Genomic DNA, 143,070 nt, shown 5'->3' with positions numbered 1-143,070 from the left:
TTTGTCCCTCGACAATAGAAAATACTACAACAGCTCACAATCACCAGGGATTATACTGTCTGTCTGCAACGTAGGTGGAGTTTCTGTAATGAGTAATGTGGGAAATACATTTCAAAGCTTCCCTCGTAGACAAACATCAGCTAATATTAGTCGTCTGAAAGAAAGAAAAAAAAAATGTAAATGTCTGATCCAGTTTTATCAGAGTGATGTAGGCAGGACTGAAGATCAGCTGGCAGGGATGTGTAAAGAAAAATCTATGGAGGAAAATTTCCATTATACATAAAAATGATGAGCTCTTCCTTAGGTTGTATTTTTGGCTTCCTCCCCAGATGAGCTGAGGTGAGTCATTTCTCCTCGGTGGACCTTCCATCTGAATGTCTGATGTTTTTATCGAGGAGTGTCTCGCTCTGAGGAAGCTACGCTGGATTTTACATCCAGCTTTCAAGTCTAATGGAATGCAAATGAGTAGATTTTGTAGCCGGGCCCCTGTCGCTGCTGCCGGCTTGGCTGCAAGCGGCAGCCTTTCGTGGGCGTGCTTGTACCCTCCTCTTCTTGTCCTCCTCCACATGTTGCTGAATCAGTTTAAAGGTTCACGTCTTGTACATGTTATCTTAAACTCAACATTAAAAGACTGAAGGACCTTCATTATTCTGTTTACATCCAACCACTCAGGACGACACAATGGATAGAGAGAGAGTGAAAACCTTGTTCCACGCCGCTCGGAGATAATGAGATCGTGCTGTTCAATTGAGCCTGAAGTTGTTCTGCTCAACGTCCGTATTCCCTCTCACGAAGCCAACAACCTTTGAGAAAATCTCTAATTTACTGGAGCAAACACATCAGGCCAGTCACTGGTGACCTCAATGCAGCGCCTAAAAAGCTTCCAGACAGAGAGATTTTTAAATGGGGAGGTAAATGTCACTTTCCTCTACGTAAACTAGTGAATAGCATGTGCAAGAGGAACAAATTGCTTCTTAGGAAGAGCAGAGAAGTCATTCTCGTTATCTGGAGAGACTCCGGACAGGACGCAGGGACTGACAGTCACTATAATATTACATTACTGATATCAAGTGTGAAGGATCACTGTTGAGTAGCTACAAAAGAACCTATTATATGATAAAATCATGTATGAATATTTTAAAGTGATTTTAGAGGTTACAAGCAAGAATGTGGTATTTTAACTAAACTGCACCACGTAGGCTAAGCCTGACCAATGTATGGATATTTTTATAATACTATACAGATAAAAGATAAACTGTACACTTATGATTCAGAAAGCATAGCCTTCTTATTTTGATTATTTTATTCAGTGACTGGGGAAAAGGGCCCCTCAACAAAGCTTTGTCAACCAGCGGGCCTGTCCCGCCTGTTTTAAGCTAACTATTTTAACTGTTAGGCTAATTAGTGTTAGATTAACTGTTAGTTACTTTAGGCTAACTATAAAGAGTGAATTAGGCCTAGGCTACATACAGCTAACTAATTTAAAGCTAACTGTTTAAACCTTAAGTAACTATGTCAGCTATTATAAATGTTAATTACTTTAAGCTAACTAATTACATTTTTGAGTAGCCCACTTCAAGATTACAATTTGAACTATTAATTAACTACTTCAAGTCTACTTGAACTTTTAAATCATTTAAACAAATTATTTTAACTGTAAATTACTTTGCAATTACTATTTTAACTGTAATTATTTAAGCTAACTAGTATCTCAACTGTTAAGTTAGCCTACTTGAAGCTAACTAACTAACTATTTCAACTGTTAACCACTAATTACTTTAAGCTAACAATTTGAACTTAAATAATTATTTTAGTTAACTAGTATCTCAACTGTTAGCCTACTTGAAGCTAACTAACTATTCCAACTATTGCAACTACAAAGTTGGTCAAACATTAACTTACTTGCAACATCACTTTTAACAAACAAGTGGCTCGCTCACTAACGCACACTATCTCGAGACTACGGCTGTTTCACCTGACTCAAAATCAGGATTTTTTTTTTTAATTCAAGTTTTAATTTCAGTTTTTTCAAATTAGTTAAGCTACTGCACACTTAGCCAACACTATATACCAAGCAAGTGCCCCCAGGGGTACAAGTCACGTACCCTGTGGGAATCACTGGAAGAGCAACAAGGACACAGGTCTGTTGTTACCAGCATGTAAAAAAATTAAATATAGCTGTTAAAACAGCCCCATCTAATATCTTAATGCTTCACTGTCAGTCTGATATCAGACGCCTCTCATTCATCGCTCCCTCCTGACTCTACTCGCAGATCAAAACATGTTTTTGACTCATAGCCTGCCATAACGCTAAAGCAACGAGACACTGAAACTTTCCGCAAGCACAGAAACGCCACGCTGTGACAAGGATCACAGTGTGGTGGCTGTCATGTTGTGTAAACTTTCTAACTGCTGCCCTGGGCTTGTGACATACACACCGAACACTGCTGCGGCTGATTGATGACAAAGTACAGTGATTATATGAATGCGATGTGTACTTCTGACCTCAACTGAAGGATGTTCTTTCTCTTACTGCTTCCCTCCCTTTTTTTTTTTTTTTTTTATGAGATGACAATAGAGTTTATGTAAGCAAGGAACAGTTAGTATGCATCCCACACAGCCTGGGCAGTTACAGCTCAATACAATCTAACAATATCCCGTCTTACAGTGTCAAAAGAGAAATATTCCTTTCAGTCAAGTCAATCAAATTGCAGGCGCGGTGCCAGACTTTAAAAACTTGGATTAAGTGACAGTTGTGTCTGCGAGTTAGCCCATATGGGACTCTCAATCTGTCAATCTGTCCTCCATCACGATTTTTCACACTTTTTTTCTCTCCTTCCTGTCCTGATTCAGGCCCTGCTCAGAAGATGTCGGCCACCGCCACAGCCTTGGACTTCTTCCAGCTCTTCGTCCCGGACAATTGCATCCAAAACATGGTCGTCCAGACGAACATGTACGCCAAGAAGTTCCAGGAGCGCTTCGGCTCAGACGAAGGCTGGCGTCCCGTCACAGCTCAGGAGATCAAGGCCTTTCTGGGCTTCGTCACCTCGACCAGTGTGCACCGCTGCGAGTCGGTGCTCAGCATCTGGAGCTCGGGCTTCTTCAGCAACCGGAGCATCGCCCTGAAGATGAGCCAGTCACGCTTCGAGAAGATCCTCAAGTACTTCCACATCGTGGCTTTCCGGCCGTCGCAGGGAAGCAACCAGGGCCTGTACAAGATCCAGCCCTTCCTGGACTCGCTGCAGCAGTCGTTCAGCTGCACTTTCAGACCTTCACAGACACAGGTGAGTGCGCTCGTCTCTGGGTCTGACTATTTGCTATTGAATAAGGGCAAACCCACTAAATAGCTCCCACAAGGCACCTTAGTTTGAAAACTGTCTACACAGCATGTGTTTTTGTGTTCAAGCACTCATTTTTTAACAGACTCCCCCTCTAGAGTACTTTACTTCAACTTGTATTCAGTTGCTCTGTATGCATTAGATCTACATTTATGCAACTGGGGCAGTGGAGCGCCAGCCTTGCTGCTCTATTTTGGGTGGGCTGGAGTTTTTTTTTTCAACTCCTACCTCAGTTTCCTTTCTAGATGAGCAGCAGCACAGCCGACTTTAAAGCACCAGTGATTGAGCAACCTGACTAAAGTTGAATCTCAGAAATCAAGTTGGCACTTCCACATCGTTGTCATGCTCTTGTCCAACTTGATTACTGTATTGTCGGTAGGTTACGGCAAAAAAACAGGAAGTAAAACAAATGCATTTGCTGTGTCGAGCAGGGAGAGACAGAAACAATCACTCCATCTTGTTTACTTGAAAATAAACCAACATGCGTCAGATAGCGGAGTGTTGTTGCAACTCACAGATTGAAAAGTAATCATAGCAGGGAATTTCATCCTGATGTCAATATTCTTACCACTGACTCGTGAAAGTGGTCGCACAAAAACGACATTTCGCTTCAAGCTGTTTCAATTGCTATGTGAAGAGCGACCGCTTCATTTAAAGCGGAAACCAGCGAGACTCCCTCCAGAACACATGAATAGCTCTCACTGGTCGGCTGGGAGACGTGTGTGAGCAACGAGTTAGATACATAAATATACAACTTTGTTAAATGCCACAGTCATATAAACACAAGCAAAACTATCATTATGAATGTACCTCATTCAATAACTGCCACCTGACAGTCTGCTGCTGCTGCAGCGACTCGCTCCTCGGTGCTGTAGCTGTGCACTGAAGGCGCAGCATCATCACTGTCACTGCTAACCGCATCCAGTTACCTCATGTTGAACTCACACGTAAGAAAACACCTGATATTATCATAACAAACATCTCGGCTGCACTTTCTCTGCCATTCTTATGCGACTAGCTCGCTAACAGAGGCCTACGACAGACACAGACCCCAGATTTTTTACCTTACCTATCCTAGCTTTAAGGACATTTCTCATTCGACTACAAATCATATACATATTCAGAGTCTGGTTTGTAGGGGGGCACCGGGGGTGGCTAATCATATTCCGGTGGGATCTGGGGCCACCCCCGGAGCCGTGGTTGAGCTCTTAAAAATTAATGAATTTCTGGGTAAGTAGTTGATTAAATTTCCTTCGGCCTTTCTGCAGTGTGAGTGCTATAACATCATCTTCACTGTGAAAGATGATGTCAGAGCTGCGATGCTTTTGGGAATACAGGCTCTTAACGGCAAAAACCCCCTCCTCACAGCCACATCTCATTCGGCTACAGTACCGTCAAGATAGTTTAAATGTAAATGTTGATGAGTTGATTTAATCGTGATGTAGTAAAGGGTTTGGTGAACTACAGTTTTGCATTAGTGCACTCTCTCTAAAAACTAAACTACAACAACGAGGGCAGGCCGGCTTTCAGACGAGCGTGTGCGTGTGTGTGTGTGTGTGTGTGTGTGTGCCATTAGCAGTGACGGGGTGCATGTGTATCTAGGCCAGTTTGTTTTATCTGTTAGTTTTCTGTGCCAGGGGCAGAGAGTGGGCCCAGATAGCGAGAGTGGCACAGACGGAAACTGTTGCTCGGCAATGGAAAAGTAATCTACCCGTTTAATGACTGAAGCAAGAGTAAGGGAAGCAGTTGATGTACTGATTTAGGTTTAAGCTCCAATTAGGGGCTGATCGATGTACTGAACAAATCATGATGTAAGCGTAGTGTGATATGAGTCACGATTTTCATGGGAATGGTAATTTTTGCATTTCTCTGTGGAACCACAATGCTTTATTTCTAATGATATGTTGTGACACAACAAAAATTGCCCATCCTGTCCAAAGACTTCAATGTCAGGTTTGATATTTTAGAAGAAAACAAGCAGAAATTCTCATTGGAGAGGCTGGGATGAGATAATTTTGGTCATTTTTGCTTTAAAAATGACTTTTTTGATGATCAGTTTAGTCGCTGGTCGATAAACTAATCAAATAATTGGCAAACAACTTTAGCTCTACTGTTGAATGTCAAGAAAGAAACAAAGGGAGGGATCTTGGTCGTCAAATGTTTTGTTCTAACAGAGGATGTTTCTCCATTTAGCATTAATCAACATGATGTGTGTGTCTGTGTGTGTGAATATAATTGCTAGCGTGCGAATAACATCAGTGCTGAACATTAACATGTTATGTCAGCTCCTACTGACAGCGACACATTTTCTGTGTCAGTCTGGCAGTTTTGCAGATCTGTTAACACAGCTTTCTATTGATTTGCAAGTGTAAAATCCTTGAGAGCGTTTGTCGCACTCGTCACAGGACATCCACCGCAAGACAGCGAGTGAGTGGATAGATGGATTTTCCTCCCTTCCTGCGTAAGTGAACCCATGCAAATGATTTACACTGGTGTGCAAATGTGACCACCTTATTTTCAGCTGTTGGGATAAGCTGTAGATAAATATCTGCTGCAGGAGTGCACGGCTGCGCTAATGTGGCAGCTACAGGATGAGATATTTCTTAAAAGGCCATTGTGGTTTGGGTGATGTCATCCATCCGAGGGCTAGATAGCCTCATTAATTTTCCACTCGTTCAATCCATAACTCATATTTGACTTGGAAATGACTTGTTGCACTCGGTCGTAGAGCAGGAGAGAGCTGTTGGTCACTGCTCACTTCAGCTTTAGTCAAATCATGATGGAGCGCGAGGGGGAGGCGAGGGAGGAACCGGAGGAAGGGAGAGACGAGAGAAATTTGAAATGCAAATATTTGTTGTGCGGTTAAAAACATCTCTCGGAGATATTTGGCCAGGTTTCAGGTGTGTTGTTTAATCATCCTGGAAAGGGCTGGAAAATATTTGTGCTCTGTTGATGCCTCTGTGTGTGTGTTTGGATTTATAAATGTAAGCCGGTTTTAATACCTTCTTTAATCCATCCGCAGTATCTGATTTAACCCACCTGAACTATTCAGAAGCCTGCGCAATAATGAATATACAAGAGGAAGATGGCACAGTTCACACTATATCCTAAAGCCCATGTTCACCCAAGATCCAATTGGAAAAATTACTTCACTCTTCCTTAGATGACTGTGATTGTGACTATTGTAAAAAAAATGCAACGTAAGTCATAGCTAGCAACATGACGGATGAGGATGCAATTGTCTTTAATGCAATATTGTGTTTTATTGATGCAAATGGAGGAGTTCATTGGCTATTTCAAGCCTGATTATTGTCTACAGGGTGATTCAAAATTGAGATTTTTGAGAAATGTTCCAGCTCTGAGTCGTCTGCAACACAGCACCAGACCTTGTTTTAAAGAGGGGAAATCATAAAGCATGTAGATAACTTGAAATCATGTTTTAATCAATTTGCACCATGACAGCAGACAGCAGAACCGCTGTCTGCTGTCATTTTTCTTTTGTTGTTTTGTGATGTGTTGTTTGTCACAAAGCCTTTTTTTTCCTGCAGGGCCCATTAAATACTGAATCGGGCAAAAATTCACACTCAAATTGAAGAAACGTCAAGAAAGGAGACAGTTTTTCTTCCCTATTTTTGCCACTTAGATGTATTTTTCATTTTGTCTATTTTTCATGGGTTTAGTCCGTCGTCACAGAACATGAAAGCACTGTCTCTACTTTATTCATTTTGTTTTCGAGTGGTTGTGAAAAGAAAGTAGCCGACAGTCCGACAGAAAGAAATCCTGACGGGGATAACACATACACGCTAAAGTGAAGGATAAAGCTACAACTGAGACAATGAGAAAAACAAGAAGCTGACAAGGGAGAAGGCATTTTTCTGAATTTGCAGTCAGCTGCACAGTCGAGAACGTGTTCCTGCTGAGAATTGTGTTTTGTGTTCTTCCCCTACAGTATCACACTCAAACACATACAAGACTTGTGAGGATCTTCGATTGGCTCTAACCCTCAGCTGTAATGTTACATCATACACAACCTCGCTCCTGTTCCTCACAAAAGAATACTTTTTTCTTCTCCCTTGTTAAGGCCAACTATTTTTCCAGTAACACATTTTGTACTTGTGACATGGTTATATAAAAATCCTTGAAGACGAACTCACGTGTACAGTAACATCGCTGTGTGCTTTCCAGGTTCTTCATGAGCCCCTGATAGACGAGGATCCAGTGTTCATCACCACCTGCACGGAAAGAGAGCTGAGGAAGAGGAAGAAGAGGAAGTTCAGCCTCTGGGTTCGACAGTGCACCTCCACGGGATTCATCTGCCAGGTAGAAGAAGCACATAAAGCTCATCAAGCAGCAGCAATCAGAATCACAGTTTTCAGGTCTTGTTTGTTTGTTTGCTGTAAGGGGTGTTTTAATTTGTTGCTTTCAAACTTCATGGCAGAAATCTCTTTAATACTTTACATCAGAAAAATTCAATTCAGAAATTAATTTTCAAGTCTTTCAGTCTGCCTGAAGTCAAAAAGCACTTGCACAACTTTGATCTTCAACAAATTTCAGATCTTATTCTCAGGTCGATGCCTCATTTCGCATTCAGCCAATTACTCGTCAACACTGCAGAGGATAAAATCACTTGCAGAAAAGATCAAACTCATCTTTAAAATGACACAAAAAAACCTTCCGGGCCAAAATATTGGTTGTCAGTTTTCTCTTTTGATGCTTAGAGTTGAACAGCTTCTGGCTCAGACTTAGATCTGCGTTGTCACATCTCAGGCAGGCAGACCTGCTCTGCTCGCTAACAACCTTGCCCTTACCGCAACCTTCCACTTCTACGTCGTTTGCTTATATAACACCACCATTTAACTAGGGCCTGGCACCGCAGGAGGACTGACAGACCTGTCCCACTCTGACATTATTTTCCTCTGTCCTCATTACAAAGGGCAGAGGAGAAAACACTAAAACAACAACAGCAAGATGATGCAATTTTTATTTTGCGTCGTTAAATTAGTGGAAAGTGACAGCCTGACTACTACCCAGTGTTTGTGAGAGAGGATGCCGTGTCAAGCTGTGTGTGAAAGTACGGTATTTTCCATCCAGAATGCAGATCGTTGAAGTGATGTCGTTTTTACCGCTGTATAAATATCGTCCTGGATCTCTTTCAGCCACACACACACATGCAGGCACACATCAGCAAACAACACACAAGTGTTTGCAGTGATATACTGAAGAGGACTCTCACTGACATAATGCATTTACCTTCAGGTATCTACTTTTACAAGGTACAAGGTCATTTCATTGTCATAATACAATACAGGTTTGCCTAACATGCTTCATGAATTACAGAACATGTTTACAGTTATTTATATACAAATACACATAGACAAATACTGCATCTGTTGAATTTGCATTGGGGTAATTGTAAGCAGCAGCAAAATGATGGTGATGGTATATGAAACACTGTTCATCCACTTTGACTGTATGTGAGCGCCAAGCATCGATGTTGTAAACACAGAGTCCGTCTCTCCTCGTCCAGCTGTAGTCCTGCGCTCTGTCTGTGCTCACGGTCCGCCCGTCGAGTGCCACGGCTTGATCCGAGGTGGTGTGATGAAGAGAGGCTGCCAAACAACGTGAAATCAGAGACTGTTGTGCTCACAGAGACATGAGTCTCATTTGTCCCCTTTCCTTTTCCTGTGATTGGACATCAGCCAGGAGTAGCCTTGAAACAAGCTGGATTAGCATGGCTCTTACTCCGAGTCTCTTCCTCCCTCAGGTGGTCTGGCTCGTCAGGTTGGATGGTCAAAAGACTTTCTTCTCAAATGCTGATGACAGTAATTCTGCCATAGGAAGTACGTGTTTCAGCAATAAAGCCGAAAAAATGTAGCATGATTTGGAGGCGCTACCAGCCACTGCATCTTCATGTGCCGCAACTAGACCGTTGCAACAATGTTTGGTTTTATTTGTCAATTTTTGAGATGCATCTCTGAGATTCTACCGTATTTCTATGCAATGAAAAAAAACAACATTTCTTCCTCATCTTCATGACAAAGACACTTTTCCTTTGGATGAAAATTCAATGTCCAAGTGAGAATATATGTTTGTATTTTTTGTATTAACTAAACCAACTCTTTAAATCATCATAACCCCATCATGTAGTACATGGCTAACCCCAACCTTTTACCCTGACCTTTAAGAACATGTTCACAATTTTTCAATTCTGTCTTTAAACAATAGTCTGTTGCTGCTATGAGCACGACAACAGGTTTTGCTTACTGTAATCATTTCCTCTGTTCATACTGGAAACAAGATCCTTTACAACAGTGCTTTTACTGGAAGTGATGGGTCACAGAATGTGATCTTTTTTACTATATTTTGGGGATATTTTATGGCTTTATGAGAGCATCGTGAGGACAGAGCGAGAGAGAGTGACATCCATCGAGTGTCCTTGTCTGGACGATTGACATAAATAAAGATGGATGACATGGCGGCTCCTCAAAAGTGAAGCCAAGACAACTCGATTGATCCCTGGTAGCTGGCTGCAGTACAGGACATAAATCCCACCCCCTAAATGTTTGCAGATGGGATATATATATGGGACATCAAATAATCTTTTTCTAAAGACCATTTCTGTAATTTCAAGTATCCTTTTTTCTTATAAGTTTGGATTTAATTAGTTATTTGACGCTATAAAAAGGGGGTTTAAACATCATGATTGACAGCTGAGTGCTGCCTGTGTTTAATTGGGCGGGTGTATTGGCATGAACTTCACTGGCTCCACCGATCAGAGTCTGGCTCCAAATGATGTCACCAGTGCTCAAATCTGGGATGTCTTAGCTTCGTCTTTGAACTATATGAGAAAGTGGAGCCATGCCGTCCATCTTTATATATGTCAGTGGACAGGACTCAAACTGGGTACATTGCAGTTTGAGGTATCTGCCTTTAAGGTAAAGTCCTCTACGATACAGCATTGTAAAGAAAGGGCTTTCCACTGCACAGAGCCATAAATAGATGGATCTCGTTCATACCCTGCAGGGAAGTGCTTCCTTCTTTAGCCTGGATGTAGTCCAGAATTACATTAGTGGAGGGAGGACGAATCATGATCAGAATTTTAATCTGCTATTTTCTTTTTGGTCTATATCAAATAAAATAACTGAATACTCTAAGTCATTTTTACTTGTCATTTCAAAACGAGTTATGCGTAAGAAACATCACCCTGTCATTAAAAGCCGTATCCCATCATCCCATCCATTTAACAAATAAGCATTATCATTCACACTGACTGTGGCCATTTGGCAGTCACTCTGTCTTTACCAGTCCGCTGTACCCTGACGTGCGTCTGCACCGAGATCTTCCCTCTCTAAATGAATTGTGTCGAGGGAGAGAAAAAAACTCTAAGAAATAAAAACGAGTTAATGGAGTGAATCAATGAGATTCCATTAGCCAGTGCCGCACACACAGCCACGCAAACACACACACACACGGAGGCAGGGACTGACCACTTAGCGTAATAGCTGAAGGCCTGGCGTAGATGCAGGCTAATCAGGCTAATGCCGTTCAGCTCGTGAACATGAACAGAAATGGGAGTGCAGGAGGGACACTGAACTGTTTGTGAGTGTACATTTCTACATTTGATAATGGCTTTCTTTGGAGCAAGAGCTCCTCTTCATACTTCTTCTGTGACTTGTACCTTCAAGGGCATCATGTACAGCCAAGTGTGTTCAGCCAAGAAGCACAGCTCAGTTTGCCTTGATCCAGGGCATCGTATCGCAACAACAACTAACCAGATGGTCATGAAATTTGTTGTGCATATTCACAACCCCCAATCGGTGCACTTGAATAATTTCTGTGATCCCCTAAAAGTTTGAAGATGGCACATATTTTGAGAAGTTTTTAAAAGTTGGGGCTTGATTGAAAGTATCAAACCTCATTGGGCAGTTAACCGTGAAATCTACAAGGCACATTCATGTTCTTCAGAGGATGAACTCTTTTCATTTTGGACACCTGGTGAGCTTTCCTTTTGCCCCAACATCTGGCCAAAATGTTATTTTTTACTGTATCTTTTGTGCATTGTGTGGTTTAATGAGAGGATAACAGAAGAGTGATGACACGAAATGTCAGCCTGCAGGCGGAGGAGTGCTTATTTAACCAAATCTGTACAACGGTGGTGGGGCGTGCAAAGTCACCATGACCCACATTAATGTCACATTAATGGAAAATATGCCAGGTGAAAAATTACATAACTTTGCATAATTTGTTCTTAGCAGCCACAAGGACGCCCCAAAATGTTATCATCATCCACCAGAGATTTCATATTTATTTTTGTGATTTTGTCAAATGAACATTGCAGCATGACCGTATGGTTTAAACTTATACAGTAGCCGCTGGACAGACAGAAATAAAGCTTGCTAGTCCTATATGTGTTTTATCTACATGTCCTGTCACTTTCCTCCCACTCTGCAGATCTCCGTCCATCTGAAGGAGGGTCAGGGCACAGACGGTCTGGCCACCCTGAAGAACAAGCCTCAGCTCCACAGCCTCGTGGCCAAGCAGCTCTGCCAGAACATCTCTGGCAAGAACACCATCATCTTCACCGGGCCATCCATCACGAGCCTCAGCCTCTTCTCCGAGTTCAGCAAACAAGGTACGCAGACGAATGACAGCAGCAGATATCAGTTCTGTCTCGGCCATGCTGCCCAAAAACAAACGCCTTCTGTTTTTCAATTAGCCTTCTTCTCCGTCATCGTTTGTCCTCGTTTTCTGCTCCGATGTACAGATTGTAATCTGTATGCATTTTTAATTTCTTTATTTATTTTTTATCGTGGAGCGATGATAGCGTCCCCAGGCTAGACAGCACAGAGAGGAAGACAGTCTGTTGCATTTCACCTCCAAATGAGACATCACAGCCCTGCAGTGTGCCGTTGCAATGATTCATTTTCTTCACCTGTCTTTACACCACAGTGAAACATCTTTTTTACTACATTATAATGTGTAGAAACACAAGCATGCCTCTGTCAAGGAAAATATGGGCCAGGAGACTGTACTTGAATTTTTTTGACACGTAGTAACATCCGACATGCCTTTTTTGTCTCAGTTAGGAAGTTAAAGCAACTTTATGTAAAGATATTTTGAAATCTCCTCAAAAGCACTTCATAAATGGACGAAATCAAATATCATTAACATTTTTTGACCAAATATCTTAATCAATATTGCAGCAGACTATTGGTACTTCGAAAAAATCTTAACACGATGACATTTCTGATTAATAATCATCAGTAATGTGGATATAATGACCAAATGGGTAAAGAACAGTTTGTTTAGTTCAGAAAACTACAACACTTATGCAATATGATGATATAACAAAAGCCAAAATCTAAGATGATGTATAGTCTCATGTCATGATAAGAATATAAAATCGATAACTCAGCCCTTAATTGTAGGCTAATGCACAAAGCACTTGTATGTTGAAGTCAACATGTATGTAACGCTGTGATCCTCCCCTCTCACTGAAGTTACATAGTGCAGAAACAAGTGGTAGCTGAGACAGAGACACCATTCACCTTGTTACAAGACACTGTACCATCAAAATGATTCTGATGCTTTTTTATTTTAGGTTAAAAAAGTTACATAAAGTTTTGACCGAATCTTGCACTCAGTGACGTTAAGATGGATACCTTTTTGCACTTCAACCAGCATCTACCGTAAGAGCCCCACGATGCACTGCGATGGACTGTTGCACATTAAATCATGGAAGATTCAGCAGGGAGTGTTTAGCCTTGTCACCGCTCTAAAAATCAATAGTTAAAGTGAACACTTTAGCTGACACTTAAGTAAAACACCACTTAACATCTGACAGCTTGCCTCTCTGATCCCTGTCTTACAGTTTAAGGCTTAGATTCTTGCAGTTATTTTGGAGAAAATTGTGATTTTTTTATGCTGATAATCTGCCTTTGAAGCGGTTTTCCATGCTCATTATACCAAAGACATCTTTTATCATGAAAGTATAATCCTATTGTGTTGGGGTGAGTCACATTAAAATTCTCCTCGGTGACCTATTTTCTTCTTTCGTAATGATAATAGCAAATGTGGGACAATGCCGTAAAGGGCTTCAGATGAGTCAGTGAAGGCAGGGAACACATATTCAGCGGACAGGCTCCTTGAAAAGACGACTTCAGAAGAAACAAATTGAAAAGTTTTTACGCAAATGTTCTTTCACTAAACGATAATAGGAGAGCAATTTTAAACTCAACCGGGCAGAGCTGTTGTGCGCCAAGTAAAGAAAAACAAGTTGAGAGATAAAATCAATATTATGTATTTAGACAGTAATTGGACGAAGCTACCACAAGTCACTCAGCCGAAAAAAACATCAGTCACAAGTTAGCTTGTGAACGCATTGTGCAATATTTTCTTTCAAATTTATCGCGCTGCATTAATTAACAGAGTTAATTACCCGGCGCGACTGCGGTACTTACTGTGGACAGACGCACACACACACACATCTACAACACAGATAGAAATCAGTGTCCAAATTGAGAACTTAAATCAGCAGCAGTCAGCCAAATGATTGTTTTCACTGCAGCTCATCCATGTGAGAAATAAAGAATTGAAATGGGTAGAAAGTCAGAAAAAAGCAAACGGCAGAGACGGGATATGAGAGAAGAGAAGAGCTGAAGTGGTTTCGGCTGTGAGAGATAAACACTCGACAGCAGTTTGTTCTGCGAGTTCACATCCGAAAGCAGAATGCTGTAGATAAAAACTTATTTTCTCGAATAATGGATTAATATCTTGGTCAATACATTTGTGAAAAAGGCTCATTGACATATTCAGTTGTCTCCTTTTGTCCGATCAAAAGTCTAAAACACAAAAATATTTAGTTTAATATCATAGAAGACTTAATAACAATAAAAATCTTTGCACATTTTTGTTAAGAAATGACTTAAATGATCAACCAATTATCAAAATAGCTGCCAATTAATTTTTTGTCAATCGATTTATGTACTCAACAGTATTTTATCTCTTGTAACATTTTTTATACAGATGTTAACATGTGTTTGTATTCGTCCTTCTTCAGATATCTACTGTTGCGGTCTGCTGAGCACCAGGAAGAGCGACTGTACAGGCCTACCGCAAAACATGCTGGTGTGCGGCTCCACGCCAGCGCAGCGCGGCCAATCGCGAGTAATGATGAAAGGCAGCATGTCGCTGATCAGCTGGTACAACAAGGGACACTTCAGGTTCCTCACCAATGCTTATTCCCCGACAAAACAAGGTAAAAGCCGCTCCGATACACCCGGAACTAAAACTCTAAAAGTATATCTGTCTCATTGAATTATAGATATTGACAGGAGGCGGTTCACATATGTATGATATCTATTTGAAATGTCTTCTGGCTGCCATTTACCTGACAGTTTTTCATGGAAAATAAGATTAGCTGTGCTGTTGTTTCTGGTTGCGGGTTACCATAGTTAAGCATTCATGTCAGGGAAAATCAATGAGAGCTTGTAATCCATGATAATCCATTTCCAGGAGGCGACAGGTTCATGATATTCCCCTCCTCTCGTAGCGTAATCCACTCCGATTAAACTGTTTTGTTAGGTGTTAAACCTGGTTGAAGGGGCTGTGGTGTGTGCGAGTGTTTTGAATGAAGAGTGTGGAAGCAAAGCCCCAGATCAGTTCAAACTGTTACTATCTGATATTGATGTTCTTTTCCCTCAGTGCGTGCGCGTGGGTATGTGAGCTGGAAGTGTTTTTCACTCTGTACAAAAAGAAGAGGAAATGTAACAGTGAATCGCAGCAATAACCTAAATAACATAGAGAAAACCATATCAAGATCAGTGGTTGTTATGTGAGCAGTGTCACATAATTACGCATGGTAATTACACTGACAGCCCAGAAAAGTGGAGCATTCAACCAGTAATAAACGTTGATAATGGCTGCATACCATTTTCAGGTACCCGTTTAAGGACTACGATATTGTCTCACCGTCATGGCTGACTGCGACAAACTCTAACAGAGCCGCCGTTAACATTATTAGCAACACCTCCTGCTGTTACAGTCTGAATCCCTGCTTTGAAAATGGCCCATTAAACAAAGCAGCCCTCCAGGGACCAAACAACAAAGAAGCCAGCCAAAAACATCAATAGGAAGGAAGGAGCGCTCCCTTTCCTCTCCCTTGTCTCCCCTGTTGTTGGCCAGGTGAAAGCAGAGTCGGGGGAAAACGAGTCCCCTTGAAAAGGATCTCTTTTCAGTTTGTGGTATGTGTTTTTTGTTTTTTTTTCACGGCAGGTATGATCATTAAGAGGAAAAGTGGGGAGATCCCATGTCCCTTGGCCGTCGAGGCCTTTGCGGCGCACCTCAGCTACATCTGCAAATACGACGACAAGTACAGCAAGTATGTACAACATCTTACAACATGACATATTCTGTGTCATATCTAATAACAGATATACACTCACACTCATTCAAATGAAAATAGTTGTTCATAGGAAGTGGACTTAGGACTTGTTTCAGTTTCTTGAAGACGTTTCACCTCTCATCCACGAGGCTTTTAAACCCTGTGTGGGTATAAAAAAGCTCAAAGTTAACGCTGTACATCACAAGGTGTTGTTTCCTGTTTGTGGTCCAATTTCAGCACAATGGTGAAAGAAACGGTCTCATGAAAATGTGGGAAATGAGGTGAAATTGTGTGCCATTAACCTGTTTTTAACACCTGCTGATCAGCAAAAGTTACAGTCTTGCTTTAAGACATATTATTTATAGTGGAGTGTGAACTTTAATTAATTTAATAGAAAAATCTATAAAAAGAAACCCAGGAGTAAGAAGCTTGTTTTTCTCCCACAGGTACTTTATTTTCCACAAGCCCAACAAGACCTGGCAGCAGGTGTTCTGGTTGAGCATCAGCATCGCCATCAATAACGCGTACATCCTCTACAAGATGTCTGACGCCTACACGGTTAAACGCTACAGCCGAGCGCAGTTCGGAGAAAGACTGGTCAGAGAGCTGCTGGATTTAGACGACTGCTCTCCCACACAGTGAGGAGGAGGAGGAGGAGGAGGACGAGGACAGCAGGAGCGCACAGAAAGAAAAAAAAACACACATACACAAACACAAACACAATCCCCACACGTACATTCACACTCTTCATTACGGTTGTACAGACTCCGCGGTCTGTGTCGATGTGATGATACTGAAGCAGTGCCAAGCCTGTGTCTCTCTTCCTCTAGTTGTTTTCTGTGGTACTGTAAATATTCACTCACACATGACTGCACACTACACCGTAGAGAATCATGAGCCATGGGACAGTTCACTTGCCTAACTTTTAACCACACAGATTTACTAAGGATTTTGTCAGCAGGAGCGATTTCACAAGCAGAGCTGAAACAACCGGGGACGAATTCACCCTTAACTGATGTCAGCTACAAGTTTAAACTCTTATCAGAGAGTTTAACGTGAGCCTGAATCTCCCGTGTGACTGTTCAAACGTGTGCCTGCAGGCTAAACAGGCTACATGTAGCTCGATATTTACACTCTGCGGAAAAAACACCTGTGGCCCTGTAACAAAAGCTTAGTAAACCAGGACTATGGTGTGTTCACTCGCTGCATGCATAAAGAATCTGGATTGTGATGTTCTCTTGTTCAGTGTGAAACAAGCTCCAGGTGGGTTTTGAAACTTTTATTTTGTGTGTGTGTGTGTATGTATTTAGCAAGTGGAACTGCCATTTGTGTGCGCCAAGCTGAGCCTGAGGATGTAAATGTACGGCTATTGTGATCCAGATGAGTCGTGTTGCTGCATAGAGGAAGACATAAAGCAGCAAGCAGCAGTGTGGCACAAAGTCACAGCCTGCCACCCAAAAGGAGCAATTAAAGATGACTTTAAACATGTTTTCTAAATTCAAATACATCCTCTTCAAGGGTTAACATTCATCAATGAAAAGGCAAAAAGTTTAAGTTTGTAAAAAAAAAAAAAGACATGCTGTGGTTTTATTTATGAAAAGCTTAAGACTTGAAACTCAGTTAATCAGCTTCATCCGGACTGTGAGATTTAATCCGAATTGATTGACAACATAAATAACAAGTAACAGCCCCACAACTGTCTTCAGATTTTAATTAAAATGTTGTTAATTTCTGATTTGTGCCCTAAAATGCATGACCTCATGTTCTTCAGAAAGACCCACAAAGATGCGTACATTTCTCATTTGAAATTGTTACATCTCTGCCAGAAAAGTGCTTGTGTAAGATCTCATCGCTCATACTAGGAAGTGGATTGAGAAAAAAAATCTAACAATTAAAGGCATCGAATCTGCAGCCTGCTTTTAACCACACTTTTCATCTAATTTGTCTTCTTTATTACTCATGTATTTAACTGTACTTCGGCTTTGCAGTGCAGGACACGTTCGAAATGTCCTTCAAGTCGGTGTTGCCAAGCAACAAGTACAATCCTGGCCAGTGGGCAGGGGTTTGGATAATATTTCTTGGCAAGGTTTAAGTCCAGGAAGTAAAAACTGAGTCATTGGCGTCCCAGAAAACCAAATGTCGCCTCAAATCTTAATGAAGATAAAGAGCTTTTGGGGCTGTGACTTGTTTTCTCATCTTGATGCCCAAATCTCATCAGGAGAAGTGAACTGACATCAGTCAGCTGTGAAATTATTTGACGATTTAAAAACATGATTTTTTAAGTGCATAGTGACTTTTCATGTGGGAATGTGCAAGTAGTAAAATGATTCACTGTCTGCAGTTTATCTTTAGAAAAATCAATTTCATCCAAGACCTTCTCATCTAAAATGGAAGTATTGGAAACAATTTGGACTCTTAATGTGAATGTTGTTTTCTTCCAGTGGAACATTTTCTTGCCAAGTCACTGATTTAGATGCCATCTTATGTGCAGCCAATGCAAGTGTGAGTGGAATAAATTACACTCAGACCATTATACCACACCAGAGTTTTTATAGGTAACTAAAACTAAACAAAAAACAAAACCTTGGTGCAAAAAAATGATTTAGTTACTGAAATAAACGCAAAACCTGGACTTTAGGTAGAACAACAACTTACTGAAACAAGACTGAGGAGTTACAAACTAACTAACATGAAATAAGAACATACAGGTTTGTCAATTTGGTCAACATTTGTCAACGCAACCAGCGTGAGGAGACGTTGGTGCATGTGTTTGAGAGCGACATGACCTTCTTAAATGTTGAAGCTGACAAATATCCCCCATATTAGATATATAAAAGATAAAAACTAACATAGACTAAACTAAAACTAAACATTTCTAAGTGGAAACAGGAAACTCCACACCTAGTGTTCCAGGTGGTATTATTTTTGGCACCACTGTCGCAGAAACAACCAGATCGCATCCAGTTCCCCGCGGACCAACAACTACCAACAACACTGACAAGATCCCCCAGTCGGCCTTCATTTTCCCGGGAGATTTCGCATCCGGTGGCAGAAAAAACACGTCAGTGAAAGCGAGGGAACCAATCTTAGACTTTAACATTAATAATGATTCATTAAAGCAAAAATCTTCAAAACAAAAACGGCTCAAACAATAAAAAACTAAAGTGCAAATGAGCAAACCCTAAAACAAAAATAAAAACAACAGGACAATAAAAACTACAAGCCTTTAAGCTCTGTACCACACTGCTGTCTGAAGCTTTAACGCGGACTCCACAGTCCACTTTGCTTTGCTTTGTTATGCAGTCAACATGTCAATGTCACGCTGGAATCATGGAGATTTTAAGTGAAAGGTTTCGATGTGTGCGCTTGCTCAGTCAGCATGGTTTGATGTGTGAATACATATTACAGTAAGGTGACAGTCTTTTTACGCTGGTGGAGCAGAGTTGTCAGTCGGCAGGACTCATGCACTTTCCCCCCATTACGTCTTGCACTTTGAGGAGAAATGTAAAGTTAGCGACATGTTTATTAGATAATCCTTTTAGTTTTTGAACCCAATGATAGTATGCAGTGCACTCAGAAAAATATGGAAAATATGAATAGATAAGTTCTGTAAATATACATAGATAAATGAAATGGAATTTATGAGAAAAAAAACACCAATGAAATAAGACTGAAAATTAACGAGTATAACCAAAACAGAAAAGATTTCCACTGTAGATTAGTACAAGGTACAGTATGTATGTGTATATTTTGTTTACGAATTACTGTGAGTGTATGTCCATAATCACTCTGTCACTGAGACTCAAGATTGTGATTTTTTTAACTTTTTCACTAATCCAAAGCATCGTTGTTGTCATTGTTGCTCGTGTGTGTGTGTGTGTGTATGTGTGTGTGTGTGAACCACTGGATGTTGTCGTCACGTGTCCAATCGCTGTTCACCTTGAAGTAACACCGGTAATCTTCAGAGCCTCCCCTGTCGTGTCACGTAGTTGTCAGCTCATGATTTTTAATACATTTGATATCAACACATCACACACGTCTAGTATGAAAGTGATCGGGTCGTGTTATTGAAATGAAGGACAGCTGGAGCCATTTTAGAAACCCATCCTGCCTGTTTGACTGCGTATGTCCCGTTTATCTGATATAGTCGTGTTGGTGTTGTTTCTACAACTTCATAACTAATGTTGCTCCAGGATCATCATCACTGCAGCTGACCAAAAAACAACAAAATAACTGTAGGGAGCAGGCTGTGGTGGATGGATGGGTCAGGTGTAGGACTTTCAACCTGGACACCATGGGTCAACTTGTTGTTATATGGTGAATTTGTTCAAGTTTTGGCAAAAAAAAACAAATAAATGATCATAGTTTTGGTGAAAACAGACTCTGTCACAACCTTAAACACGACTAAGAAAGGCTAAATTCCCATGTACATATTTTTCTTGACTTTTTCCCGGGTTGCAAAGCTATAACATTACAAGAATGTGATGTTGTAAGGACAACACCAACATGGCGATATCAGATTGTGCACACACACTTCTTGTGTTGGTCATTAAAGGAAAAATCCACACTACTGAACAACTCTTTAAACAGTTTCACGAGTATCTGCCCCCTCTCTGGTTGAAGTGGGTGGGTGCATCTGTAAACGAACCCACCATGATGCCTGGAGACGTTCGCCCACTAGAGGTCAGGAAACACAAAGGTTTAAGACAGTGTAAGGTTGCTCTTCACAGCACAATGGCTTGTTATCCTGCAGTGCTTGTTTGACAGGGTCATTGATTTTTGTTCCCATTAAAGGTCCAGTGTGTATATTTATAATTATGTTTTCATTAGTTTATAATCCCCTGAATCTAATGGGGCTTTTCCACTGGCTGCGCTGAGTCAATCCGAGCCGTGCTGATTTGCATTTCCATCAACAGTTTTACCGCTCCGAGTTAAGCCAAGACCTGGACTAGGCCTCGCAGTGGCCAACCTTTGAGGACCCCTTCTCTCAAGACTCATGTCAGTGCAGGAAACCTGAGAGAAAGGTGTTTTAGTGTAGTTTATCTCCAGTGTTCCTGTTCGTACTTGCAGATATCTGCTGTATTTTACTGTTTCAGTGTGTTTGCTTTCCGCTGTGTCAGGAGTCTTGTTAAGCCGGTGAAAACTTCATAATAAAAGCTTTTTATATAACAAAATAACAGAGGAGTTTTATTGTGAAGAATGTAGGAAATTAATGGTGTTTGTCACCGAATAAACGGAGCTTTGTTGGCATTTTGTTTTGTTCGATAGTGTATTTACAGCCCAGCACAGCCCTAACCCTAACCCTAACCCAGGTAGCCCTGTTGCAATGGAAATGCAAATCCCTGCCAGGTTGGGCTGATGTGCCGAGTCAGACTGAGCCATTTATATCAACTGATGCAGTACGTCCTCTTCCATGGAGTCGCTATGTTGCACCACACTGTTTCTACAGTAGCCCAGGTTGGACAAACCCTGGGGCTAGAGAGGGCTTGTGTGTTCCCTGCTTTGGTGTTCACTGTAGGGGAGGGTGAGACGGGGGTTTCTAATCTGCAACCTCATCACTAGATACCACTAAACCCTCCACACTGGACCTTTAATAGCCAATTTGATTTGGATAACATGATGTTGCACAAATATATTTTCAGTGAAATTTGGTATGAGAATCGTTCATCTCTCTAAAAAACACGTTTTCAATCCCTAAATCAGAAAAAGCCACCAATTTACATCACGCAGGGGAGAAAAACCCATCTTCTAAAAGGCAGAGAAACCAATTTCTCCATCCGTGGAAGGCTTTAATCCATGCATTTGTACCTGCGAGGCATGTACAGTAGTAGTCTGAGTAAGGAGCATGGATGCAGAAAAAGAAAATCCAGCTCCTTCAAAGCTGAATAACCACTGGACCGCATCACAAAAGGGTGAAGGACATATAACTGTCAAGAGTATATCCGAGCGTGAATTTTTCCTTTCCAGTGTGACACCGGCGTATAAAAATGAGCCTCTGTGATGGCTGCATTTGTGAATGGGCATTTAATCTGCAGCTCATGGTGGACTGAAGCCAGTTACCTTAAGATGACACTCGCCAAAGGATGCGTGTGACATCCACTGAGGCTTTCTGTAGTGCTTATATCGCTCAGCTCAGACCGCAAATGAGAAGAAATTATGCACCGGGGGACTCTCCAAGGCCACGGTTACCTGGCAACAAATCATATATAAGTGAGGGAAAGAAGAAAATGGGCAGTATTTGAAGTTTTCCTGCCCATGTGGTAATATTGTTATCACCCCGAGTGCAGATTGGGAGCTGAGCGGCTTCATGTCGCCTCCTTTTTATCATCTATCAGAAGAGAAGGGCCGAGGATCCCTTTGTACGTTTCAGCCCACGTGGATCAGAAACACGGCTTCATTTTAAATTCTCAGGTTGATCTCTTACAATTATTCTGTCCAGACGGCTCTATTGATCACCCATGAATCAAGATTTTTCTATAGTGCCTTTTCCAGCTCGTTTTTTTCCTCTCATCAGTGGTTTAGTGCTGTCGATGTCTTGAAATGGAGTTGATGTGAATGACTAGAACAGATTAGATTTTAGGTCCTAACAAAAGGAACGTGGTACAATCCCGTCCTGCATGGTGTGAATAATAGAAAACTAGTTAACTTCTACTGTAGAGTTTTAGATGCAGAGTCCCATAGCTGAAATATTTCACATTTTCATGCTACATCCTTTAATATTAACACTCCTTTTCCCTGTACATAAAGTACCTGTTCATAAAAAAAAGCAGATCCCAGTGATGGATGTTAGTTATTTTTTTGTTTATATGGGTAAACTACTATGTAGGAACCTAGTTTGTATGTTGGAGGAACGGGTTAGGATATACGAGCCCCACTAAAGTCACAGAGTTTAACACCCCATCGCCAAATGTAGATCTTAAAGGGACAGTTCATCCCTAAAGATAAAGATAAAGATGTGTTTTTTTACTCTTACCTGCAGTGCTGTTTATCACTCTAAATTGTTTTGTTTGCTGAGGTGATGGATAAATAGCACTACAGGCAAGAGGAGGCACTTATTTTTGATTTGGGCGTGAAGTGTCCCTTTAAAACAAATTGTAACCACAACTACAAAAAAAGCAAAAACACCAGAGGAGGACTGTCACTTTGATGGGTCTTTTCTCTCCATTTGTCTCCTTTCACAAATAGCAGAGATGACTGTATTCTTACATTCATATATGTCAGGTGTGCGGCATGTGAGGCAGATGTGAAGGAGCAAAACACTGAAATATTTATCTTTCATCCAGTTTTGTCAGACAAATAATGGTCCCTAAATCGCTTGTCTCTTTAAAAGCTGTGGTAAAAACATGCCATGAAATAAATCACCCTCACCGTCGGTTGTTTTGTGGTGATGAAACGCAGTGCTGTGTAAGATGATGTCCATGTACGTGGTGTGATGTGTGTGCCAGTGTGCCATCCCTGTACAGATGTCTGTGTTTATATCCAGGGAGTGAGACGGATGTCATAAAGATGTTTAAGTGATTAGCTGTGGATGTGATGCAGAATTAATATGGCTGACCTCAGGGCTTCATAACTAACTGCTGTACAATATATTCACCTACTGAGATAATAAACATACACTAAATGGACTTCTATTAACCATCAGGTGCTATCAAACCACTGTAAGAGTAATAGTAGAGTTAGATTTGTTGTTGTTGTCGGGAGCAACCAAATAGTGAACACCAGGGTCGTGTATTGCAGGAGTTGTACCACTAAAAACACCAAAAGTTCACGTTTTTCTGGATAAAATGTGAGAAATATTAACGTCACCAGGCACCAAAAGCAAACTTTAACTGTGCAAGTGGTAGAACTATTTCACGCTGTATGATTCTGGCTTGTAACGGAGGCTGCAGGACGTCAAAAAACCGAGTACTTTGGGCTAAAGTGTTATCTAGTTTGACAGATGGTGGGCCAGGAGGATGCGTGTATGTGCATGTACTGTGGAATAATGTGTGTAAAATAACTGGTGTTTTTTGCTGGACCAAATATATTTCTAAAATGTGTGTTGGTGATGAGTTGTACAAGGTTGTCATGTAAATGTGTCTTCATTAAAACTCCATCGAAGCTTATTTTTTCTGTAGCGAGTGATTGGAAAGCAGGAGGAAGGCACTCCGTGTCGAATGTGCATCGGGCTGCTTTTCATGATTTGAGTGCCGAGCCCCTCTTCACTGAACCTCTCTGATTAGAAGAAGGTCCTTTGCAATACATAATCTTTCCACATTAACTTTTTCACTTCAGCAGAGACACATTTGGAGATAAAATACTGCTTTTATGCAAAACTTAAAGTCCCCCTCGAGCCAAAAGTGTGTTTTTCTTCCTGTTCCTACAGTTAAATGTTTGAGCTTCACTGTACGATGATGCATGAGTTCATCATGACAGTTCGTTGCTGAAGGTGCAAATTTTCTCTGTACTAGATTTTTAAGAGACAGGCCAACAAGCATGATTTGTGACATCACAAATAGTTTGGATGTCAATCCAGGTCCAGTGTTCAGCGTGCAACGTGGAAACTTCAATGCACATACACTGAGAGAGGATTTTATAGTGAAGCAGGAGACATCTTGTGTCCTGCAGTTAAACATGTGAAATTATGTATAATAATAATAATAATTCTGGGGTTTCTAATGAGGAAGAAGGAGTAGGTACCATGTTAAAGGGGCTCTGTGAAACTTGTGTTAGTTTAGATTAGCGGACTCCATTTCTAAACTAACATTAGCTACTGTTGCTCTCTGTCAGAGCAAAGAGGCACTAAGAAAGTGTCAAAGTCACATCCTTCTGACTGTAGCGAAGAAATCCACACTCCAGCAGGCATCGAGAGAGACGAGGAAGGTTTCATTTCTCATGTCACGTTACAATCTGCTCACATATGGCCAATTAAAAATGATTAATACATTGAAATTGCTGCAGATTGTTACACAGAGCTCCTTTAAGAAGAAAAGAGATGTATTATGTATGCTTTGATACATGTGCTGAGGGGGTCTTTAACTTTTCATTACCTCTCAGAGAAGAGTGTAAACCGAGAATCAACTGCACAGTTATCGGGTTGTGAAGGGGGGGCTCAGCTTTCATGTTTTTTATGTTTTAAAGAATTATTAATGTTTCCTTTGGACACTCCGGTTGACTTGGAGGAATCGACAACACCCTCCCCTCTAAAATCTCGAGGTAATATAACAGCGTTGACTGTTTTTATCTACATATGGAAAAAAACACCTTTACGATCCATTAATCCAACCGTTTTATGTGTGATAACTCTTGCTGAAATAAGAGCAAGAGTCAGGAAGCAAATTATCTCAGAATTACCAAGTAGACGGTTAAATTTAAGTTGTACGAGCTAAAGAGGAGGTTATCCGCTTCCTCGATTTTTTAAGGTAAAGGCATTTTGTCAGATTTTACAGAAATAACCCTCCCATGCTCCCAAACTGTCCACTTGTACACTTCTTCCACACACATTAAATATAAAACCACTGTGTGAAATGTATATTTCTTATTCAGATGTCATGAAAACGTTGCCCAAACAAACCAATTAGCATTTCACATGTTTCAGCCGTGGGTCTGTTTGTGTTGTTATGTCCTCGAGGCTCTCTGTCTCTGTGTAAAAGAATGTTAAACTGGGAGAGCAGTTTTACGACGACCTGGCAAACGGCCTATCTGATATTTTCCAAGCGGCTGGCTGTGCTTAGATTTTGCCTTCAGCGGCTGTAAGTTAGCATAAACAGCCAACCTGCCTCGCTGTTGCTAATTTATGATGGTCTCCTTGTCATTTTTCACTCTGTTTGACCTGTGAACTGAATTATAGAGCACCGACTCTGCTGTTCCCTCTGTCACATGTGCACCCTGCTTCTACTCTTCCTGCCAAGGACTGATGTTGTTGTGAACTGTGTGTGTACACTCTCTATTTCCCACTGAGTATTTTTTTTGGTTTGCTTTGAAAAGCTATAAAGGCTTCAGCTGGAGACCATGTGGCTGAAAATTAAAATAATGTGTAAATCTTCAACTTTTCACCAGCTAACACTCACTGGGTTCCTGTCTGGCCTCTCACTCACCTCTTACTTAAAGCTCTGTACATTTGCTTCCATTTTGCACACACGCTATCTAATAAATGTTCCTGGTTTGATACATCTGCCCTGTCAGAGATGTATTTTTCATTATGAAAAGTATTTAATGTGTTGGACTGGCTTTGCACAGGAAAATCCTGTGGGTGGTTCTGTATCAAACAGGGAGTCTGATCTCAATAGTCATAAAGAAAACTCACACAGATAGGCCTCACACATCACGCCAATGGTTTTATTTCTTCTTTCATTCTCTTCTCTTTAATAAGACGAGTACCTCACTGAAGTTAACTTAATTAAAATGACATGAAATGTAAATAGAATCGTAAAGAAGGGAATGAGAATGAGATAAAACTAAATATGTGATAATCCAGTCCAGTCTTGGTAATCAGTCATGTCAGAAATGAAATATTGCTGTTTTCCTACAATATATATATATATATATATATATATATATATAATGACTCTGTAAAGTCGTTCAAACTTACCATATGCTTTAAGAAAAAGTTTGGATAAAACAGAATAAAGCTGTAGTTTTTTTAATAAATTCAGTATTCACTGTCAGCAGTGAGGCTTTCAAGCATATTTGAGAGCGCTCAGGCATTTTCCCTTCCTGCTTCGCTCTGATGCGACGACAAAACCTGACATGAATTTTGTTATTTTTTATTTGAGGTTTTTCCCCATTAGTTGATGCCAAGGTAATCAGCTTATCTTCCTGGGGTCCACACGTGACATACACATATACAACAAACATATAATAGCATTAGTTACATTAATATACATAAATGACATTGATATATGTGAATATCAAAAAGCAAAATTCATGCATGAATTCTCAGAAAGATTTATAGAGTAGTACAAGCTCATAAACCAGCCACAGCAACGTTTAAGTCAAGTATTGATTGGACTGAAAAGATAAAGGGAAGAGGCAGGAAGTGACAAACTGGTCTCCACATCAGCCTCAGACCATTTGTAGAGTCTGCTATGAATGCTAAGAAGAAGAAACCAAAAAAAAAATTTTTTATTTATGATTATAACAATATAAAAACATCCATGCACATCCATTTCTTGAGCAAAGTAGACCGAAAGTTCCAAACTCCGGGATAAAACTTGCAAAAATACATTTATTTCCCTTCATCAGGCAAATAGTTTATCAAAAAGAGAATCCATCTTGAGTAGGGAGTGCCTGCAGGCCTGCAATCAATCACTTTCCCCAGATGAAATATATAAAGATAAATAACAAACATCAATTTGCTGTCTGAAAGTCTCATATATTTATATGGAAGAGTAGCAAAATACTATCCACCGGAACAAGGACAAATGGTAAAAATAATCCATATTTAGTAGACGCTGAACAAGAAGACTTAATTTAAAAGTGAAATTACAACAAGAACAACTTTTTTGTTTAGCACTGCTGCTTTACAAGAAAGCATAAATCAAAGAAACATATAGTGTAAAAAAAAAAGGCTGCCGTTATGGTAAAAATAAATCATCTTGTGTTTATTTTGACATAAATTGCATTTGCAATGTGATTCACAGTTAGCTGTGATGATCATTTTTGCACCACAATTTTCATTTGCAATGAACAAACTAATATAATCACAATGATTTGTTGGCGTCTGTACCAAACAAACATGTTTCAGGATTTGTAGGCCAGGGGACGTCTGCAGCACTACGGTGCTTCATTATGATCCTGTTTGGTCCCTCATTATACTTTGTTCAAAATATTGCAGCTCCTGCAATTTTAATATTGTAATAAAATATTTCAATTCAAGTGTGGCAGCCTTAAAAAAATATGAATGACATGATTTTTTAAAGTGCAATTTGATGAACATAAAAGAGAAGAAAATGCACATTAGGAAAAAATGTGATTTAACAAAGATTAGGAGGCATTTGCTGATGTTTTCCAGCTTGTTTTTCCAGAGTTGAGCTTGTGCAGCTTTTACTTTTTATCGTTCTTCAGATTACGTCAAGGCTCGCTAATGACTGTCTGAGTGAAGATTATATGATCAGTTAGGGAAATTATTACAGCAGTCAGAGCCATTAGTGAGGGCAATAATGTTGAAACTGATGGCCCTGTAGTGTAACCACAGAGAAAAGCTCCTCTGTGCAGATCACCGTGTGTGAGAGGTGCAGATGTAATGTGAGGCAAAAGCAGTAGAGGGCAGCAAATCACAATTCTCTCAGACACATTAAAGTCACTCCCACCATCAGATTATTGATCATCCACCGAGGGTAAATGGATTATAATTGGTCGGAGCACCAAAGTGAGACTGTGTAATTGAATTATCCTTGCGCCCTATTGATGATGTGCTCCACAACAGACTGACTGACTGACCTCCTGAAACTGGAGGTAACCTAAACAGCAACTCTCCAGGAAGAGGCTCATTGGAATAAATAGTGGCATGTTTTCCCCCATCTGCAGAGTTCAAGAAGCTCTCAACGAAAATATTATCTCTGCTTCTGACTGTGTGTGTGGAGCATGTGTGTGTGTGTGTGTGTGTGTGTGTGACAGAGAGGGAGAGAAAGTGATGGAGAAAGAAACAGGCCTGACAAAGATCTGTTCACTCCCATGCCTCAAGGTAAAACTTGTAATGATTTTTTTCTTTCTTTCCACAGAACAGAACAGAGAGACCCGTGGAGAAGTTACACAATCGAAAAAGATCAGTCAAAGTGAGCACTGAGCTGCAGCTTCTGATCAGGCCTCACACGGCCACCGGCAGCAGCACGGGAGGAGGCCTGGTCAGTGGAGACACAGGCAGATGGAGTGTCACAGGGAAAAAGTGGGCAGCGATACCGGCTAACATTGTAAAGATTTAATTAGTTCTGATTTGATTGTTATAGTCTGTAGTGAGTGGGATTGATTTTGTCACCTCCTGCCTTTGGACGACAGCGTTCTGTCAATAAAGCAGCAGAGCTGAGCTCAGACAAAGAAAACAGCAGGCACAGAGATGAACTGCAGATAAACTTCTTTTCAAGTCATCCGGAGCCCCAGAATGGATCTTACTTTTTCTTTTTTCTTTTTTTTGTTAAACAAGCTAAAAATCTGAGGTTTTGTCATCTGTTCATTATAAACAGTGGAGGGGAAATATTCAGATATTTTACTTAGTAGAGGAAGTAAAACAAACTTTACTTTTACTTTCTCACATGTACAGAGCAGGCACTCAAAGTAAAAGTAAAAGTTAAGTAAAAGCGTAAGTATGGTGACCATTATGCAGAATGGCCCACTTCAAAATCATACACAATATATTGGATTATAACTCCAGATGATTTACTGTAATGTTTAAGCACTAATTAATTCAAAATGCCGTGAGATAATGTTGTGAATTGGCGCTAAATAACTGACTAACTGTAACCACTTTCCATTTCGTTGTCTGCTGCCATTTTGATAGAGAGCTGGGCCCAATTGTATTTAGTAACATAACAGCAAGTCCTGACTTTGTACATGTGGATGATGCACAAAGATAAAGCTGGCTGTTTACATATGAAACATTTAGACTAGCAGCTTACCTGGAGGAACTGTGGGAGATAAGAAAAAAGCTCTAAACTGTAGATTTGTACAACTGATATGTGTTGTTTTCTTTCCTTTCTTTTCCTTACAAAGGGGGACTGTTTGTGATATACCAGCCAAACAAATGTGACTTTTTTTTATGAAGATCCATGAATTACTCCCTGAGAAATCAATGAAAACGTTGAACATCTCGCACTGTTAAAGAAAGTGAGAAAAAAAATTATGATTTTGTCCCTTTATCTGGATCTGCACCCAAACTTTCATGGAAATATATATATATATTTTTTTTTATGTAATCCTGCTGATATACAAACAAACTCTGGTGAAAACATAACTACCTTGGCGGAGGTAATTATCTCAACCAACTAGCAGTCTTAACATTTCTTCCTTTAAAGCGAAAAGGTTAGTTTTTGTTGCGTTAAGAAAGTGTTGGATTTCTGGCACAGGTGCCTGGAGAAGGGACATTTTTTGTAAAAGGTCAAAACTCTGGCAAAACTTGTCGTATAAAGAACATCCTCACTGTTGTTAGAGCAACGAGTTTGAGCTTGCAGCCTATAAAGGTCAGGAATTATCCCAATACGAAGACAGGAGAAAACTTCAAGTGGCAGTTTAGTCGAACACTCAACTAGAATATTCAAATAAACCTGAGGTGGTCTTACGTGAGCTCTTTGAAAATGCTTCAAAAAGTGAAACATATTTGGATTTATACTCAGCCAAACAACACTGAGACGTATGTATTTTCGGCACGATATCGTTAAAGCATTACTCATCTGAGATATACTATAAAAGTGGCCTAACAATGGTGTTGTGTGAGAAACGTCTTTCCCTCGTTTATAACCTCTGTCTCCACAATGTCTGGAGCCTCCACCCATCCTATGTGTGCAAGGTTATGACATTCTTAGCCCACACTCTTTCAATCAAGTTCTGCACACTCACACACACTCACACACACACCTCCACTGTATGTCATTATGTTGTAATCAGCGGTTTAAGCGACACCGGGGTACTGATTATATTTATGGGTTTCTTTTGATATCTTGGCTCTGGAGTTCAGTGTCGTGTCATGAGGCGTCACCTGTGGGAAGATGCACCGTCGGCACTTCTATCATCCATCTTGGGAGCGAGTGAAATCCCGTTCAAGACATTTTCATCGACGTTTTTTTTTTTGTTTGGGCTGTTTGTCTAAGAAAGGAGCTGATTCTAGATGATGTACAATGATTAACCAGTCTCCACCTTTCTATTTAGAGGCTGCTGCCCTGTTGCAACACTGGTACACGTGCCTCCGTGATGAATTGTTTGGAAAATGTCAGCCACTCGTTTTGACATGAAATATGATTTCACAAACAGCCTTTGAGCTTTAAGAAACCGGTCTAGATAAGCCTATGAGTGGACTTTTGACACAGGCATGGATAATGCTAATTAGCCTGCAACGGAGCTCTTCTTTACACAAAGGTGTCGAGAAGCTCTCTGCAGGCCACATGTAGTCTTTTCCAGTCAGGTGGCATGTGTGCGTGCTAGTGTGTGTGTGTGTGTGAAGGGATGTCACACCTCTCTGTCATGTTTCCCGGAGGTTGCTCATCCATGACTCACCAGCTTTTCTCTGCTGGTTAGCATAGCTTAGCAATAATAGGAACACAAGGAAACACCAGACTAAGTCGAGCGTTAAATAAAATAAAATGTGCCAGCACAGTAAATCTCATTTGTTTAACTTGCATGAAAGCAGAAGTGTAAAAAAATTAAAAAACGACAATTTGTGGTTCTTAGGAGGGCTTAAAGGACAAGTTCGCCCAAAAATTAGGATTCAGTTATCATCTACTCAACAGAACAGCGTTGTAGCATTCTCCTTCACAGCTGTAGAAGTAGAAAACAGCTGGAAAAAACCCATAAAATTACTCCATAAAGCTCGTCTGACGTGAAAATGAAAGCGTGTTTTCAATAATGTCGATATATTCCTTTGCAGTGCATGCTACAAATGCATTTACATATAACAGCACTTCATAGCTGCTCGACATGGTGCTGATATATTCTTTGCTGTACTTCTCCTTGACTTTCCTCTGTGATTGTATTTCCAGTTAATAGATGAATGCGGTGGAGTAGTAAGTATGATTTGTTCGCAAATGATAGCATTATAGTCAATATGTTGCTTTAAAGTATCAAAAGTAGTAGTGATAGATAGATAGATAGATAGATAGATAGATAGATAGATAGATAGATAGATAGATAGATAGATAGATAGATAGATAGATAGATAGAACAATAACTCAAACTGGCCATTGCTTTCTCATGGAGACAATGGCTCCCAGCTGTAGCGTGCCTGTGTGTGCGCTGTGTGTGTGTGTGTGTGTGTGCGTTGTGTGTGTGTGTGTGTGCCGAGGGAGCCTCTTTCTCCCACTCAGGTCACATCTAAACAACGGGACGGGGTCACGACCATGCAGATTAAACTATTACCATCATGATGTTCGCAGGGCTCGGGGGTGGAATCATGACCAGCAGTTATGAATACCAGGTTTCATAGAAGACAGTTAAAATGACGCGCAGCTGCCAAAGAAGAGAGAAGAGAGGGAGAAAAAAGAGGGAGGAGGGGGCCGAGAGGTAGAGGATGTGTGATTCTTAGCCTCCTTAACACGAGTGTGTGCGCGGCTACAGCATGTGTTCAGTGACTGTGTGTAGGTGTTAGGGGATATTTTGGCTGCAGCAGGGGGATTCAGGCCTGAGACAGAGAGAGGCCCTCGTCATATAATGGGATAATGTTTTATCTCATCGGAAGAAAGGAGGAGGGAAGGCGGGGGGAGTAATGAGAAGGGGAAGAGAAAAGGCTGATTATTTTCATAAAGCAGATCTGGCACGGTTGTCCACCCACAAAAACTTTACAACCTGTTTTACATGTGTAGCATAGCACACACACACACACACACACACACACACACACTCATTAGTATTGTGTAGATAGGGTAGTATCTGGTCAGACAGGTTGGGGCAAGCGAAAGGAACTTCTTTTCATTATATAACATCTATTCACAAGAAGAATTATGTGCTTATCCTTGACAAGAGACTGCATGTCTGTCAGCGTGTGTCTGTGCATGTATATACGGTGCTTCTTCCCATAGTCTTAACGTGATTTCAGCCTCCTCATGACAAACACTGAACTCAACTGAACTGCCACCCTTTTGTTCCCAAAAGGCGTCTCAACGGACAAAACTGGCATTGCGGTGGTTTTAAACTGGACGCGTCCCGGATAACAGCGTGTGATTGTGAGCATCTTCCCTCCCACTGTGAATACCAGGCCAGAGCTGAAAATAACTTACAGTGTGCTCTTACAGTCAGTCAGCGTTTTAAAAAGGTATGAGGTTTATGCAATAGGAATGTCAAAGTTTAAAACCCTTTTTTCGTGAGTGGGGAAGCTTTTTCATTTCAACATTGTCGGTCACGTCCCTGAAAAAGATTTCAAGCTACCGGTATGTCTGCTAGTGAGTAAGTGATGTGGTCACCAGTTCAACCAAAGGGTCAATACTCACAGAAAATACGCAATACTAGATCATAAAAAGAGCACAAATAATCAACAGAAGTGCATTTGTGAAACAATACTCTCTGTCATCATCGCTTATCATTTTATCATTGCGATCACTAAACATAATGTGGGCTATCAGTAAGGATTTGTATCTCAAACAGCATTTTTAATACGATTTTAGTCAAAGTTTATTACACCCTAATATCACAAAACATGCCTCAAAGGGCTGCACATGTAATAAAAACAGCAAATAAGCAACATTTTGCAAAACGTATTAAAAAATAGCCTTAAAAACAGAATATTTGATACAGACCATCTGTATAATAAAACAGTAATGAGAAGCAGAAGTCAGATAGCACATGCACCAGAACACGTATCTACTGTATGCAGAAGGAAGTGTAGCACAAGTTCAGGTTGGATGGCAGAAATTACGTATATAGGGCTAAAAACAACTTTGTATTGATTTGCAGTGACCCTTTTTCTCAGACGCATTAATAAATAAATGAGCTGGCGATAGTGGTAATCACCACGATGACCTCATCAGTACAGATAACTCTGGAGACATGCAGCAGGAGGACTACTTGTATCTGTTGCTGGGGTCTTGTGAGAAAAGTGTGACAAATGAAAACAGAGTTCGTCGTCTGCTTGTATGGAGGGCCATTTCTGCCAGTTACAGAACAAGAAAAGATGAAAACATAATTATGAGATAAAACCTCAACATTTATCGCGCGATTATGACTTTTATCTCATAATTCTGAATTTTTATCTCATAGTTTCGACTTCTATCCTATCATTTTGACTTTTTATCTAATCATTTTGACGTTTTATCTCACAACTTTGAATTTTAATCTCAAAGTTTCGACTTTTTATCTCATAATTTTGACTTTTTATCTCAAAATTTCAACTTTTTATCTAATAGTTTCAACTTTGTATTTAATCATTTTGACTTTTTATCTAATAATTTTGACGTTTTATCTCATCATTTTGACTTTTAATATCATCATTTTGACTTTTGTCTCATAATTTTAAATCTTTATCTCATAGTTTCGACTTTCTATCTCATGATTCTGACTTTTTATCTCATAATTTTGACTTCAAGTTTCAAGACAAACAAGATTTTTTGAAGAAAAAAACATTTTTTGAAGAAAAAAACAAATTTTTTGAAGAAAAAAACACAAGGAAAGTTATGGCTTTCTATCTCATAATTTCAACTTTCTAACTCATGATTCTGACTTTTAATCTCATAATTTTCACTTTTGTCTCATAGTTGCGACTTTGTATCTAGTAATTTTGACTTTTTATCTATAAGTTCGACTTAAAGTTTCAAGACGACTTTGAAAAAATTGATTTTTTTTTAAAAAATGATAGATTTTTGAAAAAAGAATAGTTTTTTGAAGAAAAAAGTTTTTTTGAAGAAAAAAAACAGATTTTTTTGAAGAAAAAAGTTTTTTGAAGAAAAAAAACAGATTTTTTTGAAGAAAAACACAAGGAAAGTTATGACTTTTTAACTCATAATTTCGACTTTCTATCTCATAATTCTGACTTTTAATCTCATAATTCTGACTTTCTATCTAATAGTTTTGTATCTAGTAGTTTTGACTTTTTATCAATAATTTCGACTTCGAATTTCAAGACAAACAAGATTTTTTGAAAAAAACTAACAGATTTTTTGAAGGAAAAAAACACAAGGAAAGTTATGACTTTCTATCTCATAATTCTGATTTTTAATCTCATAATTTTCACTTTTTATCTCATAGTTTCGACTTTGTATCTTATAATTCTGATTTTCTATCTAATAGTTTCAACTTTGTATCTAGTAATTTTGACCTTTTATCAATAAGTTTGACTTAAAGTTTCAAGACGAACAAGATTCTTTGAAAAAATTGATTTTTTTGAAAAAATTGTTTTTTTTGAAAAAATTGTTTTTTTTGAAAAAATTGATTTTTGGAAAAATGATAGATTTTTGAAAAAAAAAAGATTTTTTGAAACAAAAAACACAAGGAAAGTAATGACTTTTTATCTCATAATTCTGACTTTTAATCTCATAATTTTTCGACTTTGTATCTCATAATTCTGAATTTCTATCTAATAGTTTCGACTTTGTATCTAATAATTTTGACTTTTTATATCATAATTTTGAAGATTTTTTGAAGAAAAAAAACAAGATTTTTTTTTCAATGGGAATATTTTTTTTTCATCAAGGCGTTTTTATCAATTTTTTTCTTTGACTGTCAGAAATTGGCTTCCACAACTACCAGTTTATGATACAACAAAAATCAACTTGCACAGAGAATGATTCATTGTGATGATGATGTTGTTGTTGTTGATGATGATGATGATAATGATGATTTCCCATGATGATTACCGACTCTGCTTGCTTCATAGATACCAAATCAAAAGTATCTTTCAGTCAGCCGTCTTTGTTCAAACAAATACATTTCTTCACCTTCCAATTAATTAAAAGTTAAATGTTTTTTCACTGACAGAATCCAGATCAAGTGTTGCAATCTTAATATTTTATGACTGTTAACTTTGGCTACACACACCTGGTATTACTTGTTTTAGAAGCCTGGATTCAACAGAGCAAACCCTTTCACATTGTACTTATCTTACTTACACACAGATAAACACTTTAACTCCTACATGTGTTTAAGCTGTGGGATGAAACTGGAGGGAAGAACCACAGAAACTGGGTGAACAAGCACAAACCTGATAAAACGCGTGTTCCTTGAAATGACGTCGGATCATCGTCATTGCATTTATGTGTCCCAGAGGTGATTGATTCTTGGCTGCAAACCAGATTTTCTTCAAGATGACAATTCAGTTAAAAATGTTTGATGAAAGTTGTGAGTAAGTATATTCAAGCAAATTTAAAAAGGAAACATGTGTGTTTTTTATTGATAAATACCTCAAAACTTTTTATTTCCTTGGATTTTTCATATTCAGATGTTATTACTTCATGGACAACAATGAATCATTTCAGCTGAGGATTAAAAACTCCCAGCAATAAAACCATAACATTTTTAAAGCTTCGACCCTCCACTTCGCCCATAACATAAATCCACCTCACCACATTTCCCACTGATATCTCCTCAGTGCATATTTATGAATAATGTCTGCCTGAGCATAATATTTCAACAGAAATACATCAAATTATTGTCAGATAGTCTCAACAGTACTCTCTCCGTGGACCTTTAAATGTTGGTATCCAAAGAATGAGCGATCAGTATTTAAAAAAATAAAACTTAACAATGACACTATTGTATTTTGTTCTCACTGTGGGTTTTTGTTATGAGAAGAACTAAAGGATTCCCTCATGAATTCACATTAAAACAGAACAGAAACAATAACACCAGACAGCCAGATCAGGTGCTTAAGCTCCAGGTTTAAGTCATCAGAGTGACAGGTCTGCCGCATATCATTTCCCTCAGTCAACAGAAAGTCTTTTTGACCCTCACGCCCTCCCATTCATCAATATTCGATGCTTCACGCGTTGCAATATCAGATGACGTGTTCCTGATTAATCAGATGAGAAGCTGAAGTGGGGATAATGGTGCATTTTGGGGTGGGAAAAACACTTTAAGGATTAAGCAGAGCCACATGTGGCGCTGTGCCTGAAAAGGTCGAGATCAGTTTGATGAACACTTTTAAATCAAGGCAGCGTGTTAGGAACAAATTACAAGCATGTGCATGAATCTCAAAAGAAGCAGAACTGATGGCTTCAAGATAAAATCTGAACTGTGATTTCACATTTTGTGCAATGTACAGGGTACTTTGCAGGACGAGAGCATGCTTGAGATGGATTGTAATGTAAAATGATGAGCCTGGTCAAGTATGGAATAGAGATTTTCAATTCTATGCTGTGACAAAGCTGAACTGGTCCGATCTGGTCAGTTTTGTACACAAAAGCCAGTTGGCTGAAGTTAGGAAAAGATGAGGCGACATTTCATCAAAAATATCCGGTGGTTTCACAATTACAAATGTTGAAGTGCAAGCCCAGCCCAGCTGTTACGCCACAACCATCCCCTCCAACTCCTGACAGGAAAGTCATCTCACAGACATGTAATGTGAACGTGAAATGTGACATGCGTGGTTTTGCAGAAATGTATAATGCCAAACTTTTATTTTGGTGACCTTTGCTGACACATTTCATTCATCTAAAATGCATTTTTGAGGTTTTTCACATAAAATGTAAAAACTTTATGTTAGAGACCTAATTACCTTTTGGGCCACAGACTAAAGAAAATGACAGCTTGAGTTATGAAAACTCGCAGTAGCAGTCAGTCCAAACAGCGGTACGATGTCGCTGTCGGGTGGATTTGGTTCAACAAAGACGCTAGCCAAAGACAAAGCACATGAAATAAGCAGAGCAGAAATCTCAAACAGGTTTAGCTACATATCTGTAAACATTACAGGGAACAGAAATACACAGGTTTGCTGATTTCACATATCTCGGCAATGTAAAAAAAAACAGGAAGTGACTGTTGTTTGTCACTGTGATTGGGACTGTACATGTGATCTGAATGTGATTTAATACAATGTGTAAAAACGTTGACATTATAAAGTCTAACATATCTGTGGTTTGAAGAAACATACAATGCCAACATTTTATTCAGCTGAAAAACAGGCTTCTTCTCTGCCCGTCGTCCAAAACATCATTCATGGTTTACAGTCTAGATTCTTAACTGATTTGAGTGATTGAGCGACTGAGTTTCACACATCCGGCTGCTTGTCATGTTGGACTGAACCTGTGAGCTTCCAGTTATGAGATCGTATGACTAACCGAACGGCAACCACATGTGCTCCATCACCTCTAATCTATCAAACCATAAAACATGTGAGACGACAGGAGGAAACTGTTAGCTGTTTGGTCAGGGAGGCGCTCAGCCCAGTCCGAAAGTCAAGGAGTTAACGGTGAGCAAACAGCTGTGATTAAGTGCATGTATGTGGGCGATATATAAATATATATATATATATGACCTGGAGACCCTTTTCTCTTTTCACAAATCACGATAAGAAGTCACAAAAAGGCTTCAAGTGTGAAAGCAAAAGGGTTTTGTTGTATCCTCTGAGGGTGTCACCCTGAGTGTTTAGCAGGTGCAAAGATATTTGCCTGATATGGAGGGGAGCCTAATGGGTTTGTCCTTTGAACTCATTTTACATGCAAAGGGGGGTGAGTGTACTGCAGCTGAGGGTGGCTCAAGGCTGTCGTAAAAGATCTCTGCGAGAGGAGGACCACATAGCTCAGTTATTATCAGAATGTTTCTGTGATTAGAGCTTTATCAGGAACTGTGTTGATCTGAGACCATTACGCTGGTTTATGGTCATCATCTTTCTCTTATTAGTCATGCAGAGAAATGTTAAAACTCCCTGACAGCTGATATGATATTATGATGTAACACACGGTGAGGCGGTCGCAAAGAATCTAAACTAAATTACTAAAAACAACTTGTGACTGTGACTAAAACAGGACTTCACCCTCAAGAGCAACAAGCAGCTGAAACTACTTCAGGATGTTTGGCTGGACTTTTTTTCAAGTATGTCATTTCAAAATGTGAGATAATGAAATCAGTACAGCTGTGAAAAAAAACAAAACCCTACGTCGGCAAGTGTATTTCAGCCTAAGTGCTGCCTGCTGACCCCTCTGATGTACTGTATGATCAGTGAAGCAGCACTGATTCTGTATTGATTATCAGCTGTCACCCACACATGATGATGTTGGGTTAAGAATGGGTCTTTTGTAATCCCTCTTTCTACCAGACCGATAATAATTAATCATTTTATTATCGCTTGGAGCAGTTTGTCGTGTTAATCTGAGAAAAGGTGCATATTTAATCATCTTTATTGCTGGATATTTTACGTACACTACATACTGTATAGCTCAGGCCTGACTAAAGTGGGGCCTGTGGGTTAAAGTTGGCTCTGGTCTGCCAGATGTTTGAAAAAAAAAAAAAACCTTCATGAAAAAAGAAAAATTATTATATGAATCGCTGTTTATGCTGTTTAATTAAATTTTTTTTGTTTTCATGACAACCAAATCTTACTTCATGCAGCAAAAGCTACAGGGAGAATGAGGCGTGCACTTTACTAGGTGAGCTACTTATCAGCTTTATTACAGATTAATGTTTGGTCATCCAACCTTGGACTATTAGCCTACCTGATGAAGGTTGGATGACTAAAACAGGATATGTAATAAAGCTGATAAATAGCTCACCTGGTAAAGTGTGTGCTTCATGCAGGTTACTGAGGCTCTGGGTTCAGATTCACCCTGTAGCCTTTGCTGCATGAAATTAGCCTTTGCTAACTCTAAATATCAGGTATTTTACCTAATACCTTAGTTTTGATTTTGCAACAATATTATAGGGATGACAATTGGAACTTGGATAAAACATTAACACAACAAGATTTTTGATAAATAATCATCAGTAATGAGCAGAACAGTCAGGTAAGTACAGAAAATGACAACACTTTACTGTAAAAACCAGGAAAAGACTATCACGATATGACGATATCTGGTCTCCTATCATGATAACGATATTATATCGTCATACTATTGGACGAACCAATCTAAACGCTGAGCTGGAGCCGCCCAAAATATGTTTCAGATGGTGCTCGGGGTGCACCTCCAGCATGAAGGGCATGATGGGTAGGCAACTGCTGCTGTGAGCAGCTACCAAACAACCATGAGAACTTCAAATGCAACTTTTGTATTTTCTCTACCCTCCGGGGCTCGTGTTTGTCCTCACAGCGACTCCCCTACAGCAGCTCTCTGTAGAGGAGTTGAAGGCACAGTCCCCCGCAGAGAGCCGCTCCAGTCCAGATCAACAGCCGCTGATATTTGATTTCAAACCTCGAATGTTTTCTAACTACCGAGCGGTTCACCTGAGGCAACATTTTTACAACCGAACGTAGCGTCTCGGCATCAAACCCTCCTCGATTTCTGATATTATCTTTAACTTGGTGATAGCATGTCAGCTGTTCTGGTATCTCTACGAATCTCTGATAACAACATGTTCTATTCTGAGAAGATTGGGAAGGGTTGACTTTGGAGGGAGTTGTGTGTAAGTGCGTCTGCGTCTATCCGGGCTCCCCGTGGTCCTTCTATTGGTCTACCGAGTGGGTGGTCTGTTCCAAGAGAGGAGCACTGGAAACATTATACCTACATACACACACACACACACACACACTCATGGACACACAAAAGGAAACTGGGAATCACACCAACGCAGCACAGCAGAGGGTGGAGCAGGCAGGAGCCTTCTTCCAGATGTGTGACATTAATTTAGTTGATCCAAAACATGAACCGGTAGCTCCCACTCACTCATCACCACAGTGTGTGTGTGTGTGTGAAACATTCATCCTAACTTTCTTAATATTTACACACTCAGACATACACCTGCATGTCCACATTTTCTTGGCGAGAGAGGTCTGAAGATAAGAGAGAGACAGAAGGAAATGAGAAGTTCTCCTCTTGAGTTTTAGGTGGAGGAATGGACGGAGCAGAGAGGGGACTAGAGGGAGACGAGGTGGATGATTAAAGAAGGGGAAAAGATGAGGAGCGGACGGAGCAGGTTATGAGAACAGTGTCCACTCTGACCCGTGGAGCAGCGCCCCTGGACTTTCATACAATACTTTTCCACCGGGGAGGAGAGGGGGGACACGGTGCATGGAAAGACAAAGAGACAGAAAGAAAAAATGAAATCAAATAAGAAGAGCGGAGGAGGAGAGCGAGAGGAGATGTAGGAGGACGGAAGTGGTTGATTGGGTCCCCCAAGAGATTCTTTTGTTTAGATTGTTCTGCATTTCACTTCTTTCACTCTCTCCCCTCCACCTCCCTCTCTTCTGACATCTGAGGTAGATTACAACAGAGACCCCGGGTCACATTTATGACTTAAATCAAGAACATATGGTGTGTGTGTGTGTGTGTGTGTGTGTGCGTGTGTTTGTAGGTCCATTTCAATGCAGTGGGATTCCCCTCAGGTCCCCGAGCGGTGGTCAGATTTATTTTCTTGTCCATTGTCTCTCGCTGGGACATCAAAGGACGAGTGTTTGTCGATCAGCGAGGGTGCTGCAGGTTACTCGCAGGCCTCTCCGCCACATCTTTCCTTCTTATCTCCTCTCGCTGCAACTGAACTTTCAAGTATGTCGGATCGCCGCAGAAAACCGGCAGGATCAGCACTTTCACAGGACCCATGTTTAGATTTTAAAAGATTAAGTGTGGTTATGCCTTGTTTGCTTCATGCAGGCCTTGACGAGGCTTGCTCTAATGTCTCGCAGACATCACACTCTCTCCGCACAGCGTGGCCCTCTCTTCAAAAAAAAAAATTGCTTTAATATGAACCTCATGGACAAAAACAAAATGAAGCACGCGCTTTGATCGCAGCAACACCTAAGCCCGGGAACATTAAAAGGTAGAAAAGGAGAAAGGAGAAAAATTTCACCAATAATCTCAGCACAAGAGCACATCTGTAAAAGTGTCAGTTGACTTTATTAGGATCGGCTTCACTCAGTTGAAGAAAAACAACTTTTGTCTTTGGAACATTTACCTAGGAAGGAAACAAATCTACAAAATAAGTCGTTGGAAGGACAATATATAAAACAATGGCATCAAAATATCTTTGACAAGGAAACAAAATGAAAGAAATAAACAAAGGCTCAAATATTTTTTGGATGTGGGGCGCTTTCCTCTTTTTGCCCTCTCGTTTTACAAAACAATAACAAAAAAAAGGGAAAAAATAAACAAAAAAATCAAGTTATTTACAGTGCATATATTTACATTAAGGCATTTTTGCTGGGGAGAAAGACGGTTGATCTGATACAACCCCCACTTCTACACAATCAAATAAATAGTCAGATTTACCATGATACATTACAGTGCTATATTATCTTTATGCTACCTGCAGTGAATGAACAAATACAGTTAGAGGCGCAGGCTACATCACACCATCAACATGGACATTCAAGTGTGTATTAGAGGACAGGTTCACATTTTTGCTCCAGTCTATCTTAAAAGGAGCAATATGTAAGATTTTAGTTGGAAACATTCAAAAATGAAGGAAGAAAAGGTGAAGAAATATCAGTTTGACATTATGAGGTTTATGTACTTTGTTGCAGGGATATCTACTGAAGTTAGCATGCTAACAAGCTAACGGTTGTGCCCCTAGCTCTCAGCCTGGACTGCTAACTGTACAGCTAACTGAGCTAACTAGCTAATGGCAGCTACAGTTAGCAGCCATTAGCGGTAGCTCTGGTGATATCCTGCCTTCTGTTTGTTTTCAGTGTGAATTCGACAGGTGGCCTATTCTTACATATTGCACCTTTAAAACAATCCTAATGTGGAGTTTAAGAGAGTTTTTGGCTGTCTGTTCCTCTTCATACTGACTGAGACGAGATCTCAGACTAAATTGATTTCAGTGGAGGAGATGGGGAACGAAAGAAATGCTTGAAGCTCAATAGTTACTCAAATCTAATCATAAAATCTTCCAAACTTAGTGTCTTTTTTTGTACAAAATTCCCTCTCGGTGTCATTCCTCGCCGCAGCTCAACAAGGAAACACTGTCTGCTGCCGGAGCACAAAGAGGCACTGATAAGACTCATTTTGAAATACGCCACATTATCTTCAGCCGAACTTCACAATGCATTATTTTTTATTACATTGTTGATTCTGTCTCTTATCATTTGCACTAAAAATGTTCTGAGCAGGGATCTCTTTATGGCCAGTATGGAGAGGGAAGAAGCAACCATTAACTCTTGCAACACACACATGGGTTCATGAGGACTGTTTGAAGAAACACTTGGAAAAAAAATGTGAACTTCTCCTTTAACAAAACATGCACCTGTGTTTGATTGGCCGATAAAGCCAAGCTGCATGTTAGTTGTGTATGGAGTCAGAGTGAGAAACGACTGACTGTCTTTTTAATTACGTCAGGATGTCCGTGAAGTGGCCTGAGCCGACCTGTTAAAACACAATGAATGATGGGTAACCTTGTCTTTTAAAAAGAAATTCCACTCTTTCCGGAGCTCCAATAGATTAAGAAATAAAAAAACAAAAGAAAAATAAAACAGCACCATGTGTGTTTAAAAGGACTGTCCACATTGATCACAGCTCTGCTACCACTGAACGAACACACGTAAAAACAGAGAAGGAGGCACTTAATAAGGTGTCGGCGACGATGATGACGATGATGCTTTGGTTAAAATCGTTTGAAAGAAGTAAAAACGCTGGATGAGACAGACGGACAGTAACTGTATTAATTCAAGCTTGTGCATCAAACACAACTGAGTGAATTCTAGGATACATCTGAAGGTTCTGTTACATTTCTCTGGTTGGAAATCCGTCAAAAGACAACATGAATAATTCATCGCCTAATTGCTGCTCTTTAGCAACCACCCACCTCGCTCTGCTTCTCAGTCATCCTCTGATCTCTCTCCTCTCTCTCGTTCTAAAATCAAAAATCTTTCTATCTCTCCATCTCCACCCCTCCCTCGTTTATTCTCCCCCCTCGCACTATCTTCCCTCTCTCCAGAGTATAAATGCCTTCAATTTTTAATATCTGAACAGCGATGATTTGTGTGGCGTTCGCGGAGGTTCAGTCCAGCGGTGATAATGATCGTTCCAGTGGTGAATGAGATGCATGGGCCCCCGAGAGAAGGCTCAGACTTAGATTACCAATTCTAGTGCAAACCGAAGGATTTGGTATAAAAATTAAATCTGGATATTCCAGTTATATAAACAAACAAACTAACAAACCGAGGAGTAAACAAAGATTTGGCTTGACTAGTTTTGCAAACAAAAACATGATCCAGTTCTATGTTAGAACAAAAGATGTACAAGTTTTGATTGGTAAGTGCTTTCTTTCCAGTCAGTTCTGCAGCTACCGTTTTCTTTTTGCTATCATTTTTCTCCTTTGTATTTGTCCACAGATATCTATACCAAGTATATCTGGAGGTCAAGGGACCAACAACTTCATCTGGCCCTTGTTTTTCTACTATACAACCTCCAAAGTGTCCCACTCTGGGTTAAGAGCAACACATCTGTTAGGCCATCGTACCGTTTTCTAGCACACGACAGCAGCACCGGGAGGAGCTGTGGCGTCAGTGACAGTCGCTCTGCGTCAGGCAGCTTGTAGCAATGTAGTTGTGGGAGACAGAGTAAGTGCTTTATGTGTGTCAAGACAGTGCTTGGGTGTTTTTTTGTAGCGCGTGTGCAAACGCTGCTAGTTCTGGTGTCTCTTCATGTGCAGGGCCAGGTGGTCGGATCGGGAGAAGGAGCGCGAGCAGACGGCGCACTGGAAGGGTTTGGCGCCCGTGTGCTTCCGGTAGTGACGCGTCAGCTCATCCGAACGGGCGAAGCGCCAGTCGCAGCTGTCCCACGTGCACCTGTACGGCTTCTCACCTGCAGAAAAGAGGAGAAAAGAGAAAGGCTGGGTGAAAAAGTGAGCTGAGTTTCTCGCTCGATCACATGATTTCCAGCACTCTATGTGTCAGTGTGATTATGAGTATTCATAGTGCTGATGAAACTCATTATCGTCAAACAGATTCTAATTCACGCATGATTCACACAGTTGGGTGGAGGAACTGGGAAAACAGGCTTCGCAGAAAACGCTGGTTGTCTGACAACGTACACAGTCATAACACTGTCACAGGCATTCAGCAAGCACTTGGACACCAACACTGCACAAGTTTCCCACGGGTGACTCTCTGCTTTTGCCTCTGTGCATTTTTCTTTGATGGATGTTTCGCAGTTGCTCTGCCATTCCAATAATCTTTCAGCTGCAGCCTCGGGGCACGTTGCAAAAAACTAGTGTGACCTGTCTCTGTCAGCCACAGCTCCGTCTTAACCACGCTACCCAACCACCTGCCCTGTCAACTGGCCCAAAGTTGGCATTTAAGCCGCAAGATGCAACTTCTAGGGAAAGATAGTTGTTTGTTTAGTCAACTCCAGGTTTCAGGAAAGCGTCAGTTTTTAATGAACTGATAATTAGACTCAACAATCAACCATTTGTCTCCACAGTTACAGTTGCTATGTGTTCACCACACCTGTGGCTTCAATCCACGCAGTTATGTGAGATATCCGCCTCCGACTTTTTCTGCCTCAAGATAATTGAGTTTTGAGTCTCATTCCCAACTCGTCACATACTGACGCTTTGGGGTGGTAGCTTACCCTACCTGCAATCCAAACCAATACAAACTCTCTTCATTTTCATGACTGAATAAACTGAATAAACAAATTGACCTTAAAGGACAACACAATTTCATACTGTATTACTTTGGTTATATTTGGCGGACCCTGCCACCTTTCTAGCTTTAGACAGTGTTCTGGGGACCTTCCTCTGAGAACAGCTTGTTTATTCAGTTGTGGAAAAATAAATATATCTGAGTTTGTTTTATAACCTCGTTAATATTGTAAATATTAAAATTCTGAGTTTGAATTTCTTCTCCAAAACTACATAGTGCTCGTATTTGTCATCTATGACAGTAAATGAAGAGTCTCTGGGACTTTTTGGACTGCTGGTTGGACAAAAGAAGCAATGTGAAGACATCACTTTGAGCACAGGGAAATTGTGACGAGCATTTCTTTGCGCTATTTTTGCATTTTTTTGTGTAAACAAACGATTAATCTAGAAAACAAGCAGCAGATTAATTGATAATGAAAATATTTGTTGGTTGCAGCCCTAAAAGAATCACAATTATGTCTGTCATTTCTACCATCTATGTGTTTAGTTATGTCTGGAAACAATGGATGCTTCAGAAATATGGTCAGTTTTGAAGAGCTCCATTCTTGCCCAACTCATGTTCTGTCTTTGGTTTGTCTCTTTTTCTTTGGCCTACTTGGAGAAACCTCCTATGTAAGTTTTTTTGCCTCTGCATGTAATTGATTAGAGAGTGCCTGAAGTGTTAACCACAGAGCTGTGAGAGCAAATTATAATGGAATCTAATGGAAACTGTGCTGACTGGTTGAAAGTCTATTCTTCTTCTTCTCAGCCTTGTTTTTAACATCTATTAACATATTTATAATGATCAGAGTGATCAGAAAATATGTAGACTATTTGTAATCCTCTTGCAAAATCGCAAATAATAATTCAACAACAATGTGTCCTTTCCAAAGATGATGTCCACATCGCTCTGGATAGCCCACAGACCTGGCTGTGAACAGTTTCCACTGGAACTACTTCAGGGGAAGAGATAGTGAATATTGTTAACAGCGTGTTCTGTGGCTTGTTCAGACTAATGAGATGATGGTTTCCTGAAAATAACAGCTAAACAGTTTAAATGTCATTTCTCCAAAACTCTGCGCACCATAAACATAATTATTCACATCCATTCAATTAGGGTGGAGGCAGAAATCTGGACAAAATAAGAGCTTTGGGCATGCTGGATGCTACTTGAGGTTAAGCAAGAAAATATGATGTTTTTTTTGTCGTTTGTGTGAACCAACCCTTTAAAACAAGCACAGCAAGCTCTGCTGCGTCGCTAAAACAAACAGCCACAGTCGACCAAGTGTCACTGAACTTACAAACACACACCTGAAACTGAACACAATGAGGAGAGACAAAGACACCAAGACATAAAAAAAAAGAAAAACAAAAAGAGTGAACTGGGAGGAGTGTTCAGTTTTCACAATACACACATACACATGCATCCATGCGCACACACACACACACACAAACAATCAGGGTAATGGATGTTGATGGAGATTAGAGTGGGAACTCCCACGGGGACCCAAACGCATTAGGAATCATCTCATACAGATTACTGACAGGTGTGTGTGGACGTGTGTGTGTGTGTGTGTGTACGTGTGCATTCAAGCAGCTGAATAAGAGAAGTAGAATGAGTAACAGACAAAGATAGAAATGAGAGGGGGGTAGGGGTGGACGGGTGAAGGTGGGAGGACGGCACAAAGCAGACGAGAGGACGTTAAGATGAATGAAAGCGATAGAAAGGAGAAAAAAAAAAGGGGAGAACATAACAACTCGTGACTGACAAAAGCAGAGAGGATATGGAAGTGGCTGCTACATCCCTCTGAACGTGTCGTGCTCTCATCTTGTGGTCTGTAATAACTGCAATAACCACAATCAGCCTGCAGCGAGAATGACGCCAGATCTAATTGTCGTGTCATGTTCTCGATAACTGAAATGCGAGGCACGCACACCCACAGCGATGTCCTGAACACGTAGTTCAGATTCATAAGCAGAACAGATTTTGGATCGCCAAGTGCGATGAGTGAGTTTTGTTTGTGTGTGTGTGTGTGTGCATGTGTGAGTCCAGATGAGTGAGGAATGTGTAGATATCAACAGAAGCTTTGTTTTGTTAGCTGGAGTGAGGTGTGGCCCATCACCTTAGCGCTTGTTTGTTGACTTTGCTTGTGCAAAACTAACAGTTCCAAACTTAATGTGATAAGAGAAGAAAGGGGAGAAAAGGGAAAACGGACCGTGAAGCGTACAAGGATTATTGTAGATATTTTTATATCTGCACAGGCAGGTCTCGTATGTATTTATAGATGCAAACAAGCCTAACCAGTCTCAGAAAAGCACAAAACATCCATGTCTGAACAGGAACTGATGGCACCGTACGTCTAGCGCCCACCACATAGTCTGAGAGTCCTCCCCTGGCAGAAGTGTGTCACTTCCACCTGTTTTGATGGAATAGTATATTGGGCAGAGGATGGGAATGGGGTAGGATACATTTACACACACATGCCAGGAACACAACACTCTGCCTAGCAACATGGTGCCAGGGCAGATACCGAAATACGAGTCGCAGCGGGCAGAGCCGCTTTTTCGACGAGTCCAGTTTAAAAAAGCTGCATTAATTCGGAGGAATGTCTTACCCGTGTGAGTCCTGAGGTGAGCTTTCAGATGGGACGACTTGGTGTAGACCTTCTTGCAGCCTGACGAGATAAACAGAGACAGAAGGCTTAATCCAAATAGTTCAAGTGTCAGTTATGTATTCACCCAATAAACCGAGCTGTGGTATGCGAGAAATGTGACCTAATGAAGAGCAGAAGCCGTTTGGAGTGAGAGAGAGTAAATGTTTGTTTTTATTTTTTTTACCGTGTTAAAAAAGTAGCCACATCTTTCTGCTAAAACGGTCTAAATTTGGTGTATTTACTAAGAAATTCAGTCAACCACACGCCACTAATCACGCTGAATGCTGCTCTGTGGTAAACATCTGTTTACTGCACCTGTTACTTTGCCTTCAAAGTCGAGATATTTTAAGTTCAGGCTTATAAAACCTTTTGAACGACGTTAGACAAAGCACATAGATTACAATGTCAAAAGGTCGTTAGGGTGTTGAATGATTTACAAAGATATTCATCAGATTTAAATAAGGAAATGATAGAATTTCATGTCTTGCACAGACAGTGAGCAGCTGCGGCAGCGTGACTAATATACACTCGGGTAGAGTGTGGATGCGTCTCTCGTGTGGATATGTTGAATCTGCTTCATCTGACTTTAAAGAAGTTAGACGTGTGCGAACACGCTGCAGGAGCCTCCGTTTAAGCCTATTTTACACGCTGCCATAGGCTAGTTGACATTACATGTCCTACAAGTAGCTGCACATCGTACAGCTCCAGTGTGTGTGTGCGCATGTGTGTGTTTGTGTGCCCCAAAAAATCTCAAGCAATTTGAACTGTGACTGTATGTAAATATGTTTGAGGAAAAGGTCAAAGGATTTAAGTATAACATCTATCTAATTAACACACACACACACACACACACACACACGCACACACGCACACACACACACACTGACTCTCTCTCTCTCTCTCTCTCACACACACACACACACACACACACACACAGGTTTATTCCACTGTCATACCAGCGATGACTTTAAAGCCACAACAATGTGTGAGAGCTGACGGATGAGAGTGCACAGCCGTTTGGGGTCAGACAATAAATGCAAAGCAGTTTTTGAATCAGACAGTTAATTGAAAGGTAGTGACTGATGATCTGCACTGCCAAAATATTTTAATTCCAGTGCAGCGTGTGCTCTGCTGTGACTGCAGTACATATTGTGACTCATCCGCCTGGGAAAGTAATTCAAAACACAACATATAATTTGTTGAGTGTCCTAAAATAAAGCAGTTGTGTTTTCTTAGAGCTGACCTTGAATGGTCAGATATTCACCTCACCACAGCACAGAGTTAAAATAAACAAACAAACAACAGTGACAAGAACCAGCATGCGCACACACTGCATCAGCAGGCCGGCGTTATCGATCTAACCTGGGTAATCACAGTGGTGGATCCGTCTTTTCTCCAAGTCTGGGTTGTTCCTCCGGTTGTAGCGGGCAGGCACGGTGGTCTGAGCTGGGGTTGGGGCTGGGGTCGCTGCAGGGGCTTGGGGAAGGCCTGAGGCCTGGCCCGGGACCGGCGTGGGACCTGTCGTGAGCGGCAGGGCCAGACTACCTGGTCCTGGGCCGGGACCGAGTCCAGGGGTGCCACCTGCCAACTTGGAGGCGATGGTGGCTGCGTATGAAGGAGGAGGGGACATGGTGTGGAGCAGCTCCTTCTGTCTGTCGGGGCTGCCTGGCTCCGAGCTGGGCGGAGAGGGCGGCAGGTAGGGCACCTGCTGCTGGAGGAAATGAGGGTGCGCCTGAGCGTGAGGATGTGTGTATGCTCCTCCACCCAGGCCACAGTAGACAGGCTTGGCCGTCTGCTCTTGTTGAGACGCCGAAGAAGCCACCGGCAAATCATGGAAAGGCGCGTGGATAGTGGAAGTGGAAGTGTGTTGTATCTGCTGCTGCTGTTGCTGATGATGATGATGATGATGCTGCTGATGCTGATGCTGAGCCCCCATACCATTGCCATGGTGATGGTCCAAACCGGAGTTTAGTAGCTGAAACAGCGAGCCGCCGTTGTCATGGTGGTGGAGGGCGTGCTGCTCGAACTGCGATGACATTTCCTGTTTGACAAACACCTCCGGCACCGATTCGCCACCGCGGCCGCCTCCCGACTGGTTGAAAACACTGGTGAAGTCTGGTAACCCTGTTAGCGTCATGTTTATGGCTGAGCTTTCCATGGCAACGCTGCCGGGGCCGTGACCAGATGTGCCACAGCTACTGGTGGGCGTAGTGTTGGGGCAGTGCAGCTGCAGGTTGGGGGAGAAACACGGGGAGGCAGATTCTGTTTTGATTTGGGTAAGACCTGTGTGGTTCTGCTGCTGCTGAGGGGGCCGCGCCTGCTGACACAAGCCCATCCTCAGGTAGGCGGCGTCGGGGAGGTAAAGATTCATGTTGAGGGTGTAGGGAGCCCCGCTGTGATCGTCAGTGAAGAAGCTATCCATAACAGACGCGCTGTCTCTCTGTGACTTCTGCTGGCTATCTGCAGGATGTGGAAGGGGAAGAGGGGAGAGATACCTGTCCATCTCACACTTTGCCTGTTTGCAAAAAAGAGAAAACACACAGGAAAAAAAAGTCGAGTTTAGAAACAGAATCATAAAGAAAACTTTGGACTTCAGCAAGTGCTTCTCACGAGCGAACCACGAAACTATTCCGAGGTGTTATTTTAAGAGGACAAAGGTTTGATGGGACAGTCACCGCGAAAACATTTATCAAGTAGTCATCAATAGGCGCTTGCAAAATTCCCTCTCTGCCTGCAAGGCTGAACTCAAACACCCATCAGCTGCAGGGGCCAACAGTTGAGGTATCAGGGCCGTGTTCTGGTGCAGATAAACAACCACGCTCACTATCTCTCATACTGAGAGAGGAAAAACACCAGATATTAACAGACAGGAGGCGGACGATGAGCGATCAAACTGTAGCAGGTGAACAACTTTGCATCAAACTAACCCTCGTTTACATTCTGCTTTGGGCTCTGATTGCTGTGAATCTGAGGGATCTAAGTGGTGTAAAAGTTAGAGGAGCCCTGCAGCAGAGGATGAAACAGCAACATGAAAGGGAATGGGGAAACACCCATGCTTCCCTGTCCGCTGCAGCAGCAGCAGCAGCAGCAGTAGTCTGGGGATGGGCTGCTATTTCTAGGCTCCTGATCCGACCAGCTGTTATACACACACACACAGACACACACACACACACACACAACTCTCATCTCTGCTGCACAAGTTTCCTGCTCACTGAGGGGACAGAGTTGCCGGGACCTTTCTGTCCGGTAGCTGGAGTCAGTTGTCGTCAGCGTGGTATGATGGTATAAGAAGGGGGGACGCCGACAACTGGTGACCAACTGGCTGGCACAGATAGAAAACATGCGGTGAATGCAGGCGGAGCAGCTCGGGCTTTCGCGTCCAGCTGGTCCCGAGCCTGCTCGCTTATTGCCGCAAACAAAAAGTACCGATCAACATCCCGCAGCGAGGCGCCGATCGAAAAATTTCGGGAGGCCACGGGGGAAAAAAACACCAAACCTGGATCTAGCCACCGATCCGCCACGCCCATTCAATAAAACACATCAGTGTAGTGTGCGTAAAGTCTTTTTTTTTTTTCCTAACCTGAGTGTAGTCGCTCGCTCCAGCCTTGTCCGTCATCTTGCAGTCCAAGCCGAACAACGCCGACTCCTCCAGGGGGAATCCGGCGGGCACGGTCGCCTTCTGCAACGGGTAGAAGGGATCCTCCTGGCCGCCGCTCATCGTGAGTGTCGCGGCCATGAAGCTTCGCTGCAGCACCGCAAGTGATCGCTCGTCCTTGTTATGCAAAAAAGGAGGATGAGGATGCTGCTGCTGCTGCTGCTACACGGGGAGAAGAGGAAGGAGAGGAGCCGACGGGGTGTAGTGCGTGTGTTGGGATTATTAATTAATGTGCGCCTGTCTGCTACATCTCCTTCCACTTGTTTCATCCCTCCACCGGCCCACAGACACTTTTCTATCTCCCGTTCAGGGCGGGGCGGCCCGGGGTAAATACAGCACATGCACCGCCCACAACGCTTTAAAAAGGCTTTGATCATTCATTCACTGGCCACCGCCCTACGCGCCATCTAAATACATTAACAACACTGTCGTAAAGCGCGCGCGCACACACACACACACATGCAGAGAGGCAGTGAAGGTTAAACTCACACACCATCCTTTCTACACAACATGGTTTGGTTTTTTTTTATAACAAAAATATATAAAACTGGAATGGGATGAAGATTTTATAGGAATTACTCATCATCACATTCTGGACATTACACTACATGTACCTAAATAACTCGCTGTTAAAGGAATATTCCAGACATTTATGTCATATTTCATTAAAGGGTAGCACGTTAAAGGAAAAGTTCACCCCAAAATTAGAATCTATCTATCTATTATTTTCTACTTTTTGATACTTTAAAGCAATGTTTCGGCATTTAGGTTAATACACTCATTCACTCTGGTTATATTTCATTATAGGGTGACACATTAAAAGAAAAGTTCACCCACAAATGGCTCCGGCATAATCCAAGATCCCAAATTGATTTAAAACAATGTTATTTATACCATCGATATACGGTCGAGCTCCAGCACTTTTATCTTAGCAGCTACAGAAAAGATTTGGCCTTAAAAAAATGTCAGCAGCCCATCAGCATGGAGTTGAGTAGATATTGACTGAATTTTCGTTCTTGAGTGAATTTATCATTTAAAGTGTGTTTACAGGTCTGTGGGAGTACGACAGCATGTGTGGAAAAAGTAGTGTGTATGTGTCTCCAGAGGAAGCTGCATGTAGTCTGATAAATTATCTCCAGTGATGTCACTCAGTGGTTCAGTTGCATTGTGGGCAATGTGGGTGCCAGGTTTTGAAAAGGAAGAATTTGTGGATTAAAAATGATGATATCTCTGGTTCTGGATTTTGATCTTTTGTTTTCAAACTGTCCATAACGAGTCCAATGCTTGGGAAAGTTCAAGTTGAGGTATTTTATTTTTCCAAACATTTGGAAAAACTCCTCCACAGAAAACATTATTGAACAAGGTGTAGCAGCACTTGGCGTCAGGAGGAAACTGGACTTCAGATGGAAAATTGGTGGAGTGCCATTTTAATGTGATAGCGGGGGATTATGAAGTCCTGTCAACTCAAGTCCGTATTATTTGCATACCACAAAATCCCAAGTTTATCACAAGTTTATCCTCCGGTTTATAACGGAAAATACCTTGTGCTATAATTATCTGACACATACTTAAGTGTATATGAAAAATAAAGTGATAAACATTGTCACGTTCTATCTATTTTAATATAACAGGAAAAGAAGGTGGCATACAAGGAAAAACCTGATGAAAAGGGATAAACCCGCTGTAACACAGTCCTCTAGCCGAGTTTAATATGACACCGATAACACGCACGATCTGAAATGATAAAGGTATGCCTACTATGTCTATATTTAAAGCCAAAGGAGATTCAGCTTAGGCAAATCACAGTTCCTGCAATGGTGTTTCTCTGTAGCCACCAGTATCTGCAAACCTGGAAAAGATGAGGAAATAATGATAGACAGACCTAATAAAATAGACCACTGCCAAGAAAGAGGAATTTTTGGGCAGTCAGTTAGCGAGGAATGTGTACCCGGTGGAAGGTAATACTCTGGTTTTGGACCAGTACGCAGAGAACTTATCCTCTCTGAACAACATGAGACCAACAAAACACTCGGACACGTGCAACAGCTTCTGCTTTTGTATTTCAAAAGTCGTCAGAATATGAAAAGAAGTTAATTTACACATCTAAAAAAACATAGCCTTGATAAAACATAAGACTGTTAATGCCCTGAGTGATGATGGATAGCACCAGTAGTGACACAAATTATTGTTCATTTGGGTTTCTGCTTCAGCTTTTGGTACCAATCAGGGCCCTCTTTATTGGTCTGTAAATGAAAGAGACAGAGAGGAAAAATTATGGTTAGAAAAGTGTGAAATCAAGGCAATATTCTACAACATATCTTTGCTCAGTCGACTGCAATGAAAAGCTCAAATGAAACTAAATGACAAAAAAGTCATTTATCATTTCTTGTGAAACTAACATGCTCCTTTGTCTGAACTTCTGTCCAGGCAGGTTATGGCGGTGTGACTCATAAAAGGGTGTTGCCAAGTCAAACACTTACAAACACAGTGGGTTTGGGTTTGTTTGGTGACTCTTCTTCTGTGGTCCTGTAGATACGTTTGGACTGCTGTTTTCCAGCACCGGTGGTCTTGATACCAGTTTTATCTGTTTCCAACAGGTTCAGAGCGTCTCCCTGTCTGGACTGCATGCTGATCAGAACCTGCTTCATCACCGCCAACTCCTGCAGGATCACATGGTTCATGAAAATATGAACATGGAAACAAGGGTGAAACAGGCCTGAAATCTCAAATAATTCACCAGGTGTTATTGAAAAAATTAGTCATAATCCCAGATCAACATTTTGTCAAACATTTGCTTTAAAATGAATGTTTTAAATCATTTGTATTGCTGCTCTCTGATGACATGTTTGTCCTGCGACACAGGCAAACACAGCTGAACTCCTGAAGTCCAACTATGGGACGACTTGCAATAAGCTCAACAAGCTCAAGGGTCTGAAGGGGTGGCAGCAGGGCAAAGGGGAGGACTCTGGGCCATTTCACGGTTCTATTTATCACCCCTGAGGACATGAGCCCTGGCATGTCACACACATACGCACACACTCAGAAACACACACACAAACACGCACGAACCCTGGTGGCATCCCAAACAGCCAGGCTGAGGAACAGCTGTCTATGACAGGGCACATACTTCATACAGCAAACGGCTGGCTCGGGGTGACACACTAGCGCACACGCGCACATACGAGCACGCACAATCTTGAGGAAGCGTTGCAACACAGTGCAAGAACTTATCTGGTGTGACTCAAGGAGCTGGTTTATTTTAAGTCTAAAAAGTAGAGCAGCGATGATTAGTTGATTTAGCTTTTAGGTGATCAACAGAAAATGTATCTGCAACTATTTTCAATGATTAACTAATCATTTATAATTTTTCAAGCAAACAAAAAACATGCCAGTTTCAGATTTTCAAATGTTACTAATGTAGTTAGTGGCCTCTCCTTGTCTTTAACTATGATTAAATATTTTATGGTTTTGAACTGTTGGTTAGACAAAAGAAGACATTAAATGATAACGTCATCTTCTACATTTTCTGAAGTTATGTAGACCAAACATTTCATTGAAAGATTAATAAAAAAAACAGCTTTTTTGTAGTGTAAAGAAACAGCAGGCAAGTAAAGGTGAAAAAGTGGCAGAACTGGTTGACTTTATGTGTTTCCACAGAAGCACAGGTTACAGCCCAGGCTAGCAGTTAAAGCACCAGCAGCACTATGACCTGTTCAAACACCGACAATGGCCAGGTGTTGCAACAAGGTGGTTTCACAACTAAATCTTTATTTCCAAAGGAAGGTTTTGTTGGAATATTCTGTTTCTTACCATTTTAAACAGTCATATATATTGATATAGAATAGGGGATAATAAATGCAGTTGTCTTAACTAGTGGTCCTTGTCCACATAACGCACTTGGAAGCGCTGGGATGAAGCACTTGTGCGCTGAGAGAAGAGAAAATGCTGCACGTGGGTCTATCTTGACAACTGCTGTTGTATGATCAACAATGTCACTTTGCTTTTTAGTATCTTTTTGCCAAACGTAGGATTGCTTGCCCTCGTACCTTGTATGGACGGTGAGCTTAATACATCACATAAAACAACAACAACAACAACAAACCCACATCATATTCCAAACAAAGAACACCTAACAGTGAACGTCATCGTCATGTGTACCTCTCGATGATTGAGGAGTCTCTCCAGATCGGCGGCCATGTTGTTTTTCACCTGCTGCAGAGCAGTCCGTTCTTTCCTCAGAGAGCTGGGGTTACATCCAAAACCAGAGAGATCAGATCTTGAGCCAATATAAAAACATTGCTATACTTCCTATGAGTCATAACCTCAATATCTAATATTACTATAGTTACTCATAGGGTTGTGAAACTTACACACAAAACATACACCTACACCCAAAGGACCACAATGGAAATATGATCTTGGCCTTGGATTATGTGTCATCTATTTTTTTAGGCTGTCAATAAAAAATCTCCTGTGTCCTGTGAATCACTGATCAATGGTTTATGTGAGTCTTTCAGGCAAGATTGTAGAAATATTGAATATTGTATATAGAGTAAATGTACACTGTTAATTGGGATGCATTTTATTTTGCGTTAGCGTGGGTTCAGTTCAGGTTAGGGTAAACACAGGATATATGCAAAGGTGGAGTATGAACCTGTGATTTGAATATTGCTTCATTTGTGTGACTGTGTCTAGATGGAAGGTTTACTAGCATAGTGATAATAAATCACTGGTATAGATGCCAACAGTCAAACAATAAATCAAATATCAGTCATGCATTTCTCAAATATACCAAATAATCAGTTGCGTGTTAAAAAACATGTTTGTTAGGTTTGCATCATGTGAGAAAAACTCTCCAAAGTACTGTCCAAATGTCTTTTTCCTAAGGCTGTGGAACATTCAAGCAGGAGCTTGTAATGGGGGAGCTTTAAAGCAAATCATCTTGCAAATCTTGAGACAACAGCCTGGTGGCTTCAGTACTAAGGACTCTGGAAAAAAAATGTAAACTCCTTACAGCCTCTGAGCTGAGTGTGTTTTGAATATCAGCAAACAAACTGAATAGAATTAATGCTGAAGACGGAGAGAGTGAAAGCACAGAAAGTGAGAGTGTCCTGTGAGCTGTGTCTCTGCTGTTAAACAGGTAGCACTGCATAGCCACAGGAAACTTCAATATCTCTGTCAGATGGGAAGGTTTAAGAGGCTTCAAAGCATTTTAAAGGATTTTTCCGTCCTCCTGCTCGCCCCAGGTGAGAGCCCAGTGGTAGTGAGCAGCAAGAGAAAACCTGCAGTCTGTCGGTTTGCATATTTCTCAGGTTAAAATACAGTGGGGGGCGAGGACGGGGGTGGGGGTTTGGTCAGCTCCAGATTGTGCTGATGTGAAACAATCAATTTATTGGGCATAGACAAACTCATGCACACATGCAGGTTTCGCACAAGGACAGAATGAGCAAGGTGTGAGAGGGCGAGGAGAAGAAAAAAGGCAGATAGGGATAAAGCAGTGACGCCCAAGGGCAGGGAGGTCTGGCAGGCTGCCATGATAAGTAAATTACAAGACACAAAATGTAACAAATGAAAATTACACAAAGAGTTTGGCAAGCGAAACAGAAGGCTTAATTGGCTTCAATTAAAAAATATGTTGATAATCAGTTTAGTTCTGTTCCTTCTTGCACAGAAAGACATGTTACCTCTCTGGGACTGTGTGTTCTGTACCTGACATCGTCTTCAAGGGAGGTGACACGCTCCGTCAACGTGCTGATCTGCGCATCCCGTTGTCTCACCGTCTCAATCAGGTAGCTATAGGGCTGCTGCGTCTGCTGTAACAGTTTGTTGGCTGCCAACAACTGTGGAACATACACATGTGCATAACTGAGTAATTTCAGCAACCTCAACATTGTCGAGGTTAGCTTGGGTTGCATTTTATTTTTCCACTTGAGAAGTTCACCTGAGGATCAGGTCGGTGTTGTTTCATGTGACTCGTACGGAGAGTTGTGTATGTTGCAACACCAATAGCTAAACGTGTGTCACCACATAAAACAGTACAGGACTTCACTGGTAAATGCTGTAGTAAACAGTGAAGAAATGTTTCCACTTAAAACTGTCTTCTCATGTGGTTAAAGGTGCTATTTGTAAGAAAAGTTGATTTTTGAGTCTCATTCCCAACTCGTCAAATACTGACGCTTTGAAATTATAGGATGTGTCAGCTGCCAACCCAAAGAGTCAGTTTCCTTTCCTTTTCTTACAAAAGCACCTTTAATATTATTAAATAGTGCAATTCTGTCAATATTTGTGAATGAGTCTTGGAGCAACAACCACAACCATGTTTGTATCTTATCTCTGATGTCATCAGGGTCGGCTTGAGTGCCCATAAATGTGAGTTTTTATGATGACTTATCTAAGTCGCATCCTTTTTATTAATAGTAGTACACTTTAAAGATCAGGCTATAAAGAGGGAATGCAATGAAAATTCACAATCTTAACTAGATTACTAGAAAAGCACCTTTACAGTGTTTTGATGATCCCTCATGTAAGAGTCTGCATGTATAGCTCAGTCAGTATTAAACTTAATCTGCGACACAATAGATAAAGTTAGGGTGTTACTCATTAAACCACTTTTACAGCCAGCCAGTAGTGAGTAGATGTGGGTGGGAGGGGAAGGACAATAGTTAGTTAGTCAGGGCACCTGTGTGGGTGGTAAGTGGTTAACACCCAAGCTTTTCTTGGTGACTAAAAAGCATAATATTTCACCCTTTCCTTTCATACTGGATGAGAAATGAGGTATTTCAGAGTGCCAGTCAATCACAGCTGACAGCTGAAAAGCCGGCTTATTTAGTCTCAAATCAGTCCGGCCCCACTTGCACAATCCTCCCCTCTCATTGAGATTATAATAAGGAGTGGGGGGCAAAGAAGCACGCACACTGGCTGCCAGAGCCATCATTCTCACACTTTCAATCCTTACTGGATGATTTTTAGCATCAGAGCACGAGTAGAAGACAGTTCACATGTAGTCACGCAGACGAAATACACACACCCAATATTAAAGGCTCAGCGTTGCACACACATGCACATGGTGTGCCAAACACAACAAAAGCCTTAATGACTGGTGTGGTGAGTTGTTGGGAGAGTGAAGAGCCGTCACGGTTTTTGGCACTGCTTCCCACTATGTCAACAAGTGTGACAAGTACTAAGACTTGAACTTCTCGTTTTTCTCATATAAGGTCTGTCGTGTCTGCTCTCAAGCAACCTGTCATTTTCCAGACACGGCTTTAGATGTAGACTCAGTGATCTGGCGGGACTATTGTTACCTTCGGACAAAAACTTCAGGGAAAAAAATAAGCAAAAGAGACTCTCTTCAACGAGTTTTGAAATGGGTTTCATGATCTATTTGATGCCCAACAAGCTGCTCAATCAATTTCTTCTACCAGAGAGAAAAGTCACCCGGAGGAGTCTGTCATTTAAATGACCTCTCGCCATTGACTTTCACATTAAAGTGTCAAGACATTGTGTGTGAGGGCAAATGGAAGTTGATGAGAGAGGAGACGCCGAGCTTGGCTCTGTGATCATCAGGAAGGTAAACGCCAGCTGGAATAAATCATAATGCATTTGATCGAAACTGCGGAGTAACCATAATCTGAGATGCTGTGGGAGATTTGAGATGGTGGGAAAACAACTGTGTGTAGCAGGTACCAACTTGCAGAGCTTTAGGTTTGAAAACATTTTACAAGAAATTAAACTTAATCTCATTAATGATGATCCCCAGGCAGCCACAAAAACCTGACTGTTGTGCGTGTGTCTGCGTGTGTGTGTTTACCTCATCAGATAACTGTCCTGACTGTGACTTGTGTCTCTCCAGCTCTCTCCTCAGTGACGTGTTCTGCCTCTCGAGCTGCAGCACCCTGCGGGCCAGGTGAACGCTGCACGACAGCCGCACAGACACAAACACAGCTTTGGAAATTCCGAAACATGACAGCACCAACAAGTTTACACTGGTGTATTACTTCCACATTGTTTACCCTACACTTTATGTTACCAACAGATGCGATCAATTCGAGACTTGCATCAAAGATTAAGTGTGGAGAAAGAACTACAACCTGATAATTGTTGCCATTTAGAGGCAAATCTAGACTGAACATGTATCTTAAAGCCACTGTGGAAAGGATTTTAATGACATGAGGTAGCTGATAGCACTTCATACTGCCTTTAAATGTACCCTTTATATGTACCCTGTGGTGTTTTGTACACAAAGACACACAATACACACAAAACAAACACAACACATGCCATAACATTGAACACAATGATATGTTACTGTGGGTGGAATGTGAAGAAGTACCAGTTTTGTCATAATGGTGTCTGTGTACTGTATTATGGAGATAACAGAGATACTGAATTTAGCATGCTAACAAGCTAGCCCCGACCACCCCCGGTCCAAAGCTCCTGTGCTGGCAGTGTAAACAGAAACACTTCCCCAGTGCTCCAAGCTCCCAGTCTGGTCTGCCAGCTGCACAGCTAACTAAGCTAACTAGCTAACGGTAGCTAAAGTTAGCAGCAGTTAGTAGCTATCCTAGTGATATGCTGCCCCCTGTTTATTTTGAGTACGAATTCGACAGGACTCCAATTCTTACATATTGCAATAGTATCAGGACTTGGGTTAGATTTTATGAAAATATGAAGGATTATTTACTTATTTTGGTTTCTTTAATCGGGAAAGAGCACATTAATTAACATCAGTCAAAAAATTAAACAATGTAGCCAGGCCGGATTTGGCTAGAATGCTGATTTACATCCATAGTCCCTTGGCAGCCGATGTACAGATATACAATACTAAAACAGAATACATTATAGAAATAGATTATAACTGCTGTCTTCTTTTGCATTACAAATGTTTTATGAGATAACATGCATTCTTAATGTTGTTATCCCTACCTATTTTAAATTATATTATAAACATAAATTATATATATATTTAATATACTTTTATTCTCATAATGTGCCCTATCCTTTAAATGTGAAGTGTGTCATGTACTGTACCTCTGTTTTAGTCTTCTTTTGGCTGTTGTGGGGACGTTGGCTCCGTAGCCGTATGAGAACAGAACTCTCTCTGCCTCCTCTTCATTATCAACTGGCAACAGATAAATACAACAAATAAATATTGGCTATACTTTTCTCCAGGACCGTCATGAGTAATATTCTATGTTTTTACACGGCATTTTCTATTCTCCTAAACCACTGTCTCATCCACTGTCACAAGGCCGTCCATTACAGCTCCACAATAGCAAATACATATTTTTCCATTATTGTTCCCTCCTACATCTTAATCCAATATTGTTATCTTTCAGTTTTATTACACTTATTCTCTGATGCCAGACACAAATATTTGAAAGAATCAGTGCTAGTCTGTGCTCTTTCTGACTTCAGAGCAATGTGAGTAATGTCATGGGTACTACAGAGCCAATGCTACGCTCTTACTTTCAGCAGCCTGCATTGTGACTTGATCCAACTCCTGCTCAAGCTTTTCATACGTCTCCAGCCGAGATGCCTGCTCGGCATTCTGAGCTTGCAGCTCCGCCGACCGCTTCTCTGATGACGTCTGCAGCCTGTAAAACTCCTGGGTCAGGAGCTGACGCACGGGAGGAGAAAGACAGAAGCAGATGAGGAGCAGGGGGAATTTTCCGCATTGTTTTTTCTGCGGCGGCTAGAAAAATGATTTCTTTTGAACATGTGAAAAATGATCTCTCTGAAGAATAATATTCATGTAAATGTTAGATTCTGGCGTCATCATTCTATAAATAAGAACAAAACATTTATTTCTGTTATTTTTTAACTTTTTTGCACAGCCTAAAATTGTGCTATAATATTTTTTAACACGTTATTTAAACAAAAAAGAAAAAAAAAACATTATTGGAACAATGTTAAAGCGCTATTTAACATCTACATTTACTGAAATGTTCACACCTGTACCATTCATCACTCCTCTTTCTCCAACACATTTACAAGCACAGACAAAGACATTCACAAAGAGAGAAAAGGGAAGGGAAAAACAAGAAGAGTATTTAAATAAAATGACTTTTATCCCAGGCTGGCTTTAAACCTCACTGTTATAAAGAACTGGAACTAAATCAACTAATTAATAACACACTTCAATGTCAAAAACTAGCATTTAATTCACTGTTTTGGATCCTCTGCCTTTCTTCCTCCTTCTTCTATGATCATGTGCAATGCATGATTACACTGTGTCCCTCTTACAGGCCGGACAGGGTTATATACAGGTCAAGAGGTGGACCTCAGCTAAGTGCATTCAGACATCAAGAACAATCTGCACTCAATTAACTTCCTTTATAAATGGGTGTGCTACAGAGATAAGAATGGAGCCACTGGACTGGCACACTAAGACAGATATATACCTGACAGTGGAACATTAATTTTTAAGTACTGCTGAGAAGAACAGTGATTTTAAGCAGTTGTGAATTTTTAGTTGTAGTCATTCAAGTGATGTAGGAAGCTTTTCTGCTCTCTTTCTGGCTTTCACAATGTTTATGAGGAGACTTTGATTTAAAGAGGTCATATTATGCTAATTTTTCATGTTCATATTTAGGTTATTTTTCCCATATGGTGCATTGCTGCTGCCCCCCTTTTCACACTGTGTCAACGCTCGTTTTGCTACAGAGTGAGATATGTCACCTCTGTTTAAATCTTTGGTGAGAGTTGCACACACGCATTACTTAACGGGCAGGATGTAGCCAATCAGAGGCAGAGTAGGGCTGGTCATGCCGAGCAAGGTAGTGTGATCTAAAATGACACCACTACAGCAGTAGCAACTGTATGTCTGCTGACTGACTGGAGTGTATATATTTTATAATAAATATATAAAAATATATATTTATATAACTCCTGTTACATAGTGACGCACATGAGTCACGAAAGTAAAGGCTCGACTCCAAACCAGGCGTTTCAGGCAGTGCAGGAGCAGTGTTTTCTGTGGGACAGAGTAACTCGCTTTCCCGTGGACATTGGGCTTTTTCACTTTGCAGACCTTTTACATGCACAAAAATGCTACATAACACAATAAAGGAAAGGCAAAAACCCAAAAAGCAGACAAGGCAGCAATGTGTAAATCAGTCATATCGTTATTCACAAAATTGTATCATTATGTCCAATTAATCAGTCATCAACAACATGACTGAACATGACTGAAGACTTCACAATATTGTGTGACTATGTCTAATTAATTAATTTGTCATCAACACCATGACTGAACATGACTGAAGACCTACAAAACAAGCAAATGTTAAAGGTGGTATCCTTGTTTCTTTTCCAGTTATACTGCTTATTGCATACTTTGTACAGCTTTTAAAGAAAAAAAATTGAGCACTTTCAAGGTACTTCAACCAAAATCAAATCATGATTATTTAATGCTCGCTAATTTCAACTCCAGGAGACGAATAAATATGAGGACAGGATCTTTTAATTTCAAATATTAAAAGAAATGTCAGTTTGAGGGATTGTGTAGATGAAACTCCAAATTATGTTGAAAATCAAGCATTTTTCAGGGAGTAAATTCGATGGTTAAAACTGAGCATTTTCTAAACTTTCAAGACTTTGTACAAACCCTGTGAAAAAGGTTGCAAATGAGGCAAAGAGGGATTTTCTGAATCGCTTAAATTTGACCTGTTAATACAAGCTGTCTAGACTTCAAATCAAGCAGTGACATTAATTGGCTGAAATCAAATCATGAGAGCAGAGAAAAAGACTGCACTATGATCGACTGGTAACTGGATACATCCCTTCAGGGCAACAGGTAAAACGTTTTATCCTTTTTGTCTTTGGGGTTTAAAGTACCTCCAGTTTCTTCTGCTGTTTCTCACACTCCGCCTGGCACTGAGCCAGGGTCTTATCCGTCTCTTCTTTGACCATCTGAGCGCGCTCGGCTTCGAAGGCGTGCAGCTTGGCCTGGTTGGACAGTTCCGCTACCCTGCTGTCAGTACCCAGCTGGAGCTGACGAAACCTGCAGAGACAAGGAGATGAATATGCATGTAGTAGGTGTATTAAAATAAAGGAGATAATACGTTTGGGTGCATCTCACACACAGAGGGTAAACTCAGCCCTGGGCATGCCTGGTGGTTTCAAACAAATGTTGCAATGTCCTACTTCACATAGATACAATTACCTTTGATGATAATGTTCATGATAACATGTTAGTTTTTCGAAATTGGCAAGGAAGTGACTATTTGGCGTGCCTCTGTGCAATGAACATTTTTTTATTATGACAAGTTTTTTTTATGTTCACTGCCTGGCAGCAACAGTGTTACAGTAAGTCACCAAGCAGGAAAGCAAAGTCTTAAATCATCGGGTTACAGAAGAGTATTTCTCAACGATGCTCGCAGCGATGTTTGGTCTTGTTTGATCTTTCAATGAATGTAGTTGGCAGCTACAGAAAGGTGTTCCTACTTAAGAGTTTGGTAATTAGGACAGAAGACAGAACATATTCTACAGTTTCTGATTCTCAGGTCACACAATCCTGCATCAAGTCGAAGTCGTTTCACATAAGTGCATGTGGAGGGGCGAGCTCGCACACAATGTGGAGAAAGGTAGCAGGGTTCCTACACCTTTTCTATGGTCAAATTCATTCATTCAATCATTCATTTTCAAGGTGCATTTTTAAGCTTTTCCAGCATTGGCATTATTTATTAACAGTATTTGTTTTTTTTATTTAACGTCTATTTGTATAAGGACAGCTATGTAGCATAAACTGATGCCACACACCAACACATTTATAGCCAATACATATTTCTTTCATCACATTAAATCAGATCTAGTTGGGCTATAAACAACCAAAAGTATGTTTTGTGATAGCATTCTACAGAAGGGTGCCAAATTAAACTAAAACACAAAAAAGGTTCATGTTTCAAAATGTGTCAGCTGTCAGTAAGTATACTTGGCATCCTAAACAACCTGACTGAGCCAATATAGAACAATTTTTTTTATGAAAGTAATGCAGTTATAATTTCAGTCAGTTTCAAGCACTCAATCCAAAAGCACTTTTGAAACCCTGAAAATACCACATTGAAGTGTTTTCAAGGATTTCCAGCGACTGTACGAACTCTGTGGTAGAAGCACGTTCCCTTAAAAAAAAAGAAAAGAAAAAGAAAAAGCCAACTGAAACTGAACTGCAAACTGAGTACAAGAGACACATAAAAAGCGGATAATGATCATAATAACAATCTATTATCTAATTATATGTAATTATTATATAATCCATCATCCTTTGGGTTCTTTATCTGCCAGCAAGCATTTGTTAATACACCTTTCCAAGTATGACAATTTTCTGATTTGCTCTTTTTTATATATATTCTTAAATTGAGTGTCATCAGAGTAAAAGAAATATTTTAAAGACATCACTTTTTGCTCTGGGAAATTATGAAGGGCATCTTTCATTATCTTTAGATGCTTTATAGACAAAACAATTATTTGATTAATTAAAAGAAAAATCCACACATCATTTGAAAATGAAAATCATCATTTGCGGCAGCTCGGAAAGTAAGATAAGAACGGGCAGTGGTTTTCGAGCCTCTTCTTCAGGCAGCTTTCACACACTCTCACAGAGACTCCATTAAACCATGGAGGTTGGTTGGATAATATTAATAACTCTCGATTACAGCTGGCCTGATAGGATTTCATCATCCATGGAGCGCAGGCCTGAGCTGTGGGCTCACAGTGACAGACATGTATACTTGGTCGACATTTTAAGCCTTCTTTTACTTTAATGGCTGCTGCGATCTGGACGCAAAGAAGCAAAATGTTCCTAGAAAATGTAACTTACTTTTCCAGAGGAGTGCAGTCAGCCATGATCTCGCTCTGTCCTTTTAAATGCCAATTTTTAGTGGGAATATTTACAGCTACAACAGCACCTGACTCAGGGGTTCCCAAAGGCAATTTCATCACAACAAGTTTAGATCTGCTAGAGAGGTGATAATGGAAAACTGTCCTCAATACTCTGTCTTTGTTTTTGACAAGTTAATCACAATAACTGGCCTTTTAGACATCATTCTGACACCGAGCTCAGAGATTCAAGTTGGTCCTCTTTGCTACAACCATCCGACGCCATTTAAAGCTTGTCCGCCTCATTCTTTGCCCCAAAAATAGGGGCATGCGTGGGGTTAGGGGTTAAGGGCTTGTGACTAGCATCTGTCGTTGCTGGCTTGCGATGCGACGCAGAGGGAATGTGATCGCAGCAGAGAGAGTGCAAGGGAGAGTGAAGTGTGTGTGTGTGTGAGTGAGTGTATGGAAAGACCAACAGCTGGTGGCTTGGATCTAGAGAAATGACTGGCATGTAGTAGTAACCCAGGACAGGGACACTACTGCTGCTGCTGTTGCTGCTGCTGTTGCTGTCTGTGTGTCTGAGTCTGTCATTTCAGATACAAAACAAGCTTAAAATAAGAAATGCTGACAAGTATTGAAGCAATGCAAATTAAGATACATTGTGAACATATTGCTGTGCATAATTCCTTTCATAAAAGACAGACATGTATGTATGCAGCACAAAAACAGGATAGTTTGTTCAGTAGGCTTACTGAAAAGCTTCCTTCAATGAGAAGAAAATGCAGGCTTAAAGTATGTGCGTGTGCGTGTGTGTGTGCAGGGATCACAATATATCTGTTGCAATTTCCACGCAAGATTTGAAACTTCCTGCAAGGCCATGACCCAGAGGCACCTTACAAAACTACACTGAGATGAGCATTGTTGCCTAAAGCAAAAATATGAACCAAGAACTTGGACACAAATCACTTAAAGTCAGTTTAAAAATTGGAAATGACTAAAAAGCACAATTTGTCCAAACACTGGCCAACACTAAAACTCTTAGCTTAGCCAACTCTGTCAATACAAAAGCTTTGTCAAGAACAAGAAAAGGAACTGCAGAAAGTAGAGAAGCTGTTTAAAATTTGTTTAAGGAGATTTCCTCAGTACGTAAATTATCTGCAGTACTACATAGCGACCTGTCTCTTAGTCTGCATTCAACCTGCACTGAAACTATTTCACTCCCGAGAGGAAGGCAGCCAGGCCAGCAACACCACTTGGTACTTCAGTGAACTCTGACTTCCCATTTGACCTTCTGACCCCTCAGTTACAGCAAAGCCTATATGTGATCTTTAGTAAGAGACAGATCACAGCCACCGAAGTCCTGCCGCACCCACAACATGCGCTAATGACAGACTGCTGCTGGCTTACACATCAGCTTTGAAGAAAGAACAAGCTCTCAGCTTCCAAAGAAATACCAAGGACTCCAGCCTACACAAATTTAAGTCACTATCAAGAACAGTAACCCACTGATGATTGGCCAACAAAGACATGGAATGAATTTGAAATATGAGGTGGGACAATTAAATACTGTACTGACTGGCCCAAGCTTTCTTAACACTCTAACAATTGGCCTCAGGTGAAGTTGCTTAGCTCCACGGAAGTGACCTACATTTGATTGCAGCAGAGTAGTAAATTCTGGCTCCTAAAAAGATCACAGGAGCTGCCGAACATAGTGATGTTTGCTAAAATGCTACATCACGTCATACACGACTGGTGGCGCAGTCCTTCCTGAGAAATGGTGAATACTGAGAAGTTGAGCAAGAGCCGGGAACGTATATGTGTATGGTCATTATTGTGTACTTGGCTCCCACTTTAAACCATGTTAAAAGATTAGTTCACCTAAACCGTGTGAAAAATGAGCAACCAAGTACGGCTGACATTGCTTCAAAGGAAGAAGCTGTTCAAAGACCTGGAAACAGCTGGAGAAACTGTTTTTCTGTGTACTCAACCTGGATGCCTTGAATAAATTGTAGAAACTGATGGAATATCAGCACAGTATTGGACTATATAAAAAATACAAATAACTGTCAAAAGGAACATTAAAAACAAAGAGTGGAGGGCAGCAAACCAGTGTTGCAGCGTCTAGTCTGCCTGAGAAGAAGAAGGAACAGGAGCATTTTTCTTATATTATTATCACAACAGCAGTGCCTGCATAATGTAATATTTCCCCATGACTAGTATGCAATTCATCTACTGTTGGTTTCATACAAAAGGTTTTAGGCGTACTAAAAAAAACTCACATACTTTAAAGAATTTTGGACGCAGCCAGGAGCTGAGCTACCGCTCATAAAAATGCCAAGCTTACATCAACCAACACGCTGAAAAAAGACCATTTATCTTCTACAACAACTTCAAATGTTGGTCATGCCTCTTCGTTCATGTACAAGGGTTCAACTCTCCAAGAATGAGGGCACAGGTGTGCTAACGTCAGCTGCGGCTGATGCAGGGGACCTGGCTTTAAGGTTATCAAACACAGTGGAGTCTTTGGCTTTTAGATATATATTGTTTGACTAGGGAGACATCTGTCTCTCTCTCTCTTTAACGTGACTTTAAAGACGTGCTCTCAGGTACCGAAATTTGAATCGGTACTCGGTACTACAGACATAATTCGGTTGGTACCCAAACCTACTCTCTATCTGAAGAAAAAAAAAGGAATCAAAAGTAAAACTAAATGAGCTGCACTAAATATAGATTGTAAGGACCCCCTTGTATCAAATCATCATGTGTTCATGTGTATGACGGGAAAACTCACTGTTCCAGCAGTTGGTCATATCTGGACTGAGAGTCTCTCTCAGCAGCCACCGCTCTGTCCTTCTCCAGCACCGCATTGTCTCTGGCCTCACGCAAGTTCCTGGTCAAATACACACACACAGTTAAAAAAACACGACACCTTTAAGAGGGAATCTGCATGTCCTGTTATGTCATACATAGCAGAAGTCATGTTGGTATTTCCTATTTTAATGCTACTGTGAAGTATCTGCGGTGAGAGATCTTCCTCTGTTCTCTCTTCATGATTGGTTAGCTTGATAATAATTGATATGGCATGTTAATAAAATGTGGAACTTACTCTGGTTTGAAAAGCACCCTTTGATATTTTGATCACAGTTTGTTTTTTTGTTTTTTTTACCAACAATAAAGGACTGATACCTGTTCTCCCTTTCATACATCTCCCTGGAGGTTCTCTGCAGGTTGTCTATCTCCTGCCTGGTCTTTAACCTGATGTTCTCCAACTCCTCTCTCAACTTGGTCTCGTACTCTGACTTATAGCGGTCTCTGTAGTAGAGGGGAAAATATGAATACGGTTATGGCAGATGAAACTGTCAATGTCAAAATGTTGTGATTTCTACAGACATTCTCTGGCACAGTAAAAACACTGGAATTTTAGCTGGTGTGAAACAGTAGGGCCTAACCTGGAAGCTAAATATTTCTCGTAGGCGTCCTCTCTTGCCTTCTTAGTGTCTTCCAATTGTACCTAGACCACAGAGACAAGAAGTGAAAGCATGTTAGATGATTCCTTCAGGCTACAGAATGTCTTTTGTGTCACATGAGCCTAACAGCTGATTAACTGCACGGACCTGCAGCCTCTCCAGTCGGTCTTCTTCATGTGCACAGCGGACACTCAGCTCCATGTTCTGCCTGTGTAGGTACTCCTTGTCCTTCTGCAGGAGAGTCACTGACTGTTGCAATGTCGCCACCTGGAGGACAAGAAGAGAAAAATGAGAAACTATAACAGAACATACCACTCCCAAAAAGACTTCTATGAAGGCAAAATATATGTTTATATGTTTGTGTATGTAGGTGTGTGTGAAGCACCTCTTTGCTGAGTGTGTTCCTTTCTCTTGTCAGTGCAGTGTGAGTCAAGTCTAGTGTCTCAAATCTACTCGTTAGCTCCTTCAGTTCTGCTTCAAAGTTGTCACGCTCACTATGAACCACATCAAAAAAGGTTAACAGACAATTAAAGTTACGTATCATAACAACAATCTTTGTAAGTATTCCAAAAACCAACCCAGGTGTTCACCATGTCACACATCAGGTAGCAGTTGATTCTGTTATAACAATGTGGTTTTAAAATAAAACATTTAATAAACTCAATAACTCAAAGGATCAAGGAGTTACAGCTAATATCCAAGAATAAGCTGCAAGTTGCTCTCAGATGCCCCTCGTCCAAACCATACAGAGTATTCCCAACGTATGTAAACAAGCAAATGTGGTCAATACCCTGATCGGATTCTCTGGATAATGTCCGCAGTTCACATGTGAAAGGGGCTTGTGTTTTTCCATGTACTGCTCTGGAGATGTTGGCTTGGTCCCATTTCAAGTGCTGCCTCCTTCTATGTGCACAGTCTACAAAACCAAACTGTAACCTCTGTTACAATGAGCAGGTCTACAGAAGAGTCACACAAGCACTCACCGTTTGATGTTTGGGTAGTTTTCTCTGCGATAGTCTCCTTCTTGGATCTGCTGTTTGGTATCGGCCAGTTCGAGGGTCAGTCTCTGGCTCCTCAGCTCCAGCTCAGTACGTAGCCGCCGCTCCTCCTCGTAGCTCTGTGGATATGCAGAATAGACAACACTTGCATTACATAAAGTGTTGATATTATTAGGTAAGCTGTAAAAATGGCAGGATTTTACCCTCTGAACACACTAAACTCCTTCTAAAATTTCCAAAAGCATCTTGATAAGCCTTCATACTCAAATTATTATTAAGTCTCCAAGGGTCTCATGTTTGCAAAGAAAATACTTTCTGTGCAATTACACCACAAACAGCCGGTGCTTGGATTCATGCTATTTTTGCCAAATACTGACCCTGCCCTCAGCATGTTGCATCATTATGTCATCAATGAGCCGTTTATGCCTGCAGGGCCACTGCTGACTATAGATTAACTGGATGGGGTTTTTTTTATAAATCACACCACTCTCAGTCTGAACACTGCAGGCTGTGAAAAGGATCATTTCGAGCCTGCACGTTACATAAACAGAACAGGTTTAAGGGAGCTCACATCACGTGTCTTCCCCTTTTTTCACACATCGTTAAAAGGTAAATGAACCTCCTGACCCTGTCTGCATTCATCATGTCTATGCTTTCTAAATATGTGACTCAGCCTGGAGGAGTGAGTTTTTGTTTCAACCGAGTTTGCACTTCACAGTTGAAAAGAAAGAAATCAAAAGCAAAAATGCAACTGAACACATATTTATGTGTGCTCACAAACACGTGAAAAGTAAACAAAAAGTAGTACACTGCAAAAACAGGTTCAACAGTGTGTTTATTTGAACTTTACCCTCTACACGTGTATGATCTGAACAGAGATGAAAAAGAAAAATTCTAGAAATTCAAAACATGTTATGTCATACAGAATGATTAATGCGACCTAGAGTAGTAGTAGGTGTAGAAGCTTGTGTGTGGTACCTCCATCAAAGCCTTCATCTGGGTTCTGTGTGTATCCAGATCCTCTGTCAAACAGCCTCTTTTCACACTGACCTCAGCCAGCTGAGCTCGCAGAGGAGTTACCACCTCATAGAAACGCATCTAAACACAGCACAAAGAAAGAAAAATTCACCATGTACCGCATCGTATCAACATTAACATTAACGGGGTTCAACAGGGTGGAGTACTGTAGAGGTTAGGAAGAGCTCCCCCATACTTACAGCTACGTACTCCTGTATGGAGATTTTGTCGTCTGGCAGGTTGCGGAGCTCCTGGTACCTGTCCTGTGAGATGTCCAGATCCCTGAGAGACCTCCGCAGCTCTCCACCCCTCTCACACAACTGTCTGTTGGTCTCCTCCAGCTGCTGCTGCCTGAGCAGGATGGCCTCCATCTCTTGCTTACGCAGAACCTGCTGCTTCCTAGTGAGGACAATCACATAAACAATGGGATAGTTAACACAGGTAGAGTTATCCTTGTTAAAATTTGCTCAAACACATATTGCTATTGAAGTTTTTTAATATCTTCTAGCTCCGCCTTCTTCAGGGTGTGTATTCTTAAATGTTTTTTTTTTAAGTATTTTTTTGGCCTTTATATGGCTTTATTCATAGAGCAGGCTCAGGGCAGGCGGGAGGCAGGATGGGGGAGAGAGGGTGGGTGGCGCGCAGTGGGGAGCCCCAGGCTGGGACTCGAGCCCGGGGCTGCTGCAGTGATGCAGTACATGGGACGTCTGCTCTACCAACTGAGCTAAAAGGCACCCTTAAATAGGTTGATTTGGAGTCACTAGGTCACATGACATGGAAGCTATTGAAAAATAACTGCTGAAGTTTGATAAAAATATTCATATAAAAAAGAAGAAGCAGTAAAATCCATTAAAACGAGGTGTGTCCTATATGACCTGTGTAGTAATACATTTTGGTATTGATTTGGAGTCACTGGGTCAAATGACATGGAAGCTATTGAAAAGAAATGCTGAATTTTCATAAGAAATATTCATATAAAATAGAAGAGGCAGTCATATGTAATCAAAAGAGGTGTGTCTTATCTGTCCCATTTAGTAATACAATTTGGCATTGGTTTGGAGTCACTGGGTCACATGACATGGAAGCTATTGAATAAAAAAGCCATTGTCTTATTATTTTTGCAAAATAATATACATAACAAATTAGCAATCAAAATAAGCCTGCTACATGAAATCAGTTTAGTATTACTTTTATTATCATAATATTCACTAATATCATCCAGTCAGCATGAAGAAACATTGTTTTGTGTAAATCAAACAAACAATAGGATAATTTATGGACGGTCCCTAAGTCAGCCTCCAGCGCAGCCTGGGGTTCTGGGAGGGGAGCTGACCGTCCTCCTGCTGCCAACACTGGGTGAAACTGAGTAAGAGGCGCCTCTGGGTGTCTCCGGGGTGAATGTCTGTCCAATACCTGACCTAAAACTAACTTCACCTCAGTCACTCTCCTCACCTGTTCTCCTCTTGAGCTAGTTTCAGCTGGCTGTCCAGTCTCAGGGCAAACACTTGTTTCTGATGTAGAGCATCATTCAGCCTCTCCTCCAGCTCCTCAATCTGAAATAGAAAAAGACAAGCATGGAGATATGTCTGGAAATGGTACTTATCTCTCATAAATCTACCATATGAGGTGAACAGTGTGTATGTGAACATCTTTCCTCCGACTCCTCTCCTCTACCTTGGACATATGATCGGCCTTCATGTTGTCTATGATCAGGTTTTTCTGAGAAAGCTCGATTTTCAGCAGCTGCAGGTTGTGCAGCAGCTCCTTCCTCTCGATCAGCTGGCGGGTCACCTTCTGGGAGCCGTCCCGCTGCTCGTCGGACGAGGACACGTCCTCGGTGGTGGGCACGGTCGTCTCCAGGCTGATGTCCTCCGACTCCAGGTCCAGGGAGCTGGAGACGTTGGCTGCCGTCGGCCTCAGCTGTTGCTTCTTGGGAGGCATTTTTGTTTTGTTTTTGGTGCCGACTTCGCGTTATAAGCTAAATTAGCAAGACGAGTTAGCCGGTGACTTTAGGAGAGATTAGACATGAGTAAAGTAGCTGGGCTAGTTCACGTTAGGTGAAGAGTTCAAAGACATCGCGATATCTGATACTTTAACGCTAGCTTACAGCAATGACATTAAAAACAAATCCTGAAAGACCACCAGAGTGCTATATCGTTGTAAAAAAGACTCATAACATAGAAAATATCGTGTTCGCTCTAATTCGGCGTTAAAGTGACATACCGGAGCTGACAAGAGCGCCTGGACGGTTGTTTTTATTTTCAAGAGTCCCGCTCCTAGCCGCCTGCTAGCCGCCAACAGCTTGTCTCCGGTGGCGCCGCCTCTCCTTCGCTACAGCGCCCCTTGTGGTGGTTACGTGCATTACAATCGACGTCCACTCATTACAATGGACGGGGCATGCAGTACCACCTCCTGACACATAGGGGCGCTGTAAGGTGAATTACTTCTTATGAAGCCGGCCAAGCAGACTTCTTCTTCTGCTTTGTTTTCATCGAGCAAGAATTAGATGGGCAACAACAATTTAACACGGACTTTAAAATTATTTCACACAAAAACCGTATATTGTCGTTGTGTCTTCACGCGTAACTTGTTCACTGTTTTTTACGACACTGGCTCTGAATATAGATTCACATAAAAGAGATGTATACGACAGGAAAATAACTCATGAAATCCGACTTCTCCGGAAAGGTTTTTGTCGGCCAACGCATTCAGTTTACACATGGGTAGCTAACTGTCTGCTTGCAGTCAAATGGTAAGATAAAAACATCGGGATTTAAACCTTCTGAGGCTTCTATCGTCGTCATGTTGAAATCTAAAACCTTCGTTAAGAAGACCCGGTCGGGTGGGGTGATGAAGATAGTGCGCGAACATTATCTGAGAGACGATATTTGGTGCGGAAGCGAAGTGTGCACTGAATGCAAACAGGAGTCCACGGTGCTACAGAGAGACGCGTGTATTGAGAGCAACCTGTGCTCTTATCCACATTATCTGATCCCTGACACGAATGTGGTGCTGCATCAGGTAAAAATAATGAAGATTTTCTACTTCTCCTGGACATCTCATTTCATGTGTGTGGCTTTGGATCACCTAGCAGTCTAATATGATGACACCAGACATCTTGACATGTAATTCTCTATTATAGTCCCAGGTTGTGCCTCTCATGATAACACAGCAAAGACATAATTCAACTTTATTATAGATATTTTTGAATGAATAGCAGTCTTGAATGACAATCTCTTCCTTTCCCCTTAGTCATATATCCTGCTTTGTGTTTCTTTTCATGACTATAATGTTCATCTGTTAATAAAGTTATGCAGTAGAGATCTAACATAGATTTAGGTAATGGAAATTCCTTGATTCCAGAAAAATGTGATAACACATGTCACTTCTTTTTTTATCTGCACTCATATAACCTTTGATTCTGATTGTCTTCCACCTCATGTTTACAATTTCTGTGTCCTGCAGATTGACGTGCTTGAAGATCCTGTGATTCGTAATGTGATCATCCTTCAGACTGTGCTGCAGGAGGTACGACACCGCAGTGCGCCAGTCTACAAACGCCTGAAGGACATCGTACATGAGAAGGATAAACACTTCTACACCTTTACTAATGAACACCACAGGTACAAAGCAGCTACTGCCTTTTTTTTTACTGCACCACATTGTCTTACATGATAGTAACATGTAAAAAGCAAAAGTAATCAGTTACAACTCAAATTCCCCTTCACACAAAGACTTTAAGACTTCCCTCGTGATATACAGTGGCTTGTCAAAAGCATGAAAGATTTTTTGACTGTTACACATTTTTTCAGAGAGACATTCATTGAACGAGAACCAGGAGAAAGCGCCAATGACCGGAATGACCGTGCAATCCGCATGGCATCAAAATGGTACAGCCAGCACCTGAAGACGTCCGAGTCTGGCGCAGATGGCCTCAAGGTGGTCCTCCTCACCAATGACCAAGGGAACAAGCAGAAGGCAGAAGAGAGCGGCCTGCTGGTGTACAAATGTAAGCTGTCTTTCTTCAGAGAAAGAAAATATCATGGGCCATTGTAGCAATATATTAGAGATTAGTAAGAAAAGCTCTGTATATCAAAAACACAACAACCGTCCATTTTTCGTAGAAGCCTCCATTTTAAACGGCATTAGCTGTATTCATCACTTACAGCCATTTATTCACTTACATTCTAGGTGAAGAATACATCAAGAGTCTGATAGCGAATCCTGAGCTTGTGGATCATCTGGCTTTGTCCAATGATGAAAAGGTAAACACTTTTTGTACTATTTACATCAAGAGATAAAAATCTATTACTGTATGTAGAATTTGTATCTGTATCCTCTGTTTACATCCCTGCCTTTTATTTTTGCCTATGACCTACGGGACATCATATCCTCTCTCCTTCCATTGATGCGTTTTTCTTTCCTCCCGCAGAATGAGGTCACCAGCAGTAAGGTGTTATTCCCAGAGCACCTCCCACTGTCCAAGATCCAAACAGGAATTAAGAGCGGCTCCTTCCTTCAGGGCACCTTTAGGGCCAGCAGGGACAACTATCTGGAGGCAACAGTCTTTGTCCAGGGAGAGGGGGAAGACAGCACAGAGGTGTGTTTGTACATTTGTTTGTGAATGGACAATATTTTTTTGAACAATTATCCAAAACCTGGAACTTTAAGGATCCCCAAAACCTTATCTGGCTGTGGGTGAGAATTTATCATGTTGTGTTCAGATGTAGTTTACCAGTTAGAAGAATTACTACAAGTTAATTGACAGTTTGAAATAGTAAAGTAGCTGCATTTGTTTTAAGCGCTGTACTGTCCCTTCGCCCTGCTGCCAGGTTCTTCTCCAGGGTCTTCAGAACCTCAACAGAGCAGTGCACCAGGATGTGGTTGCTGTGCAGCTGTTGCCGCGGGATCAGTGGGTGGCGCCCTCCTCAGTTGTGCTGCAGGATGAAGGCGCAGCAAAGGACGATAATGCCGAAGAAGAGGACGAGGAGAAAGAGGTGAGTTTGACTGCCTTTACTTAAAGCTGGAGGAGGGTGTAAGTTGTTTCACTTTTTATAATCAGAATACAATTTAGCAGGGTGTTATATGGATGTGGATGGACAGTATCTGGGTGCAAAACAAAAACCATGCCTGTACTTTGTTTTTTTTTTAACCTTGGGACTGAATGACAACCATGATTTGGCCTTTGTAGCTACAGTATCTTAAAGACCTCTGTGTTTCTGTGTCTGAGCAGTTGAGGATATTGGCAGCTGAGGCAGCCAGGAAGCCCACAGGGAAAGTAGTAGGAATCATTAAAAGGAGCTGGAGGCCATTCTGTGGCATGCTCAATGTCGCCCAGATTAAAGAGGTAAGTCTAGACTGCTCCATAATGCTGCATGTCATACTCTTTGTGTTTGTCATATCATATGCATTTCAACTTGAATTTATGAATCTTCCTGTATGTAAATATTACACACTGTCTACTGTTTCCTTTCCTCTAACCCTCAGCACTGACCATCGCTTTTCTTTCCTTTTTCATTCAGTCAACCCGCCATCTTTTCACCCCAGCAGACCGCCGTATCCCTCGCATTCGCATTGAAACGCGTCAGGCAACCACACTGGCTGGCCAGAGGATCATGGTTGCCATTGATGGCTGGCCCAAACACTCCAGATACCCAAATGTGAGTTGGAACCTCTTCAGACTGTCACGTCTTTGAATCATGACATGTAATGATATGCACAAATATGCCAAGTCTGTCCAACAGGAGAATTCATTTTTCCCTCTTCTTTCAGGGTCACTTTGTGCGCAGTCTGGGAAGTGCAGGGGAGAAGGACACAGAGCAGGAGGTGCTGCTCCTGGAGCATGACGTCCCCCACCAGGCCTTCTCTCAGGCTGTGCTCAGTTTCCTTCCCAAGATGCCATGGGCCATCACACCAGAGGTAATAGCAGCTCTTCTTGAGACACACTGAGCAGTGTTTTAGTCACAGCTTTGTTGATTGTTTGAAAGCACATATGTGTAGGCTGTGTATGTATCTATCTGAATGTGTGTGTTAAAGGACATGGTGAGGAGAGAGGACCTGAGGAAACTGACTGTGTGCAGTGTGGACCCTCCAGGATGTACAGACATAGATGATGCTCTGCACTGTAGAGAGCTGGAAAATGGAAACCTTGAGGTACACATACTATGCACCTACACTAAAAGGTAACAGCAGTAAGTTATTTGTGTCTGTATTTCATAGCATGTTGTTTGTTTTCTGTAGGTGGGCGTCCACATCGCTGATGTCAGTCATTTCATCAGACCTGGCAACGCTTTGGACAAAGAGGCTGCGAACCGCGGCACCACTGTGTACTTGTGTGGCAAAGTAAGGAAAACATCATTACCAACATAAAATTCAATAATTCAATAAAAGACAGACTCCATAGACCTTCTGATTTTTATATTTTGAAGTGTAGTTAAATATTTGAAACTTTGAACCATGTTTTCCCCTATTTGGCTTGTTGACTTTTTGCAGGTTGGTACATGACCATTATTATGTCTCGTTTTACTATTTTTGCACCATTCATCTTTTTAAATTCACTCCGAACATATAACATCTGAATATTGAATGTTTCTAAAATCTGCTTATGAAGTATGGCCAGTTTTCTGGGAGGGATATTTAGATTTTTATTGAAATCAAAAAATATTGATTTTGAATCTGGTTGGTTCAGAAAAATGTGTTTTGGTTTAAAAAGACTAAAATAAAGCAAGTCACATTTTGTGTTTGATTTTGTTTCCATCAGAGAATAGACATGGTTCCTGAGCTGCTCAGCTCCAATCTTTGCTCACTGCGCTCAAATGTGGAAAGGTGAGGACAAGAGAATACCTACACAATAATCAGTATCATCAATGCTAAATTTTTGACAGTCAGACTGATGTTCACTGAATGCAGTTAAAATATCTCTCTCTATATATATATATATATTTTTTTTTTCACCAGGTTGGCTTTCTCATGTATCTGGGAGATTAACCACAAGGCTGAAATTCTGAAAACCCGGTTCACAAAAAGCGTCATTAACTCTAAGGTATAGTACCAACATACAGTGGCAGAAATTATTATTGCATAAAATGCTTGCTGCTTTCATATGTTTCTAAGACACACATTTTCATGGTCAAGATAAATGAATAAATGAATGAATGAATGAATGAATTTTTGTTGTATTTATGTTTCCTTGTTTTCCCCTCTTCTGTTCAATCTGGTTCAGGCTTCTTTGACCTACGCTGAGGCCCAAATGCGGATTGATGACACCAGCATGAATGACGATATCACCAAGAGCTTACGGGGTCTCAACAAACTAGCCAAAATCCTGAAGAGACATAGGATAGAGAAAGGGTAAAGACTGAGAGTTAGAAGCAGTAGAGGCTTAAAAACAGATTACAAAATGGGGTTTGGGTAGAAAATGCTCTAGGTTTTTAGTTTTTATTCATCTGTTCACGGCTCAATTACCTTTTAAAATGAGGTATCATAAATTCCAGTTGAATTCAAATCAACAGCATTTGGGAAAAACAATTAGGAGCTATGAGGAAAGAATACAGGACATTAATTTAGTTCATCATAACCCTAAAGCTATTTAAACTGTCTGTATTTAACACAAGTTGTTTTGTTTTGCATTTGATATCCTTCAGGGCGTTGACGTTGTCATCTTTAGAGGTCCGTTTCCACATTGACAGTGAAACCCACGACCCCATTGACCTCCAGACCAAAGAACTCATGTAAGTACCCTGATATTTCAAAAAGGAGCCTTCTACATAATCTTTTTTTATATTCTTTTTGTTTCAGACATATGTAAACTCTCATCTCTTGGTTATTAGGGAGACAAACTCCATGGTAGAGGAGTTCATGTTGCTGGCCAATATTTCCGTTGCCCAGAAGATTTACGATGAATTTCCAGACTGTGCCATGCTGAGAAAACATCCAGCACCGCCTCCATCCAACTACGACATCCTGCTCAAGGCTGCAAAGTCCAAGGTGAGTGGAAATAGATGGTCATTGCATTGGTTTTCAAGTTATATGCTTGTTTGTTGAGCAAATTTAATCAATTTGCCTTGTTCTGAAATCAAGGATGGTGTCTATTAACTGATAGTAGCATCTAAAATATGAGCTGAATTACATTTAAACCTGGGTTCAGACCCCTGAATCATTGCCCACATCTATGATTTGTTCAGTGATTCAAACAGCTACACCCACATTTAAGGGGCAACTTTTATTTTATGCTTTCTAACAATATGTCCAGTAGGCAAATGATAGTAGACAAAACAAAATACCTGTATAAGATATAACCATGATTCCTGCTATAAATATATTGCACTTTGTTTCCTTTTTTTTTTTTAAGGAAGTGGAGATCCACACAGACTCGGCCAAAGCACTGGCCGACTCCCTCGACGTGGCCAAAGTGGACGGCTTCCCGTACTTTAACACGCTACTGCGCATCTTGGCCACTCGCTGCATGATGCAGGCTGTCTATTTTTGTTCTGGCATGGACAGCGATTTCCACCACTACGGCCTCGCTTCACCCATTTATACACACTTCACATCACCTATTAGGAGGTATGAAAACAGACATTCTGCACACATTGACTAAATATGTTGGGTCGGGCCTTTATAACAAAGAAATGCTAACAATTCATACGCTACAGTTCTCTCAAACCTCCTTATGTTGTCCATATTCTTCCCTTTTTCTCTTAATCTCAACCTCCACCCTGATCATCTGCTGTCCTACACAGGTACGCAGATATTATAGTACATCGCCTGCTGGCTGTGGCCATAGGAGCAGACAGCACCTACCCAGATCTGATGGACAAACATAAGCAGTCAGCCTTGTCTAACAACCTCAACTACAGACATAAAATGTCTCAGTATGCACAGAGGGCATCTGTGGCCTTCCACACACAGGTAAACTCATATAGACACACTGGTTTGATTTCTGTGAACTTGTTTTGGCCTGACTGTCTTGAACCGTGATGAAATTTTGACTGAACTTGTGAGAATCAGCATCATGTCCATTTATAACCCCATGAACCTTTTGGCCTGAGTAAAAGTAGATTTAATCAGACGTCACATCATACTGCATAAGTCAGACTTTTAATAGAAATGATCTCGTTCCAGTTGTTCTTCAAGAGCCGAGGCATCCTGAACGAAGAGGGATTCGTTCTGTTTGTGAGGAAGAACGCAATCATCGTACTCATCCCAAAGTTTGGCCTGGAGGGAACGGTCTTCTTTGACACCAAAGACAAGGCAGCCCCACACCTTGTTTTTGATGAAGAGGTACAAACACAAGTCATTCTTTTTTCATAAATGGTTAGATCAACACTGATAAACTAAAACAGTCAGAGGACTGTGGTTAACTCTTCTGTATGTGTGTTTAGGGTCCCTCTCTGAAGGTAGAGGAGCACACCTTCTGCATATTTGACAAGGTGAAGGTCACCATCAGCCTAGACGCCTCCAATGTTCAGCATCAGAAGATCCGCATGGCTCTGATTGACCCTGTGGTAAGGACTGATGAAACACAATTATTGGTACCTTTACGTCTTTAGTTTTAGAGTAAGATGTTGAATGTTTTATTCTGTTTTGTGCTTCTGCTAACAGCTGGCAGTATTTAGCTTGGATTGATGAAATTTTACATCTTGTTTTCAGTTACTCCTCAGAGCAGAATTTACTCAATTTACTCAAAATTGCCAGCATTTTTGTTTAATGCAGCTAATTGTCTTTTATTTTAGATCCCTGGTGTGAGCGTTCCAGCCCCAGATGTTGGACCACAGGCCAAGAAACCAAAATTGGACCGCTGACACAGAAAGCAGCACAGTAAATCATCCGAACCACCAGCTGATCTTCCAGATCAGGAAATGAAATAAGTCTATGAAAGAACCAGTTTGGACTCTCTGATGGATGACACAATTAACTGTTATGAGCAGGTGTATCTATTTTAATACATTTCCCACAGTGAGGCCACACTGCTCCAGTCTCACATGCACCACTCTGTTCATATTGTCATTTTATAATATAGACAGGTGCTAGAGACTGCCATATAAATGACTGCCAGTCATAAATGTATTGTAACCTGTCAAATAACAGTCTAATAGATGACTGAGTCATTAAAGTGTTTTTTACCCATTTGGTTTTGTGTGTTTTGTCGACTCATTGTGAATAATCTGTAAAACTTGATGTATTTTTTTTTACAGAGAATGGTTCATAACAGTTTGGAACAAGTTGTTTTTGTCTACTGCAGATGTATTCAACTGGCAGCCCTTTAACAACCTTACTCTAGCCCTTTGATCATTTTGTTAGCAGGCTTATTACCCTATTCATTTGGTGTGTCTGTTGCTAAGCATGAACCCTGGCTGTTTTAAACAGAATTTACAATAATCAAACAGACAACCTACTTTTCCCCCCGTTCTTGTATTTTATGTTTTTCTCAATTATGAAAACTAATAAAAAGTGGAGAAAAAAAATAAAGTTCATGTTTTAACATGCTCAAATTAATTTATTAGGTCAAGATCCTCGGTGCTAAAAAATAAAACACCCAACTCAAAAATAACCATCTTCTCAAGCCACATAAAGAATTCAAGTTAATTTAATGTGACGATCCAGCCCATGCTTGTAAGTATATCAAAAGTAATAAACAAATGGCTCAGTCAGCATTTAATTTGCTAGTGGCATTATTCAGTGTGTGTTATTCAGGCATAAATAGAACAAATAACATCCACAGGTAACCTGAATTTTAACAATTCTTACTCGTAAATTAAAAGAAAAAGCTCTCATCATAGAAAAACATTATAAACAGTTTTATAAAAACATAAATACAGTACAAATCTGTTGCATCTGTCAGGTTGATAATGTCAGCACCGATTAAAATTTTAAATGATGGCTTCCGCATCAATACAGCATTCAAGGAGGTTGCTGTTGTGCAAATGTGATGCAGATTTTTTTTTGCACCCCCTTATCGCATCGCTATACTGGGCCCAAAAGAACTGCTGACTTATAATTACAGATTTTCAGTATCTTACAGTAGGACTCAGATAAGCTATGGATTTGTCTTCTCCCTTACAACCTGTGACAAAACATGCCATGTTAGAGCACTTGCTTCCTCTCAGGCAACTTGAACTTTTCAACCTAAAAAAAGACCAACTAATAACCACTTGTGAAACCCCTCAGTTCCCCTTCAAACAATCACCCTAACCATATTCATTCAACATAAATGCTTCAAACTTAGTGTAAACTTTGTTGTATTTGATTGCAAAAATAATCAGCTTTAGCTTCCACTGGAAGAGGCGTCCCTTTAATTGCAGATGGCTCAGTGGTGAGGATGAAATACCTGGAAAACAAGAAACATACTTTTAGTAGGATGAAAAAGTACACAAAGCCTTGCAGCATGCACAGTACTTTTAGTAATACTGTTAGTACTGTTCAGGGTTTTCCGTAGATTTGTGGCAGGCTTAGGTACATGTATTTGAAGAGATGTTGACAGATGTGGCAAAAGTACACACATTCTGTATTCAAGTAGAAGTACAGATACTTGTGTAAAAAAAAAAAAAAAGGGACTGGTAAAAGGTGAAGTACTGATTCAACTTCTCATCTCTCTCTGTCTGTTTATGTCTTTTACATTGTTGCGTATCGCGACGTCTGCCGTGCGTGATGCGCACTGATGGGCTAAAATCAGTCGTGATCTTGGGAAGGCAGCTTGCAAAGACGCAAAATAAAACTAAAGTAGCAAGGCTGTTTTGAAAATGTAAGGAGTACAAAGTACAGATACTCGTTTTTCAAATGCAGGGAGTAAAAGTACAAATATGACTGAAAATAAATACTCAGGTCAAGAATAGAAACCTCAGAAATCTACAGCTATCTACAGTAGCAAAGTGTATGTACTTCATTACGTCCCAGCTCTGGTGTTTGAGGGTCTTTTCCTGAGAAAAGATTAATATATTTAAATAAAAAATATGCCGTATTAGACCGTAATTGTAACCATGTCTGTATACAAAAGTTTGGAAAAGCTAGAGCAGATAATAAATAAGTTGCCAATGGTGTATGAAATCCAAAGGCTCAAACTCCCATACCCAGAACCCTGTGTTTGTATGTAAAGGGTGAACAGTACCTTTACTTTGGTGTGTCGTGTCACTTGAAAGGCCTCTTCTGCCATGTTTGGACTGAAGGACTCTTTACTGTGACAGTCTGAGTTGAGGCCATCTATTAGACTGGCAGTGCCTGCTGAGGTAGTGTTGTACCCGCTGTCCACCTGAACACAAGCAAAAAGTCAATATAAATATTTCATTAAACAAGCATCAATAGGACTATATGAATAACAAGATTCATTCACAAAAGAATAAGTTAAATATGCAGTTAAATACAAACACACACTAACCTGCATGCTGGAATCATAGCGTATGCTGCTTCCCTCTGCCAGAAGAGACAAAAACATGTGAGAGCTCTCTGTTGCCGACACGTTGCCCATACGAGAGCTGGTCAGCTGCCCCAAAGGCCCTCCACCTTCCTCCTCTTCATCCTCTATGCTCCCTTCTATCCCCTTGTCCTCCTCCATTTTCACAGGCTCCATAGGATCCAGGCTAGCTCTCTCGGTGTCAGCGGGATGATTGTCACGTGCCATGGGTGAAGATGGATCTAGCTCCATTAGCGGGAGAGAAAAAGAAGAAGAGGAGGAGGAGGAGGAAGAGGAGCAAATGAGTTTCTCCTCAGCCTCCTGATTGTCTTGGAGATTAGGGTTGAGGATCGGGGAGATGAGGGGAGGGGAGGCCCGGCAGCGGACTCTGGGCCGGGGCCTGGATCTGGGCTCATTGTGGCAGTGGAGCTGGTGTGGGGAGCAGCTACGAATGGGGGAACAACCCTCAACAAATGGGCTCTCATTGCACGAAGCGACATCTACGTCCAGGGGTACATTGTTTGGAGTCAAGTTGCTCGGCTGCTTCCTCTCAGCTGAAGAAAGGACACAGATTCAGAATCAGTTTAAAGAGAAACTCTGTTAATTTCTCATTTTTAAAAACCTTTTAATCTTCAAAACAAAGACTCTACCTGAGCCTATTGGTGTGCGTGCTGCATGTGTAACAATAGGAGAGATTGTTGGGGAGATGAGGCCAGCAGGAGACGACCTATCCGGGAACATCGGACTGGTGATGCTGCCGAGGCTGCAGTCCCGGAAGCAGCCATGCTGGATGGGACTGGACGAGAACTGACCCTATCATAAAGACAATGCAAATACAAAGTTACAAAAACAGTTTGATCAAAATGCAAAAAAAAGGACCACTTTAAGCATAAATTAGTTGCGTACGGTAGTTGATAATATTTTTGAAGTTCTGTTACTGCTTTTGAGTATTATCAAAATCTGCTGAAAAGATTAGTCAATTAACAGGATTACTTTCAGATTCATTTTCACTCCAAACAAACAAAAGCAAATTTGAGAATATCGAAATCCATATAGATGAGAGTACTAGATGTTTTGCAAAATAATCATCATTTGCATCCCTACAGTTCACTCACCGTAGAGGGAGTCTGAACTGTCATGCCACAGGACAAAGGGGAGGCAAAAATAGATGATACAGTTTCAACTCCTCCTTCAGCTCCTTCTCCTCGGTTTAGAGAAGGCATCTCCTGCCTGGTGTGGCTTCTCTCAGGGCTTGGCGGGCTGGAGCTGTCAGAGCCGCTGTAACTTCCCCGGCCATCGAGGAAGAGCTTACGTCTTAAGGAGGAAGAACTGAGACTCTCCTGCACGGCGTCACACGCTTCCTCCTGGCGGTAATATTCTCCTGAGGAGAAGGAAGAAACAGACAGACAATCATGGTGATTTGGTTGATAACAGGCTCTGTGGTTTGATTGCGCTCACATTTATTAGATGCTTACCTAATACTTTTTCCAAATCAAATGCCAAAGGTAGCGAGAGAGTTGTCTGACAACCAACTGTAGAACAAGAGATCAAAAACAAGTTAGGAGATAGTGAAGGAGAGAAGAAGAGATGGGAATCATTTTGTAGAAGGCCATTTTAAAAGTGGCTCAAAGAACACACCAACCTGAGATTTTTTCTGGCTTCTCTTCAATCATGGCAGACATACAACCTACAAGAGCAAAGACAATACAGTAACATGATAAGGAAATGCTTAAACAATGTACAAAAAACAGTACAACATTAAATATAAAAAGGCAAATACATGGAGGAAAGGTTAAAAAGTAATATTAACAATAAGATAACCTACTTTTCATATTTATCTGAAGGCCTTTACGGGTGTCTTGGGCCGCCCAGGGGGAAGGCACAATGGTTCCTTTGGTAAAAAACTTTATTGGGAGACAAAAAAATAACAAAATTACAAAATGAAAAACATCAATATATGAACTTCTTCATCATTATACATTATGATTTGATTTGATTTAAATCCCGTACCTGCTCAATAGCGTTCTGACGCTTCTCCTCAATGTCAGAATCCATCCTAGATTTAAAGTAGAGAAGAAGTTTTGTCACTTCCTGCCATCACATCATTATGGTATAAGTTAAGTTAAGCAACGCTATTATTCTGTCACAGCGTGTCCTATTACCTACATATCTACTGTGACCACTGTGTTTCAGTACATACCTTGTCTGGCTGAGGTAAAAAGACTGTCGCTGGATTTCCTCTTGGTCTATGTGCACTGGAAGAAGACTGGCCATTTCATCAATAGACCAGTTAAACTTGGGAGGAGTCTGCAGGAGAGATCACATGAGAAAGTAAATAAAAGTGAGTAAAAGACTACATACACCCAAATTGGAGATGGTACAGTAATACGATATTTGCAAAAAGAGATGTGTCTGCATGTGTCACATACTAGTAGATCTAAAATATGTGAGGTGTGTGCAGACTTACAGTTTTACACTGCATGGACTTGAAGACAGATGGGCTTGGCACCAATGCTTCACGGAGGTGGTGGTAGTCATTTGGACTTTCAAATGGGTTTCTAATGGAAGGTCTGCCTGGAGTCTCAGGAGTGATCTGTATCTCGACACGGTCCACCATCTTACCTGACAACATATATAACAGTCAGCATAAGGGAAATGAAAATGAGAAAATAAAACTGCCAAGGAGGAGCCCACAAACACGGTTAATCAATGTTTAAGTTAGCATGTTAGCTACATTACTTCCCGTTTCTATAGCGTCAACTCTCCTTCTAGGAAATGTAACTGGGAGGAATGTGGCAACAGCGTTACGTTACACATTTCTCTCCTGCCTTGGTTCTTTTACTTTACTTAAAAAAAATGAAAGGTACATTAAAAATATAAGCATTATACGTTTTGCTTTTGGTACTTACAACTGTTAACGAGCCAGGACTTCGACCACACAGCTAAAAACAATCTTCATTGAGGACTCGGCAAACAATCAGCAGCGACAGGGTTCAAACGTTTATTTCAATTTCGCCCACAAAGCCCGTCAGCCAATAGAAACGCTGCCGGAAGTTCTGGGGAACCAATCAATTAGAAATGTCGTCACTTCCGCCTCCCGTTTCGTTAGTGACTTGAGCAAGCAAAGTAGCTAGCTTAGCCCCTATTATTGTCCCTTAAATATAGTTTATTTATCATTTTTTTGAAAATATTATCTAAGATGAATACTAAACTTTTAAAGTCGGGCTGAACTGTTGCAATAGCTTAATCTTGTGTCGCGTCAGAGACCTCTTGAAGTTTTATTTGTTAGCCTCCTGCTAACAAGCTTTGGCTAACTGTGTTCATTCTTCACCATGGCAAGTGCAGCAAATGCAAACCTAAACGCTGTCCGGGAGACAATGGACGGTAAATATATATTTGTAAAATGACTTCTAGATCACTGGCATATAAACAGCATTTTTTAGCAATCCCTCAGCTTGTCTGTACGTTAACCGTATTGCTAACAAATCCCATAGGACGTGCAGCAGTCTTCTTGCCACTAGTTTTTTCAAACCTAACCTGTCATATTTGTCCTCCAACAGTGCTGCTGGAGATCTCCAGGTTGCTGAACACTGGTCTGGACATGGAGTCTCTGTCCATATGTGTGAGACTGTGTGAGCAGGGCATCAACCCAGAAGCCTTGTCTGCAGTTATCAAAGAGCTGCGGAAAGCTTCTGAATCACTCAAGGTACAGAAACAGGCTCCCAGAGATCTGACTTCATCATGTTTGTCATGAGTGTTTATGACAAATGCCCAAAGTGAAGTTACCAGACCTCAATGTGGTGTCAAAGCCAACAGTCTAATAACAGGGAGAAAAGCAGAAATCCCTTATCTTTTAGAAGCAGTAATCGGTGTGTTGTGAAGTGTTTGGTATTTTTATTAGAGAAATGATTTACTGTACATTTGTGTTGGTTAGATAATCAATTAGTCAACCAAAAGTGTCAGCACTTATTTAGACAGCCAGCACTGAACACTATTTGTATTGTCAGACTGAAAGCTGCAGCCATGCATCATTTACAGTACATCATTGTTTGGTTTCATCATCCAAAATTAAAACAATTTTTACAAAGTTAAGATGTGACTGTTTCCAGTGACGTGGTATATGGTAGGGTATACAGTAAAAATGTTAGTCATCAGAGTTTCTGCAATGTCATTTACGGTGAGGCACCTTCCCTTGAGTCTTTCTGGTTGTATTAGGCCAGTATGGGCAATGTTTCATATTTAAGAGCATCAATGCTTTACAGCAATGATGGATATTTATGATCGTTGTACAAATCTGATGAGGTATCTTGGTTTGTAATGTATTTGGTCAATTATTCCAAAAACAAAGACATTCCATTCTGGCTAATCACAACAACATATTGCTCCAGTTTACTTTTTTTTTTTTTACGGTTGAATTTGGCAACCTCTTTCATGTCACCATATGTCAAATGTTTTCTTGAGCATATGGACTGGTGAACAATAATATCTGTTTTTGTGCTAAAGCAAGATAATATCTGTGATATGGAGCTCTCACCTTCTGAGTGAGTCATGACAGGAACATTACAATCACTGTTGAGACAACTGTCAATAGAAGAATCTGTAATTTGATTACAATGAAAATCACTGTATAATGGTCGCATAATTAATCCTGATGATGCATCACTGCTACATACTTATTTTCTCTTTCAGGCTTCTGAAAACTGCACTAACTGAAGTTGCAGCCTGATCACCTCAGTGTGGGAACTTTGGGATCATGCCCCATTCCTGGATCTGTACCTGCCTATGGGCTCTTCAGCCAATCAGATTGGTCTGTTTGTTGGCACTCTGTCCTCTGCGTCTCCTTGGTGACTGTAACTGCTCCCGGTCTGTGCTTTGACTGTGCTGTGTCTTGAGTTTCTGAGTAGAGGAGTCGACCTCAGTCTTCTTCCTGAACACAAGTCTTCTCCTGACATGAGGGCACGCTCAGCCATTCTGCCTCAAATCTAAGTTTCTCCTGCTGTTATTTGTATTAACATTGACATCCTGCCTTAATTTAAGAGCATACTTCTTATTTCTGATAGTCAACTTGTGTTGCACTTTTCACGAGGAATTGTTTTTTATGATGTTTTGAAACATGTATGCAATGTTATGAATTTGTTTTAAAAAATGTGTCTGCATAATACATCTTTCAACGTAATCCTTTTGCCATTTTCATTGCTCATGTGACCATCAATGATGGAACAAAGTCTAAATTAAAATGTTACAGTCGACGGCCACAAGGTGGTGTTGTGTCATTCTTATTTAATCAGAAGTATCCAGTAGGTGTTCATTGGGTGGTAGGTTCAAACTCTGCAAGTTTCCGAATGTTTATGAGCAATTTCATACTGTAATTTTATCAGACACTTTTTTAAAATCACATTTTCCCTGTTTTTGTACCATTAATTGACATTTTCTGTGTTGTTGTGACCCTAGTTTAGAAGGTACCAAAGCATTTTTCCCCTGTGATTTCATTCCTACAGGCTTCAGATTTTACAAAGGAAATGATCTTTCCTGTCACACTAGGTGAAAGGAACAAAGATTGTGGTAGAACATTACACAATAATACAAACGCATACCATACAGGGGTGATCACATCCACGTGTACAAACAAGAAGACATTAACGAGGGGTCATTCTTTACAGCAGGATGTCCTGTTGAACTGAAATCTTAGACCCTTTATGTCTGTACTCTATCCACACAAAAAAGTATTTGAGATATATTGCAAACTTGACAAAAAAAAAAAGCATGTCTTTGATCAAGCAGAAATGAAGCCCCTACATCATGTGTCTAACCACACACAGCATTGTGTTGTTTCTCCACTGTCTGTAAAATAGCTCTATTCATCTTCGAGACGAGGGAAAATGCTGAGAGCACAGAAACATTCCTCCACAGGCCAATATACAGGCCAGGAGCAACCTCTCATCTGCAAGGGCTTCTTGAATCAGTATCTTTGAATCTGTGCGTGTGTGTCCCTCAATGTGTGTGAGCTTAGGTGTTCACACTGCGCCGTAGATGTCTACAAATGAGTAGCCCCTAAGCCATCTGACAGTAACGCCTCACCCCTCACAGGCGCACCGCGGAGAGAGTGTGTGTGTGTAAGCATTTCTGTCTTCTCCTGCTTTGTCTCGCCATCTTGACTGACAGCCTGTGAGTCTAAATCTCTGTACTGCTGCTTTGATCTCTTAACACAGTATCTCCTCTGTTCCCCCCCAATACCAGCATCGTGTTAGCCAAGTATGAGAGGCATACAGATACGGTGCAGTGGCTCTCCTTGATAGCCCATCAGCCTGAAACAACCTCCTGGCCTCCGTGGGGGGTGAGCTGCATGAGATGTTGTTGGAGGGAGACCCATATTGAGAATCCTTTTCTCTTACAAAGGAAAGGAGTTGTGCATGGCTTGATTGGCTACTGTGGGCGTGGGACTCAGGATGCATTGCTCTCTGTTTGATGTGTTTGAAGGGTTTCTCCTGATCTTAGCCAGCTACTTTGATCTCTGTAAAACAAAATATTCACAAATCCCATAGTCCTGACTGAGAGATTAGCGTCCATATATGCATAAACATCTAAGAGGTGTTCAACTAGGGCACTGGTCAGGTCACATGACTGGATAAACTCAAGAGGCTACAGCAGGTCCTCACATCAGAGCTTCTAAAGGTGTTTATGTTTGTACGTCTGATAATTATCCGGGCTGAGGATTATTTTTCTGATAAATGAGGGCAGTCTCATTTAAAAGTGAAAGATCTGTGTGCTGCAATTACGGTCCAGGTGTTTGCATCGGATATTACAAAAATAATTAGAGTGGACTGATTACTAGTTCCTTATGCATAAGGAGAGACGGTCTGTTGATGTTTGTACAAAACCTAAATTACACACATATTGTCTCATGAAAACAACTGGCCCTGTGTGAAGCAGAGTTTAACCAAAAGTCAAAGATCTCTCTCGCTCTATGTGCAGTTAGTTACTAATTACCATTAGCCACAAACAGGTAGGTCTAATGGTCTCCCTGCAGAGACAAGGCTTTGTTTATGTCCATTTCATGTTTTATTTCTCATTATAAGATGATTTCAGGGCTATTATTTTTAGTCAAAAGTAATTTATTCCTGATGAGTTCTTCTCGTTAGATGATTATAAGAAAAAAAACTTGAGTTGTGTTTGAAGAACTTTTTTTGTGGCAGACTTTATTTTCTTTGTGTAATTTACTGTCACATCTAAGTCACACCAAAGTATATTCTCATTTGACAAATGTGTTTTCTAAATCCACATGGGTTGGAAACACACTGGGAAAGTAATTAAGAGTATCTGCTTAATTGCTAAGTACAGTTCAGAACCAGCTTCATTGGCTGAGTATGTGTATATAAGGCACTTGACTCTGGTTTTTCATTTCATTCTCTAAACGCCTTGCACAGAAAAGCAAGGATCTACGCTGAGCGATTAAAGGTGAAGGACAATTTTAAGAGGCTCCATACCCAAAGTCAAGGTTATGTCATTGCGTACCTCAGATGATTTATATTAAAAGTTAACTTTATATTAGACATCTTTATTTGTGGCTAAATTATGAGCATGATAAGGTTGTTGGCTATAGTGTGACATTAATAATGAATTACACTGAAGATAACTGACGAAAGCATGCTGTCTCTGTTTAACTAGCAAGCATGGTGGTAAGAATGTGGCTAATCCTGGCCATGACTTATTTGAGGGTCATGTGCCTGTGATTGACCCCTGATAATACTGGTCAATTAACTGGTTACTGGCTTTATCCAGCTCCAAACTAGCATTATTATATCAGCCTTTAAAACTCTACAATCAATTGACCTCTTCAGTCTGTTTAGGTCAGAGCTACAAAGTTAGAAAACAGCAGTAGCTTTCTTAAGCTTGCTGACGTTGGCTACCACGAGCTACGTTTAAGACTATAGCGCCAAATCCCCCTGAGTTAGCTTTAAAGGGGCTGCATGTCCCACAATCCACAATTTATAGCAATTAAATATGTATTAATCCCTTTTTTATTGGCCGTATGTGAGTGGATTGTAACATGACGTGAAAAATGAGACCTTCCCATGTGTGTCGGTTGCCTGTACATGCCTGTGGATGATTTCTTTTAAGTTGTTTCATGCTGCTGGACTGTGGATGTCTTTGTGAAGGACTCGGGTCGGATTTTCAGCGACAGTCAAAAGGATGTGACATTATGCACGTTCTCGAGTGCCTCGTCTCAGGTCCTCTCTCCGCTCCGCTAACAGGGAGCGACAGTCGCTAACGTTAGTTTAGAAACAGCATCCGCGAACATTAAGTTCCACAGAGCAGCTTTAATGAACCATGCAGCTTTAATGCGTAAGAAGAAATTTTGATTACTTCTTCTATCAAAAGTAAGATATAGACTGCAGCTTTAAGTAAAATTATGAAGGCACAACTTTTACTCGTAAAGGCTCATTTTACATTGTGGCTGTGGTATTTCTGCTTTTACTGAGTAGTTCTACCTCTGATCATAAATGACATATGTAATTAAGTAGAGCGCTGCATATTCTTAATGCCATGAGACCCGTTTATTGACAACCTAGAACAGTTTTTATCTCAGAGAGATCATGCTTATATGAGTCTGTATTCTGGCACTAAAATGACTGATTCCTCTATCTTATGAAGCCTGTCAGGCCCCCCATCCTTCAGCAATGTGAAGCTTCACTGGCTGTATTTGCCCTAAGAGGAGTTCTGTGACCTTGTTAGAGCTTACACCAATACGCCACCCTTGATTAAATACAGGCCACACTTTTACACTGTAAGATTATACTATTTAGATCCCAATTAAATTCACAGCAAGGAAATTGGATCATAAACTCTTTAAAGGATCGTTAACAATCATTAGACGGGATAATGGCATGGCAATCAAAATATGTTAAAAAAAAAATAACTTCCAAAGTCTTTTAGTGACTTTGTTGTTTTTGGACATTTTCCAAGCTGATTAATGTAGAATTGATTGATTTACAGTTGTAATTAGCTGTCTTCTGCATAGATGCATAATAATCGTATATCTCCCTGCTTGTTTTAAAGTATTAATTGGTTTCATTAACAAAAGCAGTTAATTGAATAACAATTAACAAAGTTGGTGATGGCATCGACGCAGCGCGTGCAAACTCCCTTGTGTTTTCCCTATGATGATAATGAAACCACCTTTTTATCAGATTGGAATTTTGTGTGTTGGACTATGTAATGACTAATATGATATTGGGCTTATTAGTTTATTCGAGTGGCTCACTGAGGCGTTAAGCTGGTATCGAACATGTTGTGTTTAACAGGTAGGCACCATATGCTGCCTTAATCAGACACTGGAATCACATTTGGTTGTTAAATTGTCTTCTAATAAAAGCAGGTAGTAAAACAACTTAAGCTAATTCAATTCCGGTCGAGTTTGGGTGAAGTGAACAGCTGTTCATATTTGTTGAATCGTTTTAACATTCACTCTCTTTGTTTTTTGCAGTTTTCTTTGTTTTTTTTGTTTTTTTTAAAGGTTTAACTTCAACAGCTTGTTTGTTCTTCAACTTTTCGTGTAGAAAATAGAGATGGAGGGTGGACTAGCTGTCCACTCTCCTTAAAAGAAGACAATACCAGGCATATTGTAGTGACAGCTTGCATTGTGTGTGTGTGTGTGTGCGTGTGTGTGTGTGTGTGTAAGAGAAGGAGAGAAAGAAGACAGGAGAGTGAGCTTGTGTGTGTGTGTATGATAGAAAAACAGAAAAATAGAGAATGTGTGTGTGAGAGTGTGTGTGTGTGTGTGTGCATGTGTGTTACAGTGACAGCTTGTATTCTGCGTGATTAATGATGTGCTGTGTGACTTGATAAGTGCTTCGGAGGACCAACGCTTGTTTCAATTAGACCTTGTGAAGGTCGCGACGCCGCGCCGGCCTCTCATTATCATATCCATAATCAATCCACATTATCATAGGAGAATGTGGAATGGATGTGTGATATCTTGGTCATACACACACACACACACACACACACACACACACACACATACACAGGGAGATGAGCACACACACAGACACCTAATCACATACCAAAACACAATGACATACTCTCTCACTCACAAGAGCGCACACACACACACACACCCTTCACTCCAAGTTGATTTGAATCATAACAGTGGCTGTCGGAACGGATTGTCTGTTCAGATTAAGAGTGTGTTTCTGAGAATTAAGTAGCACTGATGGTGGTGGCATTTCAGATCCCCTCTGCAGACACAAATGCCAAAACATCATTCTGTCACCCCCTCCTTCTCTCTCACACAGCCACATATACGACCAAATGCACACACACACACACACATATACACACACACGCACAGACATCCAGACACTTAACCAGGACCCTGGGGCATTTTTAATAGAGGCGAAGTGATTCGTATGTTTTTACTCCTCTAATGAGAACAGATTGAGTGGTATTTACACTCCATCGGCTGATCTAACCACCTACACATTTGCCTCATGCTTCTGCTGCTCACTGGCCAAAACAGACATGTGGAAAGGACCAGAGCTTGGCTTTCAAACAGCGACACAACATGAACATTATCTTTGTCTTTGGCTCACGATGGCACCACGGCAAGATAAATATGAATTATTAAAACAGGGAAACTGTAGCAGGGTTTAGTTTCTCTAAGGCAGCTTTTATTTGTCTCAGACAGTGAAACAGTGTGAGGAAAAAGGTGCCAGAATCAGACACACTGGTCCAGGGGGGTGACTCACTTGGGATCCGACTGCGAATCTTTAATTTAATCAGTAAGTCTACCTGAGATCTAAACATTAAAATGAGGTCACCTATTTCCTCCAAGAACATTCAAACAACAATCTAATATAGCCTAGACGATACAAAAACATGAATCAAGGCAAATGAAGGAGGTTAAAACTAAAGAATCACACTGTACTGGAGCAATTATGGGAATTTAATAAGATATAAAAAATTAACAACTCAAATTAACTCAAAATATTCAGTGAGGGGAGAACCATCCAAGGTGGTCAAGATAGAGGAAGAGAAACTTGCAGGAGAAGCAGAGATATCATCTTATTTAATTCCATGCATCTTCTGCCACCCACATTACCCACAATGCAACTGAGATTCAGGTGTCGTATGCTAGTGGTGGCTAATGTAGTCTTGAGCTGCGAGGCCCAAGCTGAGATGTGGGGCGAGCTACAGAGGTCTGGTAAGCTCACCTCTTTCTAAAGCCACGCCCCCGATGGTTTCACTTTCAGACGCAACTGATGCTGCCTCACGTGACATCACATGAGGCAACCTATCAGCTGCTCCCTCTGGAGCCACAGATTGAAACCATGAACGAAAAGAAAAAGCATCGTTAGAAACTGTTTGGAAAAGAGCCGGCACAAAATAAAATACTCGACAGGCGATTGGACGAACCATCTGTCTATCACCGTCTATTAATTAAATATGCATTGTGGCCCACTGAGTGTGAGCACTGGAGGCCTATCGCTGGCCAACTTGGCTAACTTCCGGTTTAACCCTCCGCTAACCTGAAAGGGGATAAAGTGATAAAGTGAGCCCATAATTTGGGCCATTCTGTCCAATTAAATGTAGAAAGTGTAGAAGAGCTGCATGAATAAATCATTTTAGCTCTATTCAAGTTAGCTGGGCACTAAACCGGAAGTTAGCCAGCTTGGTCGGCAGAAGTCTCTAGCGCGCACGCTCTATGGGCTTTTTTGGCCACCAAGCAGCTTTAATCAGAATGAACGGGGTGTCCTCGTCAACGCCTGGCACTCTTCCTGTGGGCTTGGGTTCAGCCGCAAGCATGTAAGATGGATTTGCGAGATCACGTGATCTTGCGAATCCCTCTGCCTCGCAAGGTAAAGACGCAGCAGTGCTCCTCAAGGCCTGCAGACAGACTTAAAATTGGTGGCGTTCCCCTTTAGTATTACACAGTTGAAGTATGACTTTGTTTCTTTCTTCTCCTCTGTATGGTACCCTGTATTTTTATACCTCAGCAAGTGGAAAGATTTAGCAGCGAGTATCGGCTCATTGTTTTTTATTTCATGGGAGTTTAAGCACAATAGCTGCTGTAGGAATTAAACCTATGACCTTCCTGTTGTGAGACAAAGTCACTTCCCACCAGGGCATCCTGCAACCTAATTGTAACAGGGTTCTCTTTAAAACTGTGGTTGCTTACCAGACCATGGATGGATGATAAATTAAACCTAGCATTTACGTTATAATGATTGCTTTCGGCTTACATATTACTCATCAGATCCTGTGATGTGTTTACATCACTTTATTTGCGGGCTAACTGGCTTTACACTGTATAAATCTGTAAATCTATTTTTAGATGATGCCACGAGCCATGCAAAAGTTGCGAAGCGCTGGCCTGGGAGGTTAAAAACCGAACGTTTCACCACTTATTAAACACTTAAAGGTGGGAATTTATGAAATGAATCATCTCTGCTTAACACTGATGGCTTTATCGGTGTGTTTTCTACAGATGGAGAAAGAGAGTCGTGACATTTCTTTTTGGCAGGGAAAAGGCCAGACTCAGCAGGAGTTATCAAAGGCAAAAAGTAAAAAGTTCGAGTTAGCTATCTCTCTCTCTCTCTCTCCCTCTCTCTCTCTTCCCCTGGAGATACTCATGTTAAGCATAATTAAGCAGATTTGATTAGCATCAAGCCTGGCTTCCTCTCTTGACTTTTAATGAATGTAAATCTACCATCTACATCCTAAAGATTAATTTCTGCCAATTAAAAAACACAAGAGGGCTTATTGGGGAGGGGGAGGGGGGGTTGTGAGGAAAAAGAGTGTTAAAGTCCTTTGAGTTGGAGTACAGTCGGAGTTTTATCCTCTTCCCCCTTGTCTTATGGTGAGATGGTCTCTGGAGATCTGTGTCTCTCTCTCCCTCACGACCAAGATCATTATCAGCACAATGTTCCGTGAAAGCCACTTTGAAAGGACTGCGAGCTCCATATGTAAATGATGGGAGTGTGTGTGCGGGTGTGTGTGTGTGTGTGTGTGTGTGTGTGTGTGTGTGCGGACTGGATGAGGAAGCGGTACAGGGAACAGGTAAAGGGGTCAATTTGTCAAACCAAGGTTATTGCCCCCCCCCCCCCTCTATCCTCTTATAAGCTTTTCTCTCATCTCTCTGGTGTGACTCTTTCTGGAGCCTTTTCCATTCAAAATCAGATTAGGATTTTTGTTGATTTAAGACGTGTAATGCTATGGAATACAAACAACAACACAATCATGACAAAACAATAGCAATCAGTCAGAATGAAGTGCAGAATAGAAATTATTTGAACAGAGGTCAAACGTCCTTTAAGAAAGCACCCGATTTACTTTTTTCGGGGGGCTTATCTAGCCGTAACGACAAAATTAAATTAAGCATGGATGTACTAGTACTTTTGTAGGTGCTTTTCCCCTCTATTTCACTGAGCTTACTTTCTTACCTTCAAAAATAAAACGGCTGTTCTTTCAAAGAAGAAGAAGACAATTTTTCCTGTCCAAGTATTTATATGACATTTAAAGGGGCAGTTCACCCCAAAATCAAAAAATACATATTTTCTCCTTTAAAGGTCCAGTTTGCAAGAAAGTTGATTTTTGAGTCTCATTCTCATTAACTCCTCAAATACAGACACTTTGGGAATGCGGCTGACCCGACCTACAATCCCAAAGCGTCTGTATTTGTTGGGAATAAGATTAAAAAATGTACTTCCTTACCAATTGGACCTTTAATGCCGTTCGTCCATCTAGAGTGTTTTGGTGTGAGTTGCTGAGTTTTGGAGATATCACCATTGAGATGTATGCCCTCTCTCAAATATAATTTGGCTTGTGGTAATCAAAACGTAAAATGAAAAAACTCAACAGCAATGTTGTTTATTATGACCTGGTTACTCACACCAAAACAATCTAGGTGGATAAACAGCACAAGAGGAATATGTATTTTTGATTTTGGGGTGAACTGTCTCTTTAAATGTGACATACTTTCATATAAAGGCGTGGACAGGAGAAATGGTCTTTTTTCTTTGTAACACCAGTAGCTTTATTTTTTAAGGTAAGACAGCAAGCATAGTAAAACAAAGGGGAAAGGCACCTAGTACGTCCATGCTTAATTTAATTTTGTCACCACAGCTAGATAAGCAATCAGGTATCAGGTGGAAATCAGGTGCCCTCTTAAAGGATGTTTTGAGTGATTTTTATTCTGCACTTCATTCCTACTGAATGCCATTGTTTTGTCGTGATTGTGTTGTTGTTTGCACTCCATAACATCACGGTCTTAAATCAACAAAAATCTGAATCTGATTTTAAATCAAAAAACAGCTCCAGAGGGAATCAAACCAGAGAGATGAGTTTGGCACTTCTGTATAAACTGCTATGATTTGATATGTGGGTGTCAGAAAAAAGAAACAGTATTTGGGTTTGATAAACAAGCTTTGTGTCTCTTTTTTTGCAAAGTACTCGTCTATAATCAGATTTAAGACGCTCTTTCTGATGTTATCTATATGAGCTATTATTTAGACATGGGGGAACATTTGCTCTCAGGACACATAACCTCAGTTATCAGATCAGAACATTTTCAAGGATGACACAGTTATAATCTTACAACTTTCTCTCCCACTCTGCGATGTGGGAAGATCACAGTGGTACCATCATTTTAAAAAATTGTTATAAAAGAAGATAGATTGAGTGCCACAGTCACACTAAGCCCCATCAGTAGCATTAATATCAAAGTGTCTTTTTTCGTTAGGCGTTCATAAATAGGCTTATCCAAAGTTTATGTAGGCTAATCTTTGCTCTCTCTCCTCTCCTCTCTCTCTCTCTCTCCCTGTGTGTGAACGTGTCTCTCACTCTCTAAGAAACACGTCCATGCTCCTCCTCTTTATGATAATGTGACAGTAGCATCTCCAGCTCGGAGACAAGCCTCCTCTCATTCTGACTCAACTATGTGATCTGTTTTTCCACACACGGTCGGACCCTGTTCTCCTCCTGTCCTCTCTCCTCTTCTTCTTTTGCCCCCTTCTTCTTCTCCTCCTCCTCGGGCGGCTGACACTCAATGCGCACTTCCCCTCTCGCAGAGCCGCTGTGCACAAGTTAACTTTTTTTTTTATTAATAGTTGACTGTGAAGTTTACTTTTGTGCTCCTGTCCCTCGGACATGACCACCATGGCAACTCCGGCTGCTCCGGCTCTGCTCCCCGCCGCTTCGCTCGGGCACCACCCGGCGCCGAGTTCCGTCTCTCCGGCCACCAACTCCCCGCCACCTGCGGCCACCTCCGCCGCCTCCTCGCCGGCTCCTCCGGTGGCGCACCCGGCGCTGCTTCACCAGTTCAGAGCGGACCTCTTACTACCGAACGGGACCCCGTTGAAGACCGGAGGAGCCCCGGTGTCCAGCAGCGCTAAGCCCGTGTACGCCACCCCGTCGCCCGTGGAGAGCACGCCGCAGAACAACGAGTGCAAACTGGTGGAGGTGAAAGGTGCCAAGCTGGCCTCGTTCACGGTGAAAGACACGGAGCTCATCTGCCTGCCGCAGGCTTTCGACGTGTTTCTCAAGCACCTGGTCGGCGGACTCCACACCGTCTACACCAAGCTGAAACGGCTGGACATTGCCCCGGTGGTGTGCAACGTGGAGCAGGTCCGGGTGCTGCGGGGGCTCGGGGCCATCCAGCCCGGGGTGAACCGGTGCAAACTCATCTCCAGGCAGGACTTCGAGACGCTCTACAGCGACTGTACCAACGCAAGGTGAGAGGGGAGACAGGGTGGTGGTGGTGGTGAAGGTGTGACCCAGCAGGTGGGGTTCAAGATCCAGTGAATTTTAAAGGATTTTTAGTGACTTTTGTATGAAGTGTCTGCAGGTCATGACAAAAACCTCCAAGATGCATCCCCAAAATCAATATTTCAGATTGAGTGTGAGTGATGATTAATGATTAGTTGCAGCCTTAAATGATATTTCTAGCTTTAATCTGATATTTGCATGAGATTCCTCTAAATTAAAGGGCTCACAGAAAGGTTAAAGGAATATTCCATAAAATATTCTGTCTGAAAATCTGATTTGTGTGTCTTTGAGGTTTTACACCATTTGATGATGACTGACTGGAGGTCCAGTTAACCCCTTTTTTTATTTGCCACATCAGTGCTGCCAGGCCTGTCACTAATCACCATTTGAACGGATGATAAACGCTGCGATAGAGACGATGGTGTCGACGATAATGAATTTTAGTAATCTCATTTAAAAATAAACACTCTCAAAAGTTTGTCATGTTATCTCAAGCTGTGATCTCTCGCTCTCTCTGACATGCACACACACTCACACACACACACACACACATGCACCGTCTTTCACTGTCTCTCTGACACACACACACACTCTCACACACACAGGGACACGCACACATTGAATCTGACACTGTCATTCTGAGAAATTGATTCTTCACAGAAATTAATTAATTTTCATTTGGCCCCAAGCGGCAGCTTAAATCAGGACAAGCTCACTCACTCACTCACTGATCCCTTTGCTCTCTCTCCTTCCCTCTGCCTCCCCACTCTCTCTCCTTCCTTAATAACTCGCTGTCTTATCATATCAACACTCTTTAGCCCAGAGCATCAGAACAGAGGAGATGATTAAATGAATTCTCGGTATTTATGATGCGATTATGTAAATGAGCTGTTTTGCAGAACTCCGATGGTGACCAACTACATGGGTCATCAATCCAATGCGCCACAGAGATGTTTTGGATAAAGGGGCTAAATTGGCAGGGATTTGTGGTTTCCTGGAGCCTCAGTCTGCTGTTGTGCCGACCACATGCTCGTAACAGCATGGGTTTCAATCCGGAGGAGTGTGGATTAGCCTTAGTTTGGGGAATTTTTATATTGTTTGATAGTTAATCCCCGCTCCTTGGAGCACGAGTGATCCAATTTACACCTGCCATTAAATTCAGATAGAGGATGTGTCAAGATGTGTACAGATAGACGCCAAAAAAACCCAGCTTTTTTTTCATTTCTTTATGTTTCCCGCATATAGATCAAATCATCCAGGTGCTCTGCTTTATCTTTGATTTTAATAGCAGGTGTTAGCGTTTGATACAAGCTTTGACTTGTTGAGCAAAACCAGAAACAAACTATTGTGAGAAGCAGCTCTCCAACACCTGCGTTTAAAGCATTCGAGGCCCTCCAACCGAGACAAAATCCAGATGCATCTTCTGGCTGCTTTGGGATTTCTTCTGTGTCAGGTGTTAATGGGAAACGTTGTTCTACAACCGCTGAAAAATACACAGCCTCCGCCGTCTCTAATTATCCACACAACACTCAAACAGCCTTTAGTTAATGAGATCTGGAAACATCACTCGTCTGAAATCTTCAAACGACTTCTGCGATTCTTTGTCTGAGGGCTTCAAATGTGCTGTGGTGGCCATTAGTATCATCACCGTGCATTAGAAGTTTCTAGCTAATCCCTCGTGTGGGGATGGAGGTGAAAAAGTGTGACTCGAGATGGTTAAAGCAGGAAGGCTTGCCCGAGTGAAGCTAAAAGTTTCACGAACGTCTCCGTGAAAGTGATGTTGCCGCTCTCTGACAGCATCAGGGCTCAGTGAGGGTTTTGTTACTGATTAAGACAGCCATCACTTATTATTTTCCAGTCCAGTACAGTCAGACAGGCTGGAGGAGAAATAACAGCCTTGTCTGGTAGTTTAAACATGACTAACAGAGCGCTGTACATGGATCCCTGCTGTTTATCCTTTTGGCTGTTTTGTTCATTCATTTGGTTCTGTTTTAAAGATTAAAATGAAATCTTTTGAAGCATAAGGTTAAGAAAATGTCCTCTGTTTATCATTGTCTTTCCTTCTCCTCTTTGTCTCACTCCTTTACTCCCGCTGTGCACACACACACACACACACACACCCTGACCACTGACTCATCAAACCATGAAGAAGGGCCGACTTCACCCTCAGTCAAAGCCTAGTTATAATTCATGCATAGGTGGCACACAAACACACACACACGTCACACACTACACACACTAACTCTGTGTCATCTCCCAACACACACAAACTCACACGGTCACGCCTGTGCGTTTGCTGGCTTTGCTGCTAAATGACATTAGTTCCACAGAGAGAACATGGCGTGTAGGAGGCAACCTGATCCTCCGTCCTTTTCTTTCTCCCTCACAAAGGAACAGTTTCATTCTCTGTTAGGAGCACACATCAAACAGCTCGCTCAGGTCAAACTGTGTGTGTGTGTAGGTGCGCATACTGTAGGTATATATATATATACACACACACAAATGCCACCTCCCACTCGTTGCATAAAAGAAGCGTAATGTGGCGAGGTACAAGAACTCTGGGTTACTTTTCAACAAAGCACACGTTAATAACAGCACATGGTTTGTGCATTTGTACATACAAACACCTGAAACCGGTACAGATCCTCTAAATTAAAAACAGTATAGTTCATCATTTGTTACATTTCTTCTTCTAAGATATCCGTCTTTAAGATTCCTGCCTCCAGCCTAAAAAAAATGGAGGCGATTGGAATTTTGTTTGTGGTGTTTTAAAGCATTTTCCTTGCCTTTACACAAACAGGGTCCGTGGTGAACAGAAAACAAGCAGACCAGAAGAAAAAGTCCAGTGAAAACTTTTAACATTGTGTTACGATGATTTTCCACCATGTCTGGAGCAAGATGTTGCTGAAAATATAACTACTACAATTCAATTTACTTCCATTGTGTTTGGGTGGAAGCAGAAAACTTAAAATCTCTGCACATCAAAGATGGCATGAACACCTCAAGGAAAATATGGATTTTTTAGACATTAGGTTAACCGACTCTTTAAGGCCACACACACACACACACACACACACACACACACACACACACGGTTCACACGTGTTTCTTTGCCGTTCTCACACTCAGGGAATAATTATTAATAAAGGAAAAAAAAACGTTAGTTAAATGAAACGATGAATGATAAATGAGTCAAAGCGGCCTGCCGAGCACAACAAAAACCCACTCTTTGTGTTTCTCTGTGGCAAACCTCGACTGTGCAAGTTGGCAGCGGTAAGCCAGTGTCGTGTGTGTGTGTGTGTGTGTGTGTGTGTGTTTGTGTGTGTGGTGGGAAGGTGGACTCCTCAAAGCCGAGCCCCACTGCCATGCCATAACTCACTGTCAAAGTCAGCAGCGTTAAGATGAAGGGGAGGAGGCTCTCTCTCTCCCTCTGTGTGTGTGTGTGTGTGTGTGTGTGAGAGAGAGTGTGTGAGGGTGGGCTGATTAGCTCAACTTTAACCTCCGCACTCTTTTGATGTTTTATAGAGAAGACGCGCAGGATGAGATAGAGAGGGCCTCCATGTCTTCCCCTATGACAGGTTTTAAGGGAGTACACACACATTTTTGCACACACACACACTCTTGACATCGTCTTGACCCTGGAATGTGGGAGAGGAATGCAAGGCGGTATCAGTTCAGGAGATCAGATTCTTGCCATGATCAAACGTCCTGTGTGTGTCACCGCATGTGTGTGTTTGTGTGTGTGTGTGTTGTCCTGCCTGCTTCTGTCATGACATCATCACACAGGCTTTCCCTAATAACAATGGCGCACAACGCTTCTCAGCCCTCGATCTGAGAGGAAGATCACAACATCAATCTTTCCCCTGCCTTCCCTAACCAGCTGCATAAGTCTTCCTGCGCGCTGCGGCGGCGACGACCACGATATGATTTATCAAACCGGACCGTGACGGCGAATACAAACCCGTGTGATGAACGCAGATTGAAAGGATGGGAGCATGGGAGCTGTAAACCGCCGCTAATATATTCCAAACAAAATCTTGTTTGAGCTAGTCCTGTCTTTTTTTTTTCTCTCCCTACACTTACATAACACACACACACACACACACACACACACACACACACACACACACACACACACACACAGCTGCTGCCTATCAGCACCTCAGTCCCTTCAAGCCAGTAGCTGTTCCACTGTTTTGACTGTAACACTTCCTCTTCTTTCATTACTTTTCTCTTTCCCGTCTCTCTCTCTCTCTGTGTGTGTGTGTGTGTGTGTGTGTGTGTGTGTTTGAGGAAGAGAGAGAGATCTGTCATCTTTGTAATGTTTTGTTTCTGTTCCACCTGTGCTAAGCTCCAGCTGCCATGTTTGCCGTTTCGTGTTTCAGGTAACGCACACGCTAAGCTCGGAGGGCAGAACTCGATGTACAGAGTACCCTTTAAAAAAAAAAAAGAAAGAAAAATAATGTGTGTGTGTGTTTGCGTGTGTGTGTGTGTGGCCAGAGCGTTGGCATGAGGGAGGACGTCTGGGTGAGATTTTAATTAAAGTTTGAGACAAAGAGGTCATAAGCCATACACCCCCTCCTCTACACACACCTTATACACACACAGACACACACACACACACACACAGACACACACACACACACACACACACACACACACACACACACACACACACACACACACACACACAATGCACTGTTTTCTCTCTTCCCCCTCCTCTCTCTCATTCCATCCCCTCAGCTTGATGACTTTTCCATGAAAGGCTTTTTCATTAATCCTACCTCAGGGAACCGGTGCTCTCCAACCTCACACGCACACACACACACACACACACTCTCACAAAAACACACTTGCATGCCCACACACACACACAACACACACACACAGACCTCCCTCCACGGGTCACTTTGATGTATCAACGCACTTGCAGACTAAACACAAAATTAGGTTCCAGTTCTTTATGCCTCCTAAAATGCTACATATACAAAGGCACACACACACACTCACACACACACACACACACATACACACAGGCCATTAATTAGTGTGTGCAAATAAACAGTAGTAAGGGAAAGGGAAGTGGCTGCAGTAAAAACCAACCACAGTCTTTTGGTCTCTATGTGTTTTATTTTCCCCCCGCTGGTGTTTGCTTCTGCATTTGTGTGCATGTGTGTGTGCATGTGTGTGTGTGTGTTTTTGTTCATTTGAGGTGTTTCAACATCAGTTGCTGTGGAACTGTGTTGCTTTACCTTCAAACACGAGTCCTAAAAATACATTTCCTGCTTTTGTTAAGCACAGTATGCTGCTCTATATGCAAAGCAAAAAATGTGTGTGTGATGTGAGTGCACCTCCGCCTCCAAAACTCCCTCCACACACACACACACACACACACACATTCACAACGTCATCCCTTCTTGCACATTCCTGCTCTGTGTCTGTCATGTCGTGTGTCTACCTGAGTGTGTGCCCCGCGCTGTCTACGTGCCTGTGTGCGTGTACGTGTGTGTGTGTGTGTGTCTAAGTGTGTGTGATATCTGATGTCAGCTGTCACATCCCAGTCGGTCTGGGCCCATAATAAGAGACAATAATAACAACTCATTAAAACCGAGGGCAGGAACTGTGGAGCTCATCGGCTCATCAAATTAACCTTTGAACACTTCATACACACACACACACGCCACACACTCACACTCACACGCACACCAGCTACCTGTTTTTCTCCCACAGTTAGTGACTACACAATCTTTCTCTCTGTCTTTTTGTCTCTCTCCATCTTCACCCCCCCTTCCTCAGCCAGTGGGTGTGTCAACAGGGGATTGGTCCTTTCTGCTGGGTAATTGATGAATTATATGCAATATGCAAATGAGGCGCCATTAATCTCCTGACTGACAGCTTCGTTTATGGGGCCTTAATGACGGCTGGATTAGATTCTAATTAAAATCTGCTCAAAGACACCCCACGCTAGGAAGCTGCTGCTGCTGCTAGTCTATCTCACCCTCTTTTTTTTTTTTCCTCTCCCTCTCCCACCTTTTCTCTCTCTGCCTCACCTGTCCTTCCATCTCCCTTTTCATCAGCCTCTTGCTTACTATCACACCCTCTACATCTCCGCTTTTCTTTTAACATCACTTCACAGACACATGTGCTCACACTCACTTGCCCACAGACTCATGTTGTCCAGTGTCAGACTGGTATGAAAGGAGATGAGCTGCGCTGGTTGTCATTAAGCCTGATGTGGCCCGTGTCATTTCCCCTGTCAGGACATTCACACCGTTTAGTCAGAGCCAAAGTGATGTCTGACAGCTTTTCACAGACTTCCTCCAGGATTGATTGAGCATGCCCGGCTCAATCAAACCATGTGAATCTGCTTGTAGTCACAGCCTTTATTGAGGAAATTTGTGACATGGCGGGAAAAAGGGAATGAATGACGAAGAAGTGAGGGGAGGATGGAGAGGGAAGGAGGCGAGCAAACACATTTAATAAGCAAACAAATGAATGAGTAAGCTGAACAGTAATGAGGTGCTTTATTGATGCCATAGGGAAACTCCTATTTTGCTTGCTCGTATCCACAGGGAGGTCAGATTTGCAGTACAGCAGCCTTCCTGGAACCGGTCAGGTTTCACTGTTTTTGCTTGTTGACACCTCAGCAGGATCAGAGGTTTACAGAGCGAAGGACAGTTTTCTCAAACCAGGCCACCCATCTCAGGCTCAGCGTGAGTCCGAGTCGAGTATTAAACTTCCTAATGACTAATGTTGGCTTCTGTTTTTCTGCCTGCAGTTCGAGGCCAGGACGACCGCCCAAGAGGCTGCAGAGTGTGACAGAGGGCGGGACTCACCACATGCTGCCCCACAGTGGGCTGATACACGCTGGGATCATGCCTCCTGCAGGTGACCACCCAGGCCTCACCACGAACATACAGTACATATGTATGTTTACCGGAGAAACAATATCACACAGAGACACTGAAATAACACTGAGGAATCATTTCTCATTCATTATAAATATTACCCGAAACATTTAAGAAAAAACAAAAATATATAATCATTTTATATTAATAATCTTTTATATATAATAAACCTTATTGTCCAAAATGACATCGGAGCACTGAAACACTAAACATCATCTGGAATCTAATATTTTATTATTATCCCAAGCATAATTTTTTAGAAATATTTAGTTGTACTTGTTGTTTATTAAGTTAATTTAAGTTAATTTTGACAGATTCTAGTTCCTTACTCTCTGCTTTGGTAACCCTTCATAATAACTATTTTAAATTTTATAATTAATTAGTAATTTCAAAAATAAACCACTTATGAAGCAATAGTAAAGGCTTATAAACATCAGTTGCAACTTTATTGTGGCCATCCAAATAATTTTTATAGGTGAACTACACAGCATTTATTAACCATTTAGCAAGGATTGTAAACAACAGCTGCAACTTTAAAATAAAAATTAGCTTTATAAATGGTTTAAAGAGCATTTCATTGTTTGTTAACAGCGAACTAACTATTAACTACAAATTTCTAATTTATTGCTTCTATTCTGCTTCTTATATTTTTATGTTCTCCATAATCACAGAGACACAAAGAATTCAGTGCCCTCACTCTGCATATAAATAAAGCAAATCTATATACGGAAGTTTTTTTCCTTTGCACGTCTAAGGAGGCCAATTAAAGGATCCGCTCAGTGTTATAGTCACACCCTCATCAATGATGATGATCAGCCAGCGACGCATCAGAGCCTGTGGTTCAACCAGATGGCATTTTAGGAACATAAAGTTGAAACGAGGATAACAAGGGAAAAGGAAAGTAGAGATATTAGTTGTTAGTTCATATGCAGCATTTGAATGCAAAGGATAAAATGTGGAAATATAAAAATGTATTTATCAGAATAAACTGAGCAAAAGAAAAGTAATACGCACAACAAAAATATATTTTACTCCTTTTAATAAAGATTTTAACTTAATTATATGTGTCATTGAACATATATCATTGACATCTGCTTTTTGAGAGACTACCTACAAAATATGATAATTTGATAATTTTGTAAAAGACTTAAAAGTCAGTCGGGCGCTGTTCACTTTAGAAAACTTTTTTGAATTACACATTTATTCTATTAATACTGCACTAAAACTACTGCCACTATTACAGTTATACTTTCATATAAGTGTTGCAAAGTGAATAAAAACACTATTTTCAAATAATTCAAAGCAAAATACGTCAGAATTATTCTAACAAAAAATATAGTTTCATCTTAAAAATAAAAAAGGACTAACCAGAATCACATTAAACTTTAAAACATCTTTCCATCCGGTTCACCTGTCAGTGTGTTCTGTATTAAAGATTCATTACAACAGGGAAGATGCTCTCCCTTTTCACAAGATTTTCATAAGGTCAAGGTTTGTATTCCTGTAACAGTACAGGAGTCACAGAAGAAGTCCCTGTTTTGGCTCCAAGAGCGAATTAGTGTCATCTTGTTGCTTCAGCCCTCAGAGGAGCTGTTTGTAAAGTTCAAATTTTCTTTTCTTTTCGAGCTGTGGGAGGGTGAAAGCAATGACCTGGCAACTAGCTGCGTTACCCCATCAGTTTAATGAAAGAACAGGTCGCCTAAGTGAAACAGGCAAGATGGCGCGGCTGTCTACTTTCCCCGCAGACCCTCATAATGACACATTTTACCCATCATCGATAGTATGAGGAGCCTGGGTTCTGGGAGGCGACCTGCGTGTTGATTAATGAAATTAGCATAGATGCTGCTGACACGCGAGAAACAACTGCTAAGTTGCAAGTTGGTCTTTTTTCTTGCATTATAAATACACAAAGGCCTTTTGATCAGTTGAGCAACATTTATCATCTTCAGGCCAATTTCAGAATTTCCTTAAAAAAATCTTGTTTAAAAACACAAGCAGGGTTGGAAATATGTTTCATTTTTTGTTGTTTGTAAACCCATTAATTGTCTCTTCAAGGATGAAATTAAGTTTTAGGATAATTAAATTATTTTGAGGTGAAAACATGAGCAAAAATGTGGGAAAATCTGTTATTTGTAATGTCAGAGTCTGTCTTAGTCAACTGCCTGCTAAAGGCCAAAGTGCTGCTTGTTCTTGTCATAAACAGTTGTGTGTTTGAGTCCCTGTCGTGGTGTGTTTGTGCGTGTGTGTGTGTGTGTGCAGCACATAGAAAGGCAGAAAAGTAATTGTTGGCACCTCGCCGCTCTCAAAGTTGCCCTTGGCTTTGTGCTCTTCACTGCAACCTGATCTTTTCATTCCCCGCCTCAAAAGAAGCCATTTTCTGTTAGCGCCGCTTCCTCTCACTGTTCAAAGGTGCTCGAGTGTGTGCGTGTGAGTGTGCATGTGTGCGTTGTGTACGCGTCGAGTGTTCAAGAGCATCTTTCTCAGTGGGAAAAGAGTCTTTTTCCACCAAAGGAGAGGGCACGGCGGCAATGTCAGCACCACTGATTAGAACTGGCCACATGAGAGGGGGAGAAAGAGGCAGAGAGAGGGAGGACATTTGAGCGTAAAAGGCAGGGGAAATCTTTGATGTGATCCTCCTTAGTCTCTCTTTCTCGCCCTCTTGCACTCGCACATACACACACGCAACACGGTGGCTTATGTCCCGCTGTGATGCTGACATTTGAAAAGGTAAAGTAAGGAGAGGGGATGGGAGGAGAGCAGGAAGAGAGAAGGAGAGAAGATGAGAAGAAAAGGAGCAATTTGTTGTGGTTGTCTTGGACAGACAGACTGTTCGCCTCAGACAACCGTTGTGTAAGAAAAAAAGAAAAGGAAAAAAAAAACACTCAGCAGCTCAGTTTGTTGCAAATGTTTCGATGTATCCAAGATCAGGAAATTAAGACTTATGGTTTGTTTGCATTTCCTTCGGTGGTGTTTGCACAGTTGCGTGGTTCGTCCAACTTTAATAATTCACTGTGTTTGTCTGCATTAGTGCATGAGATATTTAATTTTCTGCGGCATAAGATAGAGTTTTAAAGGTTGCTCTGTGGGTCAAACTACCCTCTGAGGTTCAAGACACAAATTAAAACGTGGCTCAGCCCTCCTGCCACGTTTTGTCACTCTCCATTTCGTATCATGCGACAGTGCACAACCCCTATTAAGAAGTATCTTAGCTTTTTTTCTCCTAATTTATACTGATAAAGAAACACTTTCTGGCTTAAAGGTGGAGCTGCTGCTGAAGACGCTGAGTGTCGTCCTGTGTGCTCTGCTGTGGGATGTGATGTCCCTGTGTGGGAGAGATGAATGTCCTGGCTTGTTCCTATCACTGCTGATTCCCTGGCAGACTAAATGGCCAGTGCAGCGGTGCAGTCAGAATGAATGGCTGGCCTCTGTCTTCCCCTGACAACCTCCTGCCTACCCACTGCTCTAATCCTCCACCGGGGCCATTGATCTGGCTCTTATTGATTCCTTCTCTTTCTTTCTTTCCGTCTTTTTCTCCCTCTCTATATCTGTCTCTCTCTCTCAGATCTGTCTGCCCTGGCCAAGAAGATCAAGCTGGAGGCGATGGCCAGTTATCACAGCAACCAACATCATGGCGGGCCAAACGGAGAGAACGGCGACCACAACCCGGGACTGGGTGAGTCGTCCCATCAACGCACACGTGTGGGAGAATGTGAGATGTTTAATTACGGTCGTATGACACGTCGCGCCGTTGTTGTTTGTACACATTTTGCGATGCCAAGTCAATACAACTTGAGCAGCTGTGTTTATGTGCGGCAGCTGAAGCAAGCTGATTAAAACCAGGATGTGACATCACATCTGCTGCTTGTGTGTTTCCTCTGAGAGGCTGTGAATGAAAAAACAAGCTACAGCAGCGATGAGTCAGTTCTTCAGATGGAATTAGAAAAAGAAATCCGGGGCAGGTAATCCAAATCATCAAAGCATCAGGAGCAGATGTTTTCGTCTATATTTTTATTTTTGCCATTTTATTCATGATAAAAGCTGTATATTTACGTCAGCTTCTGACTTGTTCACATTCATGTGGTGTTCAATAACATGTTGGTCATCCGCTCCATGGCCTCAAACCGTTGCCGATAGATCATTAGTACATATTAGTCATCACATCAAGAGAGTGTAGACTCGAACTAGCTCTGTTACTCATGCTCAACATGGTGTTGGCCTGTCATACTGAGTAACACTACCTCAGGATTTACTGGAACAAAGTCTTCGCTTTTCAGAGCTGAGTAAGCCGTGTTCTCATTTACAGCTAAGTCGCTTTGTCCCTGGAAAGCACAGAATCACTTCATTTTGGAGTTGAATCCCTTACATGTGCAGGTATAATTTTTTTTTATTCATAGGTTTCCTCCCCCCTGCAAACGTTCCCTGGCTTTGCAGCGAAAGTGGAGCACCGGCACACACACACCGGGATGATAGAGAGATGAATAAGATGAGAGGCTGAAGCCAAATCAATAGTCTTCTCTCTAATTCACTATCCTGAATGCAAACGACAAATGCTGGACAATCGATGGCGGAACGGACGCACGCACACGCGCGCACGCAAACACGGACACGCACACAAAAAGGGAAAAAAAATCGGACGCGCCGCCCCCACTGTTATCGACAGGTTAAAGCGACATCAGTGTGTTTAGACAGATGACAGGGCTTATGGAGGCCTGTGTGGAATACGCTATCAACCTGTGACACATACACACACACTCATGCTGCAAGGCTTTAGGACAGAAATGAAAAAGAAGAGTGTGTCCTTGTGTTCTGCAGAAATTCAAAGGACACATATGCACGTGCAATATGTTTGTATGTAACGTATGGTATTTATAGTCATTTAGTCACATTCTAGGTCCAGGTACAAAGAAACTTTGTTTGGCTTCGGTCTGTTAATTTAATAAAATACATGTACATGGAAACAGAATATAGAACAAAGACAACTAAATGAAAGCTAATAATTAAAACAAATTAAAGAAAAGAAATAAAATAATAAATAAGTAAAAGCAGCATCAGATTCTAGGTGCAGGTTGTTAGTCCGTGGCTGTGTGTGTGTGTGTCGCAGTCTAGTGCTCACAGTCTGGAGTCAGTTTAGCCTATAAAATGTCAAAAAATGTTTAAAATGCTCATCACAATTCCCCAGAGTGACATCGTTAAAGTGTTTTTTTTATCCTAAACCCAAAGATTCTTCATTTATTATCATAAATGACAAAGAAAAGCAGTAAATCCTTAATATTTAAGAAGCCAGAAGACCAAATCTTTGACATTTTTTGCTTTGTAAATATAAACACAAAACTACATAGTGCCCCTTTAATCGATTCATCGACTAATCGTTGCAGCTCCATTATAAGCCCACCTGTTTTTGGCTGCGACTCTTTCTTGTGTGTTTGTGTAGTAAATCTTTTTCTTTACCCGTGTCTGTAAACACTCCCAGTCTTAAGCATTGTTTACCACTGTATACTCTCAGTTACGACTGCCAGCATCTGTGCGCAGTTAGGTGGCATGGTTACCACCAGCCATTATAAACCTGTAAAGCTTAATCACTGTTAATGATAGAGTCAAGTGGAAACACACACACACACAAAGAGCGCAGGCATACATACACACATAAGCACAATGTGTGTTTTTTTTCCATACCGCCACCCACGGCCTTATGGGAAGGATGGGCCCCTACCAGAGCTTTAACCACTACAAAGGCAATCTCGGATTACACACACGCACACACTCACAAATGCTGAGTGTGACACCTTATGGGCCGCGGAAGAGCAGGGAGCAGCCATTTCTGCATTTAACAAGATCTTCTGGGAAATTTACAGTAACTGTTTGTTTACAGTAATGGTTTGTTTGGATAAACATAAGAGAGGCACTTTGACTTTTGATGTTTTTAATGAAACATAAGAGAGAGTGATGGGAGGGCAGAGAAGTAGGGGGGAAAAAACAGCGTTAAGAAGAAAGAGAGAATGAGAGGGAAAATGAAATTATAAAAGGGGGGTTGGGGGTTTTGGAGGGGAGGAGGGGTGAGTGACAAAAAAGTGGAGCGCTGGTCTCTAACCAAGGCTTAATATTTGGAGTTGGCTGCTAGTTGATTGTCGGAGCATCTGGTTATTTAGCTCCATTCAGACAGATCTTTTGTTTGGATTGGTTTCTGCTCTGGGCAAGTGAGAGACTAATCTGCCAAATGCACAAAGCACTGCACATATGTCCAGCGAGCCCGACTCATAAAGTCAACGCCTCACTCTTTATTTCTTAGTTTGCCTTTTCTTTCTCTTTTTTCCCCTCTTTCTTTCCTTCCCCTCTGTTATTTGTTCTATTTCATCTCTCCTCTTTGGATAGCCTTTTTTTGTTTCCATGCACTCGTTCTATTATTTGTGACAATTGTGTGGAATAGAGTCCAAGATTTTTTCCTTTGTGTTTATAATTACCCGGCGTGCATTGCTGGCCCAGCACCAGGACTGCCATCAGCTTCTTTTGTTCCACTTCCTCCCTGTGTTTCTTTTGTTTTTGTTTTTCCTTTTATTAAATGATAAATATTTATGTCATTTTCTCCCCCCCAACAGGATTGTTTGTTTCATGAATAGAGGGACCGCAACAACCCACTAGGGTGCTGTTGAGAGGAAGGATTTTGTTTAAAGATAGTGGATGCTTGTCTTAAATAGAGGAGTGCGAACAACAGATTGGCCGAGATAATAAGAGTTTGGTTTGAACCGTGTTGGATTATCGTCAAGAACACCGGGGCATTGAAGGAAAAGTTGGCCAGTTTGTCTTAATTCCAAAGAGACTGAGTTGTGCTTTTGCAGGTGATGCTCATGAAACGCATTTTTCAACATATTCAGGCCATCGCTATCTTTACATCTTTGTGTTTCTCAGTCATGTCTTCTTCCGCTTTCCCTCCCTTTTCTTCCACTCTCCTCCTGTGCTCGTCTTTTTCCACACTCGACATCGCTCGAGGCGCACATGCACACATATTTTCGAGTCGTGGTTTAGAAGCAGAGCAGTCATCCAGGTGATATTGACATCACAGAGGGATGATATCGGTGCCCAGTTTCAGTCCTGTCATCCAGAGACACTGTGGGTTTTCAGTTCAGTATACACACCAGTGAGCAGAGGAAGGCCTTTAAGTTGTGATGGATAAATACAAGTGAAGCAAAATGAATTGAGACCTGTTTCATGTTGGGCGCATGTATAGTGACGGCCTTTAAACAGAGCTGCCGGGCTGACCTTTGCCATGTATGAATACTGTACTCTACTGTACTGTCTCTCCTTAATACATCTCTATTTCATTCTGTTTCTCCCCCACCAGTTCTTGATCAGTTGCCCTTCATGATGATGTCACATCCTCTGATCCCTGCCAGCCTGGCGCCGGCCTCCGTTTCCATGGCCATGGGCCAGATGAACCGACTGAACACGCTGGCAAGCATGGCCAATGTGGCGCATCTCCACGCCAAGCCCCCTGCCAGGGCTCCCACCTCCGTCATTAAGGTGAACTCAGAGGCCCATCAGCCCGGTGGAGCTGACCACCAGCCAGCTTTAGTCCACGTGACATTTGGGAACTTGTGATATTAAAATGTGTTGTTTCATAATTTCACAAACTTGGTTTTAACTTGATAATTTCAAGATGATTCAATATTTTGATCATTTACAGAATCTAGAATCGAGTTTCTATCTCTCTTTCATCCAGTGGTTATGGCTCTAAACCGGTAATTGTCTACTGATGGATATCCAAGTTCTGGATCACTACCAGAATGTAATCAGTTGTTCCTTCCACAAACATATCTATTTATAAATGTTTAAAGATATCCTGCATACAGACAGAAACTCTAGCCTTCCTAGCCAAGTTGGTCACTTTGCTTCAAAACAGGCCTTTGATTTAGTTGCTTCACTCTTAAGATTGATTGGAGGGGGTTTTGGAAGGATTGAATATTGGCAAAAATGTTATGTAGTGTCAGTCCTTACAAAGTATTACAGCATGTCTTTGTCAATCAGAGGAAGTACTGTCATAATTTTAATGATGCAGGCCATTGTGTTCCAAACACTGGGCTGCGTCCCAAAGATTGTTTATGACACTTATTGAAACAAGCAACAATTTTTTCCTGTGAACACCAAAGAATGCAACATCATGTATTATGTACTAGCTTTTCCAAGAATATCATTTTCTTGATAAGTGGATAACGCTATTCTGCCCCACAAAGCCAACACACAGCTACATTCATTGGATAAAATGTAAGCTTTTTTGAAGATGTTTTATTGTAATAAATAAATAATTATGCCATAAAAATGTAGAACATCTGTGAAAAAGCTCAACAAAAGAGCTATGTCAAGCTAGCTCTCAAGCTAGCTACAGGCTAACCTTTAGCATAAACTAAATGTACTTTCTTTTACTCTTAGCTCTCTCTATAATTAAAAAAAAATCAATTTTGATGATAATTTTGGTAATTCAGTTTCTTCTCCATCATAAATAAATGAGACAGGTAGTACATGCTGAAGAAGGAAACAGCTAAAATATTTCTGTTGGCTAAAAGATAACTGACGTTAGCCTCACTTAGGAGAGTAGCAGTAGCGTAACTGCCCTTCCAGCATTTGACTCTGAATTCATCCAAAATGAACACTTTTTTGAGATCTGTTTTTCTATACAAAAATAATTATGCCATATAAAATGTAGAATTACATGAAAATACCTGTTTTAGAGCCAGACGTCGCTCTCTGTATGAAGACACCGACAACAAGGCAGGCCAAGCAAAAGAGCTGTATCAAGCTGGCTGGCAAGATAGCTACAGGCTAGTGTTAGCCAAAACTAAATGTAGTTTTTATGTAATTGAAAAAAAACATGGTAAAGTTGGTAAGTCATTTATCATAACTAAGAGTAGTATATATTAGTAGATCTATATGATAAAGAAAAACAGCTAAACCATTTCAGCTAGCTAAAAGACAGACGTTAGCCTGGCTTAGCTGCAACTGCCTTTTGTCTTTGAATGTATTTGTATGTTTTGTACAGATTTTGTCACGCTAATAATTTTTGGTTATTTTTGTAGGAGCGAGTGCGCGACAGTCCCTCCCCTTCTCCCTCATTGGAGGAAGCTCAGATGTCATCCAATCACAGCAGCAGTGTGTCGAGTTCACCGTCTCACACAGAGCGCACTGCAGAAACCACACGTACGTACTCACCTGTGTGATCTGCCCAGGTAGTGGAAGGATGCTTCAGCTGTAACAAAACATGCGAGCGATTTATAATCATTTCAACTTTTTATTTTCCCTCCAGACCCACAGGACAACGGGCTGTCATCAAGTCACAATGTGTTGGCGCATTCCCCTGGTGTGGTGCATGGGGCCCGAGAGACAGATGTTGAGCACAGCAAGGAGAACAAGAGGGGCCACATCGACAGAGGTATTTATGTTTGTATAGCTCGGGTCAGCGTTGGGTTAACGGAAACAAATTAAGATCTCTTATCTCGTATTTAGATGTCTTATTTTTAGAAGTAATTTACACATTTATTGAATGACAATGTCTGTCTCACCTCAAAGGTCAAGTTCTTGCTGTTTTTCCAAAAATGTCTCGTTGTGGTCATTAATCATTCAATGATTATTCATGAGTAATGATTATTTCTTGGACAAATCAATTTCCTTTACCCAAAGTCTGTCAATACAGTACAACAAGCACTCAGCTTCCATCCAATCCATCCATCTTTGTCATCATTTATACTCACACTTGTGGCGATGGTTTATTTAACGCTATCTGTTTTAAAAGCGAGAGGCTTTCCAACAGTTTGACAGGGAAGAGATCTCACAGTAACAGGTCGATAAGGATTCACAGTCTCGCCACTTCTCTCCTCCTCTTCTCCTCCTCGCTGTCGGTGGCCCCCCTCGGCTTCCCGCAGAGAGCAAAGACAAATAATTCTGCAAAACAGGGCTCCATTAGACCAGGAAGCAGTGTTACATTAGCGAGCCATTTGCCGGGCCGCGGCCTAACGAGCCAGGCGGCCTCCCGCGCTCTCAGCTGGACCTCATCTGCATAACGACCGCCTCCCTGTCGTTAGGGCCCGCGTTGCCACGGCGCTGCAACGTCAGTTGTTTGGTTCTCTCTGTCAGGGAGGTTTGCATTAGCTTAATGAGGACTGCTCAAGGACAAACAGTCAGCAGAAATCCACAGCGAGAGACAGGGAGAGAGAAGCTGAGAGTTTGTATGTGTGTGCACGCGCCCTGTGTAAATGTATTCTAATACTGAATCACATTATTCAGTAATCGAATCTAAAAATCACAAAGGCCTCCCAGGTAAGGTTTCAGATGCTGTCAGGTATCTGTGAATATATTGACAAAGCAGTGATGGCACCAGCAACGTGAATGCCATGCATCACACATCGCATTTATGCAATTGATTTCCAATTGATTTTTGCTGCATGCAAATGAAACACATGTACATTTGCTGGATTGCAGGCTTTTGTACTTGACCTACAACATCACAGAATAGGTTTATTGTGGATTGAGCGGAGTTTCAAAGAGCACTTCGGCGCTGTCACTCTATCAATCTATTGTATGATAATCTCTGAGTGTGTATGTGAGTCAGTTTTGGCTGTGTGTGCTGTTTCAGTGGTCTTTGAACAACGTATCCATGCAGCAAAGATCAGAGGCCATCCCTGACACCTCACTCCCATTAACCAAACATCAGCAGAATTTTATTCTCTCTCTGTCTCCCTCCCTCCCTCCCTCCCTCCCTCCTTTTCTCTTCCGCTGACTGGCAGTCTTCACGTGGTGAAGTTCATTAGCCCTGGGGACGGGTGGGAGAGGAATAAGAGAGATGAAGTTGGGAGAAAAGAGAAAAACAGACAGTGACCTTGGTTAGGGAGATGGGTAAATGATCAAACGAGCTGGCAGCTGTGTGTGTGTGCGTGTGTGTGTTAGCGTGTGTCAGTGTGTGTGTGTATTTATGCCAAACGTGTGTGTGAGTGTGAGGTAAAGTAGGCGTAAAACAGTAACTCAATAAAGGATCAGTCACATCCAAGGAGCCTGGGGAGCCCACGCTGCTGACTGCGCACTTCAGCGGCTACGAATGTGTGTGTGCGTCTGTATGTGAGCCACGGGAGTGTAGTTGGATGCCCTCCGCTGAGCTCGCCAGCACCTGCTAATTACCTTTCTCTACAGAGCAATGCTTTTAGCAAGAAAGAGGGAGAAAGAGGAGGAGGAGGGGGGTATTGCTTCTCATCTGTGAAACACCTTGAATGTGACAGTTGCCAAGACGTGAGGCCGAGGCGGAGAAGGGGAGGTGGGTGGATTTGGAGCAGAAGATGCTGTGGTCAGCTAAGTGGAGAAAACACTGTCATTTGTCACAGACAGAGAAAAGTGCCAGATATCACATCGCACGTTCGCACTCGTCTCTGCTCCAATAACCGCCGGACTCCCAGGACGTCTTCGTCCTCAGTGGCTCGGATGACAGTCAACGGATAAAGTGAGCAACTGCCTGATGTGGAGAAAAAAAAATGCAGAAAATGGCTAATCTTCATCTCCCCCACTGTCACGAATCGGGAACACGCAGTTCTCAGGTTTACAAACAGATGGTCATCCATAATGCAGCTTCTTAGCTGTTTTTATGGGAGATGTCAAGCTGTGATGCATTATCAATAGGCAGAGTGCCATCTAATAAAGGGTAACCACATTTTCAAAAGCCGCAACCAGGACTTGTGCGTATGTCTACATGCAGACAGTAATTAGTGTACACACCTATTTACTGTTGGGCTTGATATCTTTACAAGAAATTAAATAAATGTGTTAGTAAGCCATAAATTACAGAAATGTGTTCACACACTGTCACTGGAATGAGGAGCTGTTTGCTTATTTATAACAACGTCACACCTGAAGTCTTGGAAACGGTATAATAAACAGGAAAGAGTTTGTACTTTAGACTGCTCACATTTGTCAATAACACAAGGAAAGAAAACTAATTTAAATAGCGCTTTTCAAAAGGGTACTTTCAAAGTAGAGGAAAGAGTAAAGAAAAAGAAAATAAATCTCTGTTGTTTCTCATCTGCCAGATGAATGTAAAGTCATGTAAAGGCTCAGCAATGTATGGAAATATAAAACAAAGATGCAACATTTAAACACCACAGATTATAAAGTTATATTACCAAGAAAAAGATAAAGAGAACAAGTGACTTGTTCATTTTGACATTGACTTCATTTCAGAAAAGAAAGCAAAGCCCCCTACTGTACTGTATTTATACTGATTAAAGGATATCGCTCTGTGTTTTTCTTATTGTCAACAAAATCCAAGAAAAGACTCAAACTAACAATGAATAAGTCCACGTCTGAATACTTTCTGAGTTACCTGCCCTGTCTGTGGCGCTCATCTGTTCCCACTGAAGACATGAATCTTTAAAAACAGGTCACGAATATGTACTTTGATTTTTTTAATAATGTTTTTTCCTAAAACTGGGAGCTGTAGTTTTTAGCAGATGTTACTTAAACAAGACCAAATGTTTACATATCGGACAACAGACTGGTGTGTGTGGGAAAAACTACAATACCCATGTTCAGAGTAGTGAGGCACTATGTTACCCAGTGCAGCAGTGTGGCTTGTTGAGGTGTTTTTAAACAGTAATTTAAAGGGACAGTTCACCCCCAAATGAATATTTTCCTTGTACCTGCAGTGCTATTTATCCATCTTGATCGTTTTGTTGGCATTGCCGAGTTTTGGAGATATCGTCAAGATGTCCGCTTTCTCTCTCATATAATGGAACTAGATGGCAGTCTTGTGCAATTTGAATTAAATTGAATTGAATTGAATTTGACGAACTCAACAGCGATGTCTCTTTACACAAATCATGTTACTCAGGATAATCCACAGACTTTGTGAGCGGTTTCATGTAGGAACTATTTTCTTTGTTACGAACTGCACCCGCCAACCATATTACTACACAAAAGGAAGCGTGTATCTACTCATGAACGAGAGGGTAGTAGTGTTGTCAGCAATATCGATACATCTCAAGTATTTGAAACCATTTTAATATAAATTTTCCATAGTATTAATACAACGGTACAGACCCGCCTTTTCTCACTCCTATGATATTGGTCAGAAGTAAATGACCAAAGATGCTGTAACAGCCTTGTTATAGTTATCTTTTAATAAAAATCGAGCATATTTGCCCTCATTGTTGTGTCCATTGACACTTGTAGCTAACTAAGCTAAGTACGCTAGCTAACATTGCAGTTCAGCCGGGGAGAACGTCATTAACGTTTACATCTTGCGCTGTCACACGCACGAAACTCTCATCAATGAGTAGGTGCACACTTCCAGACATCTAGTTCGATTATATTGGAGAGGATGCAGACTTCTCTATGGCCAATATCTAGATGGTCGAAAAGCACGAAAGGAAGGAAGAGAAATGTGTGAACTGTCCCTTTTATTATACCAGGGACAACCCTCAGCTTTGACCACCCAGAACACACTTTGTAGTTGGATAAATTCACAGTTGACTCTGATCTTTTCATGGGTTTGTTCACAATGAGAAAATGTTTGCAAATGAAAACTGTAAGCCCTTTTGTGTTGAACTGATTCAACCAGAAGAAAATTGACCTTACTGATTATACATCAAAATGTCTTTCTCTTCCCTCCAGATAACAGCTCCTTGGCCGCTCACACAACCAGGGAGAGCTGTGATCGACAAGTCTACCAGAAACCCCCGTCAGGCAGGGAGAGCTGTGAGAGGGTATCTTACCCTGCAGGACAGAAGCTCCCAGCAGGTCTCCACCACACTCCCTTCATCTTCCCGGAAGGCTTGTCCTCCATAGAGACCCTGCTCACGAACATCCAGGTGAGGCTCTGCCGGGGCTTTATTATTATTATACTCTGAGATGAATAGGAAAAGAGAGATGAGCCACTCTTTGGGATTTCCTGAAATGATAAATAGCAGACGAGGCAGACATTTAGGATGTGCAGTAATTGGGAAGGGCGTGTGCCGACCTGCCTCTCAGATTTTACGTGTCTTTGTTACGGCAGAGTCACGATAAAAGAAAGCACTCTCTGGCTGGGAAAACATGTTTGTAACCTCATCTAACCCCGACGTGATGGCAGAAATCATGATTCATGAGTAAATCCAGGAATTTTTCACCTGAGTTAAACGTTGCCCGAGGAAGAGTCAAAGTCTTTGTGATCTTTTTGCTCTTACATTGATGTGGTTTCACATTCTCCTTTTTTATACACTGGCTCATTTTGAATCAATTTAACCTTGAAAGTTGAGAATCACACTGCCTTTGTTAAAGTGCCAGAAACAACAGAAATATTTACTCAGGATTAGGTGATTAGGTGAAGTCAGGGATCTCATTTCTCCTGGCTTTAGATCAGCGTGTAACCTGTTGATGTGCGCCTGTGTGTCTCCAAGCAGGGTCTGCTGAGAGTTGCCATAGAGAACGCACGGGCGCAGGAGAAGCAGGACCAGCTGGAGAGGACGGAGCTGAAGATGGAGCTGGTCCGAGAGAGGGAGCTCAGGGAGACCTTGGAGAGGCAGCTTAGCCTGGAGCAGAAAAACAGAGGTAGACAGACTGCATCGCATCAAGAATCACATGCGGCATCTTGGGAGAAAACAATCCAGTAGACTTTACAGACACAGCTAAATAAACCCTTAGTCAGTGTTAAGTAAAGTTTTTTCCTTGGATATTCTAGTTGGGAAGTGATGATTGGGGCGTTGCCTCCCTCCCTTATAGAGCTACCATTCAAAACTATCAGTGTTACATTTCCCATCATGTGTTCATAACCACTGACTTTTACACCAAACACAAACACTGGTGGTCTAATTCACTTCTTTGCTGACAGGACATCTAATCACTTTAAAATCAGTCAATGAAGTGCGGATATCTACTGTATATTAACCCTGCAGAGGTAAATAACTACAAACTTAAAGTTTGGTACGTTCAAAAAAGCTGTGACAAACACCCAGCGAGAGGACTTGCCAATCAGGGACTAGATTAGACGAAGTCACACCAGAGGGACACATTTGTAACTTGTGGTGGATTTTATCCCAAACTCTAAAATTAATATCACATTCAGCCACACCAACACAACTAGAGATGTCCCTGACAACTAAGATCCCTGAAGTTTAAAGCGGTTATCACCAGACACAACAGCAAACAGGAGGCTCCTGCTCTCTGTGCGTTGATAAGCAGACAGGAACACCTCTTCATGGAGTTCTCTGTCCTGCTTGGATAAAGTCAGCAGGCATACCAGAAACTTTCATGAACGAGGGGAGGAGAGACATGGGTTACTGACCAAACACTCTATAACAGTGATTACTGTTGGAGTACAGAGCTATTTAGGTCAACATGTGATTTAAATGTGTATATTATTAAAATTACATTAATAAGTTTAACTGACAAGTAATTCTGGTAATGGCTACCTACCGATGATGGTAATGTTTAATCAGTTAGTCAACTGATCGCACACATCCCTAAAAACAACAAACAACAACCTCATAATAAGTTCAAAGTCCCTCAAATCTCTTGATGCAAAGATCCAAAGAAGGTCGGGGAACAGGGAGGCCAGACAGAACGATAATTTATACAATAAATGACTCAGCTGAAGTTGAGTCTAAAAAATATTGGAAGCACTTGAATAATTAGATTGTAACCTTTTTTGACATCCTTTGTCATCTTCTTCTTCTTCTTCTTCTTCTTCTTCTTCTTCTCCCTTTCCTCTATTTAGTTCTGATCCAGAAGCGCCTGAAGAAGGAAAAGAGGAATAAGAGGAGACTTCAGGAGGCCTTGGAGGAGGAGGTCAAACTCCGCGACCAGGCAGAGCACACCCTGCTGCACACTTCCAACGCACACACAGGTACAGACACACAAACCATTCCTTTATAAATGTTTTATTTCTGCTTCGACTCAGAGTCGAGCTTAAAGCTATCACAGCCTCATTTTCATATCGGATGTCGCCAAGCATTCAGTGCAACATAGCCTCTAATTAAGTGTCTTTACTAATTAACGACCCAACTACAGGCCATCAATCATCAGCAGCCCCTCCTCACACAGAATCCGTGACCCAGGACGTGGACGGGAGCAACCACGATGCCAACAGGCTGGACACCAAGGCAACAGTACAAGGTACAGCTGTCCAGATAACAAACTGTGTTGTGGAAACAGCTTCATATTCTGACCGGAGAGAGTGTTGTGCAATTATTACACAGAAAAGACTGGAGTAGAAAAGCTGCTGTCACTGCTAAAATGTTTCTGTCCCCAAATGACAACTCAAAGGAGATTAAGACAAACAACCTCATTACAGAGCTTTGATATTTTTATTTTCTTACTTGTGTGCCAGGCTCTGTTATCCATGAGTAGAAAATATAAATGCAATATAAAAGCAAAAACATTAAACTTTTAAAGGATAAGTTCGCCCAAAAACATTGAGTGTTGCAGAATCCTCCTAAACAGCTGACGTAGATGGGGACTTGTTTTAAAACATAAAAAAACCAACAGAAATAAAATACAAAATGGCTCCAAACAGCTCGTACAGCATAATCCAAGTCTCCAAAAAGCCTCTAGATCCCAAATTGATTTTATAAGATGTTATTTACACCTTTGAGACGCGATTGGGCTCGTGCACCCTCTTCAGGTGGGGGCCTGCTAACGCTTTTAGCTTAGCATCTAAAGTAAAGATTTGGGCTTTAAAAAAGGGTGTAAATAACGTCTTTTCAAATCAATTTGGGCTCTCGGTGCTTCCGGAGACTTGGAATACACCAGACCATCTGTATGGAGCCATATTTAGTTTTTTTGGTTGTTTTAAACAAGTTCCCATCTACTCTCTGAGTTTTTTGGGAGGATGCTGCAACTCTGTCTTGCTGCAAAGCTCCAGAAAGGTTTTGTGGTCTACGAAAACTTTACCCAACTTTCTATTGGCACATAATGATAAGGATAAGTCAGGGTTTGCATAGAATAAAGATACAACATAGCAGCAAAACTCCTGAGTTATAGAGTTTGGTCTCATCAAGCAATGTCAAAAACAGCTTTGACACCTTCTGAAATAGTTTTGTAAATTCCAATCTGTTCCTTCTTGGCATCTTGTTGAGCCACCTCCTGAGACATGGTGGGCGATGGAGACTTCCAGTTTAGTGATATTAATTTTTTAGCTGCAACCATGCCTGTTTTTGATGGCAAAGAGGGGCTCTTTTCTTCTCAGAGCAACCAAATATCGGCAAATTACACACTGGCCAAGTTAGCTCCGTATCGTTTGGAAAACCAATTAAATATGTGACACTACTACTTCTGGACAATGCCAGAATAAGTGTGATATATTGTGTCACACATGGGAGAAACTGATACATCTTACCAAGATAGTTTTAGACTAATGCAGTGTGTCAGACTTTAAGGTTCGAGTCCAGCTCTTAAAAAACATTTGTGGAGGCACTGCAACAAGTTCGTGGGCATTATTTACTTGTTATTCTCGTCAAAAAATGCCAATTTTTGTGTAAGAATTGTGAAATAAACAGTGATAAACCTTCTGCTGGGGATTTATTTAGTTCCTATTAACTGAGCTAGGACAACAGATTTCATTATTTCACCTACTCCCTCCTTCTGATGCTTAACTGACCAGTCTAGTGGAAGGGTTTTCAAAGATTTCACATGGAGACTGCTCCTGAGAAATTGAACAAAATCAAATGAAGCGTGAGGCAGTTCACCGGGGCTGGCGTTTTAATGGAGACAAGCGTTTAATTTATTTATTTCGCCAACATTATTGTCTTCACCGGGACAGATTAATGAGAAAATCCCACATGTAACATCTTAAACAGACAGAAAAAGAAACGGCCGTGATCTGTAGCTTGGCCTCGTCAAACGAGTGCAATGGTTCCTGCCCACCTCTGCTCCGCGCCGTGCCAGGGCCGCCGTAGCAGACAGTGTGCTTGTTCAAAGGCAATTTTTAATTGAATGTCAGTGAAGCAAGAAGAGAACTGGCCACTAATTAACGGCTGTCTTAATTGTCCTCGTGACGAGTTTGTTTGGACATCATTTGCATAATTAACACCCAGTAATAAATCATTTAAAGGGGAATTGTCTGTCAGACAGCAGGGCAGGATGTGGTTCCTTTGTGCCAGGAAGTTTTATCGCCAAAAACAGGGATCAGGGGCCGAAAAACACTTTCAACTGGGCCTTACCAAATAATGATCTTTTATTAATGATTTGGTCAAGGTTGTAGAAGACCTCGTTCAATATTTATATGAATACATTAATACCATGCAGGATTTTTTTTCTCTCCAGTCCCTGTGGTCTACCATAAGAATCTGTCTTTCATTGAAGGGAGTTTAGATGTTTTTGTTTTATTAATCTGGATTTCTGTGTGGATTTCAGAGGGCAGAGTGTTCCTGCAGACCACCGGGATGTACTGAGGACGAGGTGGAAGGACGGATGGACGAGTGAAAGAGCAGAGTGATGAACATTCCTCCTTTTTACGAGAAATACAATCGACAGGCATGCTCAGCCGCGCGGTGGCATCTGAGATCAGACTCCCCCACATTTCAAAGGGTGACATACGAACTCCTCCATTGTTCTCTTGTTTAATTTATTGCATTTATCACCGAATCTCGGCCGTAGTGGGAACAGTACTTTATTCTGCTGATGTGTTTTGACTGTGTTTCTTTCAATCAAGGTTTTTAGATCCCTAGATGAAGATGACCATAGTTGTTTTTTTTGTCAGTCAGTGCTGTTTATCTGGACACAAGTGATGAATTGAACTTGTAACAGAGTTGTGTACATATATATAGTCATCACTTTTGTTATTATTATTATCAAAAAGAAAAAACATAATGGCATGTTGTACAGTCAGTAAATGACTTGTATTGTGTATGTTATGCAGTAGTGCAGTTTGACAATACAAACAATACAAATCCTTTTTATTAAATTGTGTCGGTGCTTCTTTCTTTATTCCACAACTGATTGCGTCGTTGATTTAATTGTTTTTTTTATGTGGTAAGACTTTTATTGATTTCTCTGAAATGTGGATTGATATTATAGTAATTTGGGTGTTTTCTGAGACAAAACAAAGCACTTCTGCAGTCAGTCACCCCTTGAGATTTGCGTGTGTGGAGGAGGGGACGGTACATATGTGAGGGTGTGACATCGATTCTTCTTGCTCCATCTCCAAAAACATACACGTAAGTATTGACAGACAGGCGGGAAGGTGGCGAGCAGGGTCACATGTAAGCCGTCCTTTAGTGAAACATGATGACGATGCGCTCTCTCAATGCGGTTGCACCCATTTTTTTTTTGCAATGTTTCTCCCCTCAGGATAGAGGAGGTTGACACTTGGCTCAATGAATAGATAAATGAATAAATAAATAAGGAAAAGACAAAGAATTATGTAAAGAGAAAAGAACCGTGGGAAAGTTTGTGTCTGTTTTATCATCTTCGCTTGCCAAATGTTAGCATTGCAGGACATGGAGCCATATCAAATTAAGCTAATGCATAATAATTTCTGACTGGTTTTGAATTGAAGCCCTGCTAATGTCTGGTAATATAAATCAACTAGAATGGCACTCAGTAGAGTGCACACCTCCACCAAGGCCCATTAGTCTCCTTTAATTCAATCAAGCCTAACCCAATATCAAATAAAACATATTTAGATCGTATATAGATCTGTTCTTTTATTTGGATACGTGTCAAATTGTAGTGACTCGTAGATAATGGCCACAATAATACGCGTTATTAGCTTCACAGCTTCACATTGCATGACAAAAATGTAATGTTTAAGCAGCAATATGTAACATTTTTACCTCAAAATAACAGCTTCATAATCATATTGATGGATCAGGGCCTTTTACGGTGTAATGGTGTCTCTGTCTCAGCCACTCCGCCCCCCTATCACTTGTTTCTGCACTATGTAACTTCAGTGAGAGGGTAGGATCACAGCGCTACACACGTTTACTTCAAGATTTTCAACACATAAAATTGTTATGACGTAATGAGTTTGGTTTGTAGTTAGCATCTACATTACATCCGACAAAGTGTTACACACCTGGGATTTGTATTTACCACAGTGGTGTTGCACTGTAAAACTGTAGGGGGCGCCAAAACACACAAAATGCCAATTTCTTAATTTTGTGGCTTTAAAGAAAGTGGGAAAAAATTTCTGTATCCGTCCGTTTATCTGGATCTGCACCAAAAGTTAATGAGGTCTATTCTGGGCTCAGACACATCCTCCATCCAAGTTTCGTGGAAATGCATCCAGTAGTTTCTGTGTAATCCTGCCGACAAACCAACCAACCAACAAACGGACACAGGCGAAAACATAACCTTCTCGGCAGAGGTAATTATAGCTTAACTGATGTATTTCTGCAGACATTTCAGTGATATTTAAAGGCATCATGAACTTAAGTCAAGACTGTTCTGGGCCATTGAAAGCAAAGAGTGTGCGGCTGCAAAACCACTAAGTGTTCCTCAACTGGTGCAGAGAGCTGAGGGGTAAATGTGTTATAAATTATGTAAGGGGTCAAGGATCATAAAAGCTGTTGAACATCGATTGTTTAGAAACATTTGAAGCAGATAATTTCCTCTACGACACACAAAAGGTGCTCGGGATCCTAATTTGCAGGCAATATTAAGTTTTCAAAAGTCTTGCTAATATATTTCACATTGTTCTCAGCCCATTTGTTGTGCCAAAAAATCTTTGCACTTGTCCAGATTTTGCTCACGCAACCTTGTCTAAATGTGCGGTGTGCCATTTCCTGGACAGAGGCAGATAAGCTGTGATGCAGGACTGAAACAATACCTCTGTTACAAGCAATTCTTCCTGAATACAGAGGGGCTGACAAGTGAATAGCAATGATTCACATAAATGGATGTGTGAATGAGTCATCAGCTTTTCAGATGACCACCTCAGAGGCTTGTCTTGACTCAAAAGGTTTGCGACTTCATTCAGCGCTGCTCTACTCTTTCACACACACACACACACACACACACACAAATCCCTCACAATTCACAGAGTAGCATTGTCCTGCCGAGAGATGTGTAATGGAAAAGATAAATGGAGGATAAAGCTAAGGTGACAGGATCGAGCACGCATGTGTGTGTGTATTTGCGTGTGTGTGTGTCTGCATGTGTGTACTGCACAACAGACCAGCAAACCATCTGCTCATCTCCTCTTAATGAACAAAGCAAACAGCAGGAGTCAAGGCTGTCTCCAAATCTGGAGTCTCTTTATTGGTAAGCACACACAAACACTCACACGTACACACAAACACACATCTCTGCGCTGTTTAATCTGATTATCTTTGATTGAGAACAGGGGCAAAGCAACCTTTTTAGACCTCACTCCTACATCAGTGACAGAGAAGGTCTGAAACACAATTAGCAAGCTGTTCCTGAGCTCTGCTTTGCAGTCACATCTGACCACAGGCAGCCAAATAGACCTAATGGGTGGGAACTAACCAATGGGAACTAACACGCTACTGCATCTGTGGATGATGGGGAAATGCAACACTATTAGACAGCTGTTCGCCATATCTTTTCAAATGTACTTGGACGTAACATAAGCATTGGATCAATTGGCTCAGGCGCGGTCACGGCCAGGCATGAAGGTATACACGCGGTTTGATGTGAATAAAACTGGCAGCCTGTGGTGTAAGACAAAGCAGGGCCCCTGCAAAGGAAGTCTGGACCTTGACAAGATATGACACTGTGTGCATAAGGCCAGAGAACCATAAGAAAAAGTCATTAATCTGGACTTTGCGCAGCCACATCCTGCTCAAGGCCCCAAGGATAATTAACACTGTAACCACTCTGTCAGAAAGCTGACCACAGGGCTTCGAGACATGAAACACTCCCTGTCTGCTGCTTCTATGCACATACAACCCATAAACACATATTACATACTGAGCAAATGGTCATACATGCAAAAGGCTAAAGATCAAACGTTATTAGACCAGTGCTTCAGGGAGAAGGAGTGTCCTGTCCTGAGGTGTATAAAGGAACAGCAGGGTGGCATCGTGGGTAAGGAGGCTGACCTTCATCAGGAGGATCATCCAGCTACAGCAGCATGTTTCCTGAAATGACTGTGGGCTGGACAGTAAATCCCAGCAGCAGGAGTGCTGCAGTTGTTAGATCAGTAGTTCTTAACCTTGGGGTACAGACCTTTTTGTGGTCACTAGCAGATAAAGTCTACAGAGGGAGACGACCCTGCAGTGTGCTGCACACTATGTGAAAAATACCCCAAAAGCACGGATGGAAGTAACTGATTATATCTACTCAAACTAATGTAATTAAGTCCTTTTTTGGGTACTTTTCTGAGTATTTATTGCACTTAAGTATGCATTACACCATGTTATCTACTTAATTATTTGGTACATCATATAATTGAGTACTGAGTACAATTTGAATTAATATCCCAACCTTTCCTCTGAGATTTTTCAGCCAGTAAGGCTATCGAATCACCAACGGGCCGATGAAAACCCTGACATACTGACAGAAAACAAAACTCTGCAGCAGGCTCAGATTTGGAGAGGTGACCACGGCCACTGAGCAAAAGTTTGGAGTGATTCAGACTGAAGACTTGGATAAACAGAAACCCATTTAATTGAATGATAATGCTTGAAACATCAAAGGTTAAAAGTAACGAATACTCTGAGTAGCGTTTGAGAAAAATACTCTGTACTTATACAAAGATTCAGTAATGTCACTGTACCAGTACTTGAGTACAGAGTTTCAGTACTGTACTGTTCATTCAGTACAGATAACATAAATTGCAAACTTTCTGCTTTATCCTTATTATTTTAACTGTGACTTTACCTTTTCATCATTATTTTATCTTTTGTTTGTTTGCTTGCTTGTTGTGCTGGCCGCTTTGCCTTTTATTATCATTATTAGTATTATTATGTTCATTTTTATTAGTAGTAGCAGTTTAGTTGTGTTATTCCCATTTAATTTTCAGTGTTTCTGTTTTCATTTAGTATTTTCATTTGTAAAATAAGTTAGATTAAAGGGGCACTAGAGATTCAAACTCAGAATTCTAATATCTACAATATTAATGAGGTAATAACACAAACTCAGAAATGTTCATCTTTTCCATGACTGAATAAACAAGCTGTTCTCAGAGGAAAACAAGGTCCCCTGAAGCTAGAAAGGTGGCAGGGTCCACCACATATAAAAAACAGTAAAACAGTATGAAATTGTGTTGTCCTTTAAGGTCAGTTTGTTTATTCAGCTAATTCAGTCATGTTTGTTTTTTCAGTTTGTTTAGGCATAACAAAAATCAATCAATCAAGATCTTAAAATTTCTTTTCCCAAAACTAAATAGTGCACCTTTAATTAAAACCTTAAACAAAACATAAACTTATTAAATAACTTATCGATATTGACACTATCTGTTGTTTAAGTAAGGTTATCAGTAAACATGTCTATGAGCCTCATCTCGTCCTCAACACGGAGCAACAGCGCCCTCAGCAGGCCACTTGTCTCCCAAGTCCAGCTAAATGCGAACCAACACCTTTTTGGGCTTCTCGGGCTCCTGTAGAAGCTTCCCTTTCCCCCTTTCTCTTCTCCTCCCAGCATGGATCCTCTCTCCAACTTCATTTCGGTGTTTGAGTGTTAGTTTTGAGCTACCCTGGGATTATCTGCCCTCGTCTGGACTCCGTAGCTCATCTAGACACCATGTTTACCACCACTGGCTCTCGAGGCCTCTGTAAGTATCCCGGAAACACCGTTAAATGTCAGCCGAGCAGCCGCAGCCCCTCTCACCGCCTCCCCAGCGGCAGCTAGCTTATGTTAGCATTCAGCTGTCATTCATTTACCAGAGGCTGTATTCATCTGTTACAGCCGTGTTTAGCCGTAGTCATCGACAAGCCGACGTTACATTGTGTTTTCTCATGCAGTCGGATAATTCGGCTTCGGTGTCATCGTGAAAAGTAGTCGTTATTGTATAAAGTGGATCTTCTGAATAACTAGCTAAATTTGTATTACTGAGGAGAATGTGAGCCAAATTAGCCGCTTGTCTCTCCTCCAATAACAAGCTTCTCTCCCTAATATGCAAAGCTGCTCTCTAAAGAAGGCGTCAGTGTGTTTTTCTCGTCGTAAACTTAACTATGTTGTGTTTGTGTGTGTTGCACAGACAAGGCTCCTCTGTCCAAAGGCCTCCTGCTGGTTCTCAATGGGCTGACTGTGATGCTCACCCTGCTGCCACAGTACCAAGATCTGTTCATGTACAACCTGCAGGCTGTCACACAGCAGCACCAGGTATGTCTCCAGTATCTGTGTTGGTGAGGGACTAAAACCATCACCCAGTGTCTCCAGATGTGTCAGAATAGTACATTATGAGGGCAAGAGTTTTCAAAAACACTTGGATTCACTTTGTTTTAGACTAGGGACAGGCCGATGATCAGCCTCCACAGATTGTCGGTGCAGATATTCAGCATTTTTCGATTTATCGGTGTTGGTGATTTATCTGTCAGATTGCCGACATAGTAAACCTATTTTAAATTGTGCTACTTTGGCAATACCTGATTGGTAACACGTCAGAATTAATCCCCTTAAACACTAAAATAATGTGAATCTGCAAAGTAACTAAACGTATCAAATGAATGTTGTCTGTCTTCTGCTGTCCATTAGATGTATGTGCGTATGTATAACTATCGCCCTCCCTCGTGCTGCAGGTGTGGAGGTTTTTGTTGGGCAGGCTGGTCTGTTTAGACGTGAAGGACGCCTTCTGTAGCAGCCTGCTCATCTACAACTTCAGAATCTTTGAGAGGAGGTTCGGCTCCAGGAAGTTTGCCGTAAGTACCAAAACCATCGAAAGATGAATACAGAGATGGATACACAGAGTATGCATTTAATGAACTAGCTGATATTCTTAGCTGAACTAGATCAGCCCAAAATATTAAATGGATAATATGATAAATTGTCCCTGTGTCACAGATTTGTCATGTTCTGTGACACTGGGATTGCTTGTGGATTATTTATTCTCATTTACAAGTACTATCCACAATCAGAATCGATATAAGGTTCAACTGTGTGGCTACTTCATCTTTTAGGGAAGAGGACACGCAACTTCCTCATCTGTGTAATTGACATTTGGCACTGACTTGAAATGTCAAATGTTTGAACATCTGCACAAGACTTCAGTTTTCTAGATGTGCTAACCACCACATATGATGTTCCTCCTACTTCTAGTCCTTCCTGTTGGGTACTTGGTGTATCTCTGCGCTGATGGACTTCCTGCTGGCTCAGGCTTTCCAGTTTCTATTTGACTATGAGGTGGAGGAACTGCCTGCAGGACTGTAAGTAGCCCAGTCACTGTTCTGCATCTCCGCTTTTCTGTCACTTTTACAGCCAATGTGGATCCTGCCATTAAAATAGGAACACCCTGGCATTTAGTTAGGTTTATGATGTGTTAAAGCAAAGGTCAAATAAAGTGTCACTTAAGTGGAAATTTTATTTTTCATCCCACATATCACCATGTAAGCCCTGGGCAGTATTCATTTTTTAATTTCTTAATCCCCTCCCTGCATTATATTTGGGTACACGGTATTTAGATGGTGGTGGACTGTGACAGCAGTGTACAATCCACCTACACAAAAGGAAGGAAATAAAAAGGCTCGACCAACTTAGTGAAATGTATTATTCAGAGGAAGTAAGACAGTAAAGTAACAAGTTTCCAAAACACCCCAAACACAACATCTTCTTTCCCAGATTGTCTAAAACATTATGAGTACTGCTGTTTCACTGATTTGTATTAAGCACCATTGAACAAAATCTACTAATTACACAGAGAAATGTGTCATTTAAGTTTGAAATGTTCATATATTGGGTTAAATTCTGTCTGTCTGTCCCTTCTCCCCTCACAGGCTCGCTCCAGTCTTCTCTCTGTTTGTGCCTTTCTACCTGTTGATCCCCAGGATGCCGGTCACGCAGGTCCTGAGCCACATCCACATCACCAACAAGTCTCTGGTCTACATAGTAGGCTTGCAGGTAAGCCAGCGTTCTTTCAGTGTTGACGGTAATATTTTGCTTTTATTTTACTGGTTATGCATTCTTGAGAATACTTGCGTTTATACTAGTTTGATCTTCATTGCCTCTGTCCTCCTCTCTCCTCCTTCTGTGGTTCAGCTGTTGACTTCCAGTCCCTTCATGTGGCTACTTGCACTCAGTGGACTGGTGAGTAACCAACTTCTTCTTGTCATTTACAGTGTGTACAAAAAGTGTACCGGTTCTCTGTTGGCTAGTACTGTGTCTTTTTAAAATACGTAATTGTATGGCTTGTGACTTAATAATATATACCTACTTTAATTTTTCTTTTATCTGTTTGTCTTTCAGATCTCGGGCGGACTGTACCACTGTAATGTGCTCTGGATGCAGAAGCTCCTCTTCATACCGGTCTGGGTGTCTCGTATAGGACGGTATATTCTGGAGCCACTCTTCTCAAGTGAGTCCAGCCGTTAGTAATCACAAACACAAATCCTGTCAAATCCTTTTCACACTGACCAGTGTTGCGGGGCCTGACAGGGAGTTAATGTCTCTTTGTTTAATTGCAGAATAATAATTTTGAACATTTTAGGTATTGAGCTGTGCTATGATGCAGAATGACTTAATTTTCTACATACTCCTTCATCAACCTGGGTAAACGACTAGACCTTTGTAATATTCAAAACCAAGAGAAATCTGTAATTTTGTTCACAGAAGAAAGTGGGTGAACATAACCTGAATGCAACTTTATACTTTACCTCGTCTGTAAACATTTATGCCTGAGTCACGTCAGATAGATTTTCATCTGCAATGGTAGTTGTTTAACAATGAAGACAACAACTCCCATGAGCCCACGCACTGGGATTTATGGGTCAACGGTGTAATCATTAAATAGTGGTATGAAAGCAGTTTAAATGAGTAAAATTAGGACTGAATGCCTCAATGTTGTCTTTTTCACATTAATGTCCAGAAGATAGGATATCAGAGTGCAGTGCAGGACGTCTAAAATAATTATTCTGCTCACAAGCAACAGATGCGTATCTTAAAATTTGTCACCAACACTGGAATAAAGAATAGTCACACTTCCACACTTTGTCACACTTTTCCTATTGATGTACAGATCTTTGACACAGTATCACATGTTTTAAGTCTGGCTAATACTATGTTATTAACATCTGTGGTCATTCAGGCTCCCAGCCAACCAGTGAGACGCCCCTGGGGATGGGTGCCACGCTGGACATCCAGAGGCAACAAAGGATGGACATGCTCGACCAACAGCTGCTGCTGGCACAATACAACGAGGCCCGGAGGAACACCAGACAGCAGCCGCAGGTAGAGGACAATAATTGCTGTTGTACTTTATATCTCTTCATGTGTACAGATTACTTGATTCTGCCTCTGTATGTTTGTGCAGTCTGGGTTGTTTCAGTGGACCAGGTTGTTCCCCTCCCTGAGACAAAGAGGACAAAACCGACCCCCAGTGCAGCCCCGCCCCCAGGCTCAGACACCCCCGTCCACACAGCCGCCATTATTAGACAACTCTCCTGTCGCAGAGGAGCAGGTGGGTGTTCCTCTGTGTGCATTTATTGCCTTGTTGTCCTTTTACTGGTAGTTTCAGTTTATTGTGTGCAATTTCTAGATATTCTTTGACCTGGATGACTCAGAATCTTCTTCGACCCGCCATCTTCTTCACCAAAACTTGATTTTCCTGCCCACCTACACTATACTTCGTGCAGGGCAGCCTTATGAAATATTCCCAGGCGATAGTTTGTCTGCCGCTGCCGTCTTAGCTGATGTGTCTCAACTTTCGTCCTACAGGTCGCGCGGTTGGTGGAAATGGGCTTTTCCAGGATTGATGCCCTCGAGGCCCTCAGAGCTTCAAACAACGATATCAACATGGCAACCAACTTCCTCTTGCAACACTGAGAGAGAGAGAGACCTCAGTGAGACAAACAGAGATGAAGGAGAAAGAGAAGAGGAAGAGGAGCAACCAAAGCAGAGGAGCAAAAACCGAGAAAACGATTGATGGTGAACGATGGAGATATTTGTACAGATAATCTGAAGGCTGTGTCACTGCTCCCTGAAGCGGTGCGGGGCTGACCCAACCTGAACTCAGCCCGATAGCAGGCTGATTAATGAAGAAGTGTGAAGCACAAAGTGGGAGACATTTGCGTCATAGCTTCCTGATGGCTGTCGCAGTGTGAAACAGGCGTCATCATTGCTCAAGGCAGACGAGCTAGACCTCTAACTCCGAGGGGAGGGTTCCCTTTGAAAATATACAGAAACCAAACAGGTCAGAGCTTTCAACACAGTATCTTAAAAACACCAGAGTCTTCAGTCCAGTGGAGGAAACATAAAGTGGGTTATTTCTGATGCTGAAGCACAAAAATCAGCCAAGATCCCACGCACCCTCTCCACGTGGATACCATCTTATAGCTATGTGAAATAGATTTTTATACTACCCACTGTCATGTACTGCCACTTTGCAAAATGGCTATTGTGTAACCAGCCGCTTATGGTGTGTTCCATTTACCTCGGAAGTTGGTCCGGGATAGACGTCACACCCGAGTTGATCACGTTCCAGTCAGAGAACCAAGGAACTGAAAAAAAGAAGGAAGAGTCATTACGTCACTGAATCTCGCTTTGGTGCCAGACTGTGGTGAAAGCTGCATTGAAGTCTACGGGAGATGCATGGAGAAACACACCAAAACCCAACATATCTATGTCATATAACTTCTGATGAAGAAATGCCTCCACAGATTGAAAGAACAGTGTGTTGACGTCAACACAGCTGGCACCACATCCAGGCACCAAAGCAAGATTCGGTGACGTAATGACCCTTCCTACTTTTTTAGTTTCCTTGCAGAGAAGCATCTCTAGCCAGGGTAGCCATTGTTAGCAATACCAGTTGACAGCAACGCATTACACAGAGTTTTGAGTATACAAACACTGAAGCACAGATAGAAGTTGGACTGTACTGCGTGTAAGACAATGAGACACAAATAAGACAGAAGTGCTAATAAACAGTATATTAAACAGTTTTTTCAGCTGTTGATGAGCGAAGATTCTTTGATTTTGGGGTTTGGGTTGATGAGGTGTACAGTAGTGCTGGGTATCGAACTTCTATTCTACTTTTATGGCACCGACCGAATTGCCATAATATTGTCGAATATCGGATCATGTCTTGTCATTTGATATCAAATTTGAGTTAATCTCATCAGCGTTGTTGTGCCATGATCTAGAGGCATGTGGGAGAAACACTACGTTAGTCCCAGAGACGGGGCTCACTATGTGTACATGTAATGTAATCTTTTGTTAAAACGGATTTCATAAAATTGGTAGCAAATAAAGTATCATTGAGGAACCGTTATCGAAGTCAAGGTATCGGAGTGTTGAAAATGTTTTAACAATAACCAGCCCTAATGAGTTGCGTCCGTCTTTCCGAGGTCGGAAATCCAACTCAGAAGTTCCAGACAGTTGAAATCACTGACTGGGAACTTGTAATTTCCAGCTTCCCAGCTCAAATGGAACTTGGAACGCACCATTAGACCCTGGAAACTGATTAGTGAGGATAAGAACGACATGGAAAACAGATGAAGAAAAAGGTGCACAAGCGTTTTGAGACAATGGATCAGAGAACATAATGAACTCAGTCAGGTTTTTTCATCTCATAAAGAAAAGTACTTGTAGGCTATCCGCTCTTCTGTTTTCCGTTGACACTAGTTGGGAAAACAGGCATGCAGCACCTGCTAGATGGTTATATTTAACTCCATGAGGAGGGGCAAAGGTCATGATGAGAACAGAATTTATGGTTTAACAATCCAAACAATATAACCTATTTAATATGATTTTATAACAGTTGTTATTTCTTTATGTTGGCAGTGTTTCATGGAAGTAGCAGGGCTCAGCCCTTTCCTGCTTGAGACGTTTTAACAAAGCAGTTAGGCTGACTGACGGCTGCTGTACGAGCCAGCTGATTGGTTTGGCCCGTTTGAAACTCTACAGCTACACTGTTGGTGAAAGACGGGGGCTGTTTTGCAGGATACGGGTTAGATGGGCTATCTCAGGGTCTGTTGATGACATAATCACATTTTCAGACACGAGTGCACATACACAGATGCACAGCAGCCCTTGAGGAGGTCATGTCTCACACCGGTTTGTTTCTTTCATCAAGTCATGCCCTCACATGCACACACTCCTCCAGGTTTTATTTATTCCGATTTACCTGAGTCTCTTCTCTGCCAGCACAGGTGTCTGAATCATAACAAGTCTTAAAAAACAGATTATATTTATTATGCAATGTCATGACAGGAGGACTTCACGGAGACTATGCACCGCATAGTAACGACTGTAACATGTGTTTTAAACTTTTGTCCAAGAGAAGTAATATTGCAGCCACTGTGTATTGATGTCAAAGACAGATGCTAGTTTTATATTTTGTGCATAATAATATTGATAATATATGACCACTGAGATGAGTCCGTCATTTGTGTGTATGTCTTTTTTTAGAGTGATATAATAGTATCTGGGTGTGATGAGGGAGTTGCTGCATGGACAACTTTCTGACGAACTGTAATGAATCATATTTTGTCTGTGGAATAAATCAACTTGCTGACTGACTTATTGAAATTATTTTGACAATCTACAGTCGCCTTTGTGTAACTAATACTCAACACGTTATTAGAAGTAGAAGACGTTATTTTACCTGACCTGACACATGATGCTTGCATGACTTGTCATTTGATCTTTTCAGTGAAGTTTTCGTAGTCTGGCTGTCCCTCTTTCACTCTTTAAAGGCCTCAAAAATCAAACATTTTCTTACCAATAGATCCTTTAAAGGCTGAACAGACCTTTTAAAAGTGAGGGGGAAGAAATATTTTTTGATTCCCTTCCTTTATCAAATATTTTTTTGTTTCCACGACCCCATCATGACGTCGTGCCTGTCTTTTAATGCACATTTAAAAGACTCCCAGACTGACGACACTGTTGTGTCACAGCTATTAACCACATGATGGCACTCTTGTGCTAAGATAAGACATGAGTTCATTTATATCAAGAGTAAAATGATCACAATACAAAGTGATAGATGGTAACTAAGTACATTTACCTATGTATTTAAGTTCAGATATGAGGTACTTGTACTTTACTTGAGTATACTAATTTTCTGCCACTTTATACTTCCACTTCAATACATTTTGGAGGCAAATATTGTACTTTATCTCCACTACATGTGTTTGATAACTTTAGTAACTAGTCACTAAGTGCATCAGAGTCAAAGTAGTACATTTTTAAATTAATGTATTTTATTGGAAATCAAATAAAAAAAGAAAAGAAAAGAAAAAAACACCTAAAATGCTGAATATCAGATCCAATAATCAGCCAGGCCAATAATCGGGTTGACCAACACTTTATAGTATATACTGTACATACATGTAAATATATGTACTGCATAATTGTACTTTTACTTTGTATTTTTGATCCTTAAGTGTATTTATTACCAGAAAATGACTTCTGATACTTGAGTATTAAATATCAGATACTTTAAAAGTTTTACTCAAGTACTTTAACTTTTAGCAAAATAATATCTGAACACAATATCTTTTACTCAAGTATGAATTTTGGGTACTTTTTACAACACTGACAATACATATAAGCAATATAATAAAAGCCCTTGTGTTTAGCTGGGGGAAAAAACTGCTAACATTATATTCAGTGCAGTTATTCCTGCAGTTGGTTGGATTTTTCTCTTTTCCTCCAACATCTAAACAATCTTTGACGTTTTGAGACATTCCTGTGATGAGAGGTCACAAACAGGCGCAGCTTCATTTCAAACAGTCACAAGCCAGATAAGTTTGTAACCACTCTTCGAGAGGACACGATATCTTCTAGCAGGGATAACTCCGCAGCAGCTGCCAGTGTTTTAAGGATGTATTCTTTCACTTCCTCCTCCTGAGAGGTCTGTTATCTCCAAGCCTGCCTGTCAGACAGTGTATATACAACAGGACAATTCTGCTTACACGTTACACTCCAGTCTGCCTTTTCTCACTGCCTGTCCAAGAGCCTTGTTAGAGATCTTTGTATCTGCTTTTTTTATGCTTTCAAACTCAATCCCCACAGCATCGTCTATACTCTGCACTGTGATACTGTGTGCTTCAGGAGAATGCAGTAGATATTAGAGAAAACATTAGAAACATTGACCAAAATTTACTTTTGGGCTGATTGGCATTTGATTAACCACAGGGGGAACAGTGTCTTATAACATTTGCAGCTGGCAGGAAGCGTTCCCCCTGATGTAATGGACAAATTTAGGCTTAGCTGGCTAAAAATCACAGGACGTACTTGTGGTGATGGCCTTGTCTAGCGCTATGAATTTGGTAGATGTGTGTGCTTCCTTTCATATTAAGGGCTTGCAGAAGTTTCTCAGCCTATAAAAGACGATTTTTATTGAAATTTATTGAAGATTTATAAAAAGTAACGTTCTGTAACAGATTTGAAAAACACTTTTTAAAGCAATGTGCCGTTTCACACGTAAAAGTGGGTAAAAGTGCTCACTAACCAAAAGGTCCTTTTAAAGAAGGGTTAAATCACAGAGTCTTCAAGCCCCCAAAAGTTGATCTACTTATCTTTTATATTTTATCTGATGCACACAAGATGATGATTTGTGCAAAGATTTAAAAATCTCTATTTCTGAGCCCAGCAGAGTTTCAGCCTGAGGAGCTCTAATCAGCAGCATAACTGGGAACACCTGTGAGTGTAAGTGAGGCCTTTGCTCTATAAAATGCATCGTATTAACAAGGTGATCATATGTAAAATCATAGTAGCTTCAGTATTTAAAGGATAAGTCATAAAAAACCTTTAGCTGCTCATCCTCATGCCGATGGAAAGTCAGGTGAAGTTTCGTAGTCCACAAACATTTCTGAACCTTCACAGCAAAACAGCATCGCAGCATTCTCCTAAACAACAGAAGCAGATGAGGAGTTGTTTTAAAACGTATAAAACAACTGAAAAGAAACATAAAAATGGCTTCCAACAGCTCATCCTGCACAAGCCAAGTCTCCTTTTTTAAGCAGGAGCTGCTAAGCTAAAAGCTTTAGCTCGCACCTCGTCTGAAGTGGGTGCACAAGCTCGATCGTTTTGGGATCTTGGGGCTACCAGAGACTTTGGTTACAAGCTGTATGGAGCCATTTTTCAGTTGTTTTTGTTACATTTTTAAATAAGACTACTTGAGTTATTTTAGGAGAATGCAGCAATATCGATTTGCTTCACCTTTCTTAGTCGTATGGGGGTGAGTAGATAATGACTGAACACAATTTTGGGTGAACTTGCCCTTTAAAAAAATGTAGTGAATACAAGGTACATTATCTTCATCTAGTATGTAGTGGCATGTAATTAAATAAAGTAAAATACATGTACCTCAAAATTGTGCTTGAGTAAATGTACTTTCTGGTGCTGTCGTGACCATGATTGCTCCGTTGTTGTGAAAAAAATCCACCTGTTATTGTTAAGTGTCCCTTCGTCACTAGATGGAGACATCGAGTCAGGTCTGTGGGGTTGTTGTTGCCAGTTAGCCCTCTGCCACACCCACCCGCTCCCATTATTCCACTGAGCAGACAGCTCCGGCAGACAGTCTCGCTCCAGGGTGGCTGAATATCAATGTAGAGGAATTATGCACATCTTCAAGTCAAAGAATTTTAAACACACGGGTTTGCCAAATATTCCCTGAAACACAAAAGGACAAAAATGATACCTTGAGCAGCCTATATTTTTCATCTGGCATCTATATTTTTGCACTTGAAATCACATCAGACACTCAAGAAACACTTTAACTAAAAGGTCTCCTGAGTTCACAGTGACACAGTTCCTTCATTCCTCAGCTGACGGCGAGCCCAGTCAAGCGGTGCAACTTTTAATGGCTGCTGTATTGAAAAGCAGCTTAGAAACCAGAGTGATTAATATCTGTGTGTGTCTTTGTGTTGCAGTGTTTAATTAAAGACACTGATTAAAGGAAAAAAAAACCTTCACTGACAACCAACCTCATTAGGCAGATTCTTTTGTGAAATGCCCACTTAATGCGCAGCATTAATCACGCCTCGTTTGGGGGTAATGATTTTGATTTTTTGGAGCTTTGGGAGGACGTTTTGTCATTTTTATTTAACAATGACGGTAATTTATGTATCTTGATGGGTGTCCACAGTTGATGAAACTTGTTTTGACTTTATGTTAGCAATTTTAAGATTTCATTGCATGTCCCCTCGTAAGCATCAGCAGCCCTAACAGAATGATGATGTATGTATGTTCTGGGGGTTTCTCCTTGGTCTGGCAGAGAAACCATTATCGTTTACAGTACAGCCGACTGTGGCCTTGAAGCATCAGCAATTGTGTCGCTATTTGTCATGTCAGGTAAGCCGTCTGTGGCTCTATTAACCAAGGCCCACTGGAGTGTATATTATGACATGCCTCGACCGTATAGAACAGAGTGCTGGCAGTGTGTGTTCCTGCTCCTGCACTTCAAACCTTTTGGGAAGACTTTAGTCTTTCATTTTATTTAGAGCTATTGAGCTTCAGGGCTTAAGGGCTTAGGTTAAAATTAGTACATGTTCCAGACAGTTTTTCATCTTAAAAGTTGCAGTAAATATACTTCCCCAGAACAAAAACTTCAGTTCTGCTAAACAACTGGAGTACATTTGAAACGGCTAAATAATCTGATAGTTTTGATTTTGAGAAATATACTTTGAGCTAGACGAGAAGATTTATGCCACTTTCATAAATATTAGGCTACACCACCAGTCAGTTAGCTTAGCTTAGCACAAAAAAGGGGAGAACAGCTAGCACCTCTAGACTTTGTTTAATCTGTGCAAAATCCTAATTGTGAAAACTACATTTTGCCATGTTCAGCTAGAAAACAACATTAATTGACTTTGGAGTAACATTATCATTTATTTGGAATCAGGCTTCCAGCACCCTGGAAATATGCAAATCCAATACTCTCTTTCCTTTTAGCTCTGATCCACAAACTCCTGAGAAAAAATATCTGGCTCTTTGGCTGCTGTATTTGTCAGCTAGCTGCTATTTTTGTGGGACTTCTGGTTGGCGCTGGGCAGGTAGTGCACAGTCGGTTTCAAGAGCTTTTTTTTGTTGAAAACAGTTGCCTGCTGCAGCTGAATCCCGGCTGGTGAGAGCTTCAACAACAGTAAGGTCGAACCAAAACAAAGAGCTGAAAGGAGCTAAAAATACTCCACAGAGCTCAGGGGAAGTGCAGAGTCGGGTGTTAATTCTCTGTGGTTTTGTCAAAGGGGTGTGACTTTACGCACATTCTTGCGTGCCTCTCTCTTGAACAGAAAGCAACAGTGGCTAATGTTACGTTACGTTTAGAAATGAAGTCTGTTAACATTCCAGCTTCCAGTGCAACTCACAGCTTTAGAGGTGCTATAGACATAGCACCTAAGACATTCAGAACAAATTCATTATTTCGGTAACATCTAGTTAGCCATTACACCAGTACTCCACTATATCATTACATACATTATATATTTTAATATATATAAAGAGCCTGTAAGTTTAAGCTCCACTACAGAATAATATTGCATGTTTTGAAATGTACATTTTTGCCGTTAGTGCCAGTATCTATCCACAGAAGTGATATGTCGGTGTTTATGATCCGTTGTGAGTGAACGCTGTGCTGCTGCCATGCATGCATCACTTCAAACAGCCAGAGGCCAGCACCAGCTCTGACGCCGTCTCCGCTATATTCCCTCGCCAGCTCTGTTGCCATGGTGAGTGCATGCCGTTTTGTATGGTTGCCATGGGGACCCCGTATCACAGCCTCCCTCCTGCTCTCATCATGTTTCTGCATGATCATTTGTATGCCTCCTGTACACTAATGCTTTTTTAAAAAAAAAAACATCAGCAGCACAGGGGAGTGCCCTCGGGGATTGCCTTCTGTAGAAAGACGGAGAGGTATTCCTGACGCCGTCTCAGCGTGTGACAAAAAAATACCAAAAATAGCTGAACTCTCTCACTGTGACTTTGCATGTTTGAATGTGAAAATGTCAGACGTATGGGAAATTATTCAGAACAATGCCGCCTATTTTTCTTTCCTCGCTTGTGAGCCCATAGCTATGAAAAACAAGAATGCCAAACACCTCCCACTGATATGGTAATAATATTCAAGCGAGTGTGCTGTGAGATAATGACATCATTTGTTTGCTTGATTCTTTCTAACAATTACAGTCTGTCCACGTCTGCCACGCTTGTCTGTGTACATGCACTGTATGTGTGTGTAAATGCACGTATGTCGGGCCTGTATGTGCCTGGATGCACTGTGCACCACATGTGTTTGCATCCCGGAGAGCAAGCGGCAGAAAGCCACTGATGTTCCGCCCCGGTCGTTTTCAGAGAACTCCTCAGCTAATGGGGCACAAAAATGCACCTGCCTTCAGGCCCTTCAGGGGTTTGGCATTTCACATTGTGTGCAGGCTCCTGGATGCCACTTATGATCTGTTTAGTCTGTGCTTGCTTCGGTTACGTCAAAGGGAGCGCAATCTTCTTTAATCATTAGGGCTTGACTAGGTTCACTTTAGGCTTTTGTGGCTCTGTTCAACCTGTTTTTCATCCTCCGGCACTGCTGACAGCTTGTGGATGGAGCAGCTTGTTTTTCTTTTTTTTCTTTCCTTTTGTTTGTTGACATCTCTCATCAGATCTGTGCCTGGACCTGCCTGAGCCTAATTATGAGAAACCCACAATTCCTAACGAATGTGGAAAACAGTCATTTACAACCGCAGCGTCTCCAAAAAAAACAAAAAACAAAACATTCTTGGCCCCAAGTGTCTAATTATCATCACTGTGAGGTAAGCAGCCATCGCTCTTGACCATGAACCATCACTGACCCTAAGAATGAGCCCAACATTGCGTCTACAAATTCTGCAAACTTCGGAAGCTGGTGTCCTTCAATCGTCGGGAACCACATAAACAGCACCTGGATGTTATGAGAAATATGTGATTACCACCTCTGTTTGTGCTGAAGTGACCAGGAGGCGATTTATTTTAAGGGGAACAGGTGCCACCATTATGTGAGACTCAAAGACCACAGCACAACAAAATTATTGGTTTTGGAGTAGAGAAGTAAAAACAAGTCACCAGTGTTATTGTCGTCTGAAAACTTATGAGCTAATGCGGCACATCCAACCTTGATGCGCCACAGATATTCACAGTAAAACTTAAATGTCAGGAATGTTGACAGGCGTGTAAACAGCTTCCACCCTCCTCCATAAACTATACCTTTCTTTTTTATGCCCCGGCATAGCACTCAATGCACTCGCAGGAATCTCTCTGACCTTTAATCAGGTTCACTACCTTTGTAATTGTACACACACAAGGTATGACATGAACGCATACTTCGTGCCGGTTGCGTTTAT

The 143,070-nt window shown here is 41.3% G+C and overlaps 8 protein-coding genes across 12 annotated transcripts in view; 5 read left to right on the top strand and 3 right to left on the bottom strand.

Annotated features, from left to right (window-relative positions):
- Window positions 1-17,648, top strand: part of pgbd5 (piggyBac transposable element derived 5) — a 23,127-nt gene extending 5,479 nt beyond the window's left edge. The window contains exons 2-7 of the mRNA XM_073481260.1: window positions 2,854-3,284; window positions 7,524-7,658; window positions 11,790-11,970; window positions 14,398-14,595; window positions 15,612-15,717; window positions 16,167-17,648. Of these exons, the coding sequence (XP_073337361.1) occupies window positions 2,854-3,284; window positions 7,524-7,658; window positions 11,790-11,970; window positions 14,398-14,595; window positions 15,612-15,717; window positions 16,167-16,362 (1,247 nt within the window). The 3' untranslated portion in view covers window positions 16,363-17,648. The remainder of the gene's footprint in view (window positions 1-2,853; window positions 3,285-7,523; window positions 7,659-11,789; window positions 11,971-14,397; window positions 14,596-15,611; window positions 15,718-16,166) is intronic.
- A 23,642-nt stretch (window positions 17,649-41,290) lies between these two features.
- Window positions 41,291-51,557, bottom strand: klf5a (Kruppel like factor 5a). Its single transcript, XM_073482173.1, has 4 exons — window positions 51,271-51,557; window positions 49,053-50,205; window positions 47,652-47,711; window positions 41,291-44,216 (listed from the first exon to the last, which is right to left on the bottom strand). The coding sequence occupies exons 1-4, from the start codon at window positions 51,424-51,426 to the stop codon at window positions 44,038-44,040; spliced, it is 1,548 nt and encodes a 515-aa protein (XP_073338274.1). The 5' UTR covers window positions 51,427-51,557; the 3' UTR covers window positions 41,291-44,037.
- A 1,830-nt stretch (window positions 51,558-53,387) lies between these two features.
- Window positions 53,388-72,954, bottom strand: pibf1 (progesterone immunomodulatory binding factor 1). 2 transcript variants are annotated; one of them, XM_073482669.1, is made up of 19 exons: window positions 72,866-72,954; window positions 72,317-72,620; window positions 72,095-72,195; window positions 70,843-71,041; window positions 70,604-70,723; window positions 69,611-69,744; window positions 69,013-69,121; window positions 68,775-68,894; window positions 68,610-68,671; window positions 68,347-68,472; window positions 67,952-68,050; window positions 63,181-63,346; window positions 60,811-60,961; window positions 60,373-60,463; window positions 59,153-59,255; window positions 57,055-57,185; window positions 55,504-55,588; window positions 53,826-54,005; window positions 53,388-53,588 (listed from the first exon to the last, which is right to left on the bottom strand). In XM_073482669.1, exons 2-19 carry the CDS (start codon window positions 72,581-72,583, stop codon window positions 53,535-53,537), a joined length of 2,298 nt encoding a protein of 765 aa, XP_073338770.1. In that variant the 5' UTR covers window positions 72,584-72,620; window positions 72,866-72,954; the 3' UTR covers window positions 53,388-53,534. The 2 variants fall into 2 exon arrangements, with proteins under 2 accessions (XP_073338770.1, XP_073338769.1); XM_073482668.1 differs by having other exon boundaries at window positions 72,317-72,949.
- Window positions 72,955-73,298: 344 nt separating this feature from the next.
- Window positions 73,299-80,770, top strand: dis3 (DIS3 exosome endoribonuclease and 3'-5' exoribonuclease). Its single transcript, XM_073482131.1, has 21 exons — window positions 73,299-73,663; window positions 74,108-74,265; window positions 74,455-74,651; window positions 74,834-74,907; window positions 75,075-75,242; window positions 75,475-75,639; window positions 75,876-75,989; window positions 76,165-76,302; window positions 76,415-76,561; window positions 76,679-76,795; window positions 76,883-76,984; window positions 77,403-77,467; window positions 77,600-77,684; window positions 77,865-77,992; window positions 78,286-78,372; window positions 78,472-78,628; window positions 78,993-79,207; window positions 79,384-79,552; window positions 79,766-79,924; window positions 80,026-80,148; window positions 80,377-80,770. Exons 1-21 carry the CDS (start codon window positions 73,445-73,447, stop codon window positions 80,443-80,445), a joined length of 2,856 nt encoding a protein of 951 aa, XP_073338232.1. The 5' UTR covers window positions 73,299-73,444; the 3' UTR covers window positions 80,446-80,770.
- A 444-nt stretch (window positions 80,771-81,214) lies between these two features.
- Window positions 81,215-86,071, bottom strand: bora (bora aurora kinase A activator). Its single transcript, XM_073482132.1, has 12 exons — window positions 85,940-86,071; window positions 85,498-85,652; window positions 85,231-85,337; window positions 85,041-85,086; window positions 84,856-84,934; window positions 84,673-84,717; window positions 84,506-84,562; window positions 84,146-84,411; window positions 83,681-83,843; window positions 83,016-83,584; window positions 82,749-82,889; window positions 81,215-81,971 (listed from the first exon to the last, which is right to left on the bottom strand). Exons 2-12 carry the CDS (start codon window positions 85,645-85,647, stop codon window positions 81,951-81,953), a joined length of 1,644 nt encoding a protein of 547 aa, XP_073338233.1. The 5' UTR covers window positions 85,648-85,652; window positions 85,940-86,071; the 3' UTR covers window positions 81,215-81,950.
- A 61-nt stretch (window positions 86,072-86,132) lies between these two features.
- On the top strand, window positions 86,133-88,288 carry mzt1 (mitotic spindle organizing protein 1). The gene is made up of 3 exons (XM_073482133.1): window positions 86,133-86,414; window positions 86,591-86,736; window positions 87,720-88,288. The coding sequence occupies exons 1-3, from the start codon at window positions 86,363-86,365 to the stop codon at window positions 87,741-87,743; spliced, it is 222 nt and encodes a 73-aa protein (XP_073338234.1). The 5' UTR covers window positions 86,133-86,362; the 3' UTR covers window positions 87,744-88,288.
- Window positions 88,289-97,981: 9,693 nt separating this feature from the next.
- Window positions 97,982-124,607, top strand: dachc (dachshund c). Of its 4 annotated transcripts, none has more exons than XM_073481286.1 (11): window positions 97,982-98,761; window positions 105,574-105,683; window positions 109,266-109,376; window positions 113,040-113,218; window positions 114,769-114,889; window positions 114,996-115,121; window positions 119,342-119,538; window positions 120,109-120,256; window positions 121,422-121,550; window positions 121,715-121,819; window positions 124,058-124,607. In XM_073481286.1, the coding sequence occupies exons 1-11, from the start codon at window positions 98,178-98,180 to the stop codon at window positions 124,093-124,095; spliced, it is 1,848 nt and encodes a 615-aa protein (XP_073337387.1). In that variant the 5' UTR covers window positions 97,982-98,177; the 3' UTR covers window positions 124,096-124,607. The 4 variants fall into 4 exon arrangements, with proteins under 4 accessions (XP_073337387.1, XP_073337386.1, XP_073337384.1 ...); XM_073481285.1 differs by having other exon boundaries at window positions 120,106-120,256; XM_073481283.1 differs by having other exon boundaries at window positions 105,574-105,722.
- Window positions 124,608-129,224: 4,617 nt separating this feature from the next.
- On the top strand, window positions 129,225-136,275 carry ubac2 (UBA domain containing 2). The gene is made up of 10 exons (XM_073481238.1): window positions 129,225-129,380; window positions 129,807-129,931; window positions 130,348-130,467; window positions 130,865-130,971; window positions 131,539-131,662; window positions 131,801-131,848; window positions 132,008-132,116; window positions 132,846-132,988; window positions 133,071-133,217; window positions 133,475-136,275. The coding sequence occupies exons 1-10, from the start codon at window positions 129,350-129,352 to the stop codon at window positions 133,580-133,582; spliced, it is 1,062 nt and encodes a 353-aa protein (XP_073337339.1). The 5' UTR covers window positions 129,225-129,349; the 3' UTR covers window positions 133,583-136,275.
- Window positions 136,276-143,070: the final 6,795 nt, after the last annotated feature.

The sequence above is a fragment of the Pagrus major genome, chromosome 15, assembly GCF_040436345.1.
Source record: "Pagrus major chromosome 15, Pma_NU_1.0".
NCBI classification, from domain to species: Eukaryota; Metazoa; Chordata; class Actinopteri; order Spariformes; family Sparidae; genus Pagrus; species Pagrus major.
Note: the sequence above shows the minus strand (reverse complement) of the source record. Positions and strands in the feature narration are given on the sequence as shown.

What these genes read in the sequence shown, in the direction of transcription:
- klf5a (XM_073482173.1), bottom strand. Translation starts at nt 51,426, where the DNA reads ATGGCCGCGACACTCACGATGAGCGGCGGCCAGGAGGATCCCTTCTAC. An exon ending in GAGCGAGCGACTACACTCAG is followed by an intron (nt 50,206 to 51,270) that starts GTTAGGAAAAAA and finishes TTTTGCAAACAG; the next exon opens with GCAAAGTGTGAGATGGACAG. An exon ending in TCACCTCAGGACTCACACGG is followed by an intron (nt 44,217 to 47,651) that starts GTAAGACATTCC and finishes TCTTTTCTGCAG; the next exon opens with GTGAGAAGCCGTACAGGTGC.
- pibf1 (XM_073482669.1), bottom strand. Translation starts at nt 72,583, where the DNA reads ATGCCTCCCAAGAAGCAACAGCTGAGGCCGACGGCAGCCAACGTCTCC. An exon ending in AAAAGAAGACTAAAACAGAG is followed by an intron (nt 59,256 to 60,372) that starts GTACAGTACATG and finishes GCTGTCGTGCAG; the next exon opens with CGTTCACCTGGCCCGCAGGG. An exon ending in TCCCTTGAAGACGATGTCAG is followed by an intron (nt 55,589 to 57,054) that starts GTACAGAACACA and finishes ATGTAACCCCAG; the next exon opens with CTCTCTGAGGAAAGAACGGA.
- dis3 (XM_073482131.1), top strand. Translation starts at nt 73,445, where the DNA reads ATGTTGAAATCTAAAACCTTCGTTAAGAAGACCCGGTCGGGTGGGGTG. An exon ending in CGAATGTGGTGCTGCATCAG is followed by an intron (nt 73,664 to 74,107) that starts GTAAAAATAATG and finishes TGTGTCCTGCAG; the next exon opens with ATTGACGTGCTTGAAGATCC. An exon ending in TTTACTAATGAACACCACAG is followed by an intron (nt 74,266 to 74,454) that starts GTACAAAGCAGC and finishes ACATTTTTTCAG; the next exon opens with AGAGACATTCATTGAACGAG.
- bora (XM_073482132.1), bottom strand. Translation starts at nt 85,647, where the DNA reads ATGGTGGACCGTGTCGAGATACAGATCACTCCTGAGACTCCAGGCAGA. An exon ending in GTCAGAACGCTATTGAGCAG is followed by an intron (nt 84,935 to 85,040) that starts GTACGGGATTTA and finishes CTCCCAATAAAG; the next exon opens with TTTTTTACCAAAGGAACCAT. An exon ending in CAGTTCAGACTCCCTCTACG is followed by an intron (nt 83,844 to 84,145) that starts GTGAGTGAACTG and finishes TCTTTATGATAG; the next exon opens with GGTCAGTTCTCGTCCAGTCC.
- mzt1 (XM_073482133.1), top strand. Translation starts at nt 86,363, where the DNA reads ATGGCAAGTGCAGCAAATGCAAACCTAAACGCTGTCCGGGAGACAATG. An exon ending in TGTCCGGGAGACAATGGACG is followed by an intron (nt 86,415 to 86,590) that starts GTAAATATATAT and finishes GTCCTCCAACAG; the next exon opens with TGCTGCTGGAGATCTCCAGG. An exon ending in AAGCTTCTGAATCACTCAAG is followed by an intron (nt 86,737 to 87,719) that starts GTACAGAAACAG and finishes TTTCTCTTTCAG; the next exon opens with GCTTCTGAAAACTGCACTAA.
- dachc (XM_073481282.1), top strand. Translation starts at nt 98,178, where the DNA reads ATGACCACCATGGCAACTCCGGCTGCTCCGGCTCTGCTCCCCGCCGCT. An exon ending in AGCGACTGTACCAACGCAAG is followed by an intron (nt 98,762 to 105,573) that starts GTGAGAGGGGAG and finishes TTCTGCCTGCAG; the next exon opens with TTCGAGGCCAGGACGACCGC. An exon ending in CCTGGAGCAGAAAAACAGAG is followed by an intron (nt 120,257 to 121,421) that starts GTAGACAGACTG and finishes TCCTCTATTTAG; the next exon opens with TTCTGATCCAGAAGCGCCTG.
- ubac2 (XM_073481238.1), top strand. Translation starts at nt 129,350, where the DNA reads ATGTTTACCACCACTGGCTCTCGAGGCCTCT. An exon ending in TACTTGCACTCAGTGGACTG is followed by an intron (nt 131,849 to 132,007) that starts GTGAGTAACCAA and finishes TTTGTCTTTCAG; the next exon opens with ATCTCGGGCGGACTGTACCA. An exon ending in TCTGGAGCCACTCTTCTCAA is followed by an intron (nt 132,117 to 132,845) that starts GTGAGTCCAGCC and finishes GTGGTCATTCAG; the next exon opens with GCTCCCAGCCAACCAGTGAG.